Source organism: Ascaphus truei, chromosome 5, assembly GCF_040206685.1.
Source record: "Ascaphus truei isolate aAscTru1 chromosome 5, aAscTru1.hap1, whole genome shotgun sequence".
Lineage (NCBI taxonomy): Eukaryota > Metazoa > Chordata > Amphibia > Anura > Ascaphidae > Ascaphus > Ascaphus truei.
This window is the reverse complement of record NC_134487.1, coordinates 170,644,519-170,788,697: the sequence shown is the minus strand read 5'-3', so window position 1 is coordinate 170,788,697 and position 144,179 is coordinate 170,644,519. Positions and strand designations below refer to the sequence as shown.

At 46.2% G+C, this 144,179-nt stretch overlaps 3 protein-coding genes and 1 long non-coding RNA gene across 6 annotated transcripts in view; 2 read left to right on the top strand and 2 right to left on the bottom strand.

The window, feature by feature from the left end:
• Positions 1-14,478, bottom strand: part of BAG4 (BAG cochaperone 4) — a 23,693-nt gene extending 9,215 nt beyond the window's left edge. The window contains exon 1 of one of the 3 annotated variants that reach the window (XM_075601222.1): positions 14,035-14,478. In XM_075601222.1, coding sequence (XP_075457337.1) covers positions 14,035-14,205 — 171 coding nt within the window. In that variant the 5' untranslated portion in view covers positions 14,206-14,478. Of the gene's footprint in view, positions 1-7,683; positions 7,777-14,034 lie in introns of those variants that run through there. The other 2 variants (XM_075601220.1, XM_075601223.1) reach the window with 2 other exon arrangements.
• Positions 14,479-14,678: 200 nt separating this feature from the next.
• Positions 14,679-28,184, top strand: LSM1 (LSM1 homolog, mRNA degradation associated). Its single transcript, XM_075601224.1, has 4 exons — positions 14,679-14,896; positions 20,531-20,599; positions 25,143-25,258; positions 27,748-28,184. Exons 1-4 carry the CDS (start codon positions 14,851-14,853, stop codon positions 27,916-27,918), a joined length of 402 nt encoding a protein of 133 aa, XP_075457339.1. The 5' UTR covers positions 14,679-14,850; the 3' UTR covers positions 27,919-28,184.
• A 1,749-nt stretch (positions 28,185-29,933) lies between these two features.
• LOC142495576 (G protein-coupled receptor kinase 5-like) lies at positions 29,934-98,723 on the top strand. The gene is made up of 16 exons (XM_075601219.1): positions 29,934-30,916; positions 55,672-55,767; positions 63,854-63,966; positions 65,790-65,867; positions 71,188-71,288; positions 71,765-71,857; positions 72,233-72,296; positions 72,430-72,570; positions 73,199-73,389; positions 82,726-82,763; positions 90,283-90,372; positions 94,212-94,420; positions 95,081-95,218; positions 95,522-95,659; positions 97,588-97,719; positions 98,159-98,723. Exons 1-16 carry the CDS (start codon positions 30,865-30,867, stop codon positions 98,276-98,278), a joined length of 1,794 nt encoding a protein of 597 aa, XP_075457334.1. The 5' UTR covers positions 29,934-30,864; the 3' UTR covers positions 98,279-98,723.
• Positions 98,307-116,663, bottom strand: LOC142495577 (uncharacterized). Its single transcript, XR_012801769.1, has 2 exons — positions 115,826-116,663; positions 98,307-101,001 (listed from the first exon to the last, which is right to left on the bottom strand). It is a non-coding gene; the product is annotated as an uncharacterized LOC142495577 (long non-coding RNA).
• Positions 116,664-144,179: the final 27,516 nt, after the last annotated feature.

Here is a 144,179-nt window from a genome sequence, read left to right as displayed (position 1 = left end):
AGAATTGCATGTTATTATGGCTCTTTATAATGATGCCATTAGTAAACACTAGAAATGATCTGTGCGTTTAAGATAAAATTGAGTGTTCGAACACATATTATGATGATGAGGCAGTCCCGCCATGTCATAATCGTAAGCACATGAATCCATATGGTGGAGATTAATCATGATCATAAATACTGATCTGTCTGAATGTCATTGTCTGACACAAGACGCTGCTTCCATAAGTCACATCTGATCCCCTGCTGGTGAAAAAAACCTATATTACAGTGGGAACAAGAAACATTCATTAAAGGCAAGGCAAATAAGCATATAGAACATCGGTGTCTACTGATTAGATAAGCCAGGATGGCTTTCATGTGCTGGAAACAATAAGAATACTATTATGGACAGGAAAGTGATTAATGTACACATGTATCACCGGTATAGTCAATACAGACATGTCCAGTATACGCCGATCCTGGGGACGAAAAGTCACCTAATATGGATGAGTCACTGTCCGGACAGGCCAATTACAGGAAACAACTCAGTTTAAAATCCTCGTTCAATCCACGGGGACTTAATGTATCTAAACTGAAAATGGTTCTTGCTTCCAGTTGAAGTAGGGCTCTGTTCCGGTCTCCTCCTCTAGGAGATGCCTGGACCTGTGCAATTGGCATGCATCGAAGAGTGGCAAGGCTGTGCTTCTTTTCTTTGAAGTGACGTGCCACCGGTTGCTGGGATAAATCCTCTTTGTTGTCTGTGTCTGCTAGTGCCTTTCTGATAGAGGAACGGTGTAGACTTAGTCGTTCTTTCAACATGCGTATGGTCTTGTCTGTATAATAGAGCCCGCAAGGGCATCTGATGAAATAAATCACAGATTTTGAATCACAGTTCATGAAATCTTTGATTTTTATACGATTCCCTTGATGTGGGGGGTAGGTTTTTCCAAGCACCATGTACTGGCCGTTGACACATCCCCCGCATTTGTACACCCCCACCGGTCTGCTAAGCCAGGACTGTTTCTTGACATATTTAGAACTTGGATCTGCTTGTGTGAGAAAATCACCCAAATTGCAGCCTCTCCGATAACAAAAGCGAGGTGGATCCTTGAAGTATTGTCCAATTTGTTTATCCTTTGCTAGGATGTGTGTGTTGTAGAATGCTTCATTTGATATAACTGGCATGCGATAACCGCTTCAATATCAAGAGCACCTATACTACAGCATCCAGTGGCAACTGTCTCTCCAAAAATCAAATTTCACTGACTTCAAAAATTTTTGTAGCGCTGTCGCGCTTACTTTAAGCGCATGCAACGGATTAAATTTGTTTTGGCGCGACTTTGCGTCGCCGTTGCTGGGCACTATAAGCGCAGCCTAAAACGGCCATTTAGTTAAGCACACAATCAGGCTTTTTACAGATTTATAACAGGAGCGCCAAACGATTGGCAGCTTGTAGAATACATTGTCCCATGCTTTACATATTAAAATAAGAAAAAAATGGGGGAGGGGAAAGGGGCGTGGGCAGGGGAGAGAATGTGGGGGAGGGGAAAGGGGCGTGGGCAGGGGAGAGAATGTGGGGGAGGGGAAAGGGACGTGGGCAGGGGAGAGAATGTGGGGGAGGGGAAAGGGGCGTGGGCAGGGGAGAGAATGTGGGGGAGGGGAAAGGGGCGTGGGCAGGGGAGAGAATGTAGTACTGCTGCTTTAAATGGGATATTGTTGGACTTAGGGAAGCAGGACAAAAAGATGTAGGCCTTGTGATGGTAGGGGCAGCGTGGCATGGTGTTATACAAGATAAGTCCACTTGTTGACCCTACCAGTCAAGATAGCGACCCAGCATAGGGTTAAAAACTTGCCAACTCAGGGTTGGAAAATGGCTGCCACCCTGGTAATAAATTAAGCCAGGTTATATATACAGCTTAATCCCGTTATAGCGCGGTCCTCGGGGGCCACCTCGTTATAAACGGGGCCGCGAAAAAAATGGCCGCCAAATTTTTTCTTTTGTGGTGGTACCGTGTCCGCCGGAGGGGGAAAGCTGAGAACTCTCCCAGCATTCCCAGACCTGGTGGGGCAGCGGCAACAGCACACAGCACTTACACGGCATCTGGCAGCTCTTCTCCCTGTCTCTGCTTCGTGCTTCTGCCTTGCGAGAGCAAGCTCCCTTAAAGAGACACTGTGTATTTGACTGTGTGTGTGTGTGTGTGTGTGTGTGTATTTGACTGTGTGAGACTGAGTGTGTGAGTGTATGTCAGTGTGCTGTGTGTGTCAGTGTGCTGTGATGAGTGTGTGTCAGTGTGCTGTGAGTGTGTGTCAGTGTGTGTGTGCCAGTGTGCTGTGTGTATGTGTCAGTGTGCTGTGAGTGTGTATGTGTCAGTGTGCTGTGAGTGTGTGAGTGTGTGAGTGTGCTGTGAGTGTGTGAGTGTGCTGTGAGTGTGTGAGTGCGTGTCAGTGTGCTGTGAGTGTGCGATTGTGTGTCAGTGTGTGTGTCGTGTGTGAGCGTGTCGTGTGCGTGTGCAGTGTGTGCGTGTGTGCAGTGTGCGTGTGCAGTGTGCTGCGAGTGTGTGCAGTGTGCTGCGAGTGTGTGCAGTGTGCTGCGAGTGTGCTGCGAGTGTGTGCAGTGTGCTGCGAGTGTGTGCAGTGTGCTGCGAGTGTGTGCAGTGTGCTGCGAGTGTGTGCAGTGTGCTGCGAGTGTGTGCAGTGTGCTGCGAGTGTGTGCAGTGTGTGCAGTGTGCTGCGAGTGTGTGCAGTGTGCTGCGAGTGTGTGCAGTGTGCTGCGAGTGTGTGCAGTGTGCTGCGAGTGTGAAAAAAATAAAAATATTTTTTTTTTAAATTCGGGGTCCACGCTCAAACAGCGTTATAAGCGATCCGCATTATAGCGGATTGCGCTACAACGGGGTTGAGCTGTATATGTATTGCACGGTGTATTTTGTGCTTGGGGTAGTATGGGATGTTTTTTGAGTTTCAAAACGGTTTCTATGCGACTCATTGTATGCCTGGGCCAGTAACAATGGTCAAGTGACCAGCATAAAGTGAGTCAGAGGGCTAGGCTTTGTGTGGGCCAGGTGCAGTATCTGTGGACAATGGTGAGGTGGGGGAAGGGTGACCCCTCCTGCTGGGGAGGTACATAATCCTAAAGCGGAGCATTGTTCTCTCCCTGGCAGCCAGGTGTGTACCACTGAAGGAGGTATGGAGCTGAAATCAGGAGTCGGGGCTTGAGTCCTAGCCCCGTTGGCTTGATTCCCATTGGTCAGTTCCAACTGCTCACTCTCCCCCTGGGGCTGACCGTATGCACGGTCACCGCCCACATCCCTGATTGGTCCGCTCCGATAAAGTCCACAGCTCGATTGGCTCTGTGGAGGACAGGTCTCTGCTGACTGGTTGGCGGTACCCAGTTCTCCATGTTTTCAGATGCTGATCATGGCTGCACATTTGTTAATGGTTGGTCTTTGTGTTTAGGGAAAAGTAAACTGGAAAGTAAACTGGGGACCAAGAGGCAGTAATTCCTCGGACAGGTGAAGGCGCCATCCAGGGTAAATTGGCTTCGGGAACACCTTGCACCTAGTGAGCTAGGAGTCCCCTGAACCCTGTGTTCTGGCGAGTTGTTGCTCCCTATTGCCTCCAACCAGAATAAACCTTTGTTTATTGAATGCTCTCGTGCTGCCTTGTGTTTTGCGACCCCATAAAAGTCTGATCCTTTACCCCTTATCATGGCAGGTCTCATTGAGCTCAAAAGCGGATATCTATTATATTACAGAGGTACAGAAAATGGAAGAATGAGTGGAGTATGCTTCATATAGTTAACAAGAGATGGAGAAAAATAAAAGATCAAAGTTCATCAGAAAGATTAGACAGAATCTTTTAGTTATCAGAGATATACAGGCTTCAAATAATCCAAGTGTTTGCATCAACATCAAATCACAGAGACAAAGGAAGACTTCTAATAATAATAATAGCATGTTCTTGTATAGCGCTGCTAGTTTTACGTAGTGCTTTACAGAGACATATTGCAGGCACAGTCCCTGCCCCGTGGAGCTTACAAGCTATGTTTTTTGGTGCCTGAGGCATAGGGAGATAAGGTGACTTGCCCAAGTAGCCGACACCGGGAATTGCTTCAAACTCTCAGAGTTAGTGTCTTTACTCACTGAGCCACTCCTTCTCCCTTTCTATCATGAAATCAACCAACTTAAAAGGAAATTCTCACTCCAAGATCATTATGGGAGATTTAGATGCTTGGTCTTTCTTCTGGGCATCAACCTTTGCATCAGTTGGTAAAAGTACACTTACGGCAACAGGAATGAACATGGAGACAGACAGGTAGAATTTTCAGAATATAAAAATGTCTACATCATGAATTTATTCTTCAATAAGAATCCCCAAATACTATGAACACAATAAGAAACAACCACATACATACAGTACCAATAGTGGCTACATATAACCCTGCCCTAGAGGGAATGCGAAAAATAATAATAATAAAAAAAAACGATCTGCAACCTATGCAGACAGACTATGAAACATTAAAATATTATCTACCTCAAACCTCCCATCCCGGCAACCGCCAAATCGCAGTCAGAAGTTAGTCAACAAAAAAACTTCATAATGAACTTAAGGACGCGGAGAATGGCACAAGACACGCTGCAAACGTATATACCAAGAACCACAGCCACTCACTAATATCAAACACAATGTTAAAAGGATCATTCTCCTGCACATACAGGAATGTGGCATGATTCAATGCAGCAAATGTGACCAAGGATGCTACATTAGTGAAACTAGTCAAAAACATCAAACCAGAATGACCCTACATAGACACAACACACCATGAAGAAGGAAGATATTGCACTCCAGTGGGACATCACTTCTCACAGCCAGATCAGTCCTTAAATGTATTAAACATCAAAATCCTGAAATTAATGTTTCAAAGCACTCAACAACAGAAAACATTTGAACTCAAAATGATAATGCTCTGACACTAAAACAAGATGACAATACGGATTCTGATTCTTACACACTACCATAATTTGTCGTCATGTTTCTTCCAGCCTCAGTTAATTTCAAACCCTCCCCCCCCCCTCTACACACTTCTGATGGATATATGGTACTACATGCTCTCCATATCGTAGTAACGCTGTCATCCATTTATTTACCATTCCTCTAGCCATTAATTCTCCACATCTTCTGCCTTGGATTGTCATCTTAATTTTACATCTGTGTTTAACTTGTGGAGTCTTTGTAAATCAGTATTGATGACCCGAGGAAGAGCGGAGAATTCTCGAAAGTCTTATAATATCAATTGCTAGTCCAAATAATAATAAAAAAAAAAAGTTATCACCTATTACTGAAGTACTCATTTCCACAATGCTAGGCTAAATAATTAACACCAATGCTCACAGGCAGTAGAGGTTAAAAGTAGCAAGCCCATCACATGTATTTGGAGTTTCACATGTACCTATTGAGCCTGTAACAATGTGCAACCGTGTGTGACTCAATATAAATGACAAAATAATAGGCTTGTCGTAGCATCAGAGCCAAGTATCAGTAAACTAGCTGTTCTTGGGGGTTATGAATCTTTACCATCGCTCCAGGGTATTATTAAGGTGAAGGTAGGAAGGGAGAGAAATCCTATAACAAAAAGTTAAGTATGGGAGGAGGACAGACTCTGGCTCTATAAACTGTGATGGGGCTTTCCGAGCGATAGCGCTGAATCAGCACTCTCGGTTTATAGAATAAGGGCCTTAGAAGCTACACTGAGATTTACATGGAACAGTATCCTAGCTAAGGGGGTAAAGGGTATTAAGTTATAGGAGTAGGTATATAGAGCGAGAGTATGCCTTTCTACAGATCATTGATCAGAGGTGTATAAGGCCGTGCCTATAGTGCTGTCGATGGCGACACGATGGGTGACGTCACCCGTTGTCACCGGCGAAAAGTTATATTTCGCCAGACGTCGTGGTCGCGTAATTCCGGCAATTTGATTGGTTCAAGGGCCGCCACAGCCCTTGAAAAAGCAAATTTTGCCAGCTACCAGTTTTCGCTCCGTCGCGCGCACTATAAGCGCACGCGGCGGCAATGCTTTTGTTTATTTCTGTCCCACCACCCCCCCCCCACCCTTTGCAGCTCTGCCTGCAAGCGTTCTATATTTCAAATATATCAAAAATTAGAAGAAAAGATGTTTTTAACACCTATACCTTCTAGCTAGAAGCTCATTCAGTGTAGCACTCCTGGGACAGTTAAAATATAACTTTTATTAAGTCTCATATAAAATAAAGTGTGCATATATTGAAAATAAAGAATACAATATTCAAATACAATGGAGGATGTTGCAGTGATGGAGTGAGGTTGAAATAAATTACCCAATAAGCGTTATCTGAATATATATAAATAAATACGCACTCAGGGACAACCAAAAGACCAAATTCTAGAAGGATAAGGTATCTCAATGCTAAATAGGATTGTGATATAGAAATGTGCAATATAACAAAAATGCAGTCACAAACACAGCATACCGATCAAACCAGCCTATGATCGCTAAGTGTAAAGTCCACCACTGTAATACTAATGGATACTGAAAATGATAAACCTATGCCTGTGAAAATCACAATGTATGGTAAACAATATCAATTAATATAGGGTGGAGACTGACATACTGCAATTAAGGTGGAGGGCTAAACACAATCATAGGTTGGTGGTTGTATGTGGATTAATCCTGTGTGTGACTGCAAAGGACATGTGATATAATAACACTATGCAGTCAAATTGTATTCAACCTGTATCTGAACAAATAAGGCACAAAATGTGATATAATAACACTATGCAGTAAAGTTGTATTCAACCAATAACTGAACAAATAAGGCACATTTAAAATGCTGCTGTGAGACAAATAAAGCCTTGTATCTAGCTCAGACCTTGAAAAAACGGATCACTCAGTAGACAAACATAGATATATAAATGCTAATACATATATCAGCCCAACAGCAGATTACCTGCTAATAGGTCCTTTATGATAGTGTGTGTCTATAACACAGGTTTATCATATATAGCTCATAGTACGCACCCGATGCCAATCTTGGCATTTGTGGACGAATCCATAACTCAATACTTATTTTTCACACAACTTGTGAGCAGCATATGTTATTTGTGTTTTCGTTCTATATTTCAGTTGTATGCTTCTCTGCTCTGAAAACACAGTGCCTGTGTAATTGATACATTTTGTAACATGTTCCTTCTCCACACAGCCTGTAGCTGGTTGCCCTAGCAACCTCCCAATTCTCCTAGCTGAGAATGGGTCAATCTACCTCCCCCCGTCTTTGCTGACAAGTTAGTTTAGTCCTGAGACTATTCCTGTTTCCCAGGCACCCCTCACTTCCGTTCTATCCTAAGCAGGCGGAATGCGTACCTCTCATGCCATCTACCCTCTGGCAGGCCATTCCGTTTTTACCTTCCTCTAACTACAAAGCCCCTTCACTCTAGAGAAGCACTCTCACCCCACCATACCATCTACAAGTGCCTTTATATGTCTGATGCTTTCCCAATAAAAAAAAAATATAACAGGACTTGGTGTGCTTTCAAAAGGGGACAAGTTAAGCCACCTGGCCTCATCCACATCCTACACGTGGCCCTGGTTCCAGAATACTTGTCTATATGCCCTTTGAAAGCCATTTAAAAAATCAAATACAATTAAAAGGAGAGGGATATGTATCCTTACCTTTGCCATTAATCTTGTGGAAGACTCCGCTTAGTTCAAGCTTTAGGCACAAGGTCCCAATTGATACTACAAGGCAGAGGTCTGTAGCTTTTGTAACTAGGAAGATGAATCACGGGGCAATGCAAATTACTGACGAGCCAAAGGTATGAAAGTGTAGAGCAAGTATGTGCTATAACAACAGGCGTTCCCATGAGGTCATACTTTAGGCAGCCAGATTATAAAGCTTTAAATAATAAAGAGGGGGAAAAACCTGTTCACTTAAACAAGTAGATAGAGATATATAGATAACCATCTATCTATATATAGTGCAGGTGATTCATTTTATTACACTAATTGCATTTATTTCATACGTTTTTCACCAGTTTAAGATACTCATCAAAAAAAAAAGTTGAATTCATAGAAAAGGACATTTATATGGTCTATATCCGTTTATAGGACATCGCTACATTGTGTCTCCTATTTATATTATAGGACTCTTCTACAGTCGATATCTTAGTTTATAGGAGGCAGCCTCCATCACATATACCATTTATACAACAGGATATATGATGGATACTCTGTCTTATTGTGACAGTTCAGGGGATTCCTGCTTCTCAAAGTGTCCCCGTCACCCCTGTTCTCCCTGCCTCTGACCTTCCTCCTCGTTCATCTCTCCCTTCCTCCTCCCGCACCCGTTCCTCTGTGCCCTGTCCGGACGCACGCCCAGCTGCCACGCGCATTCCCCGCAAGGTGCGCGCTTATCCCCAAACTGCCGATCACCCCCGCGGCACTCTTTGCTCGCGGCGCCTCTCCAATCCTTCTCCTGCCACGTTACCTCCTTCAGCTGCTCCTCCTGCCCCGTCGCCGTCCTTGGCGAGCGCCCCCACGACGCTCCTCACGCTCCCTGGCACACACTGTGCGCGCGCATCCAGCTCTTACAGAAGGCGCGCGCACACGCTCCACTTGTAGGTCTTCCCTGACCCCTGGTTCCGCCCCTCATAGTGTGCAAGCCATTTCCCTGTCTGATTTAGCTGTCTCCTCCCTCTCTCCTTCTGACCTATCTCTGCAGGCCCTCACTCTACCCTCTGCTCCTCCTCTCTCTCCCATTGGTGCTCCCTCCTTTATAATCCCCGTCTGTCCTCTAGCTCAGCGGTGCGCAAAGTGGGGGGCGGGAGATTGTGCTGGGGGGGCGCGGGCAGTTGCAGAGGCCCCGCGCTCTTCCCCCAGGCATTTAAATTAAATGCCGGGGGATCGCGTGAGGCCCCTGCAACAGTTTACTTACCGGGATTCAGCCGTCTGTGTTGCGTCACCATGGCAACGCGGCGTCAATAGACGCCGCGGCACCATGTGACCTGACGTCACACGCACACGCAGCGTCATCTGACGCGCCTGAAGGCAGGGGGGCGCGAGAGCCGGGGGCAGAGAGACAGGGGGGCGCAGCACAAAAAGTTTGCGCTCCCCTGCTCTAGCTCATTGCTCTGCATAGCTTCTTGTGACCCCTGTGTGTGCAGTCTCTATGCTTGGCTCTCCTGTCTCTTTCAGTGCTGGTTCCTGTCCCTGTTTACCTTTGGATCTCCCTGGCTTGAACTCTGCTTTGTATTGGATTACCCTGCTTTCTCCTGCCCTTGGACCCTGCATTCGGATACATTTACGCTGCCTTCGCCTATCCTAGAACACTGGCTTATGGACTCGATTACGCAGCTCTCTATTACCCCTGAACTCTGGCACACGGACATTACTATCCAAACTCTCGTACCCTGGACATTGCAAGTATCTGCTAACCTTTTCTCAACAGGCCCAGCAACGCACTACCACACTCCGGGCACGCCCTCACTGCTGTGGGTGTTATACCCTTACCCACCTCAGTACTGGGGACTGGCCAGGTCTGCGGGCATACAGGCGTTACACTTATAAACGGATATACACCCCAGAGACACAACAGGACTTTTCTTTGTTCCATCTCACTTTTTTGGGCGGAGCCTCCATGGTATAACCTATTTATACAATAGAACTTCTCTTCGATTACTTAAAAGTTTCTTATAATCATTACATTTATTATTCATCTGTCAACTGAATGTTTAAAGTTTGTCTGTCTCCTGATGATATGACACCATTTAAAACCTTCAGTAAGTGTGAGCAGCATCGGCGTATACCCTGTCAGTGCCAGAGAGGATAGCAATGTACTGGCCCTAAAGGGGGAAAGAAAGTATGCACATGTACAGTATGCATGCCTTTATTTATATAGCGCCATTAATGTACATAGTGCTTCACAGTAATAATACACGTGACAATCATATAAATAGCAAAAAAAATACAAATAACAGAACATGGGAATAAGTGCTTCAGACATAAAAGTTAAATTTCGGAAGAGCAGTCCCTGCTCCGAAGAGCTTACAATCTTATTGGTAGGAAGAACGTACAGAGACACTGTATACATGCTGTTAATCATATTTTTACCCATAGCAGGTCAGAAATACTTTCTGAAGGAATATCATTCCGGTTACATATTGTAACATATTTGACGTATTCATTTTGTCTTTTATAATAGGAGGCAAGGTCAAACTTATGACCTTGGACCAAACAGACATTAAAGTAGGCCATTTGTTTTAACCCAGTTCCTGCAATGATACAAAATACAGATACGAGAGCAAATAGACATATACGGTCGATCCAGCACATAAAGTACAAGTGTGCTTAATCTGCTTATTTGCTATACATACAGTTAGGTCCGGAAATAATTGGACACTGACATATTTTCAGAATTTTGGCTCTGTACACCACCACAATGGATTTGAAATGAAACAACCGAGATGCAATAGAAGTGCAGACTTTCAGCTTTAATTCAAGGGGTTGAACAAAAATATCGCATGAAACGTTTAGGAATTGCAACCATTTTCATACACAGTCCCCTTATTTCAGAGGCTCAAATGTAATTGGACAAATTAACACAATCATAAATAAAATGTTCATTTTTAATACTTTGTCGAGAATCCTTTGCAGGCAATGACTGCTTGAAGTCTGGAACGCATGGACATCACCAAACGCTGGGTTTCCTCCTTTGTGATGCTTTACCAGGCCTTTACTGCAGCTGTCTTCAGTTGTTTGTTCGTGGGTCTTTCTGCCTTAAGTTTTGTCTTCAGCAAGTGAAATGCATGCTCGATCGGGTTGAGATCAGGTGATTGACTCGGCCATTGCAAAATATTCCACTTCTTTGCCTTAAACTCCTGGGTTGCATTCGCAGTATGTTTTGGGTCATTGTCCATCTGTAAAGTGAAGCGCCGTCCAATCAACTTCGCTGAATTTGGCTGAATCTGAGCAGACACTATATCCCTATACACTTCAGAATTCATCCGGCTGCTTCTGTCTTCTGTCACATCATCAGTAAATACTAGTGACCCAGTGCCATTGTAAGCCATGCATGCACATGCCATCACACTGCCTCCACCGTGTTTTACAGATGATGTGGTATGCTTCGGATCAGGAGCCATTCCAAGCCTTCTCCATAATTTTTTTCTTCCCATCATTCTGGTACAGGTTGATCTTGGTTTTATCTGTCCAAAGAATACTGTTCCAAAACTGGGCTGGCTTTTTTAGATATTGTTTGGCAAAGTCTAATCTGGCCTTTCTATTCTTGAGGTTTATGAATGGTTTGCACCTTGTGGTGAACCCTCGTGAAGTCTTCTCTTTATGGTAGACTTGGATAATGATATGCCTACCTCATCGAGAGTGTTCTTCACTTGCCTGGATGTTGTGAAGGGGTTTTTCTTTACCATGGAAAGGATCCTACGATCATCCACCACTGTTGTCTTCCGTGGACTTCCAGGCCTTTTTGTGTTGCAGAGCTCACCAGTGCATTCTTTTTTTCTCTCAGAATGTACCAAACTGTTGATTTGGCCACTCCTAATGTTCCTGCTATCCTTTTTTTTTCCCAGCCTAAGGATGCCCTGTTTCACTTGCATTGAGAGCTCCTTTGACCGCATGTTGTGGGTTCACAGCAACAGCTTCCAAATACGAATGCCACACCTGGAATCAACTCCAGACCTTTTACCTGCTTAATTCATGATGAAATAACGAAGGAATAGCCCACACCTGTCCATGAAACAGCTTTTGAGTCAATTGTCCAATTACTTTTGGTCCCTTGAAAAAGAGGGGGTTACATATCAAACAGATGTACAGTAATTCCTAAACCCTTCCTCCAATTTGAATGTGAATACCCTCAAATTAAAGCTGATAGACTGCACTTTAAGCCATATTCATTATTTAACTGTAACTTGAATTTTGGTACACAGCCGAAATGACAAAATTTGTATCAGTGTCCAATTATTTCCGGACCTAACTATTCATTTCCGTGCCACCTTGGCATTATGTATTATAGGAATGCCTTACTTCACTCACAATATATATTAAAAAAAAAAAACCCAATGTTAACTAATAATTTATATTCTGAAGTTACTGTATACTCGACAATTATTAGCTATGTTTTTTAAATCAATAAACAAACATTTTTAACTTGAGAATCTGGAGTAGAACGTGGAGCAATATGCTGAATAAATGTATATTGCTTATATCTGTAATATTTACAAGTACTTGCATACATTATGAACTACACTTTTGTAAATGCAATCTAAGAATGTACATAAATATATACACAACCAAAATCTACCTATCTATATACCGGTATCTATATATCAATATATACACACACAACAAATTAGTTACCCAAAATAAGATTTAAACAGAAATAATAAAGCAATACACACAGATACATAAATGCATACCATTACACGTTTACATAGATAAAAATGTTTTTTATTTAGAATGTCACTAATGTACTATGAGAAGGTAACTGCACCGAAAATATAAATCTCCAGAATGACAATGCTATGTTAAATCGCTTAGCGCGGCGTTAACGGAACATCGCAGCGTATCTTCCAAGTACATTAACATAGCCTGGATTCTCTATCTCCCATGAAGAGCATAGTGTTAACTATACCAGACTTTACACACACAATGTATTATTGTCTAGATATTTACCCATATCTCGATAAACTAGGGCAAAACACACTCTCCCCCTCCCCCAAAAGTAACTCCCTCACCCCCTCTTACCTACTGCGGGGTGCGGCGATCTCCGTCTTCTCCCCTGCAAATTGTAATGTTTCCCCGGCAGGTCCTGAAAAAATAACCGGCGGCACGTAGCATCCCGTTGCCATGGCAACGCGGCGCGGCCATTTTTTCGGGACCTGAAGGGCAAACATGACAATTTGCAGGGGAGAAGACGGAGATCGCCGCACCCCGTCACTGGTAAGAGGGTGTTAGGGAGTTACTTTTGGAGGGGGGTGAGTGGGTTTTGCACACAGCACTACAGGAAGATAGAAGAAAAGGGTATTTAATCTAAAGGTATCCAACGTTTCGGAGCCATGTCGGGGGCCTTTCATCAGAGAGGTGCACCTCCCTGACATAGCTCTGAAACGATGGATACCTATGGATTAAATACCCTTCCCCCCCCATCTTCCTGTAGTGCTGTGTCTCCTTCCCTGGTCATTTGATTTTGGTGAAGTATCTTTTTTATACTATTTATGATGCGGGCACTTGCCAATTGGGAGCCAATTGTTTTGTATATATGGTGTGCGCTCTACCCTTTTTGTAATATATATATATATATATATATATATATATATATATATATTAACATACGCACATTTGAACAAATATGTCAAACAAGCATGTGTATATTATAGACACACACAAAGCAATTGTGACTATTATACTATTCCACTAGTTATAACTATGATGAGATTATATATCAATACACACATGAGTAAATATTGACAAGTAGTAAATATAGCCCCGTCTGTATAGAGAAGACACACAGACACACAGACACACAGACACACAGACACACAGACACACACACACACACACAGAGACAGAGACACACAGACACACACGCAGACACAGTCACACACAGTCTCACACAGACACTCACACACAGACACTCACACACAGACACTCACACACAGACACACACACACAGAGACACACACACAGAGACACACACACAGAGACACACACACACACACACACACACACACACAGAGACACAGTCACACACAGACACACAGACAGAGATATACAGTCACACACACACAGACAGAGACATACAGTCACACACACACAGACACACAGACACAGTCACACACAGACACACACAGAGACACAGTCACACACAGACACACACAGAGACACAGTCACACACAGACAGACAGAGTCACACACAGAGAGACAGAGTCACACACACACAGTCACACACACACAGTCACACACACAGAGAGAGAGTGACAGAGACACACACACTTCCCCCTCCCCTGGTACCTGGGCTCCTGCGGCTCCTCCCCCCGCCTCCTGCGGATAATACCCTGAGTTCCAGGCCGCTTCCTGCTGCGGTTGCTGCCGCGGAGCCTCGTCCCGCTGCCGGCCCTGCACGTCCCCGCCTGCATAGTACCCGCCACCGCCGCCCGCCACGGGTCTGTGCGCGCCCGACATGGAAGCGGGGCCCCGAGACCCGCCGCGCAACCAACCTTCAAGCGCGCAGCAGCGGCCAGCGAGGGCGCATGGCAACCACAAGGGGGAAGGCTCGCGAGTAGCCAATGGGGTTTGGCGACGACGCTGAACACGCCCACTTCGGTTAGGCGCAGCCGGTTCTGGCGCGATGAGCCACGCCCAGACACCGATAAGGGCGCAAAGAGAAAAGGGGTCTCGCGCGCAGCCGCGCTCAACAGCCAATGGGGAGACGCGGTGGAGTCTAGCGCTTCATGCGTTGCCACCAACCAATGGCGGGTGAAAGCGGGAAAGGCCTTCTAACCACGCCCATCTCATTTATGGGGAACCAATTAGGTGAAAGAAGGTGGAGTCATGTCAGCGCTACCCTATATCTAAAAAGAATGGAGGTGGAGCCCCTGACTGACAGCTCTGCGTAACGCCGCCTACTTTAAATCTACGTAGCCAATCAGCGGAGAGTGTTGGATGACGTAACTAAATCCCTTATAAGGGCCGCGGAAAAGCCCCTCCGGTTCCCCGGAACTGCTTCCTCTAAAATGGCGGAGTTTCCGGCAGCCGGTGCGGCTCGCGCTCCCCGGTGACGGTGCGAGGCGCAGAGCTGCCCCGAGGAGGGGGGCCCCGGCCTGGAGGATGAACTACATGCCCGGGACCGCCAGCCTCATAGAGGATATAGACAGTGAGTCCGTATACAGAGGGGACTATATACCGTGTCTGTGTAATATATATATATATATATTATATATGTATATATGTGTGTGTATATATATATATATATATATATATTTTGTATGTGGAGGGTGCTGTATACCATGTGTGTATATGAAGTATGCTGTGTGTATGTGGTGGGTGCTGTGCGTATACCATGTGTATATGGAGGGTGCTGGGCGTATGCTGTGTATGTGGAGGGCCCTGAGGCTAAGTTGTGTATATATGGAGGGCGCTGGGCGTACGCCGTGTATATGTGGAGGGTGCTGGGCGTACGCCGTGTATATGTGGAGGGCGCTGGGCGTACGCCGTGTATGTGGAGGGCGCTGGGCGTACGCCGTGTATATGTGGAGGGCGCTGGGCGTACGCCGTGTATATGTGGAGGGCGCTGGGCGTACGCCGTGTATATGTGGAGGGCGCTGGGCGTACGCCGTGTATATGTGGAGGGCGCTGGGCGTACGCCGTGTATGTGTATAGATCAGGGCATTACATTTCTGACCCATGGAGCCCTATCTGGCCTGCGAAGGGTCTTGGAGACGCCCTTGCACTTTGCTTATTTAATTGCAGTTAACTGCAAGTTTTCATACTAAAGCACACCTAAGCATAGTATACGGAGGGACAAAGTACCATGTACTGGTGCTACAATAACTCACTTCGTATTATATGAAAAAGTAAATGAAACGCTGTACATCAATCCTGTACTCCACGGGAAATATAAGTTATGATCCATATATTGTTTGAGTAAAGCCTATGGGTGCGTAACAGGATGGTCCCACAGTGTGTAAGGGAGGGACAAAAAAGGTAGTTTGAGAACCTGCAGTGATGGTGAATTGCCGTCTCCACACACGACCCCAGATAACACACTAGTTAACCACACTGGCCCCTTCATGACTCGGTAAAAGAAAGACATCACGGTATTAACACTCACGACCCCGGAGTCTCCTGCCTTCTCCTTGCCGTGTGTAGTTGGGATCTTCCAGATGCACGTGCTCCTGCCAGGTAAGTAATAGAACAGAAAAAGGTAAATGTGGCAGTACACAACCAGAATGCGTTGCGAGGCATGACTGAAGAGATGGGAGAACTTTTTTAATGACCAAAATCCATACAGCAGCAGGTAAAGCATAGTTTATACAAATGAATAATATGGATGCCTGCAAAATGTAGGTATAATATTTTCAAGTTCTCCATTTTTCTGTAATCACATTCAGGATGGTTTTGTGACTTGACACGCTTGGAAAGCTATTTAGAGCCCTGATTTATACTGGGTATTGGGCCCCCGTGTATGTATGTAAAGGGTGGATACTTCTCCTGTTTCTCTGCAGGGTTACTTTTAACCAGAATGTCTCAATCAAACAAGGTTTTCTACGTAAATGTAAAGATAAGTTTGTCTGGTGTACAATAACATGGTTGTGGATGTGAAGAAATGATGTACAGTACCAATGCTTCTTAAATTAGGTTTTTGTGTCCTTTGTAACACTAGAATATTTGGGCGCCATTGGCATTAATGTGTGTATTATGTTTGCTTTTACTGTAGTATCGGTCTAAAAACTGATTGGTCGGTCTTGGGTTACGGGGCCTCTCGCATTGTCTGGAAGTTCTTTCCTGGGTACAGAATGAAGTCTCATAGGTATTTTGTATTATAACCGCTGTCAGTGTAAACATTGTGGGATTGTAAAGAGAATTCAAATAGTCAAAGGGTAGCCAAGCTGACTGACTTGGAGCCACAATTCACTTCATTGTCAAAGGGCTACAGTAAGAGTGTGTGCCGAGCATGCGCATTTGAAGTGAAACCTTTGTCACAGAAATTTGCACACACACCGTTTTAGCTATTTGCCCTTCTATATTTATATTGTCTCCATAGACAGTAGACATGGCATATACACAGTGTATGCCTGTAGAGCAGGCCTGCACAACATGCGGCCTGTCTTGACTCCTCAGGGGTCTGCTGCTAGAGCGCACTTCTTACCTCGTGCTTCTTACTTCTTGCCCTGATAGCCGCTAAAACCTCCTGTGGCCCTCTTCCGCCGCTGCGATCAGGTAGCCATGGGGGAGGGGACAGGGACTGATGGGGGGGGAGGGGGTTAATGATGATGAGGCGGTGGTTAATGAGGGGGACTACTGAAAGTGACTCTAGGGGGGGGGGGTATATACTCCATAAATGGCATTGCTTCATCTTTTATAAGGTAAAGAGTGATGCGTTGTGGAGGCCAGCATCAGGAAGTTCAAAACGTGTCTAGTGATTCCGTGCCATTGATCTCAATTTAGGGTGACTTTTTGTGCTTTGGCTACTGGGAAGTGGAGAGGTTTGAGATCTTGCGCCACCTGGTTTCACAACGTTTTCTTTGGAGCATTTCAGTCCACTTTCCAGCCTATGGGTCATGTGGTGAGACACTGGTATGGTAGTCTGGTTATGTCCAAACCACCTAAGTCTGTCACTTAATGTACTGGTCGATTGTGGATTGGTTTTGACAGGCTAACCATACATCTTAATTTTTCCATCGGTCTCGTAGCATAATATGGAGTATGTTACTTAGACATTTTAGTTGAAATCGTTCAAGTAGGTTCATATCGCTTTTGAGTAGTGTCTGTGTTTCTGAGGACTACAGTAAAATGGTGCGTATTGAGGCGCTGCCACTTCCTGTTTCCACAAGCATTTCTTTAAGGAGGCGAACGCTGCAGGGGCGCTACCGATGCGGCTTTTGATGTCATTCGTAACTGCTATGCTTTGGTTGTCAATCATAGACCCTGGGTATTTGAATGAGTCCACTCGCTCGATTGGGTTGCTGTCCAGTTGAAGTTGAATCTGTTGGGTACCGGTTAATATGTATTTCGTCTTTTCCGTATTCATGGATAATCCGAGCTTCTTTGCATTGGCTTGCATGTCGTTCAAAGTTTCTTGTGCCTCTTGGGCTGTGTCTGCTAAGAACACAAGGTCATCGGCGTATACAAGGTCCGTGAGAATCTCGCTTGTACACCAGGCCTGTCTTTAAATGTTTTTCTGAGAATCCAATCCATGGTAATATTGAATAACACAGGTGATATTATGCAACCTTGTTTGACTCCCGTGGATATGTTGCCCATGTGTTTGACTCTGCTTGTACCTCCATAAACTCTTGGCACGTTGAGTGCCATGTGGTATCTTATCAGCCTTGAGGGCGCACCATAGAAATGGGTGATCCACACTGTCAAAAGCGTGTGAAGTCAAATACCATAAAGATATCTATTTTGCAGCAGAGTCGTATTTCTGCTAGTTGGCGAAGTGTGAAAATTTGGTCCGTACACCCTCTTCCTGGTCTAACCCCAGCCTGTTCTTCCCTGCAGTTCAATTCTCTGCATTTAAGTAGTCTGCTCCGGATAATAGTCAAAAGCTTTGCAGATGTTGATAGCAAGCTTATGCCCCTATAATTTTTGCAATTAGCTGGGTCGCCTTTTTTATGTATCGACACGATTATTGCGTCTTTGAAATCTTGTGGCACATCAGTTTTGCTCCAGAAGATGTTGTATAGGCCTTTTAATTGATTCACGACTACTTCTCTACCTGCTTTTTAGAGCTTCTGTGGGGATGGCATCAATGCCAGGTGCTTTCCTATTAGGTGCTGGGGGAGATTGGGATGATGGGTGCTGGGGGAGATTGGGATGATGGGTGCTGGGGGAGATTGGGATGAAGGGTGCTGGGGGAGATTGGGATGATGGGTGCTGGGGGAGATTGGGGTGCTGGGGGAGATTGGGATGATGGGTGCTGGGGGAGATTGGGATGATGGGTGCTGGGGGAGATTGGGATGATGGGTGCTGGGGGAGATTGGGATGATGGGTGCTGGGGGAGATTGGGATGATGGGTGCTGGGGGAGATTGGGATGATGGGTGCTGGGGATTATTATTATTGCAGTGGAGATGTTTTGTGCATTTTCTGTATGTCTGCGGTCTCGCCAACTAACCCCATTTTATTTAACAATATTGTCCTGGCTAGTGGATTGATTGATGCTTGTTGCTGAAAAGAGGTGTAATACCTCATAAAGTTTTTGAGATGATTAGGAAATTACTTAATTTTAATTAAAGTATTTTAAATGTAATTTTGTTTCAAATAAACATGGTAAATGTATAATTTTGAATAATAAATGCTGTTTTACCCGTGCGGCCCGAATCTGTTTTTCTTGGAGCATTTCTCACTTTACAAGTTGTGCAGGCCTGCTGTAGAGGGAGCTGTGTATACACACAAAGGGTGAGACCTGTAACCAACGGCAGCAATGCAACAAGTAATGGGAAAGATATACTATTGTGGCCCACAAACCTACTACTAGGGTCTCGACATGCATAGTCAAACAGGGAAAATAATATAATGGTACATATATAGGAATTGAAGATCTGCTGAGCAAACAAAATGGATGTAGATAGCAATCATGCATATAGTTAATTTATTACAAAATGGACCATAATATGGAAAAACTTTTAGCCCCGACATAGCGGGCAAGAAAACAGCCTTGGTAGTAGATCAAACACCCCATTTAATCCCTCAACATAAACTATAAAAATATGGCACGGAACTCGTAACATAAATGAGCAGCACCAGGATCCTGTAATCTGCTGTAGACTCCATAGTCCTTAATAAAGATGGCAAGTAATATCGCATAGGTAGGATAGTCGGTGAGCACGTAAAACATCCACTATGTTACAATTACATTATGTAGTGTGAGGGCTTAAATACAGGATGGGCACCTGGCTGTTACTGGGGCCTTTTTCCATGTCCACTGCTGGTGTGGTTTTGGCAGACCATATTTCAAGGCAATAGGCTGCCTCAGTAGAAGTACTGGCTGAGGGGGAATTCTGTTCCTGGCTGTTGCTCTTAACTCCCGGGACACAGTAGAATGGGGCCTTGGGAACTGGGTGGCTCACAGGCTGAATGTAAATACGACTGCTCTCAACTTTTAACTTTCCTGACCTAGGGCATCTGTGGTTCCCAATCCATGAGCTGGTTTGTCCACCATACAAGAATACTTGCCTGGTGGACACCAGATGGTTGTGTGGTCAGGGCACGCTGTTGTGACTGTGCTGCAACGTCAGAGTACATCACAGGTTTTTGTTGTGACCCTGCAGGCATATTTGTGGTTGTGTGTAAACTGAAACAAAAACAAATCTCAGGAACCTGTGTTTTCCCTTCAATCAGGGGACCCTGTATCCACTCTGAAGGTCCCGCTGGTTCAAGGGCAAAGAAAAAACCATTCACTCATTACCCCTATAAGGCACAACATTGCTGCTGTTAAAGGGGAATTTTCTCTTCCCTCTTTTTGTTCTGCTAAAATGCAGCAGTTTGCCTTTACGGCAATGTGATTCTCTAAGCTGCGGCTCGATTGGGTTCTGTGATCCGTTGGCGAAGATCCTGCTTCCCAGGGCAGCAATATGGCTGCCGATGTCAAGAGGAAGTGGTGTAGAGTCCTAAATAGTTGCTATAGCAACCCAAGGATGCTTAATACCTTAAATGACTATTAAAAACCGCAAAGACTGAGGGGGAAAATGCCGTAATCATCCAATACAACACAGCTGGTTTTTTTTTTTTATGTATTTTTAATGAAATGCTGCTTTAAACATCATTTTTCTTGTCTCCTTTCAGAAAAACATTTGGTCCTTCTCCGAGATGGGAGAACACTCATCGGGTATCTGAGAAGCATCGACCAGTTCGGTGGGTCACGTGTGGGGTGGTGGTGTGGGGGTGTGGTGGTGTGTGATCAGGATCAACATTTCAGTCCTCACTGGGAAAGTGACTTTGATCACTTGAGTAAATGGTTGGCATTGCGTATGCCGAGGTGCTTAACTGCTACTATATCATATATTAGCGCTGCATGAGGACCTGCCCTGTAGAGCTTGCAATCTCATTTTGTGGCTTGAGGTACAGATGGTGACTTGTCTTGAATCCCAAGGTGAACGGAAAACAGATTTGAACAGCTTTAATCTGCTTCAAAGTCTGTGACATTACCATAGTTACTACTTCAGCCCTATTATATATTTAGTATTGGCCCTTAAATATAATGGTGTACATAGATGCACACAGGAGTAGCTTTATGGGGTCATGCATGTGACCCTGGTTAAAATCCCAAATTTATCAGCAGCATTTTCTCCTTAAAGGCTTAATCACCGTGACGGTAAAATAGAAAGTATTTGTAATCCTGAGCGGGTTTGTTTCATTCTTCCCTGTTATCCGTTTGCCATTGGCAGTAGACTTGGACTAATATATACATGAAATGGCCTGGGAGTCGTTATTTCCGCAGAGTTACATGGGGGCGAGCAATGTAACAAAGCAATGGGAAAGCCAGCCGGGTGTTGGGCTGTACACGCAGTGTTATTGGGAGAGGGGGTGAGGGGCCACTTCATAAACCAGGTGGCCACGTAAAGTCCTTGAGGGCTACCAACGTGTCAGGTTTTCAGGATATCCCTGCTTCAGCACAGGGGTGACTCTGTGACTGTCATTATAATTGAGCCACCTGTGCTGAAGCAGGGATATGCTGAAAACCTAACCTGTTTGGTGGCCCTTGAGAACTGGAGTTGGCCACCTATGTTAAAGGTCGGGGAGACGTCACCTAGAGCTGGGGGGCGCGCCCAATATTCTCTGCGGGGGGCGCAGGGGTTACAGAAGCCCCGCGCTCTTCCCGAAGGCATTTCAATTAAATGCCAGGGTAGCGGCGAAGGCCTCTGTAACTCTTAGGCCCTGCCTATAGAGCCGTCGATGGCGACAACGGGTGAAGTCGGCCGTCGCCACTGGCGAAAGTGGCGCGTGTTTCCGGCAATTTGATTGGTTCAAGGGCTGTCACGTGATGCGACAGCCCTTGAAAAATCAAATGTTGCCGGCTACCAGTTTTCACGACGGCGCTCCATTGCTTTATCGCTGTCGCGCGCACTATAAGCGCACGCGGCAGCGGCAATGCATTTGTTTTCGGGCGAAGTCGCGTCGCCGGCACTATAAGCACGGCCTTACCTTGGCTCAGACGGCTTCTGATGACTCGTCACCATGGCAACACTGTCAAATGACGCTGTGGGGTGATGTAGTGTCACCATGGCAACGTGACGTCAGACTATCGGAGGTAGTTGGACAGCCGTCAGGGGGAAAAGATTACGCACCCCTGACCTAGCGTATGGTGTTCCGTTCTGGAGACTGGACGTTGGTAAATTGGAGATTTAGTGAGTTATTTAGTTTAATATTGAAAATAAGTGCGTGGCAATCGCCCACGTTAAATCATTGACACCTTCATTAGTTCACTTTTGATCCTTGGTGGAACTAAAGCTTTCAACATACTGGCCAAGGATTGTAAAGTGCTCCAACATATTTGGTCATTTTGAATACATTAAAGGTCCAATCCCTCATAGCTGAGCAAAAAAACTACTTGTGTAGCATGTAACGCAGCAATCCAAGCTGGCAATTTTTGTTTTTGTGACTATTTTTTATGAACACAGGATTGAAGCAGGTGGTCTCCGGAGCTGAACCCCACTCACTTCAGCTCCAGGGACCACCTGCTTTCGGCGTTACCTACCTCTGTGGGGGGTGCTGGCAGCTGCTCTGCTTGGTTAACAGGTCCCACATAATGGCAGAATATCAAACATCTGGTGCGGCTTCCTATTGGTCCATGTGACGCGGGCGCTTTACATTTTGCTGATGCAGACACCCCCTGTGGAGCTCTGTATCTTAGGAAGATGAAGGTCCCAGAGCTGAAATTGACAGGGTTCAGCTCTGGAGCCCCCCCCATCCCCCGTGTCAATACCATGTTAATAATAATATAAAAAGTGCATGAATTGCTCCTTTGTCTAACTGGCTTCCCCAGACAAATGTGACTTTTTGGCACTGGACATTAATACCAAATCGCATGTCTTATATTTTTTTTTACCCTTCTCAGAAACCAATAAAACTGAGGGGGTGGTTAGAATTGACAGCATTATAAATAAGGGACATTGAAGAGAATCCCTGTATATCTGCTGCTTTTCTGAATATTTTAGCTTGAAATAAAAAATGTGAAATAACAAATTAGATGTTTGATATTCATTTTTTTTTTTAAATCACTTTTCTACAATGTGCTATAATATATATAATGAAGTAGAAAAATAAACTAAAATGAACAATTGGCCATAGAACTTACTTGTTCTATAGAACATAGAAGTTTATAAATACTTCTAGTGTGTTGGAGATGAATATACATGCCTATATAAGGTTTAGACATTCTAGAATTAAAATGAATAGAAAGTAGCTGGAATTTGGGGTATGGTAATCTAAAAAAAAAGTAAATAACATGACTGTACATGTATTAATAGATAGACATATACTGTACATAGATGGGTGTGGTTATTCTGAATGAAAGCAGATGCATCTAGAAATAAAAATGTGTAACCTATTCAAATATAGGTGTAAAATCAATGTTGGACAAAGCAGCAGCAGTGTGCTTTATGAAAGTTAAACATTTGTGATGCAAAGCAGGAGTGCTTTATTTATACAAGCAAATGGCCACGGGTGGCCAGCTCCAGTCTTCAAGTTCCACCAACAGGTCCGCTAGTGAAGATATCCCTGCTTCAGCACAGCTGGCTCAAACAGTGGCTCAGTCTTTGACAGGCATTGTGCTGAAGCAGGGATATCCTTAAAACCTGACCTGTTGGTGGCTGGAGTTGGCCACTCCTGGCCTAGTCTGATAGACGGCATATACTGACGGAGACCTTTTAAAGGTCAAAAGGATGTGCTTTTTTGTTGCTGAAGTTGCTTTGCGTTACCTCTAGAAGCGAAGGGTTTAATACCTCCAGATCTACGTAGAAATATTGTTTAAATATGATTACAAATGTTTATTTTTTTTAATACACCCCAAAACCGAATCCAGCATTTTTCTATCCCAGAGAAATGCCTGTGTTTATGGGTCTCTTAAAGTAGCGATCCTACTCGAAATGGAATAGATTTGTTTTTTACATAAAGCTAAAAGCATTTGAGCTGAACCCCGTGTGTTCAGCTCTGAAAACATTACTACTCACTCCTCTGGCTCTTGCTTAGGAAGTATACTGGCACGAAAAACTTATTAAATTTTTTTTTTTAATGAAAATGGCATCCGTGCTCTAGAAAACTGCAGCATTATCTTTCGCAGCTTGGTAATGTCCTGCGATACAGTGGTCATTTTGAATTTCCGGGGTGAAGGGAACACAGCGTCTAAAACAACATATCTTGGAAAGCAGGAGGTTCTGCTCTATGGTTTAAAAACAAAAAAATCACAAGGAGCAAAAAATTCAATCTGACCCCTGTTAATCCCTTGGGAAACGCCTAGTAATTCAGCCCGGCTTTGGGAGTGTTGTAGCATTCTTACCTCGTTTAGGGCTGATCCCTTAACGAGCCTGTAATGAGAGCAGTGTGTGCTATCGATTTGTGTTGGGGTTCAGCATTCAGGGCAAAATAGAAAAACCTATTAACCATCTTGTACTATGAGACACTGTTACAGATGGCAGAGAAGGGGTTACATGGCCATTTGCTTTGATGTCCTTGTAACTCCTTATATGCCAAGGAAGGGATATTTGGCAGGTGGGGGGGGGGAGGGGGATTGTACCCTTGAAGATGTTGTTGGTTGGGATACCTTTAGTGGTCTTCTGTTGGAGAGCTTGGTTTAACACTGCAAGGCTCATGGGGGACTCTGCTTTGCAAACCTCTTTAAATGGTGCAGCTTTACTAATCGGATCCTGTAGTCTGAATGGAAAGTGACTGTGCTGTCTGAACTAGAGCGCTGGATTGACATGTGGGCTCCACATACTGTCAGTTTCAGGGGCCCACTTAAAGCACCTTCCCGTGCTGATCGCAGTGTTTGTTATGCATTTGACTTCTCTTAGAGATCTCCTTTTTCCTTTTCCAGAAAAAAATATATACAATTATAATATTCCATTCAGGGGCTAGATGCGCTTTTATATTAAGTGTTTGGGAGGATAAAATTGAGTTCTCACCAGAGCACAGGCGCTATAGATAAAGAAAATCACCATTTGTAACGCTCCATTTTTGTACAAATAAGGACGTACTTGTGAGGAAATATACGAATGTTCTAGATGTTAAACTTGTTTAGGCTTTAGGTGAAACAAATAGTTGTTTAACCTGCTTTAAAGAGCACATGGAGCCCTCTTTCAAAATGTTCACTTATTTGAGGGCAGGTGCAGCAGGACATTTAAAATGAGTGAATGTTTGTTGCTCAAAGCGGCCTCTTCTCTCCCTCCTCCCCCCACAGCTAACCTCGTACTGCATCAGACTGTGGAGAGGATCCATGTTGGGAAGAAATATGGGGACATCCCGAGGGGCATTTTTGTTGTCCGAGGGGAGAATGTGGTCCTACTTGGTGAAATTGTAAGTAAACGGTTCTTGGTATATTTTTTTCCCCCCCAATTATAACTCCCTTGCTGAGCATTTTTCTGATGCATCGCTGATAGTGTATGTAGTGCTGTACATAGAGCCGTAATAGGGAGAGGTGGTTCATTGTGCCTACAAAATTCTAACTCCTACTGTTCCATATAACCAGGGCTCGACAAATGCGGTCTCCTGGGGTGACTGCATTGTGACTGCTGACTTGCATATAACCCCTCCCTATAACTCCTCTTGCTGCATATAACCCCTCCCAAGAACACCCTGCCCCATATAAATCAATGTGTTGCATGACTCTTTGGCAGCAAAATTCCCAGTAGCAAAGACACATCCATATCAAATAATTTCCTAAAATATGGCCACTGTTGTGAACCTTTAAGAAATCCCTTACACCTCAGCTTTAGGATCGCTGCAACATTGTTACCTGATTTAGGGCTGATCCCCTAACGAGAGCAGCACATGTTGTACGTTCTATTTGGGATGGGTCGTTGGGGTTCAACTTTTGGGGCCATTTGCTCCATGTTGCAACCCTTTCCTATCGCTTCTATTGCTCCATATAACCCCTTCTGTCCCCTCACCTGGAAATTCAATTCGAAGTCTCCTTGCTGCCCCTTTCATACAGTCCGTTTCAGAAGGCTCCCCAAAACAGCGGCTTCGGTTTCATGTTCAATTCCACGTCCTAAAACAAAATGGTAGCAATGCCCCCCCATGCTGAAAGGGGATCCACTCCTCACACATCTCGCCCTTCCCTTGGGAAAAACTATTGGGCTGCTTCTAGAACTCCCCTTTTTTTGCCCCACCTAACCCCTCCCTGTAACTGACTGGCCCCTGGCAGCTAAGGGGTCAATATAAAAACAGCCGCCATGAAGTAAATCTATTATACATCGGGTAATAGCGTTTATTTATTTTTGACATCCCACCAAGCTGTAAATGCTGGGCTTTATCACACTTTCACAAAGCTTACAAAAAATGCCCCCAGCATGAGTAAAAATATCCTTAAGAGGACAGTGGATGGGTATACATTCTTTGTATTCACACTTGTTTGTTTTATTTTGTGACAGGCGTTTGCTGAAAGGAACATTTTTGTTTTTTTAACGCTAATGCCTGCATTGAAGTGGTTTTGTTACATAGTTGGATAGTGTAAGATTTCCTTGTACAAAGGTCTCGTGCTGCGAGTCAAAAGTTTAAGACTATTTAGCAGTGTAATTGCTTCTTGGGAAGATTCAATCCCCCGTTAACAAAGCAGTTCATGTGGATAACCTTTTTTTTTTACATTTTCACCCCAGCTGTTTTTATTTTTTAAATCCAATGCTCCGTTCAGGTGAGCTTGAAATAGTAAGTGTCCGGGAGGTTAAAATGGAGCTCTGTAGAGTCCAGTGCGGTGTAGGGTCACCATGGTAACCTCAGGACAATACAAACATTAGGAGCTACGCGGATACAAACATTAGGTGTGAGGCGGATATAGGCTTTAAAGTGAGAAAAAAAAATATATATATATATATTTCCTTCCTTTAAAAACAAAATGACTGTTTTCCTTTTCTCCGGGATCGCTGAATCCCAGCCTGCCTTTTCTCCGGGATCACTGAATCCCAGCCTGCCTTTTCTCCGGGATCACTGAATCCCAGCCTGCCTTTTCTCCGGGATCACTGAATCCCAGCCTGCCTTTTCTCCGGGATCACTGAATCCCAGCCTGCCTTTTCTCCGGGATCGCTGAATCCCAGCCTGCCTTTTCTCCGGGATCGCTGAATCCCAGCCTGCCTTTTCTCCGGGATCGCTGAATCCCAGCCTGCCTTTTCTCCGGGATCACTGAATCCCAGCCTATCTGCTCCGGTTTCTGTCTGACTAATGAAGGCCTCATAATGACTTTACAACCATAAGACAGAGCAAAGCTAACAACTTACCTGGGGCTTTGAGGACTGACAGTCTGATCGCCAAGACCAAAAACATGTTTACTGTGGCAGATCAATCAGGTGTCCGTAGTCATGTCGCTGCCTTGGGTTCATTTTGGTCCTAGGAGGGACTGACTAACTGAGCATTATACTCTTATTTATTTTTGTAGCGTAAACACAAGTGTAAGTGAAAATACAACTACAATGTAAAGTTATCAAGCAGCGACAGATTACCTAGAATCAATACATGCTGCGTGTTTGGGGCAAGTAGCAATTTGCCTTCTCTAGCATGTCATATCTTTCATACTGTAGATGTTTAATAGGGTTTTGCACTGTTGGAGCTCAGCCCTAAGCAAGGAAAGTCCTGTAGAAATCCCAAAGCAGAGCGTTTTCCATGGCGTTTAGAATAGCAGCAATATTTATGAAGCTGTTGGTGGAGACAGGACCCTTTTACGCATTAAATTTGTCACTGTTGGGTCACTTTAATCCTATGCCCACTGGCCATTTAACCCCATGCACATCACTGCCATTAGGTTATTCTCTTCCTGTGAGGCGCTGACCCTTTTTGACCTCTGCCTCTCTTAGGATCTGGAGAAAGAGAGCGACACCCCTTTGCTTCAGGTGTCCATAGAGGAAATCTTGGAGGAACAGCGTGTGGAACAGCAAAGCAAACACGAAGCGGAGAAGCTGAAAGTCCAGGCCCTGAAGGAGCGGGGCCTGTCCATCCCCCGCGCCGACACCCTGGATGAATATTAAGTCCCTTCCACATCGAACAATTTGACATTGAATGTTTCCCTGTGTGCAATGGTGTTTCCAATTTGGATTTTTTTTTCTTTTTTTTTTGAGGGGAGCTTTGGACTAATGTGATATTGCAGCCACACTGTAAAATAATCATGATTTAGCATTTTCAAATTGCTGGTTGCAAACGGCAAAGAAGCCAATTAAATCGCACTTGTGTTGAGGCGCTGCCATAGAGTTCATTTGGAAAAAACCTTATTAAAGATTTTGTTTGTGCTTCTCGATTTTGGCCCTCTGGATCTGATTAATTTCTTTTTGTGTATACCTGCAATAGAAGTGATCTTTATAGACCAATAATAGGCATGTGTGTTCATATAGTGTGTATGTATGCTCGCTGTGGAAGTGGCCTAATAAGTGTGGAGAACTACTACTTTTTAATTAGAAGCCCAGAGAACAACTACCTAATGACAGATTAATGGCGTTTCTTTGTATAGAAACCAAAAAAAGATTTATTTTGGGATGTTCTTTACGTTTGACGCATAAATGTGCCCATCTTTGTCAAATGTAAACCAAGTCGCTTCATTGTTTGCCAGCCCTATGAACAGTGATGTGGGTATGGATCTACATACATGTAGTAAGTGTAACGTCATCCACATGCCTAAATATGTATAGCGGTAATGGGAATATAGCCGATGGGTGTATATGTACTTGAGGTGGTAAGACTTGTACAGTCTGCTAACCTTTATTTTACGTAGATGGGACACTGTAACCCAGAAACTGATAGACTATAACAAAGTCCAATTGCATAAATGGGATATAAAAGGACAGCTCCCTTATAAATTGACAGTCTGCTTATATAAATGGGCATACACAGTGCTGAATTACTTCCCAGCATATATACAGCTATTTGGTGTGATATTTTTTTTTTTGTATGTTTACACTTTGCAAGATTTTCTTTAACTTTATTAAATTCCATAACCCTGTTGGTGGGTTAAACAAGTAAACTATATTTAGCAGCACTATATTTGGCTTTTGCTCAAAGGTTTGTAATTCCTAAACTGTTTTTCGTAATGCTACGCTGGACTTGGCCACAGTTAAGAGGACTGGCTTATCTGGTTATACTGGGATCCTGTAGCTCTCACACATACCAGATCCCAAACGGAAATCATACATCTCATATTGCAGAAAATGGCGTTTCACACTTGACTTTCACTAAACAAATGTATGTATATAAAGTTGTTGTCCAGTTGATACAGTTGTCCAGTTATGTAGTGGTACAGATGTAGTTGAAAAGATAAAGGATTTATAGTGCTAGATAAACACCGTGGCAAATGGATATAAAACTACTTGGATGCATTAGCTATGTGATGAACAGGTACACAGATACACTAGGATGAATGGATTCATAAACCGGTAGATACAGGCATAGAAATATATATATAAATGGCTTAATGAATTGTTGGAGTAATAAAGTATTGGTAGATGGACTAGTAAATAGAGTGAATGTTTAAAAAAATAAATAAATAGCTTTTTGGGGGTCTCCACTTATTGGACAATGGTCTTGCCTCACTGGAAAGTGGTCTAATTAAAAGCTTGTCTCATTGGAAAATTGCTTATTCTGTGAGGAAGTTGTTTAATTGGGACGCAGTCGTAATCATTAGGCTACACTTATAGTGACGTCAGGCTGGGAAAAATCAAATTGAGATGACTTCCAGCGATCAAGCTGTCACGCCGCGCTTACTATAAGCACATGCGATGGCAGCAATGCATTTGTTTTGATGCAATGTTGCTGTTGCCGGCACTATAAGCGCAGCCTAGAGTCGTTTGAAGGTAGTCTCATTCATAAGGCAATCTCAATCTTTGGAAGGAAGTCTTACTCAGCAAACAATCTCACTACTAAACTGGTCTCGCTCATTATAAACTAGTGTCACTCATCAGTAGCCAGGCCAGCCCCTCTCCCTGGAGACGCTTCACACTACAACTCCCACAGGCCTTTGCGCTGCCCCGTGACGTCAATCGCCAGACCCTGCCCCCCTTGGAACGTTGTGCATTCAGCCCTCCCGCAGCCTTGTTACACCGCGTTCCATGTTACTTCCTGCTGCAGCTGCTGCTGCCCGGGGCTGAGGGGTGATCACGCGTGGGGGACCCATCGGACACATCCCACGGCACAGAGCGCCCGATCTGTGTGCTGCCTGGGAACCAGAAGGAAATCCACGCCCTGACCCCCCCCCCACCCTATATTCTTACAGGCGAATAGGGAGGCTGATCACCCTACAACGAAGCCCTGACACCCCATTTATCTGTGGTGCATTCCAGACGCGCCCCCCGCCCCGTTCCCTTATGGCTGGGTTTGGGGTACCCCCGGTTATATTTCAATTTATTTTTATTATTTGTAGCTTGGGTAAATGGATCACCCCATAAGAATCCCCTTTGCAAGCTCTATAACCCTAATCTAGTCCCTAGTGTGTTGGTAGGTTCGACCCCTCCCCCTCTTATATCTAGATCTGAGGGTTGTCTAGTGTATATTTTTATTACTATTATTTTTAATATATTCGTAGTTAACTTATGACTACATAAAGGAGAGAGAAGCCCACTATCTATTTCACATTGCTTGATCTTACGTTGTCCTATCGTATAAATTGCATTTTAATGAATTCATAATATTGCTGGATGTGAATAAATCACACCTAAAGGAGAATTTAACCCCCGCCTTTGTTACAACTTGTAACAACCTCTTCAATCGCTTGATCTCTGAAGATCCTGTGTAAGAATGTAATTGAAACTCATTTTCTGATATTCGTAATAAGCGGGTTCGCCTATAAAAAAAGGTTGTTGGTCTCACAGCCCACTCTTTATGGCATGATCAGTGTTTCCCTAGTATATACCTTCATTTTGAGTACAGTATATTACAACCATTCGGCAACTTTTCCTTTCTTATGGTATTTCTTCTAAATCTGGAAAGTGATGGAGCTAGAGAATATTGTAGCAAACACAGTTTTGCTGAAAGCCAGAGAAGGTAAGGAACTTATTTATCTTAAATCAATTGTCCTTCTGTATTGTAGGATCACCGTTGACTCTAAATCATATTTCTCTTTTAATTAATGTTGGCCTGAAAAAGGCCTTATCCTAAAGCTGGGCCGAGTTATGTCTGCAGCATTCTGACCTCATTTAGGGCAGATCCATTAATGAGCCCCTAATGAGAGTAGCTGTGCTGGATTTTCTGTGGGATTCGTGGTTGGACTTTTTGGGGTTAAATCTGAAAATCTATTAAACTTCTTTTTACTATGAAACAAACCTTTCTGATAGTAGAGAAGGAGCGACATGGCTGAGGGCTTTCTCTTGATTCTGCTACTAAGGATTTACAGTACATTGCAAACATAATATGCCCTATTAATGACTTGGTGATCAATAGGTTTTTTGACAGAAAAATGAAATGTTCAGATATTGTTACAGTTTAAACAGTTTCACACTGTGCTTATGCTCCTATCAGGTGTTGCGGAGTTCCCATTTGTTTTATTATAGTAGTTATAAACGTTTATAGTCTGTTCAATATAGGACCAAAGGGACCTAATGACAGCGACATGTTTAATGGGTTAAATGTACTTGGAAACCCCCCCATAATTATAAGCATTTTAAACCTTTGGTGTCTCCATAGGATTTTTTACAAACTTTACCTAATCTTCTGTTTTGCTTACTCCAGTGTTTTTCAACAAGGGTTCCTAGAAACCGTTGGATATCGCGGGTATCCGTAAAGGGTTTCCTGCAATTTTCAGGTCATTCGAAAATAGTACCAAATACAGAAGAATTTACAATGCATCTGATCTACAACGCGCTATTAGCAAGAGTTGGGGTTCCTTACAATGCATCTGATCTCAGACGTGGGATTAGAGAGGGTTGGGGTTCTGCAAAATGTCACAATATAATGATAGAGTTCCTTAACCAAAAAGGTGGAAACCGCTGATTCTAATTCAGAGATAAAGGGAGATACATATTTACCAGATGATATTAAAGTAAACAAACCAGGTAAAAATAGAAACATATTTATTTTTACATTGAGCTAATAAAGTAGCATTTTATTAGAGGCAACCCAAGCAGATTTAAAAACAAACTTTTTTGTTTTAATATATGCAGCATTTGATATTTACATATATAATAGGCATGTGTGTTCATATAGTGTGTATGTAATATGCTCGCTGTGGAAGTGGCCTAATGACAAGTGTTGAGTACTAGTACTTTTTAATTAGAAGCCCAGAGAACAACTACCTAATGACAGATTAATGGCTTCACTTTGTATGTAAACCAAAAAATGGATTTATTTTGGGATGTTCTTTGTTTGTAGCATAAATGTGCCCACCTTTGTCAAATGTAATCAGATTAATTTTCCCAAAATGTTAGGTTGCTTTGTCAGGCTATTTTTGTTGTTGTTGTTGTTCAAGTCGCTTCATTGTTTGCCAGCCCTATGAACGGTGTTGTAGGTATGGATTTACATGTAGTAAGTGTAACATCATCCACATGCCTACATATGTATAGCGGTAATGGGAGTATAGCCGATGGGTGTATATGTACTGGAGGTGGTAAGACTTGTACAGTCTGCTAACCTTTATTTTATGTAGATGGGACAATTGTAACCCAGAAACTGATATAGACCATAACAAAGTCCTATTGCATAAAAGAGCAGCTCCATCGGATGCTGCAGTGTCATCTCACAATGATGTTGCGGCCTCCTATTGGCTGCTGCAGTGAGGCCTTGGTTACCAGATTTGTTTTTCCTGGACTGGAATTCTTGCAGTGGAATTTCAGACTCCACACCAGGGAGCTCCCCATAGCTTGGAGTGCAACGGTTCACACCCGGGAGACTCTTTCCTTCAAATGTGTATATAAAATACATACACATACAGGGCTGGAAAAATGCGGGGTGGGCAAGTGCAAAATGCAGTTTCCTATTCGCTGGGTCACGCGCTTTAAGGCGCCAAACTCCGCTCACCACCGGAGCCTCCAAACTAGCACCCCACAATGCCTTGCCGCTTTGGTTTGGAGCCAATAGGCTTGAGGCATTATGGGGCACTTGTTTGGCGTTTCCGCCGGTGAGTGACAGTGACGGCATCTGCACATGCTCTGCAGTTTTGGTGATTAAGTGCGCAGTCCAACGAAAAGGAAGCTACATTTTGCACTCCTTGCTGGATGAGTTTGACCTTGCTGCATCATTGACACAGGTAAGGCCAAGGGTCGATTTGGGGGTGCAGGGGTCTGTGCGGTCAGAAGAAGGTGTGCGGTGGATTCTGAGTGGGTACGAGGCATGGCGATGGACAAGTTACTGATTTCATTGACTGGGGAAAGTTGGTTTTATATACATCAACCTCATGTAAGTTTATTCTGAATGCTCACAGCTAGTTTTGGACCACAAATTACATTTTCATACAAATTCCTAATACCCTGTCAGTTCAACAGGTGTGATACTTGTTTAAGAGCGCAAATACTCCCAAAATGACGTGAAAAAACCCCCCCAAAAGAATATAATGCAATATTGTACAGCTAATTAGTACAGTGACTCTTCATAAGTATCTCACTCACAATTGTGAAGATAAACACAGGCGGTGCGGTTGTTCCCAGTCACCAAGTGTACTTTACTTTATATATAGTGAAAAAGGTAATACACTTACAAAGTGCTGTAGGTACAGGCAATTGGACCCCCCTGGGTGAAATGGTAATGGAGGACTGCAACTCTCCTCCCTGGTATGAACACCTGCTATCCCCTACCTGGATTTGGATATCGTTTTCTGTGGGTGGCCACCACAGGTGTTCCTACCAGGGAGGAGAGTTGCAGTCCTCCATTACCTTTTGACCCAGGATGGTCCAATTGCCTGTACCTACAGCACTTTTGTAAGTGTATTACCTTTTTTTACTATATATATAATATTATATTATATGTCACGATTTGTGTCCTCTCTGTTCCTTTATATATTGATTCCTGCTCCTGAGGGATATTACTCAAAGTTTATGTGAGAAATCTTATCCTGAGTTGGTGACTCGGAACAACCGCACCGCCTGTTTTTAATTTCACAATTGTGAGTGAGATACCTATGAGGTGTCACTGCACTGACTAATTAGCTGTGTAATATTACATTATATTCTTTTGGGTTTTTTTTCACGTCATTTTGGGAGTTTTTGCGCTCATAATTCCCTGCTTCAGTTACCTATTTTGGGTTGAGTCCTTTTTCTGGAGCTGCACCACTTCCATAAGGCTGAGTCCCCGCTGGCGCTGAGTGTGCTTAGTGCTAGGCGCGCTTACCTTATTCAATGCGCGGGCACACATGCTCACCCACGCTTGGTGCTTGGGTAAAAAAATTTTTAAAACTTTTGAGCGCGCTCAATTTGCCCACAACGCCCCCCCCCTCCCGCGCACGCTTCCGAAATAGCGTGGACACCCGGCGCTCATGCTTGTAGAGCTGGTGACGTCACCGCTCTCAAGCATGAGCGCGCTCAGCACCAGCGGGGACTCCGCCTAAGTAATATATTTTTTTCACTATATCACAAGTGTGCCCACAGGTTTTTTATTTTTTATTTGAAACAGTGTGAGCGCTTGAACTCTTTCTTTGAGATACTTGTTTACCCCACTCGTTCTGACACCGAAAAATAGATTGTAAGCTCTACGGGGAAGAGACTCGCGCCTGCAGAAGTTCTATGCAGAGCGCTGCATACACTGTTCGGGCTATATAAGGAAACAAACTATTAACTCCCCCTCCCACTGAGTAGCACATACAGGACTCGTACTCCAATGAAACCTCAGCCGTGTATCCCCTTCCCCACCATCCGTAATGTCTTTCATTGGAAATGATGTTGACTGGCTTTTCAGGTGTAGCCTGAAAACCGAACCCCCAAAATCCCAATGAGAGAACCACACAGAATCTAAAACGTGCGCTGCTCTCGTTATGAGATTTTTAAGGGGTCAGCCCGTAATGGGGTTATAATGCTGCAGCGATCCCAAAGCTGCTGTAAGGCGCAGGACTCTCAACTGTGGTCATATTTGGGGCCCAGCAGAAATGATTTGTCGAATATTTATCTGAAAACTGTTGAAGGATTTGACAGTGAGACCTGATGTTATGAACTCCATATTATATGTAATATGTTTATTAAATAAACATGCTGCGCTGTACAATGATGCAGAATATCGCTATACTCTTCCACCCCCTGATAATGAACAAGCTGCACTGTATAATGATGCTGAGTATTTTTTACATTCTGTTTTTGGGGTTGAGAATTATTGGACATTGTAGGCTGTACCAGCCCTGAAAAGGTTAATGATGGATTGTGACCCATCTGGCCCCAAAATTCATCACCAAATGAAATCCGATGTGGACCTGCGGTTTCTGCTTTTCAAAACCACTTCTCATATCTGCCTTTAATCTGCTCGGTGCCAGTTAATCTGCACTCTTTCTGCTGCTAAAAAAGCATTTTAATCCCTTTTCTGGCTTGGCAATAAATATCTGAACATGCAATCAGTCAGCCATGTAACACCACCTCTGCTGTTAATCCCTATGGATATGATGGGAGGCTCCGTCCTATACACTGAGATACAGACAGAGAAAAGTCCTATTGTATAAATGGGACGTACCATGGATGCTCCCTCCCATACACCAGGGGGGCGCAAACAGGGGGGCGTGGGATTTTCTAGGGGGGGGGGGAGGGGTGCGGCAGTTGCATAGCCCCCGCGCTCTTCCCCCAGGCATGCAAGTTAAATGCCGGGGGAGGCGTGAGGCCTCTGTAACTTCCCTTACCTGCTCTCAGCCGGCTCTTCAGTGACGCGTCGCCAAGACAATGCGGCGTCAAATGACGCTGCAGGGTCAAATAGCAACATGACGTCATGACGTGATATGACGCATGACGATATGACGCATGAGAGCAGGTAAGGCGGAGGAGCACAGACGGGGAGGGGGGCGCAAACTGAAAAGTTTGCGCACCCCTGCTCATACACTGATACAGATCAGAGAAAAGTCAGATTGTAGAAATGAACACAGAAGATAACTTTTTTTGATGGTTCCTCCCATGCTATATATTGTACAACATGCCTTTATCTTGATCTCTGCACCCTTGAAATCACTGCTCTGTGCTTGGTTACAGTCCCCTAGCGAAGGCAGCAGGGATGTTTGCTATTGAACAAAAAACAAACAAAGGTGCCCAAAGCTACTTCCAATGTGACAAAAAATACACAGTACAATACCTATATATTCTCTTGAAAAAGGGTCATTTACTTTAACCCTTTGGCCAAAGCATCTTAAGCCTGCTGCCACTTTCAAGGCATTCAAGAGATATTTAGGTATTGCACTGTGTATTTTTGTCACATTGGAAGTAGCTTTGGGCTTCCTTGTTTGTTTCTTGTTGTATACATTTTGCCACGCCCACTAGCACTCCTTTTGACACACACACACATATATATATATATATATATATATATATATATATATATATATATATATATATATATATATATATATATATACACACACACACCGGTATATATATATATTATGTGGTAATGTTTGGGGTTTCTCAGAGCTTGTTGGGTATCTTTGTGTTTATTATGTTTGCTATTGATCCTTTTACTTTTTAGAGGCATATAAACCGCTTTACGTTGGAAAGTGGGGTCAGCAGATGCGTGAAAGCTCTTAACTGGAGTTCTGAAAACCGTATAAGTACCCACCACTAACGTAATTTAAAGTGTATGAGGTAACAGGCGTGTGTAAGAGGGTGATCTGAATTAAATCTATAGTTGTATGGTAGTGCACCTCATAAAGTCTATAGGGTAACTGATGTGTGGAAGAGGATGTGCATAGTACATATTTAATTTCTGTTTGATTTCCATTGCATGCACATTTGCAGGCCGGGATTCTTGTTCCTTCAAAACGACATTCAAATCTAACATGAGCTATAGATTTTATATGTATTCTATACACACACAAACTATACCAAGTAATAAAATAAAACACAACAGGTATATTTATGCTGGCTAAGGATAAATCCAATCTTGATTTCCAAACCTATTTCACACCACTGATCTGATTGGTTGAAAATTCCGTCTGTTGCACATTTTGCGTGCACTGCTTCCGAGCTTTTAACCTGAGGAAAAACAGGCGTGGAGAGCAAAGGATTCTGGGACGGTTCTGTGATAAACTCTAGGCCGGTCATAAGAGAAGCGGTGGCCATTCCGCCTTGGATGTGGTAGTTTGTGGCGTTGATGTGTGGAGTTATTTGCGCTGATTGTATTATCTATGTGCTGGAGCGACCAAGAGGAAACGATGAGATTGTCAGAGATTACCGGTTAAGTGATTGTCGATAAAACATTGTGGTCAACTGTGACTTTCATTTTTGACCCCATTTTGCAGCGCTGTCCAGCTTAGTGTTCATATGGCCTTAACCCTGTTGACACTGGAGAGATAACTTTATTGCAGCCTTAGATGGCGTGGGGAATTGCAGTATATTGTTACGTGTGCAGCCCAAATCCTGGCTTTACTTGTCTTGTGGGTATCCCACACGCTTTCATTTTTCACATTCTTGTCTGATTATGTGATGTTTTTACCCAAAATGTTTGTTAAAAGGACGCTATGAAATATGAGTGTTTTTCCCCATACTTACAGGAGCCAGTCCCTCCTCGCATTAAATTGTACTAATGGCAGTGACATGGTTAAGAGGTCAGTCCCTCTTAGGACCAAAATCTGAAACCTATCAGTATTTTAAGATTCCATATTTAAAGTTATGTAAACACTGTAAGCTGAAACTTGGGAGTGGTCTGATTTCCTCTGGCTGCTCCCTTCTGTCTGATGTCACTCCGCTGAACAGAAGTTTGCGTAGGCAAAGCCCCCATCTTCCCCCCCTCATCTTTATTGCCCCCTAAGAGTGACAGGGTGGGCTAGAGGTCGAGGTAACACTTGATTGACCAGCGCCCCCCTCCCCACATTCAGAGGCCTATAAGAAAAGTCTTAATTTCAGAGAAACCAAAGCAGCCCATCCCTCGGTGTATGGAACAGACCTGTTCATGACAAGTTGTCTATAAAGCGAAATTCCGTACAGCGGACTATATAAATGAAGATGCGTTCCTACGGAAATTACTTTGACCCCAAGATGCAATAAAATCACACTTTTATGCACATATCTAATGGAAAATTAATGTTTTTATCATAATACCGGTAATATTCAAAATAAGTCGCAAAGCAACAATACTACCATACCACAAAGTTACCAGAAACTGTGGTGATCGCTGTGTGTGAGACGGTGGTGTAGGGGAGATTTGGTGATTGCCGTGTGAGACGGTGGTGTAGGGGAGATTTGGTGATTGCCGTGTGAGACGGTGGTTCAGGGAGATGTGGTGATTGCCGTGTGAGGTGGTGGTGCAGGGGAGATGTGGTGATCGCCGTGTGAGGCGGTGGTGTAGAGAGATGTGGTGATCGCCGTGTGAGGTGGTGGTGCAGAGAGATGTGTTGATCGCCGTGTGAGGCGGAGGTGCAGAGAGATGTGGTGATTGCCGTGTGAGGCGGTGGTGGGAGGGAGATGTGGTGATCACTGTGTGAGGTGGTGGTGCAGGGAGATGTGGTGATCACTGTGTGAGGTGGTGGTGCAGAGAGATGTGGTGATCACCGTGTGAGGTGGTGGGAGGGAGATGTGGTGATCACTGTGTGAGATGGTGGTGCAGGGAGATGTGGTGATCACTGTGTGAGGCGGTGGTGCAGGGAGATGTGGTGATCACTGTGTGAGGTGGTGGTGGGAGGGAGATGTGGTGATCACTGTGTGAGGCGGTGGTGGGAGGGAGATGTGGTGATCGCTGTGTGAGGTGGTGGTGGGAGGGAGATGTGGTGATTGCCGTGTGAGGTGGTGGTGGGAGGGAGATGTGGTGATCACTGTGTGAGGCGGTGGTGGGAGGGAGATGTGGTGATCACTGTGTGAGGCGGTGGTGGGAGGGAGATGTGGTGATTGCCGTGTGAGGTGGTGGTGGGAGGGAGATGTGGTGATCACTGTGTGAGGCGGTGGTGGGAGGGAGATGTGGTGATCACTGTGTGAGGCGGTGGTGGGAGGGAGATGTGGTGATCACTGTGTGAGGCGGTGGTGGGAGGGAGATGTGGTGATCACTGTGTGAGGCGGTGGTGGGAGGGAGATGTGGTGATCGCTGTGTGAGGTGGTGGTGGGAGGGAGATGTGGTGATTGCCGTGTGAGGTGGTGGTGGGAGGGAGATGTGGTGATCGTTGTGTGAGGCGGTGGTGCAGAGAGATGTGGTGATCGCTGTGTGAGGCGGTGGTGGGAGGGAGATGTGGTGATCGCCGTGTGAGGCGGTGGTGCAGGGAGATGTGGTGATTGCTGTGTGAGGTGGTGGTGCAGAGAGATGTGGTGATCGCTGTGTGAGGCGGTGGTGCAGGGAGATGTGGTGACCGCCGTGTGAGGTAGAGGTGCAGAGAGATGTGGTGATCGCTGTGTGAGGTAGAGGTGCAGGGAGATGTGGTGATCGCTGTGTGAGGCGGTGGTGCAGAGAGATGTGGTGATTGCCGTGTGAGGCGGTGGTGCAGAGAGATGTGGTGATCGCTGTGTGAGGTGGTGGTGCAGAGAGATGTGGTGATCGCTGTGTGAGGCGGTGGTGCAGAGAGATGTGGTGATTGCCGTGTGAGGCGGTGGTGCAGAGAGATGTGGTGATCGTTGTGTGAGGCGGTGGTGCAGAGAGATGTTGTGATCGCTGTTTGAGGTGGTGGTGGGAGGGAGATGTGGTGATCACTGTGTGAGGCGGTGGTGGGAGGGAGATGTGGTGATCGCTGTGTGAGGTGGTGGTGGGAGGGAGATGTGGTGATCACTGTGTGAGGCGGTGGTGCAGAGAGATGTTGTGATCGCCGTGTGAGGTGGTGGTGCAGAGAGATGTGGTGATCGCTGTGTGAGGCGGTGGTGCAGGGAGATGTGGTGACCGCCGTGTGAGGTAGAGGTGCAGGGAGATGTGGTGATCGCTGTGTGAGGTGGTGGTGGGAGGGAGATGTGGTGATCGCTGTGTGAGGCGGTGGTGCAGAGAGATGTGGTGATCGCTGTGTGAGGCGGTGGTGCAGGGAGATGTGGTGACCGCCGTGTGAGGTAGAGGTGCAGGGAGATGTGGTGATCGCTGTGTGAGGCGGTGGTGCAGGGAGATGTGGGGATCGCTGTGTGAGGCGGTGGTGCAGAGAGATGTGGTGATCGCCGTGTGAGGTGGTGGTGCAGAGAGATGTGGTGATCGCTGTGTGAGGCGGTGGTGCAGAGAGATGTGGTGATTGCTGTGTGAGGCGGTGGTGGGAGGGAGATGTGGTGATTGCCGTGTGAGGTGGTGGTGGGAGGGAGATGTGGTGATCGCTGTGTGAGGCGGTGGTGCAGAGAGATGTGGTGATCGCTGTGTGAGGCGGTGGTGGGAGGGAGATGTGGTGATCGCCGTGTGAGGCGGTGGTGCAGGGAGATGTGGTGATTGCTGTGTGAGGCGGTGGTGCAGGGAGATGTGGTGATCGCTGTGTGAGGTGGTGGTGGGAGGGAGATGTGGTGATCGCTGTGTGAGGCGGTGGTGCAGAGAGATGTGGTGATCGCTGTGTGAGGCGGTGGTGCAGGGAGATGTGGTGACCGCCGTGTGAGGTAGAGGTGCAGGGAGATGTGGTGATCGCTGTGTGAGGCGGTGGTGCAGAGAGATGTGGTGATTGCCGTGTGAGGCGGTGGTGCAGAGAGATGTGGTGATCGCTGTGTGAGGTGGTGGTGCAGAGAGATGTGGTGATCGCTGTGTGAGGCGGTGGTGCAGAGAGATGTGGTGATTGCCGTGTGAGGCGGTGGTGCAGAGAGATGTGGTGATCGTTGTGTGAGGCGGTGGTGCAGAGAGATGTTGTGATCGCTGTGTGAGGTGGTGGTGGGAGGGAGATGTGGTGATCGCTGTGTGAGGTGGTGGTGGGAGGGAGATGTGGTGATCACTGTGTGAGGCGGTGGTGGGAGGGAGATGTGGTGATCGCTGTGTGAGGTGGTGGTGGGAGGGAGATGTGGTGATCGCCGTGTGAGGTGGTGGTGCAGAGAGATGTTGTGATCGCTGTGTGAGGCGGTGGTGTAGAGAGATGTGGTGATCACTGTGTGAGGTGGTGGTGGGAGGGAGATGTTGTGATCGCTGTGTGAGGCGGTGGTGGGAGGGAGATGTGGTGATCGCCGTGTGAGGTGGTGGTGCAGAGAGATGTGGTGATCGCTGTGTGAGGCGGTGGTGCAGGGAGATGTGGTGACCGCCGTGTGAGGTAGAGGTGCAGGGAGATGTGGTGATCGCTGTGTGAGGTGGTGGTGGGAGGGAGATGTGGTGATCGCTGTGTGAGGCGGTGGTGCAGAGAGATGTGGTGATCGCTGTGTGAGGCGGTGGTGCAGGGAGATGTGGTGACCGCCGTGTGAGGTAGAGGTGCAGGGAGATGTGGTGATCGCTGTGTGAGGCGGTGGTGCAGGGAGATGTGGGGATCGCTGTGTGAGGCGGTGGTGCAGAGAGATGTGGTGATCGCCGTGTGAGGTGGTGGTGCAGAGAGATGTGGTGATCGCTGTGTGAGGCGGTGGTGCAGGGAGATGTGGTGACCGCCGTGTGAGGTAGAGGTGCAGAGAGATGTGGTGATCGCTGTGTGAGGTAGAGGTGCAGGGAGATGTGGTGATCGCTGTGTGAGGCGGTGGTGCAGAGAGATGTGGTGATTGCCGTGTGAGGCGGTGGTGCAGAGAGATGTGGTGATCGCTGTGTGAGGTGGTGGTGCAGAGAGATGTGGTGATCGCTGTGTGAGGCGGTGGTGCAGAGAGATGTGGTGATTGCCGTGTGAGGCGGTGGTGCAGAGAGATGTGGTGATTGCCGTGTGAGGTGGTGGTGCAGAGAGATGTTGTGATCGCTGTGTGAGGTGGTGGTGGGAGGGAGATGTGGTGATCACTGTGTGAGGCGGTGGTGGGAGGGAGATGTGGTGATCGCTGTGTGAGGTGGTGGTGGGAGGGAGATGTGGTGATCGCCGTGTGAGGTGGTGGTGCAGAGAGATGTTGTGATCGCTGTGTGAGGCGGTGGTGTAGAGAGATGTGGTGATCACTGTGTGAGGTGGTGGTGGGAGGGAGATGTTGTGATCGCTGTGTGAGGCGGTGGTGGGAGGGAGATGTGGTGATCGCCGTGTGAGGTGGTGGTGCAGGGAGATGTGGGGATCGCTGTGTGAGGCGGTGGTGCAGAGAGATGTGGTGATCGCTGTGTGAGGCGGTGGTGCAGGGAGATGTGGTGACCGCCGTGTGAGGTAGAGGTGCAGGGAGATGTGGTGATCGCTGTGTGAGGTGGTGGTGGGAGGGAGATGTGGTGATCGCTGTGTGAGGCGGTGGTGCAGAGAGATGTGGTGATCGCTGTGTGAGGCGGTGGTGCAGGGAGATGTGGTGACCGCCGTGTGAGGTAGAGGTGCAGGGAGATGTGGTGATCGCCGTGTGAGGTGGTGGTGCAGGGAGATGTGGGGATCGCTGTGTGAGGCGGTGGTGCAGAGAGATGTGGTGATCGCTGTGTGAGGCGGTGGTGCAGGGAGATGTGGTGACCGCCGTGTGAGGTAGAGGTGCAGGGAGATGTGGTGATCGCTGTGTGAGGCGGTGGTGCAGAGAGATGTGGTGATCGCCGTGTGAGGCGGTGGTGCAGAGAGATGTGGTGATCGTTGTGTGAGGCGGTGGTGCAGAGAGATGTGGTGATCACTGTGTGAGGCGGTGGTGGGAGGGAGATGTGGTGATTGCCGTGTGAGGTGGTGGTGGGAGGGAGATGTGGTGATCACTGTGTGAGGCGGTGGTGCAGAGAGATGTGGTGATCACTGTGTGAGGCGGTGGTGGGAGGGAGATGTGGTGATCGCTGTGTGAGGTGGTGGTGCAGAGAGATGTTGTGATCGCTGTGTGAGGCGGTGGTGCAGAGAGATGTTGTGATCGCTGTGTGAGGTGGTGGTGCAGAGAGATGTGGTGATCACTGTGTGAGGTGGTGGTGCAGAGAGATGTGGTGATCGCTGTGTGAGGCGGTGGTGGGAGGGAGATGTGGGGATCGCTGTGTGAGGCGGTGGTGGGAGGGAGATGTGGTGATCACTGTGTGAGATGGTGGTGCAGGGAGATGTGGTGATCACTGTGTGAGGCGGTGGTGGGAGGGAGATGTGGGGATCGCTGTGTGAGGCGGTGGTGGGAGGGAGATGTGGTGATCACTGTGTGAGGTGGTGGTGCAGAGAGATGTGGTGATCACTGTGTGAGGCGGTGGTGCAGGGAGATGTGGTGATCGCCGTGTGAGGTGGTGGTGCAGAGAGATGTGGTGATCACTGTGTGAGGTGGTGGTGCAGAGAGATGTGGTGATCACTGTGTGAGGCGGTGGTGCAGGGAGATGTGGTGATCGCCGTGTGAGGTGGTGGTGCAGAGAGATGTGGTGATCGCTGTGTGAGGCGGTGGTGGGAGGGAGATGTGGTGATCACTGTGTGAGGTGGTGGTGGGAGGGAGATGTGGTGATCACTGTGTGAGGTGGTGGTGGGAGGGAGATGTGGTGATCACTGTGTGAGGCGGTGGTGGGAGGGAGATGTGGTGATCGCCGTGTGAGGCGGTGGTGCAGAGAGATGTGGTGATCGCTGTGTGAGGTGGTGGTGTAGAGAGATGTGGTGATCACCGTGTGAGGCAGTGGTGCAGGGAGATGTGGTGATCGTCGTGTGAGGTGGTGGTGTAGAGAGATGTGGTGATCACCGTGTGAGGCAGTGGTGCAGGGAGATGTGGTGATCGTCGTGTGAGGCAGTGGTGTAGAGAGATGTGATCGTCGTGTGAGGCGGTGGTGCAGGGAGATGTGGTGATCGCCGTGTGAGGTGGTGGTGCAGAGAGATGTGGTGATCGCTGTGTGAGGCGGTGGTGCAGGGAGATGTGGTGACCGCCGTGTGAGGTAGAGGTGCAGGGAGATGTGGTGATCGCTGTGTGAGGCGGTGGTGCAGAGAGATGTGGTGATCACTGTGTGAGGTGGTGGTGCAGAGAGATGTGGTGATCGCTGTGTGAGGTAGAGGTGCAGGGAGATGTGGTGATCGCTGTGTGAGGCGGTGGTGCAGAGAGATGTGGTGATCGCCGTGTGAGGTAGAGGTGCAGGGAGATGTGGTGATCGCTGTGTGAGGTGGTGGTGCAGAGAGATGTGGTGATCGCTGTGTGAGGTGGTGGTGCAGAGAGATGTGGTGATCGCTGTGTGAGGTAGAGGTGCAGGGAGATGTGGTGATCGCTGTGTGAGGCGGTGGTGCAGAGAGATGTGGTGATCGCCGTGTGAGGTGGTGGTGCAGAGAGATGTGGTGATCGCTGTGTGAGGCGGTGGTGCAGAGAGATGTGGTGATCGCCGTGTGAGGTGGTGGTGCAGAGAGATGTGGTGATCGCTGTGTGAGGCGGTGGTGCAGGGAGATGTGGTGATCGCTGTGTGAGGTGGTGGTGCAGGGAGATGTGGTGATCGCTGTGTGAGGCGGTGGTGCAGGGAGATGTGGTGATTGCCGTGTGAGGCGGTGGTGGGAGGGAGATGTGGTGATCGCTGTGTGAGGTGCTGGTGGGAGGGAGATGTGGTGATCGCCGTGTGAGGCGGTGGTGCAGGGAGATGTGGTGATCGCTGTGTGAGGTGGTGGTGTAGAGAGATGTGGTGATCGCTGTGTGAGGTGGTGGTGGGAGGAAGATGTGGGGATCGCTGTGTGAGGCGGTGGTGGGAGGGAGATGTGGTGATCGCCGTGTGAGGCGGTGGTGCAGAGAGATGTGGTGACCGCCGTGTGAGGTAGAGGTGCAGGGAGATGTGGTGATCGCCGTGTGAGGTGGTGGTGCAGAGAGATGTGGTGATTGCTGTGTGAGGCGGTGGTGCAGGGAGATGTGGTGATTGCCGTGTGAGGCGGTGGTGGGAGGGAGATGTGGTGATCGCTGTGTGAGGTGCTGGTGGGAGGGAGATGTGGTGATCGCCGTGTGAGGCGGTGGTGCAGGGAGATGTGGTGATCGCTGTGTGAGGTGGTGGTGTAGAGAGATGTGGTGATCACCGTGTGAGGCAGTGGTGCAGGGAGATGTGGTGATCGTCGTGTGAGGTGGTGGTGTAGAGAGATGTGGTGATCACCGTGTGAGGCAGTGGTGCAGGGAGATGTGGTGATCGTCGTGTGAGGCGGTGGTGTAGAGAGATGTGATCGTCGTGTGAGGCGGTGGTGCAGGGAGATGTGGTGATCGCCGTGTGAGGTGGTGGTGCAGAGAGATGTGGTGATCACCGTGTGAGGTGGTGGTGCAGAGAGATGTGGTGATCGCCGTGTGAGGTGGTGGTGTAGGGGAGATGTGGTGATTGCCGTGTGAGGCGGTGGTGGAGGGAGATGTGGTGATCACTGTGTGAGGCGGTGGTGCAGAGAGATGTGGTGATCGCCGTATGAGGCTGTGGTGGGAGGGAGATGTGGTGATCACTGTGTGAGGCGGTGGTGCAGAGAGATGTGGTGATCGCCGTATGAGGCTGTGGTGGGAGGGAGATTTGGTGATCGCCGTGTGAGTTGGTCGTGTAGGGGAGATGTGGTGATCGCCGTGGGAGGTGGTTGTGCAGAGATGTGGTGATCGCCTTGTGAGGCGGTGGTGGGAGGAAGATTTGGTGATCGAGGTGTGAGTTGGTGGTGGAAGGGAGATGTTTTGATCGCCGTATGAGGCGGTGGTGAGAGAGAGATGTGGTGATCGCCGTATGAGGTGGTGGTGAGAGAGAGATGTGATGATCGCTGTGTGAGGTGGTGGTGGGAGGGAGATGTGGTGATCACCATGTGAGGCGGTGGTGGGAGGGAGAGGGAAGTACCAGGCGTGATCAACACAAAGGAACAAACCTAGTTTGCCTGCATGCTGAGCGCCCTTGAAACCAATACAGTAGGAAAAGTGCACGCAAACGACCTGGCGCAGTGTATGAACTTCACGCTTGGACAAACAGACCGTGCATTGCTCTATTTTCCTCCCCAAAATTTGTCATTTTGAGTCACAATTCCGTACATGTCAATATAACACGACTTTTAGATCACATGCCTGGCCTAATTTATGAGTTGTGTTGTAGCGAAATTCCGTGTATTGAGGTGGGAAGCCTTTACAGAGGCCCTGACAATGAGAGGCCCTGACAATGAGAGGCCCTGACAATGAGAGGCCCTGACAATGAGAGGCCCTGACAATGAGAGGCCCAGACAATGAGAGGCCCAGACAATGAGAGGCCCAGACAATGAGAGGCCCAGACAATGATTTAATGCGGATTTTTCTCTGTGATTGAAAGGCGCTGGAGGGTTTAAGACTGAATTTGGAGATTAGGAGGAAAAAAGGAAACGTAAAGGGGATTTCTAATAGTGGGAGATTTATGAACTAAAGTGGGGTGTGGGATCAATGGAAGAGCGGTTCACACAGAGAAGCCTTTATGGGGTGTAACCCTATTACTGTTAGTGGGAGTTGCAGTGCCAGTCTCTGGCAGTGGAGGGGTTAAACAATTGCCCTATATTTTTCCGATTTGAATGTATTTAAATGTTTGTTTAACACTGCATAGGATTTTTGCCTACTGCATACACAGCCAAAACACCGTCAAATGACCGATACCGTCTTTGTCGTCACTTCTGGCTTTAGATGAAAGGAACCAATGTTTGCTTTCGGTTTCTGCACTATATTTTAATGTAACTTTTTTTTGTGAGTGTAACCTATTAGAGATGTCTTATTAAACCCCTCCCTATACGCCCCGACATCCTGCTGCCCTCCTCACTGCCATGTTATACCCCTCCCTATACACCCCGATATCCTGCTGCCTCCTCACTGCCATGTTATACACATCCCCATACACCCCGATATCCTGCTGCCTCCTCACTGCCATGTTATACCCCGTCCCTATACACCCCGATATCCTGCTGCCTCCTCACTGCCATGTTATACCCCTCCCTATACGCCCCGACATCCTGTTGCCCTCCTCACTGCCATGTTATACACATCCCCATACACCCCGATATCCTGCTGCCTCCTCACTGCCATGTTATACCCCTCCCTATACACCCCGATATCCTGCTGCCTCCTCACTGCCATGTTATACACATCCCCATACACCCCGATATCCTGCTGCCTCCTCACTGCCATGTTATACCCCTCCCTATACACCCCGACATCCTGCTGCCCTCCTCACTGCCATGTTATACCCCTCCCTATACGCCCCGACATCCTGCTGCCCTCCTCACTGCCATGTTATACCCCTCCCTATACACCCCGATATCCTGCTGCCTCCTCACTGCCATGTTATACCCCCTCCCTATACACCCCGATATCCTGCTGCCTCCTCACTGCCATGTTATACCCCTCCCTATACCCCCCGACATCCTGCTGCCCTCACTGCCATGTTATACCCCTCCCTATACACCCCGACATCCTGCTGCCCTCCTCACTGCCATGTTATACCCCTCCCTATACGCCCCGACATCCTGCTGCCCTCCTCACTGCCATGTTATACCCCTCCCTATACACCCCGACATCCTGCTGCCTCCTCACTGCCACGTTATACCCCCTCCCTATACACCCCGACATCCTGCTGCCCTCCTCACTGCCATGTTATACCCCTCCCTATACACCCCGACATCCTGCTGCCTCCTCACTGCCATGTTATACCCCCTCCCTATACACCCCGACATCCTGCTGCCCTCCTCACTGCCATGTTATACCCCTCCCTATACACCCCCGACATCCTGCTGCCTCCTCACTGCCATGTTATACCCCTCCCTATACACCCCGATATCCTGCTGCCCTCCTCACTGCCATGTTATACCCCTCCCTATACACCCCGACATCCTGCTGCCCTCCTCACTGCCATGTTATACCCCCTCCCTATATACCCCGACATCCTGCTGCCTCCTCACTGCCATGTTATACCCCTCCCTATACACCCCGATATCCTGCTGCCTCCTCACTGCCATGTTATACCCCTCCCTATACGCCCCGACATCCTGCTGCCCTCCTCACTGCCATGTTATACCCCTCCCTATACACCCCGATATCCTGCTGCCTCCTCACTGCCATGTTATACCCCTCCCTATACGCCCCGACATCCTGCTGCCCTCCTCACTGCCATGTTATACCCCTCCCTATACACCCCGATATCCTGCTGCCCTCCTCACTGCCATGTTATACCCCCTCCCTATATACCCCAACATCCTGCTGCCCTCCTCACTGCCATGTTATACCCCTCCCTATACACCCCGACATCCTGCTGCCTCCTCACTGCCATGTTATACCCCCTCCCTATATACCCCAACATCCTGCTGCCCTCCTCACTGCCATGTTATACCCCTCCCTATACACCCCGACATCCTGCTGCCCTCCTCACTGCCATGTTATACCCCCTCCCTATATACCCCGACATCCTGCTGCCCTCCTCACTGCCATGTTATACCCCTCCCTATACACCCCGATATCCTGCTGCCCTCACTGCCATGTTATACCCCTCCCTATACACCCCGACATCCTGCTGCCTCCTCACTGCCATGTTATACCCCGTCCCTATACACCCCGACATCCTGCTGCCCTCCTCACTGCCATGTTATACCCCTCCCTATACACCCCGATATCCTGCTGCCCTCACTGCCATGTTATACCCCTCCCTGTGTACCTTAAAAGATGGGTATTTGCCAGCATAAACATGGTCTGATTTTTCTACCAGGAGGAAACGTTTAGGTTAAGATAACACAATCTGACTTTTCACCCACTGTTGAATTTGATTTCTTTATTTAATATTTACCTTTCGATAGGCAATTAAATAAAATAAGTCAGACTGTGCCAAGGTTAGCAGTAAGGGTGGCATAAAGAGACAGTTTTGGACGCCTGCCCCTTTCATGAATTATTTTGCTGCCATACAGACCTGCAATGCATTGCAAAGCGTATAGGGACGGGGTATAACATGGCAGTGAGGAGGCAGCAGGATGTCGGGGCATATAGGGAGGGGTATAACATGGCAGTGAGGAGGCAGCAGGATGTCGGGGCATATAGGGAGGGGTATAACATGGCAGTGAGGAGGGTAGCAGGATGTCGGGGTGTATAGGGACGGGGTATAACATGGCAGTGAGGAGGCAGCAGGATGTCGGGGTATATAGGGAGGGGTATAACATGGCAGTGAGGAGGCAGCAGGATGTCGGGGTGTATAGGGAGGGGTATAACATGGCAGTGAGGAGGCAGCAGGATGTCGGGGTGTATAGGGAGGGGTATAACATGGCAGTGAGGAGGCAGCAGGATGTCGGGGTGTATAGGGAGGGGTATAACATGGCAGTGAGGAGGGCAGCAGGATATCGGGGTGTATAGGGAGGGGTATAACATGGCAGTGAGGAGGCAGCAGGATGTCGGGGTGTATAGGGAGGGGGTATAACATGGCAGTGAGGAGGGCAGCAGGATATCGGGGTGTATAGGGAGGGGTATAACATGGCAGTGAGGAGGGCAGCAGGATGTCGGGGTGTATAGGGAGGGGTATAACATGGCAGTGAGGAGGGCAGCAGGATGTCGGGGTGTATAGGGAGGGGTATAACATGGCAGTGAGGAGGCAGCAGGATATCGGGGTGTATAGGGAGGGGTATAACATGGCAGTGAGGAGGCAGCAGGATATCGGGGTGTATAGGGACGGGGTATAACATGGCAGTGAGGAGGGCAGCAGGATGTCGGGGTGTATAGGGAGGGGTATAACATGGCAGTGAGGAGGCAGCAGGATATCGGGGTGTATGGGGATGTGTATAACATGGCAGTGAGGAGGCAGCAGGATATCGGGGTGTATAGGGAGGGGTATAACATGGCAGTGAGGAGGCAGCAGGATATCGGGGTGTATAGGGAGGGGTATAACATGGCAGTGAGGGCAGCAGGATATCGGGGTGTATAGGGAGGGGTATAACATGGCAGTGAGGAGGGCAGCAGGATGTCGGGGTGTATAGGGAGGGGTATAACATGGCAGTGAGGAGGCAGCAGGATATCGGGGTGTATAGGGAGGGGTATAACATGGCAGTGAGGAGGGCAGCAGGATGTCGGGGTGTATAGGGAGGGGTATAACATGGCAGTGAGGAGGCAGCAGGATATCGGGGTGTATAGGGAGGGGTATAACATGGCAGTGAGGAGGCAGCAGGATATCGGGGTGTATAGGGAGGGGTATAACATGGCAGTGAGGGCAGCAGGATGTCGGGGTGTATAGGGAGGGGTATAACATGGCAGTGAGGAGGCAGCAGGATATCGGGGTGTATAGGGAGGGGTATAACATGGCAGTGAGGAGGCAGCAGGATATCGGGGTGTATAGGGAGGGGTATAACATGGCAGTGAGGAGGCAGCAGGATGTCGGGGTGTATAGGGAGGGGTATAGCATGGCAGTGAGGAGGCAGCAGGATATCGGGGTGTACAGGGAGGGGTATAACATGGCAGTGAGGAGGGCAGCAGGATGTCGGGGTGTATAGGGAGGGGGTATAACATGGCAGTGAGGAGGGCAGCAGGATGTCGGGGTGTATAGGGAGGGGTATAGCATGGCAGTGAGGAGGCAGCAGGATGTCGGGGTGTATAGGGAGGGGTATAACATGGCAGTGAGGAGGGCAGCAGGATGTCGGGGTGTATAGGGACGGGGTATAACATGGCAGTGAGGAGGGCAGCAGGATGTCGGGGTGTATAGGGAGGGGGTATAACATGGCAGTGAGGAGGGCAGCAGGATGTCGGGGTGTATAGGGAGGGGTATAACATGGCAGTGAGGAGGGCAGCAGGATGTCGGGGTGTATAGGGAGGGGGTATAACATGGCAGTGAGGAGGGCAGCAGGATGTCGGGGTGTATAGGGACGGGGTATAACATGGCAGTGAGGAGGCAGCAGGATGTCAGGGTGTATAGGGACGGGGTATAACATGGCAGTGAGGAGGGCAGCAGGATGTCGGGGTGTATAGGGAGGGGTATAACATGGCAGTGAGGGCAGCAGGATATCGGGGTGTACAGGGAGGGGTATAACATGGCAGTGAGGAGGGCAGCAGGATGTCGGGGTGTATAGGGACGGGTATAACATGGCAGTGAGGAGGCAGCAGGATGTCGGGGCGTATAGGGAGGGGGTATAACATGGCAGTGAGGAGGCAGCAGGATGTCGGGGTGTATAGGGAGGGGTATAACATGGCAGTGAGGAGGGCAGCAGGATGTCGGGGCATATAGGGAGGGGGTATAACATGGCAGTGAGGAGGCAGCAGGATGTCGGGGTGTATAGGGAGGGGTATAACATGGCAGTGAGGGCAGCAGGATGTCGGGGTGTATAGGGAGGGGGTATAACATGGCAGTGAGGAGGCAGCAGGATGTCGGGGTGTATAGGGAGGGGTATAACATGGCAGTGAGGAGGGCAGCAGGATATCGGGGTGTATAGGGAGGGGTATAACATGGCAGTGAGGAGGCAGCAGGATGTCGGGGTGTATAGGGAGGGGTATAACATGGCAGTGAGGAGGCAGCAGGATGTCGGGGTGTATAGGGAGGGGTATAACATGGCAGTGAGGAGGCAGCAGGATGTCGGGGTGTATAGGGAGGGGTATAACATGGCAGTGAGGAGGGCAGCAGGATATCGGGGTGTATAGGGAGGGGTATAACATGGCAGTGAGGAGGCAGCAGGATGTCGGGGTGTATAGGGAGGGGTATAACATGGCAGTGAGGAGGGCAGCAGGATGTCGGGGTGTATAGGGACGGGGTATAACATGGCAGTGAGGAGTCAGCAGGATGTCGGGGTGTATAGGGAGGGGTATAACATGGCAGTGAGGAGGCAGCAGGATGTCGGGGCATATAGGGAGGGGTATAACATGGCAGTGAGGAGGCAGCAGGATGTCGGGGCATATAGGGAGGGGTATAACATGGCAGTGAGGAGGCAGCAGGATGTCGGGGTGTATAGGGACGGGGTATAACATGGCAGTGAGGAGGCAGCAGGATATCGGGGTGTATAGGGACGGGGTATAACATGGCAGTGAGGAGGCAGCAGGATGTCGGGGTGTATAGGGAGGGGTATAACATGGCAGTGAGGAGGCAGCAGGATGTCGGGGTGTACAGGGAGGGGTATAACATGGCAGTGAGGAGGCAGCAGGATGTCGGGGTGTATAGGGACGGGGTATAACATGGCAGTGAGGAGGCAGCAGGATATCGGGGTGTATAGGGAGGGGTATAACATGGCAGTGAGGAGGCAGCAGGATGTCGGGGTGTATAGGGAGGGGTATAACATGGCAGTGAGGAGGCAGCAGGATGTCGGGGTGTATAGGGAGGGGTATAACATGGCAGTGAGGAGGCAGCAGGATGTCGGGGTGTATAGGGAGGGGTATAACATGGCAGTGAGGAGGGCAGCAGGATATCGGGGTGTATAGGGAGGGGTATAACATGGCAGTGAGGAGGGCAGCAGGATGTCGGGGTGTATAGGGACGGGGTATAACATGGCAGTGAGGAGGGCAGCAGGATGTCGGGGTGTATAGGGACGGGGTATAACATGGCAGTGAGGAGGGCAGCAGGATGTCGGGGTGTATAGGGAGGGGTATAACATGGCAGTGAGGAGGCAGCAGGATGTCGGGGTGTATAGGGACGGGGTATAACATGGCAGTGAGGAGGGCAGCAGAATGTCGGGGTGTATAGGGAGGGGTATAACATGGCAGTGAGGAGGGCAGCAGGATGTCGGGGTGTATAGGGAGGGGTATAACATGGCAGTGAGGAGGGCAGCAGGATGTCGGGGTGTATAGGGAGGGGTATAACATGGCAGTGAGGAGGGCAGCAGGATGTCGGGGTGTATAGGGAGGGGTATAACATGGCAGTGAGGAGGGCAGCAGGATGTCGGGGTGTATAGGGAGGGGTATAACATGGCAGTGAGGAGGCAGCAGGATGTCGGGGTGTATAGGGAGGGGTATAACATGGCAGTGAGGGCAGCAGGATATCGGGGTGTATAGGGAGGGGTATAACATGGCAGTGAGGAGGGCAGTAGGATGTCGGGGTGTATAGGGAGGGGTATAACATGGCAGTGAGGAGGGCAGCAGGATGTCGGGGTGTATAGGGTCGGGGTATAGCATGGCAGTGAGGAGGGCAGTAGGATGTCGGGGTGTATAGGGAGGGGGTATAACATGGCAGTGAGGAGGGCAGCAGGATGTCGGGGTGTATGGGGATGTGTATAACATGGCAGTGAGGAGGGCAGCAGGATGTCGGGGTATATAGGGAGGGGGTATAACATGGCAGTGAGGAGGGCAGCAGGATGTCGGGGTGTATAGGGAGGGGTATAACGTGGCAGTGAGGAGGCAGCAGGATGTCGGGGTGTATAGGGAGGGGTATAACATGGCAGTGAGGAGGGCAGCAGGATGTCGGGGTGTATAGGGAGGGGGTATAACATGGCAGTGAGGAGGCAGCAGGATGTCGGGGTGTATAGGGAGGGGGTATAACATGGCAGTGAGGAGGGCAGCAGGATGTTGGGGTATATAGGGAGGGGTATAACATGGCAGTGAGGAGGCAGCAGGATGTCGGGGTGTATAGGGAGGGGTATAACATGGCAGTGAGGAGGGCAGCAGGATGTCGGGGTATATAGGGAGGGGTATAACATGGCAGTGAGGGCAGCAGGATGTCGGGGTGTATAGGGAGGGGTATAACATGGCAGTGAGGAGGGCAGCAGGATGTCGGGGTGTACAGGGAGGGGTATAACGTGGCAGTGAGGAGGGCAGCAGGATATCGGGGTGTATAGGGAGGGGTATAACATGGCAGTGAGGAGGGCAGCAGGATATCGGGGTGTATAGGGAGGGGTATAACATGGCAGTGAGGAGGGCAGCAGGATGTCGGGGTGTATAGGGACGGGGTATAACATGGCAGTGAGGAGGCAGCAGGATGTCGGGGTGTTTAGGGACGGGGTATAACATGGCAGTGAGGAGGGCAGCAGGATGTCGGGGTGTATAGGGAGGGGTATAACATGGCAGTGAGGAGGGCAGCAGGATGTCGGGGTGTATAGGGAGGGGGTATAACATGGCAGTGAGGAGGGCAGCAGGATGTCGGGGTGTATAGGGAGGGGGTATAACATGGCAGTGAGGAGGGCAGCAGGATGTCGGGGTGTATAGGGACGGGGTATAACATGGCAGTGAGGAGGGCAGCAGGATGTCGGGGTGTATAGGGACGGGGTATAACATGGCAGTGAGGAGGGCAGCAGGATGTCGGGGTGTATAGGGACGGGGTATAACATGGCAGTGAGGAGGGCAGCAGGATGTCGGGGTGTATAGGGAGGGGTATAACATGGCAGTGAGGAGGGTGTCGGGGTGTATAGGGACGGGGTATAACATGGCAGTGAGGAGGGCAGCAGGGTGTTGGGTTTAAAGGGGTTATGTTTCTGGGTGTGGTGTTGCCTGCAGTATGAAAATGTACTGTGTAAATGTAAATACAGTATATCTGCCTTTCACATGGGTTTAGCGTGTTTTGTCAATAAGGCGTCCACCGCCCTCAGAGCGTGACAGCTTCTGAACGTATTCTCACTCTTCCCTGTGCAAGTCATAAAACAGACCTATCGGAAAGCAGAGTGTTTTATCTTGACCAATTGGAGATCTTTATACTACAAGGTATATTTGCCTTTTATGTGGCTCTGACTTCTAGAACACCATCCACTAGATGGATATATCATGGAACACGCCCATTGGTATTGGTAAGGATATCCTCATAGGACACCTACCTATTTTCATCATCAGAGGATGGAAGAGTATAGAGATACTCTGCATCATTATAAGGCCTTGGCCATGTTTGGCGCTTGCTGGCAGAAGCGTGCTGACGTGCGCTTCCGCTCAGCACTGAGCCCCTACAGCCGCAATTAGAGCGGCTTTAGTAGGGGCTCACCTGCGCTTCCGCGCGCTTGCGGAAGCGCAGGTCTTAGGGGAATTTAAAATTCCCCCGCTAGCCGGCGAGACAGGCCGGTCACGTGAGCGGTTCGCCCAATGAGGGCGAACCAGCTCCGTGACGTCACTGGCCCGCCCTCGGACCGCCCCCTGACGGCCTGCTGAGAGCGCTTGCGGTAAGCAACCGCAAGGCCAGGGAAAGCACCCGCTTTCCCTGAGCCTCAGCGCGCCTCAGCACGCCAGCGGTAAGCGTGTCCGAGGCCTAAGAGTGACTAACTCTCAGTCTCTCCCGCCTACATCCAGAGTGGTGGCGCTGTGCATGGTGGGTGTAACTTCCCTCTTTCCGGTGTCCCCGTCATTCACCACAGGAAAAAAGTTACACTATGTAACACGACCGCTCGGGAGGTACGAGGAAAAGAGGGTCTGCATGGGGGTAAGGCTTTGGAGATGCTGTGCAGTGGGGTAGGAGCTGCAGAGCGGTGCTGTCGTGGGGTATGAGTTGTACTGCCCGGCAGCCATGCTGTGCAAGCTTTGAGTCAGGGAAATAAAATGGTAGGAAAATGTTTTATTTTTACACAAGACCAGGACACTTCTACTCCACATGCCCGACAACCAATATAAGTTTCAAACGGATCTATTTAGCCTAGCCAGTTTTGTGTATATCAACTGCTAAAAAAAAAACAAGTCAAACTGTTATATTAATGTTTTTTCATCTAATTTCTGACACCTCAATCTTGTGGAGGGATTTGGCAGGGAGCATCTTGTACCTCCCAACAATAAATGTGCCCCGGTTGCTACATGATTGTATTGTATTAAGCTTTATGACTTTACAATAAGTTTTTAACAGGATGTAGAAGGGAGACGTCTACAAATAGAACTAGGTCAGATGATCCTGCTTTTATGTGGAGTATTTTTAAATCCTATAAAAGAGAAACCACTGGCCCTTCACCCATCTACCCTTGTTGTTTTCAGGCGGAGGAGGCAAACGGAAAGGGAGGAGTAAGAAATGGAAGGAAATACTCAAATTCCCCCATATCAGCCTATGTGGTGACTTACGCAGTTCTATAGGTGAGTCGTTCCTTGTTTTGTCACTGACTGCTTATGTTCACATTTCTATTTAACTATCGTAATAGGGAAAATGATTGATACATGATTGCCCACCCATGACAGTGCACACAAATGGGGGAGTTGGCTCCTACTTTGGGGTAGGACCATCCAACTTAAAAAGACCTCAGAGACCCTAGCACCATAGTTAATTTTGGTCCTTCTTTGCTCGGAATGGCAGGGTTGCTCCATCCAAGATGCGTCATGGATGTCTCTTTTCAGTCCGCTCACACAGCCACCTGGGTCTGTTCACAGAGTCCCCCAGGAGCCGCACTGCTTGCAGTTGCTAGCCAGGGGAACGCTTTCACACCAGGACCTGCTGTGTCCCTCTGTCCCCCCGCCCGTCCCCCTACCCCCTCAAAAAATCGTGCCGCCGAGGCTCCCTCCGTAGACGCGCAAGCTGTAACGGGCATTCCCTCGAGTAGTGCTGCCGCCATGCAGCCTGCTCTGGGGCCGTCCGGGTAGATGGAGTTTCCGAAGGACAGCCCACAAGGATGCCGTAGGACGGAAGAATTTTCTGACAGTGTGCAGGCAGAACCTGGTTTCTTTTTTAAAATAGATCTCATTGAAAAGCTGGTAAAGAAATCAAGAATAGCTATAGAAATTGAAGACACTCCGTAGGAATTGGATACCCTTGCTGGGGTTGTTCTAGGCAAGTACAAAAAGAATCAAGTCTTTCCTCCGTCAGTCCATCAAGGATAGGATCTGTAAGAATGTGAATCGTCAAACAAAGCGGTCTTCAGTGCCTACAACATTTTATAAATGTATATCCCTGTGACGATAAAGCACCCCAAGCATGGGGAAGGGTTCCAAAAGTAGATACGGCGGTTGCTAAACTTTCCAAGTAGACAACTTTGCCCTTGGATGGCCCCTCGTTCAGGGATGTAATGGACCGAAGTATGGATTCGGTGCTCAATAAGTAACATTCGTTTATAGCAACTTCATTCTGTCTGGGCTGCTTCTATGGCGTGTGTTAGAACAGTGAAAATCTGGAATGAGAAGCTGGAAACAGAATTACAGGTAGATGCTGGTTTACCAAGAAAGAAATTGATGAAAGATATCACAATGATTAACAATGCTATGAAACTTCTGGAAGGCAGTTTCATAGGCAGCCATTTTTTTAGAGGATAGTTTTCCTTGGGGGCCGAGAGGCCCGTTCAGAAGACCTACAGTTTGAAAATTGGCTGGTCCTGGTTCAGGCAATGTAGCCGGTGGGGGCAGGATCTCCAGATTCCTTAATCAGTGAACCCAAACAACATTTGACGCCTGGGTTCTCCATATTGTCAGGACAGAATTCAGATATTTGCTGATGAAGACAAGTTCATCAGGTCAAAATGTCCTGTAAATCCAGACAAAGCTGCAGCCCTAAAGACAATTTGAGAATTTTTAGCCAACAAGGGGATCTCTGTGGTTCTCAAGGAACAACAAGGAATCTGTACCCACCAGTTTGTAGCTACCAAATCCACGGGAGGCCACAGAGCAGTTCTAGATCTCAAAGATGTGAATCGTTGGCTTCAGGTCCGTCATTTGAAAATGGAGTATCTTCGCTCAGTGCTCTAATGTTCAAATCTACAGGAATGTTCAACATGACTTCAATAGACTTGAGGAGTGCATATTTGCATATGCCTATAGGCCAGGATGTGGTGTAGAAATTCTTCCGGTATTTCTACAAGGCCTTTCATTTTCAGTTTGAGACATTACCTTTTGGTATCACAACAGCCCCCCAAACCTTCACAAGTTGGTCTTCAGTATCTACTTTTATTAAGCCCCATAGGGTAGATGTATTCGCATCAGCAGGCGCCCAGTTTGGGCGCAAAGGGCTTCAAGTAATTATCAAAGGAATTTAAGAAAATAATTGTTTTTCTTTGCGGGTTCTGTTTTTAGCTGGCCTAAATGAATCAAGCTTTGGGGAATCCCACCAGTGTCTGATGCCATGTGGGGCGCAGAGGAAATTGAGTATTTTCCTTTCCTTAGACCCATCATGGCAACATTTACCCTACCAAAAACATTGTTTTTATTGTCAGTCTCCTATGAAGTAGTGAGAGTTCTGAGCTAGATATGTGCTGTGCGAACTCTGCTTAGGTTTTAGCTTCAGAAATATGTTTGGGGGGGAGGGGGGAGATGAGGCGTTACATACCCCAGATGCCGTTTTCTTTTTGTACTATACCCATGAGAGGAAGGGTTAACCCACTAGTGTTCGATGCCGGGATGGGACTAGAGGAATGGAAAATATAAGTAATGTCTCCATTTACAAATTTTTTTTTTAAATTCTTGCAGAAATCCTCAACTCTCTTTATGATAAGTACACACTTATTGTTGTTCCGTTGTCTGAATGGGAAGAAGCCAATCGTCACACTCGAACAAGTCTCTGCTTTCATATTCTTTAAACTTTTGTTCTCTGCAATAGTCTGCTTCACGATACCACAGTAACATTTTCTCACACTTCAGTTACACGCGTGACGTTCGTCTTGCACAGCTCTGTTCATTATCGTTCTTGCGTCTTGGGATTAGCTTCATATCTTGTCGTTTCCTCGGTAACTGCTGTATTTCATCGGATATTTTCCTGGCCTTTTTGGGGGATTTTTTTTAGTGATTCCACTTGGTTTTTCTGTGCTTTAAAGTTGTTTTATTTTTTTTATGACGGTTGATTAAATTATCCTCCTGCATCTCGATCTTTTTAAATATATCTCATTTTATAAATGTAGGCGCTGTCCACACCCCCTATGTAAAGCCGTAGTCTGGGTAACATAGAGAAGTGCGAATGGGGTTGGTTTTCCAGTCAACACTAATGTTGTGATGATAAAACAAATCTATATAGACTTTTTACATTTTATTATTGTAGTATTACAATCGTACGGGTATATTGCCCAACTCTAGAGTCCTCGCACACCTCAGTGTGTGATTCATGGGCTGGCAAATTATCCATCTCCACAGGTCTATCAACCATACTATCCCAAAATCTCAGCCCCTTCTGCGCCTCATTGTTCCCCAGCGCTGCTCTCATCACTCTCTCTCACACAGGAGAAGGGACTTGGTCCCCTCTGCTCCTCCTCATTGCTCCCCAGTGCTGCTCTCTTCACCCTCTCACACAGGAGAAGGGACATGGTCCCCTCTGCTCCTCCTCATTGTTCCGCAGCGCTGCTCTCTTCACCCTCTCACACATGAGAAGGGACATGGTCCCCTCTGCTCCTCCTCATTGTTCCGCAGCGCTGCTCTCTTCACCCTCTCACACATGAGAAGGGACATGGTCCCCTCTGCTCCTCCTCATTGTTCCCCAGCGCTGCTCTCTTCACTCTCTCTCACACATGAGAAGGGACATGGTCCCCTCTGCTCCTCCTCATTGTTCCCCTGCACTGCTCTCTTCACACTCTCACAGGAGTAGGGACATGGTCCCCTCTGCTCCTTCGTAAGATAGTTCCTTTTCTGTCATGGTCTCCTCTTCCCCCTTCCCTGTCACTGCCACTTTATTCACTATCCAGTCAAGTCGTATTCCCCGCACTGGAGAAGGTTCATGTGGAAGGAGCTCATATCTTCTCCAACCCTGGGAAAACGGCTTGGCAGCATATTGAAGAGATGCCACTGTCTCTCCTCCACCCTCTGTTTCTTAGCATTTCTGGAAGAGTTGGCACAAAGCCTGGGCGCTATTGATAGAACCATTTAAATTATATCTGCGTATCAAAACTTAGCTGGGTCTGTAGGAACAAGTTTGCTCTAAGTCCGTGAATGCTTCCTGAATCTCCGTGTATAATGCCAGCTCCTGAAGAGATTTACAGAAACGCCAAATGCATGTTTTGTGGAATTGCCTTATTTAGCCATTTGTAGAGCGGTATTAGCGGTGTCGGGCTTAGAGACATCTGACACTTATTGGCTGCAGAGATAAAAAAAAATAATAATAAAAAATAAAATGAAAGTGAATTTTTTTTGGTTGGAAATGCCATGTTTATTTGCGTTCCCTACCTCCCTGTGGTTTTTGTGGTGTCACGGTGACCTGCAGGTAGGGTTGGGCAAAAAAAAAAATTCCTTTCCCACGATAACCATATCAAGAAATGTATCAAAACGACATTTAACGTGATATGTATAGTTGAATAGGAAGCATAGAAAAGAACGAAAAATAGAAGACGTCAATAAATTAATTTGAAAGCATTTTCCCGTAATGTAAAAAAAAAAAATTATGTGAAAAGTATTCAGTTTGAAGGTTTTATTACAACGGTATTTTTTTTTTTTACATTTTACATTGCAAAGCCAGTGTAATCAGCCTCTGAGACCCAGAAAACAGAAACAGCTGTCTGTGAGTAGGTTTGCTAGGTATGCACTTGTTTAACCCAGGCTGTGCTGAAAAGCTGTGTAATAAGGCAGGTATAAGCTGATGGGGGTCCATGTTAAAATGGACATGAAGCAAAAGGTGACACCGAGTGCTCATTTGCATGTCATTTCCCAGAATCCCTAGCTGCAGTGGAAGCGCTGTATGCATAAGAGAAAATGGGGAAAGGCGGGGCTAAAGACCTGGCTGAGACGTGCGATTGTGCTCATAAGTGATACATATACGGGTGTGTGTGTGTGTATGTGACGCGTAAGAGTGTCTGCATCAGTACTTTTTTGTCCATGTTTTTATCTTAATGAACCTTTTTGATTATCATATCCCCACTCTCTTTGTCTGAGACGCAGCGCACTGGTTTGTTTCCCTATGGGATTTCCTGTATGGGATGTTTGCCTGCTAACCATTACCACTAAAAAAAGAATAAAGTACTTGTATACCGATAACCAACATGAAGTGTAGGTGAATACGACATAAATAAAAAGGCAATGATAAAAAAAATGCAATAATATAAAAATGAATTGAAAAGTCTCAAGTCCACATAGTATATCACAGTCAATCTGTGATGAATAAAATAAAAACCTTTGTAGAATAAACGTCTTGGACGCTGGCAGCCTTTCTTCTGGGGTCAACAACCCCCCATTGTGCACCGAACAGAAGCGCCCAATCCTAGTGTGACATCGGAGTGTAAAAAGGTTTCATAAAAATGAACGTAGACAAATTCAAACTCACAATATTGCCAAGGTTTAAGAGCGTGGTATGAGCTGAACTCATGCGCCAACGCCGGAGGAGAACCCACCGCCTGCCCGCTCCGTTATAGGATGTGACCTCTGGGAACTCGCTGCTGGCGTCACTGTATTGAAAGTCCTCCAGCAACCCAAGTTTGCAGCGCTGTGGTTCCTAGTGCAGCACGTTCCTAGTGCACAGGGGCAGTCACAGCAAGTGTCGGCTCTCTGACGTCAGCAGAATTGCACTCGATCAGCCACCGTAGGTACTTCACACCACACGACCCTACGCGTTTCTTCCGTAAACCGGATTTCAACAGGGGATCAAATGACTCTCATGGCCGATAGCCAGACCCAGCAAAAAAATTTAGATATCAACAACTTCTTGTCATTTCTTATCGCGATATTCCGATTCGATCGGTATTATTGTTCAACCTTAGCTATAGGAAGCAGATCGTGCTTGAGTTGGTGTCTTGTTCATTTATTTATTTACATTTACCCCCTTCTCTTTCTACTTCCTGTGCAATGGGTCACATGTTTTTGTTAGGTCACCGGGCTCTACAGGAAGCTGACCTATTGTATTGTATGTCTCTTTTTATATAGCGCCAAAAGTGTACTCGGCGCTTCACAAAGAATACAGTACAGGGAATTATAATAATACAATAAGTGCAGCAAAATCAGACAATAGGAAAGGAAATCCCTGCCCTGAAGAGCTTACAATCTAAGAGGTTTGATGGTGAACTTACAGAGACAGCAGGTGAGGGAATAAGTGCTGTAGATGGCAATGCTTGGGCACAATGGGTGATAGGAGTGACTGTGAGTGTGAGACAGTAACCATGAGTGCAGGCTATTGCGATGCTTGATTTGTGGGGCGAGTTTTAAGGTTAGTCAGTATTAAAATGAGGGTTAACACAATTTACAGTGGAAGAGATGGCAGGGAGGCGTGGGTGAAATCAGGTGTGTATGTCTGTAAGTCTATTGTCAGCGACTTATTTATTCATAGGTTCAATCTTGTGGATTTCACAAGGGGTGGTGAAAATGTTTTTTTGAAAGAGGCCTAAGAAATGTTTCTGATTTGAAATTGCCATCCCCCCCACAAGCAAAGTACATAAATCAGTCTTCATACTTTTTTTTTCCTTTTATAGTTATGGTTTCATTCTCGTAGGTAAAAACCATTAAAAAAATATCACTAAATTACTACAACTAAATTTTGACTTCAAATGGAACGCGAACCATATTAAATATCTAGGGGTTCAACTAACAAAAAATTATTCAACTTTATACAACGCAAATTTTAAACCATTCTTTGACCAGATAGTCAAGGACTTAGCCACTTGGAACCCATATATAATATCTTGGTTTGGGAGAATAACCACTATTAAAATGAATATTTTACCTAGACTCCTCTATCTCTTTCAAACTCTCCCGGTTAAAATCTGTCAGAAAGATTTAAATAATATTCAGAAGAAAATTTTGAAGTTTGTCTGGCAAAACAGGCCCAGAGTTCGCAAAGATATTCTTTATAAGTCAAAATCAGAAGGAGGCTTAGCTCTTCCGAACTTACAAAACTACTATAGAGCAGCTCAATTAGGGCAACTTGTTAGCTGGCATTCAAACCCAACCGAAAGGAGGTGGGTCGAGATAGAGGATTCGATTTGCTCCCCATGCAGAATAAAAAATCTTCTCTGGCTCAACAAAAAGTCTAGACCACCCGAGAGTTTCAAGAACCCGGTGATATCCTTTGCCTGTAATATCTGGGACTCCCTCAAATCCAAGTTTCAATTAACCGGTACCCATTCCCTCATGCAACCCCTATTCTCGGACCCCTCTCTTCCTTTTTACAAAGAAAACCCGCTCTCCCGTACCTGGGTTCAAAAAGGACTCACGAGAGTCAAAGATATTCTCGTTCAAGGGAAAGTCCCCCCATTCGCTCCTCTGCAAACGAATCATGATATCCCCTCTTCCGATTTCTTCAGATTTCTCCAGGTTAGATATTATATCCAATCAGCCTATAAATCAAGCCAACCTCATACTTTAACTCTGTTTGAGGACTGGTGTTTACACCAGCCCCACACAAAGGGCATCATCTCCAGAATTTATCAAAGTCTATCCTCTATCAAGAGCAATCAAACCCCCGATAAATATATGGTATCCTGGGAAAAAGATCTTAACGTCTGTATTGATCTCGATACCTGGACAGACATCTGGGAAGCTGCCTCCAAAAATTCATCGTGCGTTGTAATAAAAGAGAATATTTACAAGTTAATATACAGATGGTATATGACTCCTGCCAGACTGCACTCTTTTCTCCCAGGGGTCTCCCCACTGTGCTGACGTGGTTGTGGCGAAGTGGGGAATATTCTGCATATATTCTGGTCATGTCCCAAAATCCAACAAACATGGACGGAAGTGTTCACCTTAATACACAAGATCCTAGAAATCACTGTCCCACATTACCCAGTATATATATTGTTAGGCAAGCCAATAGCCAATATTCCCCGAAAAAAAGCTAGAGTACTAGCCCAAATGTTAAATGCTACACGGTGTACAATTGCCAAAAATTGAAAAACAACCTGCCCCCCCATCCTTAAACCAAATAAACAATAAAATCTGGCATATAGTTTATATGGAAAAACTCTCAGCCTATCTGAACGGTTCTACCTCGCGATTTTCTGAGATTTGGGCCCCCTGGTTTCGCCATGCAGGTATATCCCCATATATAGATTAGAATATTCGGAACAGAGTGATACATGTGGTAACTAAATTGTTGTGTACAATGCTATATTTTTACAAATGCTTCCCCTCCCCCACCTTCCCACCCCCCCTTTTTTTTTTAATCTGTTATATGTTTTGTTAGTTCTTATTTTGTATGAAAAAATGCTCAATAAAAATTCAAGTAATAAAAAAAAAAAAAAAAAAATCACTAGGGCATTCGGTAACATCTATCCTATGTGGAACAGTTTTTGATTGTCCATCCTCCATTTTGTTCCCTCCCCCCCTCCCCCCACAGAAAGGGACTATATTACTCTCTGTGAGAAGCAGCCAATTGGACGCCTCCTTTTCCGCCAGTTCTGTGAAACAAGGGAGGAGCTACAAAGATGCATCCACTTCCTTGATGCTGTGGTAAGAAAACACTTATGAGGTGAAAGTATATAGAGATACTCTGTATCATTCATTACACAGTGCAGCATTTTTATTACTAGGGTGTGGAAATGTATGGATCAGGCGTGTGCAGATACATGCCAACGCGATCTACCACCACTAAATTTGGCAAAATAATAATGTTTTGCGCACCTATCTTTTCTTTATTAATGCAAAATACATTATTACGGAATAAGATTGTCTCGTGTTCACATATTGTTAATCAGACATGGATGCTTTGCACGGCATGGCATCAAAAAGCAATTTGGAGGGGTACAGACATGGGCAATCATTGGGCAGGGATACTCTGGGTAGTCACAGGAGGGGCACAAGGCCATGGGAGTACAATTACCATCTTTCTTTCTTGCGGGGGATCCGTGAGCTGGCGGGCAGCCGGAAGCTGCAGTGGGGGGGAGGGCAGGGATGAGAGCCCCTGGGGGTGGGGGGGCGGGGCGGGGCAGGTCTGTGAGTCAGACAGAGGAGCAGACGCAGGTGGCAGGCACACCACATTTGGGCGCAATGCACTCATGGGCTGTACCAATAGTTCCTTCTTCAGTCAAGCATGGAAGGGCAGACCGCCATCGACGTACTGAGTACCCCGGGTATAGATATTCCACAATACAAAACAGCCAGGTGTTCATAGCGCAAATTGAATAAAAAGGGAATTAAATGTGCAATAAACCCAGTGAATAAATTAGACACTGATATCACATATATACTGCAACTCCGTGGAACAGGATCCTCTGCAGTGGATGCTCCTTGGAACCCTCATATGAAGAAGCCCAAATACATGCAGTATTGTGCATGAACTTTTACCTCCAATAAACAAACACAGGGAGGGAAAAAGCAACTCACACTTTCCCCGCTGGTTAAAAGCAGAGAGTGACTTCGGCAGACTCCAACCCCACTCCAGACTCGTCCGCTCCTCGTGGCGCGTGTGTTCGTATACACGGCTTCCCCTGGTCTGCGTCTCTCACCCGCAGCGTTCCTGGGTTGCCTCACACCAGCCGGTCAAAGTCCCAGTGGAGTAGCAAGCTGCTACGGTGGCCTCTGAAGTCCAAATTCCCAGCACGTTTTGTCCGTATATCGACTTCTTCTGGGGTGTAACTGGGACTTTGACCGGCTGGTGTGAGGCAACCCAGGAACGCTGCGGGTGAGAGACGCAGACCAGGGGAAGCCGTGTATACGAACACGCGCCACGAGGAGCGGCCGAGTCTGGAGTGGGGTTGGAGTGCGCCCGAAGTCACTCTCTGCTTTTAACAAGCGGGGAAAGTGTGAGTTGCTTTTTCCCTCCCTGTGTTGTTTGTTTATTGGAGGTAAAAGTTCATGCACAATACTGCATGTATTTGGGCTTCTTCATATGAGGGTTCCAAGGAGCATCCACTGCAGAGAATCCTGTTCCATGGAGTTGCAGTATATATGTGATATCAGTGTCTAATTTATTCACTGGGTTTATTGCACATTTAATTCACTTTTTATTCAATTTGCGCTATGAACACCTGGCTGTTTTGTATTATTTAATTGCGGTTTGGGACGCCGCAGGTGCTTGGGCAGCATTTTGATTTTGTTTCTTGTTCACTTATATCAATTATATTTGTTTGCGCCTTATTTTTGTTTATTATAGATATTCCGCACAATTCTACAATGGGGCATGTTCTTTATCAGAGGTTGCTAGTGTATAGAGCGACTCGCCATCAATATACAGCGCAGCATGTTCACTGTCAGAGGGTGGAAGCGGACAGACGCTCTTCATCCCCATACCGCGCAGCGCGTTCATTGTAAACGTTTTTCTCTCGCCTCGTTAGACAGAATATGAAATTTCTCCGGATGAGAAAAGGAAGGAGACGGGCGAGGAGATAATCAGGAGGTTCTTTAACTCGGAGGTGAGGACCCGTGAGAGTTTTACATTGTTCCAAGAGATACTTCAATCTGAGATGCAGTACCGTGTGTGTAAATGGGATCTGAATGACAGTCCTACGCTGTGTACAAAAGTACACCTGTACAAATGTTTTCTAGATGTAGCCAACGTTATTACTCCCGCTGGCGCGGGTGAAATAGGATTAGCTCTCGCGTGTGGCTGATTCAACACAGTGGTATCTTCTCCCGCGGGTGCGTTGTGTTTATCCTACCGCAGCGCGCCAATGCTGGCTACATCTCTATATATGCAGCAAGTGAGTTTTCGCTGTTCTTTAAATACAGTCAAAATGTTACCTTGAGTAAGTACACGGTGTAGCCCTGCAGTAAGTTTCACATGAGTTGATGTAATGAGTTATCGGACCTATTTATTCTGTCCCACGACACACTTGTGGGAACTGGCTCCTCCGTCTGTGCTGGACAGAGAACTAGCTTCAATTGGACAGGTATAAGAGGCCCCCCTCCCCTCCCTCGCAGACACAAAGGTTGGCCCCTTCCCTTTATCTTTTTCATCCAGTGTGTGTGACTGCCATTTCTACTTCCCCCTGGGTTTTTCGTGCCGCTCCGTCCTCGTCCCCAGGCTCCGCCCCACGTCGGCGGTGGTCTTGCAGTGAATACAGCATGTCTAATGTCGTTTTGGATCTCTGCCTGCTGGCTTCTTCCTGGGGGAGGTGGTGCAGGGTCTGAGCCTCCTTTGTGCCAGGCCTGCTTGCATTATCAGATGCTGCTAGCTTATTTCGTGTAGCTAGTACGCCTATGCCCGATAAGACTAAGAGATATGCTATATGTGCCAAAGAGATAGCGAACAGGCGTTACCTGTCAAATGAAATGTGTAACTGGCGTAAGGCTTTGAAGCACAAATCAGCAGAACCTATAGACTCTTCAGTCTCCACGAGCGTACGCATGGCTTTACTGAACTAATCTAATAAAGTACTTAGTGGTAGGGGGGAAATTACATAAACATTTGTTGGTGGCCACAGAAGAAAAAAATGGAAACCCCCTGATAACAACACTCCCTTATCAAAGGATTATTAGTCTGTCCTTTTTGAACAGAAGAGGTTGCAGATTGGGAGTTGGCACGGAAGGTAGCTGTCCCTCTCACAAGGTTTAGTAGAATGCTGCAGTTCTGTGGGCAGAGAACTCTTCATTTTCGAGGCAATGTGGCACAGATGGCGAGCTCACTGGAGAGCGCTTTTATTTCAATGTGCAGAAGCCAGCGGTGGCAGTGGTATGTATCTCGAGCCCTCACCGCCTGGCTGGGCTATAGAGAGGTGGCAGGACTATCACAGGGGAAGATTGATGAACATTTCCTGATTTCGAAAGCTAGTAACTTGACTTTTCTCATGGGATGCGACTTCCAGCATCATTAAGTTGGTCGCAATGTCTACAGCTAATGTGGTGACTACCAAGAGACCTTGTAGCTGAAGTCTTGGATAGCAGATACAAGCTGTGTTTAGTGCCATTTTAATGGGGGGTGGGGGGGTTGCCTGTTTAGGGCAGGAACTAGAGGATCCTGATATAGAGCCTCTGGTGGAAAAAGCAGGTTTGTTCCTTGAAATAATTTATATATCATCCTTTTGATCTTCCTTCCATGGCTACGGATTGGTCTCCACCTCGGTACGTTCTTCACAGGGTGACTGACCCATGTGCTATCTCCAGATTCAGAGGATCAAGATCCGCAGGAGGCAGAAAGAGGCTCTTTAACGCAAGGGTTTAAGAATGAAGATTTCTGATGCCGGGGTCTGTCCAACAGTGGGAGTCGGGCTACTGAACTTCGCAGAGCCATGGGAAAATGACAACTGCTAGCAGGTGCTTTAGTTGCATGATTGGTTAGATGAAGGAATTAAAAACTATTGCACCTTGCAGGTTTTGCATTTTTAGGGCACCCAAGCAGGCAGCCCTAAGAGGAATTTTGGATGGGTTATTAACCAATGCAGTGATCAGCAGCCTTCCAAAGTGAGAAGAATTAAAGGTTCATATTCGTCCCTATTTTTGGTACTGAAACCTTCAGGTTCAGGCCCATAAATTGCTTCCTGAGAAGGATATGATTCCAAATGGAGACGATAACGTTTGTGTTAAATAGTCTAGATCTCGGTTGCTTATTTACTTATTCCCATTTACTCCAGTTACTAGAAGTATTTAAGGTTCTGCATAAAAAAAAACAGAGTGCAATCTTGTTCCATTCAACGCCTCGCCTTCCAGGCTCTCCTCTGCCTTAAGAACGTTTACAACGCTCCTTGTGTTTTTGGCATCATAACTAAGGCAGGAAGGAACCATCTAGGCTGTTCCCTACCTAGATGGTTGACTAGTAAAAGCTTAAACATTAGCAAAACTGTCCATTCACATAGAAAGGGTCATTTGTGTCCTCCAGGGGCCTGGTTGGAATTTTAATGCAGAGAAAAGCACTTGATGCATGTATCCCCAAGACTGGTGCTCATGTGGGGCCAGCCACAGATATAGTTTATGGTAACCAAGACAAATTGGAATTGGATGTTTCTGCTCAAAGTTTTTAAACGATTGCCAGTAACATTTAGACACCATGACTGACAGGGCGCTTATTTTGTGGTTTTCCCTTGATTCCATTAGTTCTGAATAAATTAAAGAACAGCAAAACTACCCTCGTAACAAAGTAGCAATAGTTCCATTTTAATCCACTGGGGGGTGGATTTGCATCTCCTACCCCTTCCCCTTCCCTCTATCCAACCTTCATGGCATCTGCCCATGATACCAAATTTGACATCCCAGAGACAAGGGCACATTCGCAGTTACTTATGGGGGAAATGGTGCAGCATGGTTGCATCGAGGAAGATATTTCTGTCACAAGGCACATCGCGGGTTATTGATACCCTACAAAAGGCCAGAAGCATTGTGACTAGGCGTTCATATGCCAGGGCATGGAGATGTTTTTCTTTATGGTGCAGAAAGACACTTGGAGCCTCTGAAAGGCCTTTATTCTGATCATCCTGGAATTTCTTCAGTGATTTTATAAGAACATAGCTTCCAGTTTGTTGAAGGTGCAGGTGGCAGCGCTTGGAGGTAACAGGGACCAGCCTTTGACAAAACCTCCATTAGCCCTTCTTTTTAAGCCTACATTAAAAATCAAACCTATGTCCTGTACATTCTTGGGACTCGCCACTTTCCAGTGGAAATCACATCTGCCAGGAGGATAAGGGAGTTACAGGCTCTGTCCTCGGAGGAACCATAGCTACACTTTCATGCAAACATTGATTCTTAAGGCACAGCCAGACTTCAGTTCTAAAGTCTGTATATATTTTAATTGGAGGCATTTCTGTTCTAAATCTAATCCATCGAACGCTAAAGAGGAGAAACTGAATTAGTTGAATCTAGCTCGATGCTTAACGGTGCATCTGTCGCACTAGCAGATTCCATGAAGATGGAAAAACCTTGTGCAGTTTGCGGGTCCCAAAAGAGTTTTCTGGCGTCAACCTTTGACAAGTGGATAACAGAAGCCTATCGGACCCAGGGCAAGTTGTCCTCTAGTATTGTCAGGGCACATTCAGCCAGGGCCCTGGCAACTTCGTGGGCTGAAAGGAGTCAAGCATCAGCAGAGAGACCCAAGGCGGCTACTTGGGCTTGGCCAACTCATTCATAAACCACCATTGACTGGATGTAACAGCCTCTGCAGACATGTCCTGTGGGGGAAGAGTTCTACACGCCGGGGTGTTCTGTAATTCCTCCCAGGTCTCAGTCCTGTGGTGTGTCCCGTAGGTGTGCACTCATGTGGGACTTGGACAAAAAGGAATTCTTACCACCATTGCATTTTTGGTCAGACCTCATTACGTCAGCGCACCGGAACTTTCCTCCCTAATAAATGTGTTGAGATTAATGAAGTTGTGTTTTTCTGGGGGGGGGGGGGGGGGGTGTCCTCCTAGCTTTATTTCTTTTTGTGCCACAGCGTAATTGTATAGGGCAGGTGTGCACAAACTCTTCTCCTTGCACCCACCCCACCCTGCCTGCTCTCGCCCCTTGCTCGTGCCCTACATCACCCCTCCCCCCCCTCCTCCCTTGGCTCAGGCGTCAAATGACGCCGCAGGGTCATTTGAAGTCACATTGCCATGACGACACGTCGCTGGAAAGTCACAGTAAGTAAAGTTACAGAGGCCTCGCGCGATCCCCGGCATTTAATTGAAATCGTTCGGGGACGCACGGGGCCTCTGTAACCGCCACGCCCCATCTCCGGGTGCGCCCCCCTGGTATATGGTAATGTCAAGAGGGTAGTTGTGTATGCCTATAGTAACTCGTGAAAATGTACGGTTATCGATATGTATACTTATAATATAGAGACAATGTATGCCTATAACAGTGTTTAATATATACCTATAGTAAGTTTGTGTTTGTATGCATGTCAAGTTTGTAATCAACATGTTTATACTTGCTATATATTTTCATCTTGTGCATGTTGTCAAAATATATACCTATAGTGTCATGTATGTAATGGAAATATATAAATACAGGCAGCGCTCGGTTATCCAACGGAATCCGTTCTGGAAGTGGCGTTGGATAGTGAAACCGTTGTAAAGTGAGTCCCATGTTAATCAGGGGCGGTGAGCGTTGGATAACGCATTCAGGCGTCAGATAACGCATTCCGGTATCGAAAAACGGCCCATAGGGTTGCATTGTAAAGCGCTGGATATAACATTCGTTGTAAAGTGAAACGTTGGATAACGAGGACTACCCGTATAGCCGGCATCATGTACCGCATGCACACCTATAGCAAGCATAACACTTCTAGAAAGTGTTCAAATGTATTTATTTAAGTTGTATTGAAGTATATATAGTTGATGTATGGTTGTACTAAGAAATGTTTACTTGCCACGTTCTCTTGTAAAGAGCGTCAAATATGTACATCTGAACCCTTCAAAAGTGTGTGTGTGTGTGTGTGTGTGTGTGTGTGTGTGTGTGTGTGTGTGTGTGTGTGTGTGTGTGTGTGTGTGTGTGTATAACCTGGGTGTGTGTATAACCTGCCTGTGTATCTCTGGTACAAGCACTGTCTTCTCTATACAGTAAGTGAAAGTAAAATAATAGATTTATTGGTGAAGGCAAGTTCTGGTTCGCTCTCGCACTACAGTGTATGTAAAGGGTGAGAGCGCCATCTATGGGGTTTGCACTGTTAATGCGGGTCTTTTTCTACCATAGTCCCTTGAAATATTATGGTTTTATTAGTGTCATAGAATTGAAAAGTGTTTGTGTGTTTTGAATCTTTTCTTCTTTGTGGTAATTTCCCCCCCTCTTTGTCCCTAAATGACCACCTCCTTCTCTTCTCTATAGTCTCTGGATTATATACCTGAGATAAGCGAACCCCATATAGAGGAGTGCATGGAGAACTTTGAGAAGAACCCCAGCAGGGAGATCTTCGCCGACTGCCTTAGGTGAGAGACATGCCGGTGTTTCTAGGTGCTGTCCCTCCTGCGAAAGGGTCCAATTCATTGGATGGGTGCAGCTTTTTAATAGTTCTGAGACCTCCCAGCATTCAAACACCCCACATCTGTAATAACCGCTGTTAGACCTGCAGTGCTAACTATTTATTTCTTTTATTTTTACGCCATGTTAATGAAAATAGTCATTGTCTGTATACAGGTTCTAAGTGGTACTGACCCTTTCATGCATTAAACATGTCAGCTCCATTAGGTGATTTTGTGTCTACGGCGGCCTGGCCCTTTAATGTCGGTGTATCCCATGTTTTTACGCTTTTTAGTCTCGCTTTATAATGTAGTGAAAAATTGATACTGAGATCTTGCTGCTTATTTCCCTGTATGTAGCAGCAAATGTGTGTGTTTTTTTTTTAAAGGCTGCTGATTTCATAAGGCTAAACTAACTGTATTGATTGGTTTATTTTCTGACCCAGCCTCCTTCATGAATACCTCCGAGGGTCTCCATTCGAGGAATATCAGGACAGTATGTATTTCGACAGATTCCTGCAGTGGAGAAGTCTTGAAGGGTAAAAAAAATGCCAGCTATAAACGTGTGTGTGTCTGTGTGTGTCTGGGTGTGCGTGTTACATTTTTTAATCTACACCCATAGAACACCGTAACATATATATTTACACTCTGTGTATATACTTGGGGTGTGTGTATACACAGACACACTTCTAATCGATCACTATAATCAATCTTTATACATCTATAATCGATCTTTATATATCTAGAATCGATCTCTATATATCGTATTTAGACCCCAGTGCAATAAAATCTGACTTTACATTATTCCTGCAAAGTAGAGGGTCTGCCAATGATGTGTGTGGGTCTAACTGGGGCCTTATTCTATGGCAGTGCACTCGGCACTAATGTGTGTTGTTTTTGCTGTTCTTTTGTAGGCAAGTGGTTACGAAGGACACTTTCAGGCAGTACAGAGTGCTAGGAAAAGGGGGGTTTGGAGAGGTAAGGGTATTTCTAATTCCTTATAACTGCTCCTATTGCTCCATATAAACCCCTGGCTGTTGCTCCTCGCTGTCCTGTGTTGTCCTGCCTGGTCATGGTTACAGAGGGTGCTTACTTCTCCTCCCTCTCGCAGGTGTGCGCGTGTCAGGTTCGAGCCACGGGGAAGATGTACGCCTGCAAGAAACTAGAGAAGAAGCGGATCAAGAAGCGGAAAGGAGAATCCATGGCTCTGAACGAGAAGCGGATTCTGGAGAAAGTGAACAGCCGCTTTGTGGTACGAAGCCTCTGACTTTGTGTGTGTGTATATGTACCTATACCTGGTCTGTTGTGAACAGCACAGAGGACAGGTAGAATACTGATATATATATATATATATATATTGTTATAGGTACAGTACTGATATATAGGGACCCTTATATGGTAGATTTTAGATACAGCTGGTCTTGGCTACAGCACATGACAGGCGCATTATTGATGTGGGACAGTTGGGATATGATATACATAGGTAGGTAAAGCTGGTCTATTGGGCACAGCACCTACAAGAGGTTCAATATTGCTATACAGGCACAGTTGGGGTATGTTGGTACATAATGTCCAGATTGAGTACAGCATATATAGGACAGGAGCAGTACATAATATCTTGTCAGATTCCCTCACAAAGTGTGCGTGCGTACACACACGTACATGTGTATACACACACACGTACACGTAGATACATACGTACACATACATACACGTGAACACATACGTACGTACACATACATACACATACATTCGTGTGCACGTATGCGTACGCACATGTACATGTACACGCATGTACGGACACACGTATGTACGGACACACGTATGTACGTACACACACGTGTGCGCATGTATATATAATCGCCTCCCTTTTGGTTCAGGTCAGTCTGGCGTACGCTTATGAAACTAAAGATGCCCTGTGCCTGGTCCTCACTATAATGAACGGCGGGGACCTGAAATTCCACATCTACAGCATGGGTAACCCCGGCTTCGAGGAGGAGCGCGTGGTCTTCTACGCAGCCGAGATTTGCTGTGGCCTTGATCACCTGCACCAAGAGGGCATAGTGTACAGGTGAGGAGCCTCTAAGTAACCCTCCCCCCATAGGAAACTAATGGAGACAAAGCTGACAATACAGGTGCCGCCTCACACGCTGCCTGAACCCTCCCTGCCATTTCATCGTCTTCAACACACACACACACACCCATATATACATTGTATGTATGTATGTATGTAAAACAAAAAGGAAAAGCGCGCAGTCCTTGTGCATGATAAATGTATAACCAGATTTATTAGCATAGGACAACGAGATAATAAAAATACATAATATATCAAACAAGAGATACAGGTAGGACACCAGATAAACTGAGTCTCCCAATGGAGAGGAGTAAGCATATTTCTAAGGCTGAAATAAGTCTGGAGCTGAGTGTAGGAAGTGTGTGAGGGGCAAGCAGATACCTGGCATTCGATGCGATACTGGCCAGAGTCTCGTAGTAATTCCAGTGAGTGAAAACAAGGTGAAGGTGAAGCACCCAGTCCGGCAGTTATTAAACAGATCCAAATGCTTCTTGATGATAAGTCTTTACTAACCTTCCTGCTCCTGGAGGGGAGACTCCCAATTGAGCTGATCCGGGATGTCCGCCAGTAGCCCACTCGTCACCTGGGACCTCCGTGAGCATGACAAGGAAAGTTGTCTTCTGAAATGAAGGTAACGTAAAGCCGGAATAGCCCTGCCACCAGAATAAAATGTCCGCAGGTCTCAGGCAGTGCCGCGTGGCAGCATCGATCCCCTGCGGCTGGAAGTCACCGTGTAGTAGGCAGATAATTTCTCCCTGATGAAGTCAGCATCACAACTGACGAAACGCGTTGGGTGACGTCATCACGTTTGACACCGGATCAGCTGTGTGCGGAGTTCCCTACCAGATGAATAGAAGGCTGACTAGATCTATTTGCCCAGGAGCAGTCTTTGTATTTGTGATGGACGGAATCCATTTGTACTGGGGGGACGATATAGATTTACCTGGCTACAGAAGATCTGCGAATCCTGTGGTGATAACTTACATCTGCAGACACTTGCTGTCTGCCTACTACACAGTGAAGTCTGACCACCGAGGATCGAAGCTGCCATACGGCACCGTCTGATACTGCCACATGGCACAGTCTGATACCTGCAGACATTTTATTCCGGTGGCAGGGTGTCACGCTGTACAGCCCGCAGACCAGACCAGTCCCCTGTACTGAGGTGGGATGTAGAGTATATGCACCGACAGCAGAGTGGGCTTGTCCGGGATGTGGCGTAGTAGTATGGCCAGGCCTGGATGTAGATAAAGAATGGTCAAGTACTTGCCGAGTCTGAGGATATAGAAAGTTCCGTAGTCAAAATCTGTAGCTGAGTCCGAGGTTCTTAGAGGTTAGAGTAGTCTGTAGGAAAGCCGAGTTCAGGAGCAAGAGGGGGTATTCAGATGAGCCGGGTCAGTAGCTGTAAGGAATAAACACAAGAGAGCACGACACAGGTTCCAGGCAACACAGGTAGCAAGGAGCTATGCAGAGCAAGGAAGTGAAGGCAAAGCAGGATATTTAAAGCGGCAGTGACCAATCCGGACGAGGGGCATGGCGGGGGCGTGTCGAGGAGCTGCTCGTGAGTGGCTGAGAGACCAGGAAGTAGTAGAGCACAGCTGAGGGTGCTGGAGACATGGTGAAGATTCGAGCGGGGGGCGGAGACAGGCATAAAGGGCGCACTATAAATCCTTGAAGGAAGCGCACGCTCTGTAACACCAGCACCAGAATCCAAGATGGCGGAGTTCAAGGTATGCGCTGGGCGGCGGCATGGGTGGGGGCAGGGGCAGCAGCCGCTGCAGTACTGGTAGTGGGTAAGGAGGAGTCACGCCGCAAAGGACGTGGCCACCGATTCCTTACAGTACCCCCCCCCCCCTCCCCTTCAGGATCGACCTCAGGACGATTCATCCAAGGCTTCTGTGGAAATGTCTTGTGGAAGCGATTGAGTAGAGCTGGAGCATGAATGTCTTCCCTTGATATCCAGGGACGCTCTTCTGGACCATAGCCCTTCCAATGTACAAGGAACTGTACTTTTCCCCTAGATATATGGGAATCCACGATGGACTATACCTCGAATTCTGAGTGTCCTTGGACCGTAACAGGGTTGGGTTTACGGGTTTTTGCAGGGAAGCGATTGCTCTGAACTAAAGGTTTGCGCAGGGATACATGGAACGCGTTGGGAATGTTCATGGTTGGAGGCAACTGTAAACGTAACGTGACAGGATTGATTTGTTCCTGAATCAAGAAAGGCCCCAAAAACCTAGGCGCCAATTTCGGGGTAGGAGTCTTCAGTCTGATATTCTTTCTGAAAGCCAGACTCGGTCCCCTGGCTTGTAATTGGGAGCCTGTTGATGACGACGATCTGCTTGAGACTTGGACCTCTGAGCTGCACTAAGGAGTGCGGATTGGATCTTGATCCATGAGTTCTGTAGTGTGGTTACCTGTTCATTGGCTGCAAGCACTCCTGAGGGAGTGTTGGAGATTGGAAGCCGACTTGGATGAAAGCCGTAATTCACGAAAAACGGAGATTCTTGCGTAGATTCATTACGGAGAGAATTGGAAGCAAATTCCGCCCATGGTAACAGATCAACCCAATATCTTGGGTATCAGAAAAGAAGCATCGTAGATACTGTTCAAGGCTTTGATTAAGTCTCTCAGTTTGCCCATTAGTTTGGGGGTGATAGCCTGAAGAGAAGGATAAGGCCATACCAAGCCTCTTGGAGAAAGCACGCCAAAACCTTGATATGAATTGCGATCCTCGGTAAGAAACTATGGACGTAGGGATCCGTGGATATGAAACACTTCTTTGGTAAAAATATCTGCCAGGGTGGGAGAGGAGGGAAGACCCTTGAGGGGAACAAAATGGGCCTGTTTCAAAAATCGGTCTACTATGACCAAAATGGTAGTCATACCTCTGGAGGGCGGAAGATCTACAATAAAATCCATCGAAATATGTGACCATGGACGATCAGGTACTGGAAGAGGCATAAGTAACCCGGAAGGCTTTTGATGAAGAGTCTTGTTCTGTGCACAAACTGGACAAGCGCGCGTAAATTCGTGAATGAGTTTTGCCATATTAGGCCACCAAAAGGTGCGCTAAATGAGATCCAAAGTTCTTCTGAAGCCGGGATGGCCAGCTGACCGGACGGAATGACCCCATTCCAAGATCTTCTGATGAAACTTGGGGGTGGCATAAAGGGTTCCTTCCGGTACCTCTAGACCACTCGGAATCTGTGACTGGGGTTCTACGATCTTTTCATGAATATCAAAAGTGTTGGCGGAGACTATGCATTTCGAAGGTACAATTGTTTCTGGGATTTCTTCGGATTTTTTCTCAGGGGAAAATTGTCTGGACATGGCATCAGCTTTTATGTTCTTCGTGCCGGGGATGTACGATAGAGTATAATTAAATCTTGGAAAAAAAAGTGCCCAGTCGGGTCGCCACTCCTGTAAAGCTATCTTGATGGCCAAGAGTTCTCTATTGCCGACATCATAGTACTTTTCAGCAGGGGAGAACTTTTTCGAAAAAAATCCACATGGATGCAATTTATCTTGAAGGGAGAGTCTCTGGGAGAGAATGGCACCCGCACCACAATCAGAGGCGTCCACTTCTAACGTAAACAGAAGACTAATATCAGGATGACGAAGGATGGGTGACGAAACAAAAGCTTGCTTTAAGGTTTCAAAGGCGGAGACGGCCTCCGGAGGCCACACAGATGGGTTGACTCCCTTCTTAGTAAGTGCATTGATGGGAGCTACAGTGGTAGAAAAATTCCAGATTAATTTTCTATAGTAATTGGAAAAGCCCAAAAAACGCTGAATGGACTTAAGAGAATTGGGCAGGGGCCAATCCAAAACAGCCTTAAGTTTTTCTGGGTCCATCGAAAATCCTTTATCCGAAATGATATAGCCTAAGAAGGTGGTAGAAGACTGATGAAAAATATATTTCTCGACCTTTGCGTAGAGATTATTGACACGGAGATGAGAGAGGACAAGTCTAGTATGCTGGACATGATCTTGAAGATTCCCAGAAAAAAATAGAATATCGTCAAGGTAAATAATTACGAAGGAATTGAAAACATTGCGAAAGACATCATTCATAAAATCCTGAAAGACAGCAGGAGCATTGCATAAGCAAAATGGCATCCCGAGATACTCGGAGTGTCCGCTTCTTGTATTGAAGGCGGTTTTCCATTCATCGCCTTCTCGAATACGTATGAGGTTGTAGGCTCCTCGGAGGTCTAGCTTGGAAATTTTTTGGGCCCCTTGAAGCCTACCAAACAGTTCCGAAATCAGAGGCAGGGGATACCGGTTTTTGACAGTAATGAGATTGAGGCCCCGGTAGTCAATGCATGGTCTCAGGGATCCATTCTTTTTCTTCACAAAAAAGAAACCGGCTCTGGCGGGAGATGAAGAGTTGCGAATGAATCCCTTCTCAAGATTCTCTTTGATGTAGGTTTCCATGGCTTCAGTCTCTGGGGAGACAAGGAGTAGGACTTAGACTTTGGCAGGACGGCACCAGGGACCAGATCAATGGGACAATCATAGGGTCTATGAGGAGGCAGGACCTCTGACTGAGACTTACTGAAAACATCGATGAAATCCGCATATACTTCGGGAAGAGTGGAGTTACTATCAGAAGGCGTTTCCATTCCCGCGATACCTGTGGCAGGAGCTATGACCGGTGAGGATAAGGCGTCTGTCTCTGGCTCCCAATGAATCTGTTTGCTGTCCCTCCAATTTATGTGTGGGTTGTGATGCTGTAACCAAGGTAACCCTAGGATAACTGAAACATCAGGATAGTGTATTACGTCAAAGGAGATGATCTCGGTGTGAGTACCGGCAGATAAAGTGAGAGGAAGAGTCTCTAACGTGATGAAAGCTGGTTGCAAAAGACGTCCATCAATAGCCTCGAGTCCAATTGGTGCTTTCTTGGAGATAAGAGAAATCTTGTTACGGGTGGCGAACTCTTGGTCCACAAAATTACCACCGGAGCCTGAATCGAGAAAAGCAGCAGTAGTTACACGAAAATTCGGGCCTTCAAGCGAAACTGGGAGCAGAATCCTTTTAGGGAGTTCCTCTTTAGAGAGGGAGCGAGAAGAAATTGATCCGAGGGCGAGTCCCTCTAGCGTGGCTGGTCCCGTTTGTTCCTTGGGCCTCAAAGGACAAAAACGTACCACATGATCTGGTGATCGACAATAATAGCATAGGCCCTCATTCTGGCGGCGAACACTCTCGGCCGTCCTGTCGGGAGTACGGATCTGCTGACTGTCGATCTGCATGGGCTCCACAGCCTCAGAAACAGGCCGAATAACCGGAGGAGGCCTAGGATAAGGAGGGTCAGAAGGCACGAACCTGGGACGTTGGCGTTCATGACGTCGCTCCTGGAGGCGCTGATCCACGCGTATGCACTGTGCGATCAAATCCTCCAATGCTTGGGGTCGGGGCTGGGCTGCAAGTTCATCCTTTACAGATTCGGACAAACCATGCCAAAATACAGCAGTAAGTGCCTCTTCGTACCAACAAGTCTCTGCTGCGACGGTCCGGAATTCCAGTGCATGGCCACGGACCTACGACTCTGAGACAAATAAACTAGAGAAGAGGCAGCAGTGTCCCTGTGAGCAGGAATATCAAATACCTGCTGGAATTCTTGGCGGAAGAGCTGGTAATCCGAGGAGATCTCCGGACGCAGTTCCCAGATGGGAGAATCCCAGGCCAAGGCATCCCCTGTTAAGAGAGTGTAAAGATAGGCTACCTTGGTGTGTCCGGTAGGAAAAAGCCTGGGAGACATTTCAAACTGAATTTCACACTGGTTCAAAAAACCTCGACAGGCCAGAGGGTCACCCGCATATGCTTTAGGCGGAGTTCCGAAGGCCGGGCGCTTCCAGGTGCGGCTGCAGCTGGTGGCAGAGTGGGCTGTAGTGAGAGAGTGGATAGCTGTTGAATCAAAGCGGAAATCTGCGTTCCCAAAGCTTGGATGCATTGCGCAAGGGTCATAAGTAGATCCCCCACCTCAGCCAGGTCTGCATTTGGGCTCTGCATAATGTCACGCTGTGCAGCCCGCAGACAAGACCAGTCCCCTGTACTGAGGTGGGATGTAGAGTATACGCACCGACAGCAGAGTGGGCGTGTCTGGGATGTGGCGTAGTAGCGTAGCCAGGCCTTGATGTAGATAAAGAATGGTCAAGTACTTGCCGAGTCCGAGGATATAGAAAGTTCCGTAGTCAAAATCCGTAGCAGAGTCTGAGGGTCTTAGAGGTTAGAGTAGTCTGTAGGAAAGCCGAGTTCAGGAGCCAGAGGGGGTATTCAGACGAGCCGGGTCAATATCTGTAGGAATAAACACAAGAGAGCACAACACAGGTTCCAGGCAACACAGGAAGCAAGGAGCTATGCAGAGCAAGGAAGTGAAGGCAAAGCAGGATATTTAAAGCGGCAGTGACCAATCCGGACGAGGGGCATGGCGGGGGCGTGTCGAGGAGCTGCTCGTGTGGCTGAGAGATCAGGAAGTAGTAGAGCACAGCTGAGAGTGCTGGAGACGTGGTGAAGACTCCCACGCCGAGCGGGGGGCGGAGACAGGCATAATGGGCACGCTATAAATCCTTGAAGGAAGCGCGCGCTCTGTAACACCAGCACCAGAATCCAAGATGGCGGCCGCGGCGGAGTTCAAGGTATGCGCTGGGCGGCGGCATGGGTAGCGACGGGGGGCAGGGGCAGCAGCCGCTGCAGTACTGGTAGTGGGTAAGGAGGAGTCACGCCGCAAGGGACGTGGCCCCCCGATTCCTTACACAGGGCTATTCCGGCCTCACATAACATTCATTTCAGCAGACCGCTTCCCTTGTGGTGCTTGTTTCCACTCACTGGAATTACTACGAGCATCTTGTCAGTATTGAATTCCAGGTATCTGTTTGCCCCTCACACACTTCCTACACTCAGCTCCAGAGACTTATTTCAGCCTGAGAAATATATTTACTCCTCTCTATTGAGAGAATCAGTTTATCTGGTGTCCTACCTGTATCTTTTGTTTTATATATTATGTATTTTTATTATCTCTGCTACTGGATCTTTGTTGTCCTATTTTAATAAATCTTGTTATACATTAGGATTCTGCGCTTTTCCTTTTTGTTTTACATGTCTTTGGAAATAGGTTAATTTCCTTGAGAACATACAGAACACCTACAAGCTCAAATTGAACCCCCAAAATACCCACAACATATATATAAGCATATAAGTTTCACAGAGGAGTGCTTCTGAGCATGGCAATATATATTTAAAACCAGAGACATAACATAAAACACAGACAAAGCTAAGTGCACATCCAGAAATACGGATTTATATACTTATATACGGACAGATTTATTATAAATCATTCTTCCTGGCAATGCACAGGTTATTAAGAATTTATATTAGTGTAGGGACCCTTGAAACGTGGTCTGCCGTGAAGCTTGGCTCAAGGGCTTACAACAATTTGGCCAAAATGTTAAACTAAAAGACCATTTTATTTATTAGTTATTTATACATGTATATTTAGGCAATGTACCGTATATAAGTTTTTCTGGATGTGCACTGAGCTTTGTCTGTGTTTTATGTTATGTCTCTGGTTTTAAATAATTTCCTTGAGAAGCTGCCGTATTCCCAGCTGTATGCACTCCCTCTCATAGTGACTTTCACCTGAGTGGTTACAGTCTACAATTAACACCACACTATTCCTCCTCCTAAATGTAACCTTATTTAAATTGCACATTTGAATTTATCTATTGATCTTATCATTTATATTGAGCACTGGTTATTTTCTTGATATAATATATATATATATATATATATATCTATCACAAGTTCTTCAGAACTAGGTGATACCTTTTTTATTTGGACTAACAATTTATGCCATAGGACAAGCTTTCGAGAGTTCTCCTCTCTTCCTCAGGTATGCAATAGGATGCATGAGGAAGAAAGGAAATCTCTCGAAAGCTTGTCCTATGGCATAAATTGGTAGTCCAAATAAAAAAGGTATCACCTAATACTGAAGCACACATTTATTCTGCACTATCAAACTGGACTAACACGGCTATTTCCATTGTATATATAAAAAGCCTGTCACAGTAACCCAGGACTTTTAACACCATTTATATTTAAGGGATACATCAATAGGCAAAACACAGTAATGAAATAAAATTAGGTTAATTTGGTAAAGACCTCGGAAACACACAGCAATACAAAATACAGAGAATATACACACTTACTGGGGTCTGGGGTTTGAGTACTAGATTTTCCTAGTTGCAAGGCGCCTGCTTCAGCAAAGGCTTACCTTGATTGGACCCTCGTCTTGGACTGAAATCCAGCCTGCTGGCTAGGCCTCTCCATGCTCCCTGTGTGAATAGCCCTTTCACTCAGAAACACCTTTGAGAGGCCCGCCAGCAGCTGCTAGTCTTAAAGTCTCCAACGTCAAATTACACCGTGTTGCCATGGCAACGGGAAGCTGTGGCGTCCTATCCTCCTTTTTTACATATCCTCCTTTTTAGCATGGTTACATGTCAGCACATGGCATTTCATTGTTAATTTGTTTTTTAATTTATCATTATGTTATGTATATATTTTTTCTCCTTGCCCCTCCTATTTATTTTTTTGTGTGTTTATTATTTTTGTGAATTGTTTGTTTGTTTACTACTCACTTTAATATCCTTATCCCTGAAGTACCCCCTTTGAAGGGTTAGTCCCAAGTGTGCTATTGATTAGCATAATTACCAGGGAATATATAAGGGACTGTAGTACCTCCATGTTTCAACCCCTGATGAAGTCGGAACGCTGCCGACGAAACGTGTAGGGTGTTTGGACATTCCTAAGCTTTTGTTACTGGGGGAACCAGGAAGCCTAGGAAATTTGGACTGTGCACTCTGTTCCGGTAGGAAGAGCTTTGGTGGCCCACCACCGGAAGCTGATACGCATCATCAGCCCAGCTAGGAAGCAGTGTTCCTGACACTGGCCTCACCTGATACCTGAGGAATGATCCTATTCTGTTCTACGATTATGTACCAGCTACACTTCTGAGTAGCTGGATTACTTTGGTGCCAATAAATAGTTTTTATTTATGGAATCGTGCTATGGAGCCCGCGCTCTCCTTCTTTGTTTTATTTCTATATACACACACACATATACACATATACACACACACACACACACACCTGTAATACTTCCCTGTCAGGAACAATGGGATTTAAAGCCTCACCAATGATCTAATGTAATTGCCAGGTAGATTTCCTGCAAGTTTCACCATGTACATTATAAAATCCGCCCCCGATTTTGCTTGATTTTGTCCTTTGCTTGAAAAGTTTTTAGTTACGTAATTTGTTCTTTTTTCAGGGATTTAAAACCAGAAAATATTCTTTTAGACGATGATGGTAAGTGACGCACAGAGAACAGGTACAATCTTCCTTCCATAATGTTTCTTAAAGCAGACTTTAAAATAGCAAAAAACCCTTTATTTTGATAAACTGGATGTGATCCTGGTGGTCTCTGGTGCCAAACTGTCAGTGTGAGATCCTGGTTTCCGAGATACTTACCGATTCAAGTTACCGGTGTTACTTTTTGGTATTGCTCAGTTTTACATTTCCCTCCAATAGAAAGCCGCAACAGTTAATGGTAACTGTTTTACCTTTTGGTAAACCAACATTTTGTTTCTCGTAGATGGTACCTTCACCAGTTAGTATCTTGAAAACAAGGGGTGTCTCGGAACAGAAAATAGCAAGGCTGAGCTCAGATGTCCCCAGGTTCCCATCTTATACAGGGGGACATGGGGAAAGCGACCAGAATTGCTGCTGTTAGCATCTTGCAGCATTAAAACCCTTAGACAAGGTTTACATGACTGAAGTGCTTTCACTTTAGTGTGTGTGTGTGTGTGTGTGTGTGTGTGTGTGTGTGTGTGTGTGTGTGTGTGTGTGTGTGTGTGTGTGTGTGTGTGTGTGTGTGTGTGTGTGTGTGTGTGTGTGTGTGTGGTACCTCCATGTTTCATCCCATGATGAAGTCGGAACCCATGACTTAAGGGGCTGAATACTTATGCAACCAGTAAATTTAATTTAGTACATTTCCTTTGCTGACATTTAACATATAAAGTGTTCAGCTTAACCATGACCGCTTTGTAGCTTTGAATAAAAATAGTTTGTTTTTAAAAAATGCACGTACATTTGTAATTCAACAAACTCGTGACTATTGTTACAGTGAATGCTTCTGCAAATCACTGAATTTCACTATCGTCCACCATGACCGTACACACAATGGGAGGTTTGTGCCCCTCCTTCCTGCATGGTAGGACCGCCTTTGCCAATGAGTTTAAACTGCTCCTCCCACCAGAGCTCGCAGTTGTGTTTTCCCCCCCCTGCGTGTGTAGGTGTTTCTCTCCGCTGGGAGAAACGAGCAGATATTGGAAACTTCCCGGCAATCTGGTCCTTTTTCGCAAAGTGTGCGTATACCAGCCAAATCCTCTGTGGCTGGTACCTCCGCAATGGGCAAGTATACCAGCAATCTGTGAGTGTGGTTTGGCAGGATGGCCTGGTCCATCTGCAGATGTGCACAGCTTGAGGCAGCTTCTGTAAACCCTGTCCCTCTGCAACACACACCTATACCGGCAACCACTCAGAAGGTATGAGGAATCCCTGGCATGACTCTCCTGATCGAGATCTGAAGCAGCGTCTGTGGCCTGGTCCCTCTGCAGATGCGCAAACCAGTTGACCCTGGACTAAGGCCTGATGCAGCTTATAAGACTCATGCCAGCAGGAAAATGCTCTGTTGGAGGTCTGAAATCATACCCAGGGCCTCTGGAGACTGTTCCCTGCGATCCTTGGGCTGCGTGGAACCACCACATGCACTTCCTGTTCAACCTGAAGTGTGTGCCGAACTGGAGGTGGCATTTTTTGGTACGTGTCTAGTTTTGGCGCATAAGGGCGGTGTCCTTCTGGGAAAATCAGGTTTCCTGCATCTATGTTCACAGAGCATATAAAGTACAGATGTGTAGTAATCATTATTTGCTTTCCGTTGGTCACATCAGTTGCTCCTGTTGCTGTTTCCTAAATCTCTTATGTCCGCCCCTAATGCTTCTCCTGAGAGCACATGGAATCAGGGCAACCCGAACAAGTGGCTACTAAACCTTAAAAAAAACACCGCTAAATCGAAGCATTGCTGCATTAATCATGGATGCATTCTGAATATCTGGACTAACATTATGATAAATTTCTTTAAACACGTATGTTTCTGCGAGTTCAATTCTCCTATCATCAATTGCAACAGAACTTAAAATCTTAAGTATTTGGTATGTTTCTGTGAGTTGACTTAGGCAAACCCCTCCCTTAATTGGTAGTCAAATTCATGTGATCAGAGTATTTAAGGCAGTCTATCTTGGCTGTGAGCCATACGACTGTGTAACATCTGAAGTGTCACATTTAAAGTGTCTGTAGAGTTAATTTTGGAGGTGAAGATTAGAGGAAGATCTGGACTCGGCACCACAACAATAACTTTGCAACTGTGAGAACTTGACTTTCTAAAATGCTGTGATTATTTGTACTCTTTCTATCCTCCATTACCTGTGAAGTCTCTCCTCCTGCATCTCACTATGCCCTCCCTATTGCTTTTTCTGTTTACTTTCCTCACTCCTTTGTGAACGTCACTGTTCTCTCCAACTTCCCCACTCCCCACTGCACCATTATTTATACACCTCTCTCCCAACAACTTCTATACCCCTCAATAAAAAACACCCACACAAATCCTCTATCTACTCCTTGCTGCTGCTGGGGATGTCCGCTAAGCCTGGACTCAGACATACACACCTGATCTCACCCACCCCTCCCTGCCATCTCTTCCCCTGTAAATGGCGTTAACCTTCTGATTTAATACTGACTAACCTTAAAACACACCCCGCAAATCAAGCATCCCAATAGAATGCACTCATGGCTAATGTTCCACACTCAGTCACTCCTACCACCCATTGTGGCCAAGCACTGCCATCTACAGCACTTATTCCCTCACCTGCTGTCTCTGTAAGTCTCCCATCATACCACTTAGGCCTCGGGCATGGTCAGCGCCCCGTGCTGAGGCGCGCTCTCACTTACCAGTGAGCCCCTGCAGCCGCAGTGAGCTCTCACTTACCAGTGAGCCCCTGCAGCCGCAATGAGAGCGGCTTTAGTAGGGGCTCGCCTACACTTCCTCAAGCGTGCGGAAGCGTAGGTCTTGGGAAAATTTTAAATTCGCGCGCTCACGGGAGCGCAGGGCTGGTCACGTGAGCGGTTCGCCTAATGAGGGCGAACCAGCTCCGTGACATCACTGGCCCGTCCCCCGACACGCCCCCGGACGGCGCGCTAACCAAGGCCAGGGAAAGCACCCGCTTTCCCCCAGCCTCAGCGCGCCTCCGCACGGGCTGAGTCACCATGGACTCAGCCTTAGATTGTAAACTCTTCGTGGCAGGGATTTCCTTTCCTATTGTCTACGCTTATTGTATTATAATTCCATGTACTGTATTCTTTGTGAAGCGCTGAGTACACTTTTGGCACTATATAATTAAAGACATACAATACATTGTTTTGCTATATGTGCCTTATGTACGACAAAATTGCCTCTTAACTATGCTAAGAAAGATTGTCCTTCCTGTATTGTCTGTCAGAAGAGAGAGCCCCAACTGAAATTAAGGAATTTTTCTCATGGCTGGAACCCTGCGTTATGAAGACCCTTTGCCAGATTAGAAGTTAATACCACATCTCATACAAGGTCAAGATCTTGTTCTGCAGATTCTGATGTTCAGAAAACCTTCGGTTCGGATTTGGCTAGATTCTTCATAAGAAGGCGGACAATCCACAGAAATACAAGAATATTTAAGTGTGGAAATTGTAGATAAACTCATCAAAGGTATGAGGTTATGGGCATTGAGGATGTCCAGCAAGATCTTAAAACTGTAAAGACAGAGTTTTTCCTGTACACCAAGCAGTTAAGGATATCATTGATAATGAGCGACTACATTCAGACAAGAGTCCCAACCGCAAGGCGCTTTGAAAAAGTGTATCCCTTCTCAAAACAGGATATCAAACCCTGGGATAGCCCTCAACAGGGGAATTCAGCCATCGCTAGAATTTCTAGGTGACCAACGATACCCCTGGAGGATCGCGCCTTCCATAGTTCCATGGATAGGATGGAGTCTGCTCTCAAAAAGCAATATTCCACTATTGGAACTGCTATTAAACCCTTGGTATCCATGGCATGCATGGCCCATACCATGAAAATATTTGATGGCGCAGAGGAACAGCTACAAATTGGTGTGAACAGGCAAAGAATCCGGACGGATTGCATTCCGGTTAAGGAAGGAGTAGTTTTGTATGCGAGTTGCTACAATTGATGCCATCAAGCTATTGGCAAGGTCCTCACCTCTAACAGGTATTGCTAGAAGATCTCTGGTTACATTCCTGGAATGCTGGTTCCTTTTCTAACAGGTTGCTTTCGCTCCCCTTTTCAGGGCATACTCTGTTTGGGGAAATCTGGACACCCATAGTAGTAAAGTCTTCAGGTGCAAAAGGAAGTTTTTTGCCTCGACAAGAACTCAAGAAGCTTTGAAGGTTCTTATCCAGATAGGCGCTAGCTTACAGACCCGAAAGAACATACCCAATGATTCCAGACGAGGGTGGAGGAATAAACTCAACACCAGCCAGTCCTTTCCTAAGAAAGTCCAGCCCTACTTTCTGGAGGTCAGCAGATCCTGTTCCTGAAATCTTCTCAAGTCGGGGGAAGACTCTTGCTCTTCAGGATGCATGGGTATTGCAATCCGTCAAAAGCTGCTATGCCTCAGAGTTCAACAGTTCCTCGAAATAACTTATTTTCTTCAAGATTTCCCCAACAGCTAGACAAGAAACTAGCTTTGACAGAAGCTATTTACAAGATGTGCTAGCGAGAAGTTATTCAGAGGGTTCCTCTGGACCAAGAAGGAAAGAGAATCTATTCCAATGTTTTTTTATGGTCTCCAAGGCCTCAGGGGGGTTCAGTCCCATTCTTGATTTGAAATTTGTCAACCAGTTAACTCAGTCCCTGCAAGATGGAATCTCTAAGGTCCATACTGGACTACTCAACCCGGGGATGTCTTAGTATCAGGAAATCTAAGGGTCTCATCTGCATATCCCCATGAGTATCCAATCAGAACTATTTACGATTTTGTGTGATGAAATCTTACAAATTAACACTTTGTCGCATTACCCTTCGGTCTTACTACAGCTCCAAGGACTTTCACCAAGGTTCTAGCGCTCATCATAGACCACCTTAGAAAGCTGGGCATCTTCATTCTTCCTCAGTTAGACAGTTTAATTAGGGCTCATTTTTTTTCCAGAAGCAAGATTTCATGTAACAATAGTTCTGTGAGAGCTACAGGTTTTTGGGTTTGCTCATAAATATGTAAAATAACTAATTGTTCCCTTCTATGAACCAAAGATTTCTGGAAATACAGTTGGATACCAGTTCAGGCAAAGTATTCTTACCTCAGGAAAAAGCCCTCAACTTTTCCAGAGCAGCATAGGAGCTGCGTCTAAGCCATCCGGTTTCACCAGGCAAGGCTACTGGGTCTCTCTACATCAGTCATGGAAGCAGCACTGTGTGCACACTTCTATATCAGGGCACCTTAAACCAACTTTCTAATACATTGGGACAATGATCCACAGAATCATGCCCAGCAGATTCATCTATCTTTCCTCAATCAAGAGAGTTTGAGATGTTGGGGAAAGCCCTCCGAATCTCACGAAAGGCAGAGCCCTCTATGTATCGAAACTGGGTATACCCTCTTTACTAATGCCAGCTTAAGAGATAGGTGCGCCCTGCTGGGGAACACATTTTCTCAAGGAAGATTCCTCCCCTCTCCTTCAAGGAATGTGTCTCCGAGTCATTTCAGAAAAAGGTGTGTACTGTGTAGCGCTATTCAAATAATAGTTATATAAACTACAATACAATAAATAACACTCTAATGTAAATAATGAGTGAATTATATAATGGGGGCTGTCAACGAAAACACTAACTACCCTACCGGGTCCATCATTTCACATCCTTGGAATTTTTGGGGACATTTTCAGCACTTTATCACATCCATACGGTGATATTCACACATGGTGTAATTTATTTTATTGCATCTTATTTGAGTGTTATTCACTTTATGTAGGTGTACGGGCGCCCCTAATATCTTTCTTTTTTGCATCCGAGTCATTTCAGACAACGTTGAGGCAGGGGCTTATCTGTACAAAGCAGGAAGAGTTCACAAGCTCTGAAGGTTTCAAAGATTTTGTCCGAGCCAGAAAGGTGTATTCCCCACATAAAGATACGGCGTGCACCAGGGAAATCACGTACCTCTGCAGACTTCTTAAGTTGTCACAAAATCCATCCAGGAGAGTTGTCATTAATTCCAGAGATGTGCATTCAAGTGACCTCCAGTTGGGGGGGTCCCAGCAATAGACCTCAACAAAGAAGAATGGTCTTTTGTTCTCAATCTCGAGCAGACCGTGACCTTCATAGAGGTGTTATAAATTTAGTGGCATTTCCCAGTAGTGTTTTTTCCACCTCTACCCATGATTCGGAGAAGTCTAAGAAAAATCAGGAGAGAAGGTAGTGGCGATCTTTATAGCTTCATTCTGGCCAACAAGGACATGGTGTGCGGATCTTCTGAAGATGTCCATAGAAGCTCCTTGAAAGTTACCTCTCCTACCGGATCTCCTTACACACGGCCCAATAAGGCATCCAAAGCCATAATTTCTTGCCTTGATTGCATGGAGATTGAGCGTCTGTATTTAAAGAAAAGAATTCTCATATATTGGAATTTGTAGTGTGGATATGACAAAGGGCTTCACCTCAATTCACTTGAAGTCCAAGTTACAGTGTGTGGGGTCTTTTTCAATACCTCATTAGCTAACAACAAAGATGTTTCTCGTTTTCTTAAAGCAGTAGAAAAGCGCAGACCTCAGCTTCATCCACTAGTGCCTGCTTGGGACTTTTTGTTTAGGAAGCTTCATCTTCCACTCATTTTGAACCTTTTTTCAACTTTCAGATAAATGGCTGGCGCTTAAAATCGCATTTTGTACAGCAGTTACTTCAGCCAGAGGAATTGTAGAATTACAGGCTTTATCTTTTAAAGCACCTTATTTTAGGGTTCATCAGGATTATAGTGATGTGACCTGTACCTCCATTCTGCCCTAAAGTACTCATCCTTTGACATGAACCAAGACATTATTGTCCCTTCGTTTTGTCCAAACCCTAAAGGTAAAAAAGAGGAAGAATTAGGTGTAGTTAGAACCTTATCTCATTATGTTGTTAAATCATAACCTTATAGAATTACAGACCGGTTGTTTTGTACGTTTTTCCGGTAACAGAAGAGGCTGTCCCGCCTCTATTTCTTCCATCGCTAGATGAATCAAGCTATGTATCCAGGAGCCATATAATCTTAAACACCTGGATTGTCCTTGAGTACTTAAGGTTCATTCTACTATATATCCGCCTAGGAGGAGGCTAGGTTTGGAAGACAGGGTTTGCAAGTTATCATTCCAGATTCTTCCCAGCCTTAATTTGGTACATCCCCATCCCTGTGTGTGTTGTCATGGTGGACGATAGAGACAGTACAGTCTTTTCCTGTCCCGAAGAGTTATTTATTGTGCGTGAGACCGCCATTTGGGCTCTATGATGTAATAGTTTGAGGAAAGTCTTGACTAAACGTATGACCGGGGATCAGAGCTGGGAGGAGCCTTTCCAACACTTTAGCAAAGGCGGTCCTACGACGCAGGAAGGAGAAGCATAACTAAATATAGCGTTAATAACCGAATGCTTTTAGTTTATTGCAGTGTTTACCAACCGTGTTAAAGAAGCTGTAACGTGGCTAAAGTGCCCTGCTGAACAGGCTATTTTGGTGTTTTTTTCTCCCAGGTCACATCAGGATTTCTGACCTCGGCCTAGCCATAGAGATCGCGGACAAGGAGGGTATCCGAGGGAGAGTGGGAACGGTGGGTTACATGGGTGAGTGTTTTCACTTTTGCATTCTCTCCTTCCGCACCGCCTCTTACTGATCTCGCAGAAAACCCCTGGATTTAAACCTGGTTCTGTTGAACTTTAAAATCTCACGCGCACGCTCGTCCACGTGTGAAAGAGGTTACCCACAAACTGGCCATCTAGTTTCTCACCCCTCTGCAGGGCACTAAAATGAGAATGCACACCCCACAAATCCTCACACCGCACTCCAATTATGCTGCCACCACCAGGGCTGAGACCCTGGTACCCCAAAACAAAATACAACGACACAAACCCTTCAAAGGAAGACAGGTTCAACTAGAGCTCAAAGATGGGACTTATTAAACTTTAGATGTTATAGAACGAGAAAAGTTACGGTGCTTATATAAAAAAAAATACATTAAATAGGATTAAACTATTTCAAATAAAAGGTACTGTGTAATAAAACAGAAAAACCTATACGTTATCAATTCAGCTGTTGTGAACAGTGCCTCAACTGATTTGAAGTAGGTGTCCCCATGGGTGGTGAGGGGCTGTGCGACACCCACACCCTGTATCCCCATAATGAGTCTACTTTTTGGGTTTGAGACCTGAGTCTTATACCCTGTTTTTCTTCTGTGCTAGGATACCAGACCCCTGAGGGCACTATAGGGTGTCTGTCCTGACAGCCATTTGTCATTGTCCCTTAGATATGTTACAATTTGATGGTCTGCAGTAACTCGCTTACAGTAAGTGAGATTCGTTGTACCAGCGCCATCCTATTCCAGATGACCTCTGAGGGTGAATTAAATTGTCTACGTGTCACCACTTTCTGCCCTTAGTTATGGATTAGGGCCTCCGTATACATATAAGTGACACTGCTTCATGTTGGCCTGTAATGATGAAGAATATACTGTCCTGTGTTTAACAATATGAGGGTCTGTCCTCAGTGAATATTTTATCATTCTTTCAAGTTACCAAAAACCAGATAAGAATCCTTCATTTGGATACCTGGGATAACGGGGTCCTACCTTACTGTCAATTGCACATACACAGTCAGGGAAAGATGACTACAGAACGGTTTTGGGAAAAAGGTATCCCCTTAATCCCCTGATTTTCTTGGGTCTGCAAATTAACCCATGCAAAACCTTAACTTTTAATAATACAGACCCCCCCACTGCAAGCCAGTACTTAAACACGGTTGGCAAAACAGTTAACCCCTTTGTTGCTGTACTTCACACAATAGAAAAACAAATAAGGTAGCGCTAATTTCTAAATGTATTGGATATGGAAATATATGAATTCACTTGAAAAGAATGGCTGGCTGCCTGTGATATAACTCTGACCCCAGGTCAGAAAGAGGGAATGGAAAGAGTGTTATATCTCTGGCTCTCAGCACATAAATCAAACATATATAAAGGATATATACAACCAGAGTCGATGGTACTGGCAGATCCAATGTAGTACTCCACGTGTAGATGATCAAATATGGAATAAAAATAAATAAAAATACATAGCGTATTATTGTATGATAACCTGAACAAGTGTAACAAAAACACAATACAAACAACAAATGCTGAGAACAGACAGGTGACTGATAGTTATACAAAACATATTTAATAAAACACAAATGGTAGTGCTATGGATTAATATGTGGAATGGGTCCCACTGATATGCTCCTGCTGTAGCTGAAGTACCCGCTTACCAGAAGTGAGAAGGTAACTGGCAGCCGACACCGAACACCAGCACGCTGTTGATGCCAGAGAGGAACGCTCGGAGCAGACTGGCCACAGATGAGAGGGGATACTCTCTGAATATCCACTGCCAATTACCTTCTCACTTCTAGTAAGCGGGTACTTCAGCTACAGCAGGAGCATATCAGTGGGACCCATTCCACATTTTAATCCATAGCACTACCATTTGTGTTTTATTATTTGTGTTTTATTAAATATGTTTTGTATAACTATCAGTCACCAGTCTGTTCTCAGCATTTGTTGTTTGTATTGTGTTTTTGTTACACTTGTTCAGGTTATCATACAATATTACGCTATGTATTTTTATTTATTCTTATTCCATGTTTGATCATCTACACGTGGAGTACTACATTGGATCTGCCAGTACCATCGACTCTGGTTGTATATATCCTTTATATATGTTTGATTTATGTGCCGAGCGCCAGAGATATAACACTCTTTACATGTACTTCACACAATGTAACCTTTTCGTGGCTATTTCAGGAGTATAGTACATTATGGTATATTTCTTCCATGTCCCCATGTCCGTACGCACCATTGGGTAGCTCATACAACTTAGAAAGTTACCTGATAATTGTCTGTCCTACCACAACTGTCTCTCTACAAAGTCACAGCTCCCAGTCTCGGTACAGTCCTGCCTAGCTGTGCAGTAGGATCTTTATGTTTTAGTATTTAGGGCCTTAGCTTTTCTGGGATTACAGATAATTAGGCGCCAGACATAATACCTGGATGTCGTACCCAAAGAAGGTTTTTGGGGAGGGTGGCAAGTCCAAAATGTATTCACACACAGACTTGTAACAATGGTGGCCAAAATAAGGGAGGTTGGTGCCATTTCTCAAACTGATCAGAAAGGGTAGAAGGCATAAAGCAACATGTAGAACATTTTAAATAGACAAAAGGGATCTTGGCGCACTAGTGTATTAATTTGCTGTGGAAAGCTCACAGAGACACATTTGTTTACTATAACAACTCGGCGCATGAAGGCTGGGGAGCGAAATTATGAGGAAAATAAAAGGCAGGTGGTGGATGATCAATCGCCAAAATCTACCTATCAATGTACCGGAGTTATATAGGGCAACAGCTGAAGTAATCCAGGCATCTGATAGAGGAAAAGCATGTAAGGATCCAGTCGGACACGCTGGCCACTGTCGCTTTATATTAACAATCTTGTTGGTTTCTGTTAGAATAAATAAGGTCCATATTTACCTAAAAGCATTATAACATTCCAAGAAAATTGAACAGAGAAGCTTATTTCCTGAACTTAAAATCGCTGCGTCCTCGGGAATGGGAATTGAGCGTTTTTTTTAATAAAGATCTTTCTAAAAATGGACAAATGGGGAACACCACAGATTGACCTAACGGCAAGTTCAAAAAACCCCATTCATTAGCATGCTATTGCTCCAAAAGCAATCAACCTCAAGTTTTTCAAGTAGATGCGCATGGCGGTTGGATCTGACGTGTATATTCCCACCAACACCAATGATTGCAAGAGTCATCAAAGACGAAGACAAATCTGCAATGAGAGCGATACATTATGGCCCAGGAGAGCATGGTTTTCGGCATTGACTAACCTGACCATAGGAGAGCTGTGACCATAGGAGAGCTGTGAGAGCTCCCATTGACTGAGGACTTTATCACAAAGTCCAATAAATCATCCAAATCCAAAAAGTGCTTCTAGCGGCTTGGAGGCTGTAGTGACATATTTTTATCTGATTTTAAATGTCTTGACACTTTGCTAGCTGCATCAAAAGCTTCCACATCAGAAATATACCATAAGGCAGGGCAACGCAAACTTTTTTGCTTGCTGCCTGCTCACCCCCCCTGCTCTGCTAAGTGAGAGTAGCTACTAAAAGGTGCATACGGACATGGACCCACTAAAGGAAAATAATGACCGTAATGCTAAATATGCATATATACAGTGGTCGACAAATCACCAAAAAATCTACTCGCCAAACAAAAAAATCAACTCGCCACCTAGTACCACACGTGTGCTGCTTGGGCCAATAGGAGCTCGCCACGATGTTAAATCCACTCGCCCGGGGCGTGCAAATGTATAGGTTTGTCGAACACTGCATATATATATATTTATGTATATATTTCATGTCTTCCCACCAGCTCCGGAAGTGATTAATAATGAACGCTACATGTTTAGCCCCGACTGGTGGGGTCTGGGGTGTCTTATATATGAGATGATCGAGGGGCGGTCTCCGTTTCGTGCGCGCAAAGAACGGGTGAAGAGAGAAGAGGTTGAAAAACGAGTGCAAGAAGAACAGGAGTCATACTCCGAGAAATTTAGCGAAGATGCCAAATCCATATGTATGATGGTATGTACCAAATGTCAGAGAGAGAGCCTATAAACTAATGGGTACCTTGCCAGTATAGGAATCTCACTGCTGACCCGATAAACTTGCAGGTACATTGCTAATGACCCCATAAAGTACTGGGTAACTCCCTTCTAATGTACTCTTAGGCTGTGTGGGCCCGAAGTGCTAATCAGCCAATATGCATTGCCGCTGAATATGCTTTCTGTGACCTTTGTTGTTTTAATGGTTTCTTGATGCTATAATAAATAAGAGCAGATGCACAGAAGTTTGAAACGGTGTGCTGTGACCAATGTCTTCTAACCTATAAACGAATAGGAACCTCGCCACTGGCCCTACAAACTAATAGAAGCCTTGCCTAAACTGATAGGAACCGCGCCACTGACTCTCTAAAAACTTAGGATATCTTGTGAGACATCTAATCACATAACAGGGAATGCTACTGACCCTGTAAATGTATATGACTCATCAGTGAAAAGTCTTCTCATAACACAAGACAGAGCTTTTAGTGACCCTATTAATTTAGAAATAGTGTGTGCATTGCCCTCTTATATAGCAGTGCCAGTGTCCATAAACTTATTTTCGTTTGGGGTTCCCGCTTATTACATAGGTGGCAGTTGCCACTAATGCTCACCATTTCCAGCACTGTGTTCTTGTTGGCAGCTATTGACCAAAGACCCGAGGCAGAGGCTGGGGTGCGGTGAGCAGGCTGCCGATCAGGTGAAGCAGCATCCGTTTCTCAGGAACATCAACTTCAAGAGACTGGAGGCGGGAATGATGAAGCCGTCTTTTGTACCAGATGTAAGAAATAGGCACGGGCTCCCTGGGTTGACATAGGATAGGGTGTGTGGGCATGGACTGGACTTGGCATTGAATATTAGGTTGGGCATGGACTGGGTCGGGCATTAGAGGTTGGGGTTTAGGCGTATTGAGGCTGGGCCTAGGAGGTTGGGGTGGGAAATGAGCATAGAGACTGGATAGAGGGTTTGGGTGAGCAGTGAGTGTAAGTTTTATGCAGAAGAACATTTAGAAGTCCTCTGTCCTACTCAAGTCAGGCTTTCCATGACTACGTTGCCATGTACACTAACCTGTGTCTTTCCCCAGCCCCGAGCTGTATACTGTAAGGACGTCCTGGACATCGAACAATTTTCTACAGTCAAAGGAGTTAACTTGGACCAAACCGATAACGATTTTTATGCCAAGTTTACAACCGGATGTGTTCCGATTCCCTGGCAGAATGAGGTGAGGGCAGTACGTATATGTAGAGTTGTTGAACAGCCTCAAGTAATATCATCATCTTTCGACCTTGTTAATCCCCTGGATGAAGGCCTCTCCAATGATCTTCCAGGTACTGTGCTTGCAAGCCTCTCCCCCTGGTGCGCCAACACATTTTCTGCTTTAATTCTCCCATCTTTTAGTTGTCGTCTTAGTTGTTTGATATCGCTTGAAATCCAGTAGAGTACCATCTTTGACTCACGATAGTAATTTCTTCACCCATGTGATGTCCCAGACTTTTGTTTGCTCCTGAACCCATTAATTCTTGTTCCTGTCTCTGGATAATATTCAGCATAAATCTCTCCATACTTTGTTGTCTGGAACTTCTGAATTATCTTCGCATTTACGGGTCAAGTTTCACATCCATATGTGGGCACAGGCAGATTACACTGGTCTAAAACTTTCATCTTGAGGCCCTGTGGAAGGTTCCCTTAAACAATTTTGTTTCTTCCAAATACGCTTCATCCCATCTTCATTCTCCTATTGATATCATTCAAACTGTTCCCATCCATTGTAGCTTGCCGGCCAAGGTAGACATAGTCTTCAACTTCTAGTTCTATTCCATTTATTTTGATCTTTGCAGAGTTGACACATTTATTGAACATTTTGTCCTGCTGACTTTTATATAGAGCCAATTATCTCACTTGCATCAGCGAGTTATCTAATTTGTTGCTGGAGGTCTTCTGGACTTGTTGAAAAAATAAGTCATCTGAAATTAGTGGAGGACAACTATTCACTGTTTACTTTTTGTTACTTTTTCTTCACAATTCAATGTCTTGAGCAATGTTTCAAGCGTTTCTTTAAAAGCTTTGATATGATGCCTCCATGTTGCACTCCCTTGCCGATCCCCATCTTCTGTCTTCTAATGGTTGATGTGGCATTCTCGTAAATGTTCCTTATATCAAAGTACGCTTTTTTTAACACTTTGTTTTCTTGATGCATTTAAAACCACTGAGGTGTAGCCAGAATCAAATATTTTTTTTCATAATCTACAAATCCTCAGCTGAGTGGTAGATCGTATTCAATACTTCTGGAAATCCTTTATTGTACGGCTTGGATGTGGTCCATTGTGTTGTGCTATCTAGGCTGGGGGAAGTTCAGGGTCTGTTGCAGCCGATAGCTAGTATCTTTGTAAAAATCTTCTAAATGGTTGGAAGTGGACTGATTGATCTGTAATTTATTGAGGTCTCCTTTGTCTCCTTTCTTCATTGTTCTGGAATTTTCCTGTTCTTCAAGCAACATGTAAATAGTTTTGTAAGGATTTTCTCTACTTTTTCCACAACTTCATTAAAGATTTCAGTTGTAATTCCATGTTCTTCGGGAATGCCTTCTCTTTCTTTATGGATTTTATTGCTTTTGCCACTTCTTCTGGAAGGACGCATTGTACATCATTGGCGGTTTCTTCTCGCTTGTCCTCTGCTGGGTTATGTACCGTTATCTGTATTCGCATACAATTTACTGTAGAAATCTTCAACTCTCTTTATGATAAGTGCACAGTCTTTTATTGTTGATCCATAATCATGTTTGAATGCAATCATTTGCTTCTTCCCAATCATAAGTCGCTGCTACGTCGTCTTTAAGCTTTTATCTTAACTATATCACAATGACATTTTCTTACATCTTCAGTTATACACTTGCGGATTGTCTTGCACAGCTCTGCATATTCAATTCTTCCATTTTTGGATTGCATAATTTCTTCTCTTCTCCATATGCGCAGTTAACGCTCTGTCTGTGTGTACGTATAGTGTGTGTGTATATATGATCTGTTTGTGTGCACAGTCGCAGAGAGGACTTGTGACTGGACAGAAGCCAAGAAGATGCACAGTGACAATGTCATTGCCAAATAACTTTGTACCTATATATATATATATGCATGAGTGCTTTCACACCCGCAGATGATAGAGACAGAGTGCTTCAAGGACCTCAACATCTTTGGACCGAATGAGACCTGCTCTCCCGATCTGGACAGGAGGCAGCTCCCTGAACCCCCCAAACGCAGCCTGCTGCAACGGATCTTCCGGAGACACGTAAGGCGGCCATCTTTCTCGCGAGCTTGATAAAGCACCCTCTTCATATCACCCAAGTGCCCCTCTTCCATGATATGCTCTCACGACTTTATCTCCCTTCATTCCTCCACCTGTGCTTGACCTATATTATCTATATTGATCAATCTGTCTTTAAGTCCTTGTGTAAAAACAGTTATACATCTTTGTTTCTCTGTCTCCTTTCATCTGTATAATTTATTTTTTATTTATCAGTCTCTTTATACATTTCTAAATTGTTTCATTTAGCAGTCTGTCCCTTCGTAGTGTTTGTGTTTATATTGTACATCGTACATCTTTCTCTCTGAATGTCTGTTTATAAAACTTCTCTGTACTATGACAGTTGACCAACTAATTTTTTATTGTCACCAATCCCTGAACTTGTCGTATCTCTGATCCTATCTTTTCTTCCTGGTCTCTCCAGCACGCAGATTATACCATCGGCGCAAATGACTCCTCCCTCTCGTCGAGTGTCAACTCTCACGTCAACTCCACGAACTACCACTTCCAAAGCACGATGGCCATGTCGAACGCTTCATCTTGATGCTGTCGGACATTTTTTAAAAACGATGAGTGGCCCCACCGTTGCTTGTTGTGAGCAGCCCTGGGTTTATCATGGAACCGTCCCAGAATCCTTTGCTGACCACCCATTTTCTCAGGTTTAACCACAGACGCTGTGCGTGAAAATGCGTTAAAACTGACGTCACAGGGGGGGAAAAAAGTTGTAGGCCTTGGAGGCCGGACAGACTAATGGGAAATCCATATTCCTGGAGGAGAAATGTATCCCGTGGCAGCCTCGGGGGTTAAATACCAACCAAAAGGTCAACTCAAACCGGATCAGGGCTGCCAAATGGGGTTGAAAATGCATATCGGTTTTATGCTAAGCTAATGGAAATATACCTGTTTTTTTTTTTTTTTTTATGTCCTGTATCTTTTTTTTAAAATTAATTGGTAAGGCATCTTATAAATGGCGTCCAATTTTCATCCAATTTTTTTAATGTATTTTTTAATATACCTTTGCATGTCGTTTGATTGGAAATAGAAATCCAGAAAGCTAAGGCTTGTTTATGGGGTGAAAAGGTTTTTATCCCAATTGGAAATGAACATTTACCCTTATTCCATAGACTTTAATAGAACGCCTTATACAAATTATGTAAGGAAACGACCTAGTACGTGTCCGTTGCCACACACACTTTAATAGGCTCACCCTCTAAGTCAGAATCACCCTCTTACCAACAAACCCCGGAGTAGTTTTCTTAAACACATCAGTTACCATATAGACCAGGGGTGGCCAACTCCAGTCTTCAAGGGCCTTCCACAGGTCAGGTTTGAAGGCTATCCCTGGTTCAGCACAGGGACAGTCACGGATTGAGCCACCTGTGCTGAAGCACGGATATCCCGAATACCTGGCCTGTTGCTGGCTGACCCTTGAGAACTGGTGTTGACCACTCCTGATATAGACTATTAGGGTCAGCCTCTTGAGAATCAGGACCACTGCTTTTAACACATTAGCTACCCTTGCACTTATTAGAATTATAAGTCCGAATCGCCCTCTTACACACTACCCCGTTGACGTAAATGAAATCGCATTCTTACAGACACCTATTTACCTTCTATTGATGGCATTGGTGGTCGGAAGTTACAAGTTATTGTATCCCGATTAAAGATGTTTCTTTATTTATAACATGCTTTACCAGGAAGTAATGCATTGAGAGTTACCTCTCGTTTTCGAGGATGTCCTGGTTTCGTTCTTTACATACCAAAAACAGAGTTCCGCAGGCACACTTCCTAAAGGTCTCAAGATGTAATATGCCGGTGCGCTACATGTAGGAAAAGTCCTGCAATTCCCAAAGAATCGTGACGGAACGGTAGAACATCAAAGCACACGGACTTCGCAAAAAAGTACATTTCTCTCTCTGCCAAGTCCGTGTGCCTTGATGTTCTACCGTTCCATCATAGTTCTTTACATAAGAAGAATACATGTTGAAATCCCAAGGCCATAGTCGGCATTGTTTTACAGGGCAGTTCCTCCTACATGTTAATGAGGTTTTTTTTTAATTCTATTTAACGATCTCTTCCAAATAGTGTACAAAGAGTCTGTTTTCACTCTTTAAAAAAATTCAAATAAATGTTATTCCTAAAACGGGAGCATGAAAGCCCAAATGGATAAGGCTGCTCACTCCCTGCCACTGAGTGACATTAGGAGACCTCAAATACCTGATCTGAGAAGATAGGGACAAGATCCTGCTCTAACGGGATCACATGAAGCTAACTTTCAAAGTAGGTCACAGTGCGGGAACTGCAACCTATGTATACTGATTTATGTTGTTGTTTAGGAACGATTACATTGGCTGTGGTGGAAACAATTAGTGTGTGTTTGCAACTTTGCAGACCATTGTGCTTTTCACAAACACCTTTATAAATCCGCCCTAGTCGCTACGGCTTTGGAAGCACTGCTGCCTTCCCTCTCGCACCTAACACAACACCTAACACCAGCTGCATTTGTTGTAACTTCTGTGTTATTTGGAATCGAGGTTTAAAAAAAAACCAAAAAACTGACGATGCTATCCTGCTTAATGAACTGATAAAGCGGAGTAGTTTCCGCTGTCGTCGAACTAGTCTGTGATTGGTCAATAGGGCTGTACCCTAAAGGTGTAATGCTGCCCCAAATTAACTGCGCTAAACATGTCCCATAAATAAGACCATTACCACTGTGGAACTCAATATCTATTGACATAATCAATTCTCGCTGAAAGACATTGGCTCTTCAAGTGGGGCCAGTGACATCAAAATGGAATGAAAGCTTCTTCTGATGCGATCTGCCATCATGTTATCCCATGGGCAGGGATCTTCATGTGGGGGGGTTACAGGAAGATGAATGAAAGGGGGAGAAACTATTTACAAGTACAGGATTATTGGGGTTCTCCCTGGGGGGTGGGGTTGGTGATCAAGCGGGAAGAGGTTTTCTGGAACGCAGCATCTTTCCATTCCCCGCTCACGCTGGGTGGGTAGCCTGCAAAGGCTTTAAAGCTGGCGTTCTCGTAATTCTGGAAACAGAGGGCGTATAGGAACGCGGTCAAGTGGAGAAGGCAGACCAATCCGAAGATTACCACCACGATGACCGTGTGAGGTTCCCAGGGCCCAGAATCCACTGCAACCTGGGTGTGCGTTCCGTTTCCCCTGGTCAGGCGCTGGACCAGCGAGAAGTTCATGTTGCTGTGGAAACCAGAGGCGAATTTTAGCATCCGTACATCCTAATAGTGCGACCTGTAATAATACAGCAGGAAAATTAGTGTTTCTAAGATAGAGATGTTTTCTATGCAGACTTCAAAGAGCCTGATCCGCAAAGAATAAAGTGTCATATCAATCTCATAACATTCTTTGAGGTACTGTATACTAATCTCACTAAGAGGGGGTTGGTCGCCATTAATTTAGGAGAGATTATATATACAGTGTTTGACAAATCACCAAAAAATCTACTCGCCACACAAAAAAATCTACTCGCCACCTAGTACCAAACGTATGCTGCTTGGGCCAATATGAGCTCGCCACGATGTTAAATCCACTCGCCCGGGGCGAGCAAATGTATAGGTTTGTCGAACACTATATATATATATATATATATATATATATATATATATATATATATATACCAAGATGTTTCCCCATGGAGAAATCAAGAAACCGCACTGAGATGGAAGCAAAAAGAAAGCTGTATTTAAGAATACATAGCACACTTATGTCCAAGGGAAACAACTTGGTCTGTTTTGAAACTCTCGCTTCAGCCTAATTAACAAAGCAGTATATTACTATCAAAGGTGCAATAGGGGATAAGAAATAGTGGTAAGGTTATAAGGAAAGCACACCCTTTCACAAGCACTCAATGCAAAATGTGATATGATGATACATTTTTAAATCAATTTTTAATGATATTTAAATAAAATGAGAATAAACACTTAAAGTATAAATAAGTGAGTAAATCACGGTGGTGATCAAACATATATAAGACAAGAAAAACGATATTTACAAAAATGTCAAAAACTGAAACCCATGGGAAATCAAATGGATAAATGTAAATTAAACTGATAATATCCAAAACCTAAATAGGTCGCAATTACTCATTGATAACCCTTGGGTACAGCACTAATAGTAATATTAAAAGAAACCTGTCTATAGTAAGCAGGTCGCGTAGAGACTAGTACTGATAATATATATAGTAGTGAATGACGTGTATTTGTTCCACCCTAAACCTGCAATATGTACAATAAATGGTGAAATACCAAATGTGATAGCAATTACATATAGGCACACACCAAATGTGTAAAAAATGCCTAGAGGCACGAATCAGAGTTCGTATCAAAAGATGGCCCCATGATGCCGATAAAATACTGTTATAAATATCTACAGATAATAGCACACACAATGAGCCCACAAAATGTGTCAATATTGCTCAGGCGCGGATTTAGTCCGTATCAAATTATAGCCTCCTCCACTTGCGATAGAGCAGAATAAATGAGTTCTTCAGTATTAGGTGATACCTTTTTTATTTGGACTAACAATTTATGTCATAGGACAAGCTTTCGAGAGTTCTCTCTTCAGGTCAGGCAATACTGATATACACAAGAATCTGGCTAAAACTGTAGAAAAAAAATATGTACTGTAGATAAGGTAGGGTGTTAAAAGTGTTTGAAGCCAGGGGAGGGTGACAAGGAACGGTATGGAAGGGGGGGGGGGGGGGGAGAAAGTGTGGATAAGAATAGAGGCAGGCAGGATAATTACAAACAATTTTGATAGGGTGGGAGAAACCCCTTGTCCGCATTAAGTCCTTTGGTTTTGGTGTCAGTCTTATTCTGAGTTCAAATGTTTTCCGTTCTTGGGTGCTTTTAAACATTCCATTTAAAATGATGTCCCACAGGTGAGCAGTATCTTCCTTCGTGGTGTTGTATAGAGTGTCTGTGCATATTCATTCTGCCTTGTAGTTTTTGACTGGTTTCCCCAATGTAGCAACCTTGATCACATTTGTTGCACTGGATCATATACACCACATTCCTGGATGTGCAGCAGTATGATCCTTTAACATTGAGATATATATATATATATATATATATATATATATATATACAGTGTTCGACAAACCTATACATTTGCTCGCCCCGGGCGAGTGGATTTAACCCCCGGGCGAGTAAATATTGGCCCAAGCAGCACACGTTTGGTACTAGGTGGCGAGTAGATTTTTTTGTGTGGCGAGTAGATTTTTTGGTGATTTGTCAACCACTGTATATATATATATTATTTATTATTATTATTTTTAAATAACCTTCCTATAGTAAACAAAAGCGGTGGGGTTTTTGTTTGTGTTTACAATCTGTAATGACTTTCAGTAATCAGACTGTTTGTCAGTGCTCAAACCCCCAGGTAAATTGTTAGCTTTGCTCTGTCTTCTGGTTGTAAAGTAATGATGAGGCCGTCATTAGTCAGACAGATAAACAGAAGGCGCTGAAATGTTGTTCCCAGAGGAAAGGGAAACGTTCATCTTTTACAAGATACAAAAAGGTAAAACTGTTTCATAAGGGGAATTGCAATGCAGCCAAAGAGTTTAACAATGGCACAGAGTTTACATTCTGTTACTCAGACGAAAACCAATCATCCGAACACACGGCTGTGACATCACACATCTGAAAGCTTGGTGGGATCATCCTCTTACAGACATTACAGACTTTCGCTGCATCTCGGATTGCTCTAGGATCACAGTGACTGAGAATGTGTCTAAAATCATTTTTTTTTAAAAAGTTTCTCTTCATACTTTAATAGCGTAATCTTTACACACATCAGATACACCGTCTATTTTAGTAGGCTCGTCCTCTTACACACGATACCCTATAGATTTAATAGGATCATCCTTTCACACACATCAGATACCTTATAGATTTAAAAGGATCATCCTTTTACACACATCAGATACCTTATAGATTTAAAAGGATTATCCTTTTACACACATCAGATACCTTATAGACTTGAGTACCTAAAACAGATTTGAAAGTACTGGTTTACATAGTACCTAAAATGTCTTAATTAACCCTTTGAGTGTTGGAGGTGCCGCAGCCTCTCCAGCTTGTTTCGATCATGTAATCCCTCCTTTGGAGCAATCACATGACCGTGATGTCACTGACTCACCCGGTCACTGACGTACAGAAGCTACTGGGTGCTCCTGTCATCCCAGATCTCATGACGTGGTAGCTACTGCATGGGACCCCCCAAAGGTTTAAGACCACCAAGGAGATAGGGTTCATATATATATGTGATATATATTTCCTTCAAATCCTTATCTCTGCCTCAAAGTGGCAGGAAGGTGGCAGCAGATGTTGAAGCTGTATGCAGCCACTTGTGCTGGTAGGTTCGACCCTACTGGCTTCCTGGCTAAAGTGGAGAAGGTATTTGCCAACATGGACGAGGCTGGCATGACAAGTTAGGCTGCGCTTATAGTGCCTGGCAACGCGACGTCGCTCCCAAACAAATACATTGACTCCGTCGCCAGCGCTTATAGTAAGCGCGACGGAGCGACCCAAAATTTTGAAGCCAGGAAATGTGATTTTTTTTAGAGACAGTCGCCACATGTGACTGTCTCTAAACCAATCAGAGACCGCGGCCCGCCCTCTCGTGACGTCACTGGCCTTGTCGCCAGCGACATCGCTTAAAATCAAATTATAACTTTCGCTAGTGGCGATGGGTGATGTCATCGGTCGCCGTCACCAGCACTATAAGCGCGACCTAAGTAGGGTGACCAGATTTTGAAAATGAAAAACCGGGACACTTTTTTTTTTTTACATAACAGTTTATTTATTGTAGTACACTTTACTACCATTAGTCGCTGTTTTGTGTGTGTGTCTGTGTGTGTCTGTGTGTGTCTGTGTGTGTCTGTGTGTCTGTGTCGGATGACCTCACTAATCGAACAAAAACAAAAAACAGATGTGAATGATTCTGAACCCATTAACCAGTGTCTGGATGCCGCCTCTTCACAATTTCTAAAGCAGCAATCCCGCCTGGGATCTTACCTGATCCGCAGTCCCTCAAGGTACTATACTGGAGGGGAGGTGTTCTCTACCTGTCTTCCGATGTCTCCCGTGTGAAACTTGAGTCAGATCTGGAAGAAAGCAGGGTAGGTTACTTCGGTGTAGGTATACGGCAGTTAAGACATAGAGGGTGAGGGAGACAGGGAGGGAGACAGGGAGGGAGAGAGAGGGAGGGAGACAGTAAGGGAGACAGGGGGAGAGAGAGGGAGACAGGGGGAGAGAGAGGGAGACGGGGAGAGAAAGGGAGGGAGGGGGAGAGAAAGGGAGGGTGGGAGGGGGAGAGAAAGGGAGGGTGGGAGGGGGAGAGAAAGGGAGGGAGGGAGGGGGAGAGAAAGGGAGGGAGGGGGAGAGAAAGAGAGGGAGGGAGGGGGAGAGAAAGGGAGGAAGGGGGAGAGAAAGGGAGGGAGGGGGAGAGAAAGGGAGGGAGGGAGGGGGAGAGAAAGGGAGGGAGACAGGGAGGGAGACAGACGGAGACAGGGAGGGAGGGAGAGAGACGGAGACAGGGAAGGAGAGAGACGGAGACAGGGAGGGAGAGAGACGGAGACAGGGAGGGAGAGAGACGGAGAGGGAGACAGGGAGGGAGACGGAGAGGGAGATGGAGAGGGAGATGGAGAGGGAGAGAGACAGGGAGGGAGACAGAGAGGGAGACAGGGAGGGTGAGGGAGACATACACCCACTGATACACACACACTGATACACACACACACACCCACTGATACCCACACCCACTCACACACCCACACCCACTGATACCCACACCCACTGATACCCACACCCACCCACTGATACCCACACCCACACACTGACACTCACACCCACCCACTGACACCCACTGATACACACACACCCGCCCACTGATACACACACCCACCCACTGATACACACCCACCCACTGATACACACACACCCACTGATACACACACACACACACACACACACACACACACACACACACACACACACACACACACACACACACACACACACACACACACACACACTGACACCCACACACACACACACTAACACCCACACACACACACACACACACACCCACTGACGCCCACACACACCCACTGACACCCACACACACTCACTGACATACACACACACACCCACTGATACACACACCCACACACTGATACACACACACACCCACTGATACACACACACACTGATACACACACCCACCCACTGATACACACACACCCACTGATACACACCCACCCACTGATACACACACACACCCACACACCCACACACCCACCCACACCCACTGATACACACACACACACACACACTGATACACCCCCACCCCCACTGATACACACCCACACCCACTGATACACACACACCCACTGATACACACACACACACCCACTGATACACACACACCCACTGATACACACAATCCCCCACTGATACACACCACCACCCCCACTGATACACACACACACTCACTCACTGATACACACACCCACCCACTGATACAAACACCCACCCACTGATACACACACACACCCACTGATACACACACCCACCCACTGATACACACATACCCACCCACTGATACACACACACACACCCACTGATACACACACACACACACCCACTGATACACACACACCCACCCACTGATACAAACACACCCACCCACTGATACACACACACACACACTGATACACACACCCACCCACTGATACACACACCCACCCACTGATACACACCCCCACCCACTGATACACACACCCACCCATTGATACACACACACACCCACTGATACACACACACACACACACACACACACACACACACACACACACACACACACACTGATACACACACACCTACTGATACACACACAAACCCACTGACACACACACACCCACTGATACACACACACACCCACTGATACACACACACACACTGATACACACACACACACACTGATACACACACACACACACACACACACACACACACACACACACTAATACACACACACACACACTGATACACACACACACACACACACACACACACACACACTGATACACACACACACACACCCACTGATACACACCTACCCACTGATACACACACACCCACCCACTGATAAACACATACCCACTGATACACACACACACACACACACACACACACACACACACACACACACACACACACACACACACACACACACACACACACACACTGATACACACACACACACACACACTGATACACACACCCACAGATACACACACACACCCACTGATACACACCCACTGATACAGACACACCCACTGATACACCCACACACCCACTGAAACACACCCACCCACTGATACACACCCACACACCCACTGATACACACATACACCCACTGATACACACACACACCCACTGATACACACACACCCACTGATACACACACACCCACTGATACACACACACCCACTGATACACACACACCCACTGATACACACACACACCCACTGATACACACACACACACACACACACCCACTGATACACCCACACACACACACTGAAACACACCCACCCACTGAAACACACCCACCCACTGATACACACACACACCCACTGATACACCCACACCCACTGATACACACACACCTACTGATACACACACACACACCAACTGATACACACACACCCACCCACACACACTGACACCCACACACCCACTGATACACCCCCACCCCCACTGATACACACACACACCCACTGATACACACTCACACCCACTGATACGCACACACCCACCCACACACCCACCCACACCCACCCACACCCACTGATACACCCCCACCCCCACTGATAAACACACACACCCACTGATACACACACACACCCACTGATACACACACACCCACTGATACACACACACACACACACACACACACACACACACACACACACACACACACACACACACACACACACACACACACACACACACACACACACACACACTGATACACCCCCACCCCCACCCCCACTGATACACACACACACACACTGATACACACCCACCCACTGATACACACACACCCACTGACACACACACACCCACTGACACACACACACCCATTGATACACACACACACACCCACTGATACACACACACACACACACACACTGATACACACACACACACCCACTGATACACACACACACACACACACACACACACTGACACACACACACACACACACACACACACACACACACACACACACACACACACACACACACACACACACACTGATACACACACCCACTGATACACCCACACACCCACTGATACACCCACACACCCACTGATACACCAACACACCCACTGATACACACACACCCACTGATACACACACACACCCACTGATACACACACACACACACACACACCCACTGATACACCCACCCACCGATACACACCCACACACCCACACACACACACTGAAACACACCCACCCACTGAAACACACCCACCCACTGATACACACACACACCCACTGATACACACCCACCCACTGATACACACACACCTACTGATACAAACACACACACCAACTGATACACACACACACACACACACACACTGATACACACCCACACACCCACCCACACACACTGACACCCACACACCCACTGATACACCCCCACCCCCACTGATACACACACACACACCCACTGATACACACTCACACCCACTGATACGCACACACCCACCCACACACCCACCCACACACCCACCCACACCCACCCACCCACACACCCACACCCACTGATACACCCCCACCCCCACTGATAAACACACCCACCCACTGATACACACACACACACCCACTGATACACACACACCCACTGATACACCCACCCACTGATACACACACACACACACACACCCACTGATACACCCCCACCCCCACCCCCACTGATACACACACACACACACTGATACACACACACCCACTGATACACACACACCCACTGACACACACACACACCCATTGATACACACACACACCCACTGATACACACACACACACACTGATACACACACACACACACACACACACACACACACACACATGACACACACACACACACACACACACACACACTGATACACACACCCACTGATACACCCACACACCCACTGATACACCCACACACCCACTGATACACCAACACACCCACTGATACACACACACCCACTGATACACCCACACACCCACCCACTGATACACACACGCACCCACTGATACACACACAACCACTGATACACACACACACCCACTGATACACACACACACACACACACACACACACACACACTGATACACACACACACACACTGATACACACACACACACACACACACACACACACACACACACACACACACACACACACACACACACACACACACTGATACACACACACACACACACACCCACTGATACACACACACACACACACACACACACACACACACACACACACACTGATACACACACACACACACACACACTGGTACACCCACACACACCCACTGATACACACACATACACCCACTGATACCCACACACACCCACTGATACACACACACACACCCACGGATACACACACACACACACACACACACACACACTGATACCCCCCCCACTGATACACACACACCCACTGATACACACACACACACACACACACCCACTGATACACATACACACACACACCCACTGATACACACACACACACACACACACACACACACACACACCCACTGATACACACACACACCCACTGATACACACACAGACCCACTGATACACACACACACCCACTGATACACACAAACACACACACCCACTGATACACCCACCCACTGATACACACACCCACCCACTGATACACACACACACCCACTGATACACACACACCCACTGATACACACACACACCCCCACTGATACACACATCCACTGATACACACACACACACACACCCACACACACTGATACACACACACACCCACTGATACACACACCCACCCACTGATACATACACACACACACTGATACACCCACCCACTGATACACACACACACACTCACTGATACACACACATACACCCACTGATACACACACACTGATACACACACACACACACACACACTGATACACCCACACCCACCCACTCATACACACACACACACACACACACACACACACACACACACACACACACACACACACACACACACACACACACACACAGTGATACACACACACAGTGATACACACACACACACACACACACACACACACACACACACACACACACACACACACACACACACACACACACACACACACACTGATACACACACACACCCACTGATACACATACACACCCACTGATACACATACACACTCACTGATACACACACACACACTGATACACACACACACCCACTGATACACACACACACACACACTGATACACCCCGCCAGCCCCTGCACCGCCCGCGACCGCACAGCCACCACTGCCCGCCCCCGAGCCCATCTCCCACACCAAGTGGACGGGGGGAAGTGAGTGCCAGGAGGGGCAAAGGTGGGAACGCCGGGGGCAAAGGTACGAGCGCCGGGGGGCAAAGGTACGAGCGCCGGGGGGCAAATGTACGAGCGCCGGGGGGCAAAGGTACGAGCGCCGGGGGGCAAAGGCAGGCGCACCCCCGCTACCACCTCCTATTACCCCCCCTTGGCTGGGACCCGGGACAGAAGGGGGACACTCACCGCGCACAGAGGAGCCGGGAGCGAGAAGGCAGTCACGTGTGCGCTGCACAGAGCGGAAGCCCCGCCCCCGGCTTCCTCTGACATGTCAGCGACCAATCCCCTGCGGGCCGGCCGACATTCTAAGTCACCCCCCCGGCATCATCATTCATCCAATCCCATGCGGGCCGGCCGGCATTCTAAGTCCCGCCCCCGGCATCATCATTCATCCAATCCCATGCGGGCCGGCCGGCATTCTAAGTCCCGCCCCCGGCATTCTCCTTCATTCAGTCCCCCCGGCAGCATTCACACACACACATAAAAAATACTTACCGGCCGCCACATTCTCCTCACCGCCGCTGCCCCGCAATACCGGGACCAGGGACAAAAACCGGGAAGGACTTAAAACCAGGACAGGACACAAATAACCGGGACTGTCCCGGCAAAAACGGGACGAATGGTCACCCTAGACCTAAGGCCTCAATCTCCCAAATATGGTACCTGGAAGATCATTAAGGAGGCTTTCAGGGCGACAAGGGCTGAAGATGAGACATAGCAGAGTGATAGATACATAAAGAGATACACATATGTAGGTATATATACTGGCATCTATATGTGCTGTACACAAGTCTTTTTATTTAAAAAAAAATCACGCTTGCTTTAAGATTTTTGTAAACATTTTTAGTCCCTATGATGTTCTCTAAAGACAATAACCACACACCCAAATAAACAGATTTTCTACTTAGATTTCTTTTAATATTCAATAATGCACATTGTATTTTCTGTGGGTTTATCAATGACCTTCTCCACTTTATTGCAAATCCTATATGTGGATTCCAAACCTTAACATTTTCTACAGAAATATATATATATATATAAATAATCATGTGAATGTGCTCACAAGTGATATTCTTTATTGGCTATATGCTAACTGGAGATTTTTTGTTGCCTTTTTCACCCACCATAACTTAAAATGGTAAACCTACCCAGCCTAGAAATATTGCAAAGCAAGTATAAACCAACCTCACACTGATGATACCCATCAAGGTCGAAACATGTCTGTGAGTGGTTTGACTTGCTTTGCATCTTGTCCCATGCTGTGCTTAAAAGCTGTGTAAACAGCGTTGCATTTGCTCATATGGGCTCCATGTGAATGGATATTCCAGGCAAAAGGTGACATTGTGTGCTCATTTGTATGTCATTTCCCAGAATCCTTTGCTGTAGTGGAAGCACTGTATGCTAGGTGATAATCGTTGAAAGGCAGGGTTACAGACCTGTCTAAGGCTGCGTCCATGCTTACTGATTGCGTGCTGAGGCGGAGGCTGAGGGAAAGCGGGTGCTTTCTCTGGCCTTAGACCGCGCGCCGTCCGGGGGCTCGTCAGGGCGGCGGGCCAGTGACGTCACGGAGCTGGTTCGCCATCATTGGGTGAACCGCTCACGTGACCGGCCCTGCGCTCTGGCAAGCGCGAAAATTTAAAATTTAGCTAAGACTTACAAACGTGCGGAAGCGTAAGCGAGCCCCTGCTAAAGCCGCTCTCATTGCGGCTGCAGGGGCTCAGTGCCGAGCGTAAGCGCGCCTCAGCACGGGTCAGCGCATAAGCGCTGACCATGTCCGAGGCCTAAGGCTGCAGCCCCGCTGCCTGCGCTACACGCGCGCCTGCAAGGCAGGCGGCCTGTGCAGCCGAGTCCCCCAGTCTGCAGAGAGCTACAGGGGGAAAGACAGGGGAGGCGTGACGGGGGCGCGGATGTGACGTTTCCCGGCAGGTTGCCCTCATTGGCTGAACCGCCGGGGGCGTGGCCTAGCGCTCCGTCGTGACTCCTGCTCTCAATTTTCTTGAGAGCAGGAGTTTCTGTCGGTGCAGCGTGGCGGCCCCCCCTCGCAGCGGGCCCGGCCCCATTGTGGGGCGGATCTTGTCCCTGCAGCGTCCGCCACAGCGGCCGCTGCAGTAGCCAGAGGGGACCTAGCCTAAGACATGTGAATGTGCTCACAAGTGATTATATATATATATATTCATGTAGAGGTATCAGTACCGTGTTAGCCGAGCTTCAATAATCAAAAAATAAATAGATGATACCGTTCTGTGGCTAACGAAATGCTTTTATTTGTGCGAGCTTTCGAGATACACTGATCTCTTCTTCCGGCGATGTTACAATGAATGAAGCAAGCAAAAGCTATACTATAAACAGTGTCTATTGGAATGTTATCTGTGCTGGTCCTTCCCCCGGTGTGGATGTGTTTAATGGCTGGAGGTGTCAAAAGGTTCCTGAAAGCAAGTGATGAAAGAGTGTGTGTGTGTATCAGTGTGAATTAACATGAATGGAGAGCCCACAGTATATACAGTGCTTTACAAAACGTGTGTGTGGAGTGGGAGCGGATATAAATGGTGTGGGTGGGTGTGGAAATGTGAGAGTTAGTAGCATAACTAAAAGTGTGTGTGGATACTATGTGGTCCCTATTGGTGTATAGGGATGGAAAAACAAGGAGTATAAGTATGTGTGAGAGACAGCTGTGTGTGCATACATATAGCACAGTATGTACAGACATGGCCTATAGCGCTCTTTGGAAGAGAGTTCACTTGTGTCAGTAATGACTCATAAAATTTCGATCTCTGTTTAGGCCACTGCTAAGTGTCCCGAACAGTTGCATAAATTTGTATTCATGCAACCGTCTGTCTTTCGGTGTTTTAAGATTACCTTTGAGTATGGCAACCCTCAGATCGTTCATCTTATGGCCAGAGTCAGAGAAATGTTCACCAACAGGACTGTCTCTTGTTCCGCGTGTTATGCTGTAGCGGTGCAGGTTCATTCTCTTGTTTAGCCCCTGCCCTGTCTCACCTATGTAGTAGCAGCCCCCTGGGCATTTCATGCACATGATGAGGTACATGACATTGCTGGAGGAACAGGTGAACCTTCCTCTGATTTTGTATTCCCGATTCCTGTGTGGTATTTTTATTGTGTCCGCTGTGTAGAGCATTGCGCAGGTTTTGCATCTTGGGTCCTGGCATGGTTTTGTCCCGCATTCAGTTGTACTGCTGAATACTTTACTCCTCACCATAATATTCTTGAGATTATGGGGTTGTCTGTATGATAATAAGGGTGCTTCAGGGAAGACCTGTTGCAGTCTTGTATCTTCCTGGAGGATGGGTTGTAGTTTCCTGGCGATCTTGCCTAGGTGTGGGTTATATGTGACCACTAAAGGTACCCTGTCGCTTGTCTCCTTCTGTTTGTATTCAAGGAGATCAATTCTTGGTATTCTGGTGGCTTTGTGAATTTGCTGGTCTACAATTCTGTGGTTGTACCCACGGTTTATAAAGTCTGATCTCAAGGCTTTAATCCGCTGGTCTCTGTCTGCTGTGTCGGAGCATATCCGGTTGTATCGTATGGCTTGACTGTAGATGGTTGCATGTTTGGTGTGTGTCGGGTGGAAGCTGTTGTCCCTCAAATAGCTGGCTCTGTCTGTTGGTTTGTGGTATACAGAAGTCTGTAGTTGGTTGTTCTTTATAGTAATGGTGGTGTCTAGGAAATGTACTTCATCCGGGGAATGGGTGAGTTTGAGGTTGATGGTCGGGTGGAACGTATTGAAGTTGTCATAGAACTGTAGGAGGTCCTGTTCGCCAGAGGTCCAAATCAGGAGGATGTCATCGATGTAGCGAAGGTATGTAAGGGGTTTCAAGTGACAGGTGGACAGAAAGTCACTTTCCAGTTTTGCGCAGAACAGAGTGTTTTAATGATCCTGTTGAGTTCTCGCATGTATTTTTTAGTTGGATCCTCCTGCAGTTGGGTGTAATACTTTGAATCAGAGAGTTGCCTGTGTGCTTCCTGCAGGTAGTCTGTGGTGTTCATTATGACCACTGCTCCCCCCTTGTCCGTAGGTTTGATTGTTATGTTGTGGTTGGCCTTTAGCGATTCTATGGCTCTCCTCTCCATCAGTGTCAGATTATATGTTTGTTTCCTTACTTTGTCCAGGATGGTGGTTTTGGCTCTGTGTCTGAAGCTTTCAATGTACCGGTCCAATGTGGGGTTGCGCCCAGTTTGTGGGATCCAGTTGGATTTTTGCTTCTCCCTGCTCATGTGCAGTGGCTCTCCTTCTGCAGTGTTGGCATAATCTTGGTTGTGTCTGTTGTGGAAGAACTCCTTAAGACGCAGCCTTCTGAAGAATTCTTCCAGGTCACTGCACAGCTCAATCTTATATACACACACACACACACACACACACACACACACACACACACACACACACACACACACACACACACACACACACACACACACACACACACACACACACACACACACACACACGAATTGTGTTCTTTTGGTTTATTATAATGCATTATACTGAATTCCGTGCGGCAGCCATAAGGGGTATGTTCCACTAACCCTATAAACGTAATGTATGGAATTCCTAGTTCAGTTTTGAATGCATTTGAGAACGGTTAAATAGGGCATGGTAGTTAACTTTTCTGGCTGGCAGATACCGTGAATTTGTGGGGATATTCTGCTATGTGAAGAATGTTCTTTCAAAGCCAGTTCTAAGAATTTCAGGGAACTAATTAAAACTGGCTGCACTAGGAAGATAATTGTTTTTTTGTTTGGGTTTTCATCTGTGTATTTGGAGATAAAGGATTATTTTTTTTTGCCATCTGAGGCTTCTATCAGGAGCAAAGTTAAATTTTTAAGTGTGTGTGTGTGTGTGTGTGTGTGTGTGTGTATACACACACATATATATATATATATATACATACATACTGTACACACACCCACACGCCTTGTAATGTCTGTTTCATAGTATTAGATTTTTGTTTGATAGGTTTTCATATTTGGTTCCTATTCAATCCCAAAAGCCGAACCTCACAAATGACAAACCCCACAGACTATACACACGCCGCTCTCGTTAAGGGCTCGTTACATCAGTTACCCCAAATACTTCAAAAGGGAATCACCCTCTTGTATCCATCAGGTGCCCCGTAGACTTTAATAGGATTGCCCTCTTCCCGACACCACTTACTGCACAACGAGTTGCTGGCCCTTCTGGCAGCAATTGGGTTCATGAGACTGAAATCCCTGCATCTAAATCTAAGCTGGCACCCGTTTAGAACTCCAAACCTATCCACCCACTTCAGAGACCAGCAACCACTCCTCCCCACCTTAAAAACAATAACGTTACAGGGTTGTTTTTTTTTTTTTTTTTGCTTTCTAACGCGTAACGGCATCTTTGTTACCTGTAGGGTTTTGAGCAGGATAAATCAGTGCAAGGTGGTTTTTGGTTGGGAATTCTCTTGCATTTTCAGCATCTGTGTGCAGCCAGACGTCTGTGCAGAATAGACGGAGATTTAAATAAAAAAAACAAACCACAGGAACATTCATCATTGCGGTTGCTTTGGAAACACGTGTCTCCTCAGGGCTGCATCGCTGCAGAAAATAAATAAATAAGAAACATGTATGAGGAGCTTAAAACCAAAAGCTTCAAATCTCTTTAAAATTCCCATTTCATGGGAATTAACTCAGGCGGTTCAAATTATAATCCCCAATTAGGAGTGACCTTTTTTTATTTCACCGTTTTCATCCTAACCCCACACGTCACAGTCACATCCTCCAGTGTTTTCTCCTCCCAGAGAAATATTGAAATCAAATCTTATTGTGAAAACGTATTAAACATCCTGTACTATGAAACACACATTACAGATGGCGGAGAAGGGGTTACATGGTGAAGTGCTTTCACTTTAAATCCATATATACGATTCTACCTGGGGCTGGGGAATTCTTTACGTTTCATATGTTGCCCTCATTCTTTGCCCCTATCGAGTTATATGAGCCCTCAGCATTAGACACCCTGTGATTACACACAAGAGAAGCAGCAAACACCATTCATTGAACCCTGTACTCTTATCACATAAAATGGAGGTGCCATTGGCTCTATTAGGCTGTGTTTATAGTAGGCGTGCGACAGAGCGCATGGCGTCACGCGCGCCTGTCGCCCGAGTGTAGTGTGCACTTTGTGCACATTTAGATGGAGGCGTGGCGGACACGTCACCAGGCTGGTTCACCCTCATTGGCTAATCCATGCCGCCGCGCAGAAAAACAAAATCCTCATCGCGGTTGCGCGCACTATGGCCGGCCCGATGGAGCTGCTGCACTTCGCACGCACCGTCACGCTCACTATAATCGCGGCCTTAAATTGTAGCAACGCTGTATGGGAAACACCATCTTGGAACAGTAAAGGCAAGAGCTGTTAACCCTAATAATTCTTGGGGTGCCCTTTTGATGTAGCTACTGCATTATGGGGTCTGGCACTCCAGGGGCCCCATTACATAGCTATGTCGTTTTCTAGTGGAAATCGCGTTTGGGATATATCAGTAAGTGGATTGGAAGGAGGACTCCGCTTCCATTATGTCATCAGTGATGGTGAATGCCGGCGACCATCTGCTCGGGCCTGCCAACGGGGGGGAAGCACAGAAACGTCCTGGGTCTGGCGGTGGAGGAGGGAGGGTCGTCCTGCTCGTCAGAACCTGGAAGTTAGGTCCACCGGAAGTCGGAACAAACCCTGTGTCAGCCGTATGGTGGGCCCACCATCACTGCTGTGTTGGGGCCGGAGGTACTTGGACAGGCCACACTCCACAGGTAGAGCCTGGGGGAGAAAGGGGGGTGATGGGGGAGTGAAATAGAGTGGGGGAGAGGAGGGGTAGGAGAGAAACATGGGGGATTAAGAGTGGGAGAGAAAGGAAGGGGGGAGGAGGAGAGAAATATGGGGGTCAAGTGGAAGAGAAAAAGGTGGAGAGTGGGAGAGCAAGAAAGGGGATAGGGAGACTCACAGGACCATCGACTGGGGGGAGTAGACACCTCCTCCCTTGCTGATTAACCCAAGGCTCGGGTGGAGACTCTAGTTCTGGGGAAGCTGTCACACAAAGGGTTATATTTATAGTAATCCCCACATTGGTTAATGTCTTATCCCATAAGAGTGAGAAGCCACAGCATAGACTATTAACTTAGAGATGTAGGTGTGTAGCGCACAGCATCCAGCAGAGAACAGGTCTTGACAAAGTGCTTTGCACGAAACACGTTGAAGGGTTGCGTCCCTCTTTTTAATGCCTTGCCAATAAAGAAAAGTTTTTGCCAGACCTGTTCTCTGCTGGATGCTGTGCGCTACACACCTACATCTCTGGAATTCGTTTACATAGCAGCACGCATTGGAAGGGAGACTCTGGAGGTGAACAGACTGTGAGTACTCTTAAGGGGCTATCCCAATGAGGTGAAGGAGGGTGTCCTAGGACAACTTCCCCAATCTTCAGGGCTTCCTGGTGCCCCCACCCCCATCATTATGGACTGAGTATACCAATGCACAATACCTTAATACCCAGTGTCTCCCTCCCTTCAGAAGCACACACACAGCACTTTGAGCACCATTGTTCTATTCTGACTTAGACTATTAACTTAACATTTTTCCTGCCGCAAGTCCTGCAGAATCGTGGGTTTGGCGACCAGGCTATGGATGTCGGAAACGGAAGTGGAGGGGGCTCCCTTTCCGCTTCCGTCAGGCTGCCCACACCGTGGAAAACAAGCAAGTGCTCATGACGTACCGGCCGTTCCTCCTCCTCTTACCGTGCACCCCAAAACTGGAACCACCTACCAGAGACTCTCACAGCCACCACCAGTTTAAGTTCTTTCATAACTAAGGCTGTCTCACATTTTAATCTGGTCTGTAACTGTTACATACGCCCATAATATATATTATCTGTAACGGTGCATGCAGTGTCTTGTATATAAAGTATACCCTGTTCATTTATGTAACTGTATTTGTAACCATATATTATTTGTCTTACTCTGTGCCCAGGACATACTTGAAAACGAGAGGTAACTCTCAATGTATTACTTCCTGGTAAAAGATTTTATTAAAAAATAAAATAAATAAAAATTAGGGTATTGTAAAGGTTAATTGCTCTTTTGTAGGGAAGAGGTTTACGGTGTCTGACAATTTCTGGCTGGCAAAGTGTCCTTGTAGTGACTGGTCTGCTGGTGTCTGTGTGCGTCCACCCCTGACCTACTGATAGCTGTCACTATGGCATCACAGAGGCCAAAGAGTAAGCGGAACCTCCAGCACTGGGCATAAAAAATAGGGGAACTTTAGTTCCTCTATCAACATGGGATGCCAGAGCTTACAGGCAAAGTGAGCATCTCCTATGATGTCACCGTAACACATTCAATGTAATATATGCAAATATCAATTTACAAATAAAATATTTGCATTCCTGTATTTAGTTGTATTTACTATTACAGTGTTTCCCAAACTGTGCGCCTCGGCGCCCTGGTGCGCCGCGGCTTGGCTAGAGGGGCGCCGCGATCAGGGCCGCCAGCAGCGGGAAACAAGGGCCAGTAAATTAAAAAAAAAACACGCTGAACCCGGCTCCGGCTCTCCCTGCGCGCGCTGGAAGAGCAGCACCGGGAGACATGTCTCCCAGCAGCACTAACACCCCACACCCCCGGCCAAAACCGCCACCCGCCGGCAGCATCGGTGCACCATCACCCTCCCCCCGCAGCACACCGGCCCTCCCCACACAGGCCCCCGCAGCACTGACCCCCCCCCCTCCCCTCACCCCGTGCAGGGACCGGGCCATTCAGCCACCCCACGCTGCCGCCGTCCCATGCAGCACTGGTCCGTCTGCCCTCCCACCCACCCGCGCAGAATTCCCCCCCGCAGAATTGCCCCCCGCATCACCGGCATGCCGCCGTCCCCCACCGCCCCCCCCACCCCCCGCAAGCCACCGGCCTGACCATCATCCCCAAGAAGGGTAATTTTTAAATGTATTGAGGGTGTGGGGGTAATTTTTAAATGTATTGGGGGTGTGGGGGTAATGTGTGTGTGTGTGTGTGTCTGTGAGAGAGAGAGTCTGTGAGAGTGAGAGTGTCTGTGAGAGTGAGTGTCTGTGAGAGTGACTGTGAGAGTGAGAGTGTCTGTGAGAGAGTGAGTGTCTGTGAGAGAGTGAGTGTCTGTGAGAGTGAGAGTGTCTGTGATAGAGTGAGAGTGTCTGAGAGAGTGAGAGTGTCTGAGAGAGTGAGAGTGTCTGAGAGAGTGAGTGTGTCTGAGAGAGTGAGTGTCTGTGAGAGTGTGTGTCGGTGAGAGGGTGTGTCAGTGAGAGTGTGTGTCGGTGAGAGTGTGTCTGTGAGAGGGTGAGAGTGTGTCTTTGAGAGGGTGAGAGTGTGTGTCTGTGAGAGGGTGAGAGTGTGTGGCTGTGAGAGTGTGTGTTGGTGAGAGTGTGTGTCTGTGAGAGGGTGAGAGTGTGTGTCTGTGAGAGGGTGAGAGTGTGTGTCTGTGAGAGGGTGAGAGTGTGTGTCTGTGAGAGGGTGAGAGGGTGTGTCTGTGAGAGGGTGAGAGGGTGAGAGTGTGTGTCTGTGTGAGTGTGTCTGTGTGAGTGTGAGAGTGTGTGTGTGAGTGTGAGTGTGTCTGAGAGAGAGAGTGTGTGAGTGTGTCAGAGAGAGAGTGTGTCTGAGAGAGAGAGTGTGTGCGTGTGTCTGAGAGAGTGTGTCTGAGAGAGAGTGTGTGAGTGTGTCTGAGAGAGTGTGTGAGTGTGTCTGAGAGAGAGAGAGTGTGAGTGTGGCTGAGAGAGAGAGTGTGTCTGAGAGAGACACCAACTGCGCACTGCAACTGTTAGGTATGTATATACACCTTTGTTTTTACTTTGGGTGCCGCGGAAAAATCCTGATCGCCTTGGGAGCCTTGAGCGTAAAAAGTTTGGGAACCACTGTACTAATATATACGGAAAATAGAAGTAATGATTACTTCCCTATAACAGGCTGATCATTTATCAAATCAGTCAGAGATCTTCAAGCTGCTGTAATTAGCTGATGATTCTGACCAATGGAAGAGAGGCAGCTCTCACACACAGGCAGACATACAGTACAGTGGTTTGTATAAGTATTCCCCCTGTACCCATAATGCCACATTTTGTTGAATTACAAATAATGTATGCACAGTTTTTCAAACTAACTTTTTTCATTCAAAGCTACAAAGCCACAGTGGTTAAACTGAACGCTGTTATATGAGGAGGAGGGTAAATGTCAGCAAAGGAAATGTACAAAATGAAAGTTACCGGTTGCATAAGTATTCCGCCCCTTATGTCCCTACTTGGTAGAAGCACATTTTGCAGCAATTACTGCTATGAGTCTTTTTGGATCGGTATCTACTATTCAATCTCAACCACCCCAGTGTGCATCTGCGTTGCCTCAAAGGCGGTGATGTTAAAGCTGCTCTATTTCAATCTGAAACTCACCAACCCTTTATCCCCTGTACCCAATTTTCCAACTCTATCTGTCCATGAAATGTCTGTGAAGTGACTGTATAACCATGTTCTTTTAATGCAACTCTGTCTTTTTTATAACTCTGTGCCCAGGACATACTTGAAAACGAGAGGAAACTCTCAATGTATTACTTCCTGGTAAAACATTTTTATAAATATATATATATATTTTTAAATACTAGCTTTGCACAGTTGGATGAAGAGATTTTTGGCCATTCTTCACTGGAAAATTGATCCAGTTCTGATTGAATTCAAGTCAGGGCTTTGATTGGGCCACTCAAGAACATTATTTCTCTTCTTGTCCAACCACTCCAGTTTGGCTTTGTGCTTTTGACAAGCTTCCCAGTCCCTGCTGAACAAAAGCATCCTCATAACATGATATTGCCACCACAATGCTTGACAGTTAGGATGTGTTGAGTCAGTGTTCACACATCAACAACAAGCTCGTCCCGACACAAATCTGGGCCGTATGGATGGGTGAAAAAAAAGAAGCCATTACTCAAAAAGACGTGGAAAAAGGTTTTGTAGTAAGACGAGACAAAAATGTAACTTTTTGCTCTATTTTCCAAGCGTTATGTCTGGCACAAGCCCAACACTGGATATCACCCAGTGAACACCATCCCGACGGTGAACCATGGCGGCAACATCATGTCATGGGATCTCTTTAGTAGGGACTGGGAAGCTTGTCAGGATAGAGGGGAGAATAGATGATGTAAAGTACAGTCGAATCCTTGAAGAAAGAGAAAGCGAACGCTCCTTAGTGTAAAAACGTATAAACAGTTTAATATAACAAGATGAATCTACAATGGTCAAACTCACAAACACCAGATAGTTTTAGGCATGTCTGAGACAAATCTCAAGCTCCGTCACCGCAGCCGTGGTAGTGGAGGGTGTCCACATATCACTTTATCATTATTATATCACATTATTAGTCATTCACTATTAACACATCACATACAGCACACACTTTTATATATGAATTGCCCAGATATGCTGGTCTATCTGCTATCTATTCTTAGGTATCTAAGAATTCAGTAGGTCATATTTATCCATTTAGGTCTATATTATGCATTTAGTATTAACCACTTGCTACACAGTAATATCGTCATCATTACTGATGCTTATTTCTTGTAGTTAAACTTTTTTCCAGAGCGTTTTTCCTAAATTCACAACTATTATCAATAATTATCCTGGAACCAGGGTCACGTGTGATGTATGAATAGCTCCAGTTAGCTTAACTCATGCCTTCCCTCTTCCAAAGCACAACAAGTCCTTTTGTCTTTCTTAGTTTTATTGCAAGGTCAAGGAAACAAAGGGTTCTTGTAGATGGAGTAGGGTGGTAGAGAGTGTTTCTCTAGAAGTGCTGTGTTTCACCGGGTAAGGCGTGTGTAAAAACAGGAAGGTCTTGCTGGGGCTAATAGCAGGTACTGTACTCACTCAGTGTCCTGGGTGGAAAGGAAGTGAGGGCTAAGTGTCACACAGGAAAGGTATGGGACTGAACTAACTGTCAGCGGGGACAGGGGGGGAATAGAATAGCCCATTCTATAAGAAAGGCCCAGGTTGCTATAGCAACTCACTAACTAGAGCTGTGCAAGGAAATAATGAAACAATGTAGCCTTCTCACATGCAGCTAGCTGCTGGGACAGAGGAAATACAGGCAGCTGAAGGAGACAGCAATAGTCTGTGAGCTGCAAAGGGGCACAGGAATAAGATTATCCTGTTCCAGGACAAAAAGGATGTTAAAATGATCCTATGTAATAATGTCCATATAATTATGTCCATATCAAGTTCCTAATTGGAACACTATGATATTTTCTATCTTGATCTATACCAGGAGAGCGCAAAGTTTTTCACGCACGCCCCCTACCTTTGAGCTCCAGCGTTCTTGCCCTCCCCCCCCCCCCTCTCGGCTTGGACATGGCATCAAATGATGCCGTGGGTCACATGACGTCATGTGACGCCGCCGCATCATTTGACGCGCGTTGTCATGGCGATGCGTGCCGTCACATGACCACGCGGCATCATTTGACGCCGCATTGCTATGACGCCGCATTGCTATGACGACGCATCGCCGAAGACCCGGCTGGCAGCAGATAAGTTAGTTACAGAGGCCTCACGCCTCCCCCGGCATTTAATTTAAATGCCGTGTGTGAGAGCGCGGCACCTCTGTAACCGCCCCGGCCCCCCCCCTAGTAAATCCTGCGCCCTCTGGGGGGGCACGCCCCTAGTTTGCACACTGCTGATCTATACAAGTGTATGTCAAGTATTATTATTTTTTTTAATTTCGGGAGCTTCATAGGCTAATAGCATCCTCTGCTGAAGTTGCAAACTGCAACAAAACGCGTTAGGACAATCTTGATCTTGATCTCACGCTGAGAGACATCATAGCGGTTTTGTGCAGGAAATCCCAGACCACAGAGGGAACACGTCAGAAGTGCTGCCGGTTCCCGGGGGATACAATTCGAAGGTGCAAACGCCCGTTCCGGTGTCCAGATACACCAGTAGTGTCTAGGACTGTGACTGACCTAGCGGAGCACGGCGGACACCCTCGACCATCACGGCTGGGGTGACGGAGCTTGGGATTTGTCTCCGACATGCCTAAAACTATCCAGCGTTTGTGAGTTTGACCATTGTAGACTCATCTTGTTACGTGTTTATATGCTTTTACACTAAGAGCGTGGGCTTTCTCTTTTCTTTCTCTTTTAGGTTCCATGACAGGAATTGGTTACATCCTCTAAGAAAGCAGCCTAGGACTCCAGAAAGACTCATTTGGTGGTTTTTATAATGTTGCATTCATTTGCATTTGCTTGCCACATTAATGGACTTAGTTTTTTCTTTTTCATAATAGCATTGTTTATCCCAATTCATGTTATTACCTTTCTTTTGGTTTTACACCTAATAATATAGTTTAATATCCACCAAGTGCATGGTGGGCATTGTTACCATCACATTTAATATTACATCTTGAACTCATCCACATTATCTAAGTCATTTATGGTCTCTCTAGAGTGTATTAGGCACTGTCCTTTAGATCTAAACCTGTTTGAGTCAGCCAAGACTCGGAAACTGGGAAGGAAATTCCCATTTCAGCAGGACAATCACCCAAAGCACACAGCCACACTGGGGTGGTTGAACAAGAAGAGAATTAATGTTCTTGAGTGACACAGTCAAAGCCCTTTAAAAAAAGAGAAAATTCGCGCCAAAAAAGTTTTTTGCCTACTATTCAAGGTATGGCTTCAGTCCTTTCCACAGAATGATTCCGCTGCCTGAGTCTTTCAGAGGTTATTCACCAACCTCTGTATGAGTATGGGTAGAAAAGGGGAAATGTCCTCGGGCGCGTCACTCTGCTCCCAGCTCCACGACGTATGTTACGTGAAAAATAGAAGAGAAAGGGGAGGGCCACAATAAAAAACAACTCCAAGTTATACACACTTCTTATTTTTAGAGTGGGAAGGGAGGGGTGGTAGGGGAAAACAGGGGAAGAATGATATTGAACACACTTTTAGGGTAGAGACACACTCACATGGAATTTCTGATATCATGAGCTGGTATTCTCGCCTCAGCATGTAATGACATAGGTTGTAGATGAGGAAGTGCCCTCTGGTATCTTCCTTGACAAAAAATAAAAGGGAAAAACAAAATAGTGTAATACAATTTAATTAGACAATGGGTGCATGAGATTTAAAACTTACAAGCGACCGATATTTTCAAGCATAGAAAGGAGATGTCGCCGGGCTCCACAGTATATCCCTCTCTGGGTTGCAGTGTTGCTTCTCGGCTGATCCCTGCTGGCAGAAGGTCTTTGTATCTGTATATGGGGATAATTGCACGCGCAACGGAGTAACGAAGCTGAAGACTACATCTGTGGAGGAGATAGGCGGCCGGAGGAGAACATAGCCTGTGCACGGGCCTTAAGTATCCATACTGCAGCCAGAATTATCCCCATATACAGATACAAAGACCTTCTGCCAGCAGGGATCAGCCGAGAAGCAACACTGCAACCCAGAGAGGGATATACTGTGGAGCCCGGCGACATCTCCTTTCTATGCTTGAAAATATCGGTCGCTTGTAAGTTTTAAATCTCATGCACCCATTGTCTAATTAAATTGTATTACACTATTTTGTTTTTCCCTTTTATTTTTTGTCAAGGAAGATACCAGAGGGCACTTCCTCATCTACAACCTATGTCATTACATGCTGAGGCGAGAATACCAGCTCATGATATCAGAAATTCCATGTGAGTGTGTCTCTACCCTAAAAGTGTGTTCAATATCATTCTTCCCCTGTTTTCCCCTACCACCCCTCCCTTCCCACTCTAAAAATAAGAAGTGTGTATAACTTGGAGTTGTTTTTTATTGTGGCCCTCCCCTTTCTCTTCTATTTTTCACGTAACATACGTCGTGGAGCTGGGAGCAGAGTGACGCGCCCGAGGACATTTCCCCTTTTCTACCCACAGTCAAAGCCCTGACTTGAATCCAATCGAACATGTATGGAGGAGATTGCTGCTCTAACTAGTGTGGATATAAAATGTGCCTGTTGGACTGGAAAATATGAGGTGAGCTCCCCCATGAATTGTGGGTAAAAGGAACATTCCAAGGGCCAATAAGGCAGAGTCAATAGCTTGAGCCAATCAGACTGCTCCATTTCTGAATGTTCCATCAGTGACTCTCTATAGGGGTAAGTTACAGTAATAAGCACAGTAATGAGCACACTGTGTAATAATAATGCGTTTTTGACGCACAGAATAAAATAACACAGTCTGACATTTTCTAGGCAACGAAATAACAAATTTGATTCCCACTACGATGGGTTAAGGCCCTTTAAGGGGTGAGAACTGACGTCATGGAAAGTCGTAGTGATGCACTCGGTTTCTGAACCATAACTCATCACACAAATATTGTTTTATCCTTGAATCTTATCACACAATGTCACTTTATCATATATTTTTTTTTATATTTTTTTTTATTGGGTTGCCAAACATATTATAGTAAACATTGCAACATGACAATACAAGAAATGAAATTGAGATACAGAAACTAAACATACTTTTACACAAAGTTGTTTTTAGTATTGCACATCATACTGTTAATCTGATGTAGCCATCCCACCTTTGGCTACTAACCTGCCCTACTCCTGACAGTAAGCCCTGTTAGAATCAGGCTAGTCAATATGGGTTTTCCCCACTCACTGGAGCTGCACTTGAGTAACAGAGGGAGGCAGGGCCGCCAACAGAAATCATGGGGCCCAGGACTAATGAAAGGAGCAGCCCCCCCCCCCCCCACCCAACCCATAGCGCACCTACCACGTAAAAACTAATTTCGCTCGCAACTTTTACTTAACTGTTTTTTTGTTATTGTTAATACGGAAATAAACATTACAATGCAATCTGTTTATTTTAATATTTTCAACAAAAGACAAATATACCCAATGCTACATCCAATGTGACAAAAGGTCTGGACGGGGTTAAATATGGGCCTGGGGGCTACATATACACATATGTATGTATGTATGTATGTATGTATCTATGTATGTATGTATTTATGTATTTATAAATATATATATATATATATATGTATTTATGTATTTATAAATATATATATATATATATATATATATATTTATATATGTGTGTATATATATATATAAAACAATACACATAAAAAAAACAATACATATAAAACCCACCCAAATGCATCTAAAAAAAAGACCCCAATACATCTAAAAAAAGACCCAAATGCATTTAAAACGACCCCTTTGCATCTAAAAAAAGATCCCAATACCCCAATACATCTAAAAAAAAGAGAACAATCCATTAAAAAAACAACCCTCCCCAATACGTATAAAAATACCCCCAAGCCCTCAATACATATAAAAATACCCCAAAGCCCCCCAATACGTATAAAAATACCCCCAAGCCCTCAATTCATATAAAAATACCCCAAAGCCCCCCAATACATATAAAAATACCCCCAAGCCCTCAATACATATAAAAATACCCCCAAGCCCTCAATACATATAAAAATACCCCAAAGCCCCCCAATACATATAAAAATACCCCCAAGCCCTCAATACATATAAAAATACCCCAAAGCCCCCCAATACGTATAAAAATACCCAAAGCCCCCCAAAACATATAAAAAAATGGCGCTGCAAATTTCCCCGACCTCTGGTCAGGCCCTGCGTCTGGGCCCCGGCTCCCAGCTGCCTGTAAGCCTCTTCCTTTATCTGTCCCACGCCGCCGATCTTCCACTGCCGGCGTGCGACGGGGCTCTCTGACGTCAGAGCGTGTCGCACTGGAAGCTGGGCCAAGCTTACTTCCAGCACGCTGACGTCAGAGAGCCCCGTCATGCGCTGACAGTGGAAACTTGGCAGCTTGGGATACAGAGAGGAATAAGCTTACAGGCAGCTGAGAGCCTGAGAGCCGGGGCCCGGCCGTGACCGGCAGCAGGGCCTGGACAGAGGTCAGGGGAAATTTGCAGCGCCGTCCGGCCAGCGGGCCTGGGACACCAGCCCCCGCAGACCCCCCCTGTTGGAGGCCCTGGTGCGAGGCAGTGACATCCGGCCTTAGCATGTCCAATTGTGGAATAGACCTGGTGTCCTCCTAGCTGTACTTAAGGGCAGTGTCGCCTTAAATTTAGCAGTGCCTCTACCTACTTGAGAGGGGCAGGCCACACAGCCAAGAGCCTGACTACTGGGCCTTTATCTGGTCCTCTTCCCCTCGGGAGGGTGAATGTGTACCATACCTCTGCCCCTGCAAGAGGGGCAGGGAAGAGCTGGAACTGCTGCATGTGCCCTTGGTGTGTAGTGAAGGTCCAGGGACCATCCTTAAGTGAGTAGCTGACAGTTGCTGCATTGGGCAGAACCCTGCCGTGTACTGTGCTGCACAGAGAGAGACAATAAACCGTTCCTGTTATTATACTCCCGCCTAGTGTGTGATCTTACTGGGGGAGAGGTGATAATTCTACTGTAGGAGATCATCTCCACCTATCTGGAGCCTACAGCAGATGGAGGAGCTGCACTGCTAGAGAACCATGTTTGTAATGTACCCCAGATACCTAATCCTGTGTACCATCGGCAGACAGCTCAGCCCTCCTGTTACCAGCAGGTATCATGCACCACATACGTAGTAATGGCAGAATCTCCCAGAGGGTGGGCGAAACACCGTTACACTCAAAATTACACACAATAACACAAACAATTTTGTAAGATTAAAGTTACAGCTATCACTGCACACTTTCCAAACATAATCTTATATCAAGTGACCCAATTGCCATCTCCCCCTATCTATCCTCTGTTATCGTACTTCCTCAAGGGTGATGTTATCTGTGGCCTTTCGCAATCAGTCTGAGGAGAACGTGTGCTCAAGAAGAGGTGTGCTCTAATGCAGCGGTGCGCAAACTGTGGGGCGCGACCCCCAGGGGGGGCGCGACACTGACGACGGGGGGCGCGGGGTTAACAGAGGCCCCGCGCGCTTCCCGAAAGCACTTAAATTAAGTGCCGGGGGAGCTGCAGGGCCTCTGTAAACCTAACTTACCGTGGCTCCGGCGGCTTCCTCCCTGTGTCGCCATGGCAACGCGGCGTCAAAATGACGCTGCGAGGTCATGTGACGTCACGTTGCTATGGCAACGTGACGTCATTACGCTGGAGCGCGGGTAAGTTGGGGTTGGGAGGGGGGCGCGGGAGTGAGGGGACAGCCGGCAGGGGGGCGCAGGGAAAAAAGTTTGCGCCCCCCTGCTCTAATGTTTGTGTAATCGAATCCCTATATTGTTGTGACATAGTATCAATAAACTTTTCCCATTTTTTAAAAGATTTCCCGGTTCTAAGTTCTTTATTTGTCTCTGAACTTGTCCAGCAGCATGAATGTATTCAGATAATCTTTTAAGGTGTCTATGGTGGGAGACTCAGGCTGAATCCATTTTACCATCACTGTTTTCCTTGCTGCAAGCAAACAATCTCTGCTAACCTTGGGACAGTGTTCCTTACATTGACCTCTTTCCAACTTTCTATATTCCCCAACAGCAAGGCTAAGGGCTCTTTTATTGTAATTACCTCAATGAGTTTTTGTATATACTGCAAGACCTTATCCTAGAAGTCAGAAATAACCAAACAGTCCCATAAACAGTGTTTTAAATCTGCTCTTTCCTGGGAGCACTTGGGACACTTGATTTAGATTTCTCTATCCCCTTATAATTGATATCAAAAGCATAATAAGCCCTATACAGTATCTTATATTGCATCACTCTCCATTCTTCAGATACTATAATTTTCCTAACGCAAGTTAGTCCTTCCAGGAGCAGATCCACGCCTTCAATTTCTGGGAAATCATTTTCCCTCATAGCGGACACCCTTTTTAGATCCTTACATAGTCTTTATCCCTAATCCATTCATATAAATCTGAGATGGAATATTTGGTACCATTAGCTTCCCAATAGGTCTTTTTATAACTCTCCATACTTTTGCAGTAATGCATTACTTGTATATAAGGGAAGTGATGCGCTTGGGGGCAACCCCAGTTGTTCTTTTAGTTACTGGAACGTACAGCACCCACCATTGTTCACATCTATCAGCTGGCCCAGAGTTCTAATCCCCTTGTCTCTCCATATCTGAAAAGAGGCCTGCATCCTTCCCGGGGGAAACCTTACATTCCCTGGTATAGTTAGGAACTTTGAGCACGTATATGATGTCCTATTGTTTTTTCAATATTTTCCAGGTATCCTATGTATCCCTTATTAGCGGGTTTCCTTTGGCTTCCATTTGTATTTCTCCACATTTTACATGCAAAATCCTTGGAAGACTCTCTGCGGCCACCGCCTGCTCCTCCAAATCTAAACAAGAATAATAGCTGTATTTGCAGTTATCCAATCTCCCACATATCGTGCTACACGGGCCAGATTATATTTTCCAATATTAGGTAGATTAAGCCCTCCCCATTTTTTTCAGACATAACTTGTTGATAGGAATTCTATTTCTCATTTTTTCCCCAGATAAACTTAGAGATTGCCTTATTTAGTCATTTAATATCAGTGTTTCAATAGTATTGGTAACATCTATCGTGGGCAAATCAATCTTGCGAAAATGAGCATTTTAACCATCTGGCATCTGCCCGACAAATTAAGCGGTACATTTTGCCACCCCTCTAATTCTACGATTATTTTAGGGATAATTGCCCCCAAATAATTTTGATACACGTATTTTACCTTCCGGATCAATATAAATTCCTAATTAAGTGATTTCCTAGTTACCTTAAATGGGCACTTTTCTTCCCATTTCATATTGTTTTTGCACGTTAGGATTTAAGTTTTAGTTGCATTAACCTTAAAGCCCGAAAAATGTCCAAATGCTTCAAATGTCTGGTGTATTTGTTCTACAGTCTCCTCTGGATTTGACACAAGCATCGATAAATCATCCACGAATAAGGCTATCTTAGTTTTCTTTTCTCCTATTTTAATCCCTTTAAACTCTGTCATGTTTCTAAAATATTCAGCCACTGGTTCAATCACAATATTAAATAGCAAGAGGGATAAAGGGCATCCTTGTTTTGTTCCTCTGAATAGTCCTATCTCCTGCGATAATAAACTCGCTGCCATTATTTTTGCTCTGGGGTCTTTACACATTGCTCTGATCGCACCGAGGAAAGTTCCTGCAATCCCATTTTTCACAGAACATTCATCTTGTATTCCCAGCGGGCGAATGGAATGACGCTCCCTCATTCCATTCTCCCACTGTTCACCAAGGAATAAGAAGACTTTTCCTTACATGAAGGTTGAGTGGGATCACTTTGTATTTTTTTATCATTTAAGGTGTATTGGTCACTGGTTTAAATTTATAGCTAATTTTATAGTGTATTTTTATAGTGTGTTTTAATTGTACACCTTGTTTTATCACTGGGAGTCATTGTATATCTCATCCTCACCATCAGAATACTTTCCTGAGCGCCAGTCCTGTCTTTTTTTGTGTTCTGTACCAGGTATTCCCACCCTACATTATCAAAATATATGCAAAACCGAATATAAGCTCAAGGAAAACACAGTAAATATAACAAAATGAATATAAATGAAAACGGAGCAAAAATTGGGTTAAAGGAGGATGTAGTCAAGCCCTGTAGCGGTATGAATAAACAGGAGGATAGGAGGAGACACATATACTGTATGGGGGAAAAATGAAGTAAAACAAAGAGAACCCTCCCAAGAAGACTGAATATGGTTCTCAGTGAATAGCCAGCGCATGTGTCTTATACCCGTGTCTCTGGTATACCCGGTGTGGAGTACTCAGTTACTCACAAGGTTTCACCGTCCTGGTCCTCCAGCTGACAGGGCGCAAGTGCCGGTCCGCTGTTATGGAGATCCTTAGTGACACCCGAATGCGTCTTCTTCAATCATATGCAGCAGAGAAGTGAAAGGTAGATTGATGAGACTGCAGCTCCTAAAAAGATTGAAACCTCACCAGCGATTGAAAAAAAAAATTATGTTTATTGAACTACATAAAAGTGGCACGAACAAACAAAAACAAAGTGGCACGAACAAACAAACTCTCCTCCCACGCGTTTCACACCCCCTATGGCGCTTTCTCAAGGAGTGTAGTGCTTAGTGAAGCCTTTATACATTATCAAAAGCCTTTTTGGCATTCAATGATATTATTATATTGTCTCTATTACTTTCCATATTCGTTTTTGTCCAGTGTATAGCTGTTATGACCTTTCTGATATTTTATACAGAGGCACTGCCCTTTACAAACCCTGTCTGATCTGCATGTATTAATTTAGGTAGGATTATAGCATGTCTATTAGCCAATATTTTTTTTACAGTTTCTTTGCATCTTGGTTCAATAGGGAAAATGGTCTATAGGATTCCAGCCTCAAAGGGTCTCTCCCTTCTTTATGGAAAATTCTCACAAAAGCTGTTTTGCCCGTCTCCATATATTCTTCTTAGCATAGGAGTTCTTTAAACACTTCAGGCGACAGGCAAAAGGTCAGGGCAGGCGGCAGAGGTGCAGTGTCCAGGCGACAGGCAAAGGTCAGAGCAGGCGGAAGGCAGCGAGGTCGGGGTCACGGTCCGGGGTCAGAAACAGGGATTCCAAATAGGCAAAAGGGTAATGTGTGACAGCGAAGATCAAACGGAGCTGCAGCAAACAGAACTTTGCTCAGCGACTCCCACTAGGAACTGCAGCCTTATAAAGCAGGCTGCCAGTACCCAAAATGGCCACAGTGAGCAGAAAGGGCAGGAGAGACAGAAAACCTGGACCGTAGTGAAAACCTGGCACGGATCGAGCAGAATCCTTACAGACTGTTGCATGTTTGAAGGAGGAGGGAAAAGTACCAGAGTAGAGGGAGGAGTTAAAAATCTGTTTGAACGTAGAGATTATAGTAGGAGCAAGAGGTTTTAAGAGATGGGGGGGAATGGGGTCAAGAGGGCAAGTGGTAGAGGGAGAAGAGGAGATCAGCAGTGACACATCCTCCTTTTACAGCACAAAAAGTGTCAATGAAGGCAGGAGGAGAGTTAGGAAGAGGTGTAGGATGGGAGAGGGATACAGAGGAGATGTCGTGACGTATGGATTCCACCTTTTCCTTTTCCAGCAAAGTCCTGAGGTGAAATTGAGGAAGAAGTACAGACAGCCAAGAGTGGTCTGAGTAGGGAGTCAACGACAGAGAAGAGTCGGCGTGGGTTAGACTTGTGTCGTGTTTATTAGTGAAGAAAAGTAGCCTATTTGTTTAGCCTGAGAGAGGGCAGAGTTGAAACAGGATAGCATAAATTTTTAGTGAAGGACGTCTGCAAGAGTTTGAGATTTCCCCCAGAGGCGTTCAGAGGAACGAGTGGAGGAACGCAGCATTCACGTGTGGGAATTGAGCCAGGGTGTAGGGTTAGAAGGGCGAGTGCGGCAGAGAGAAAGAGGGGCATGTAGATCAAGAGAGGCGGATAGGGCAGAGTTGTAGTTCCTGACCAGGTTGTCAGGGTCTGGAGCAGAACTGAGAGAGGAGAGGGAGGAGCGTGAAGTGGAATCAAAAGCTGGAAGGTTAGTAGAGCGCATATGAAATATAAATAGTCCGATCAACCAACATCAGAGAAACAGCCTCAAAGGGAAGCAGCCCCGGACCCGACAGTAACGGCTCTCAGAAGTGTGACTGCCCCCTCCGAGTCACGTGTGACACCGCTCAGACCAGCAAAAACCTCTCTCTCCTTCTTGCGAGCTTCGTCACTCCCATGCGTATCCATAGTTGGCGTAGTATAAGGAAGAAAGATGCACAAACCCCTCTCTCTCCCTCACACAGCCCCTTTTTCTCTCTCCCCCTTCCACCATTCATCTTAGTCTCCTTTTCCCTCCATCTCTCAGCCCCCCTCTCCCAATCTATCTTTCAGCACCCCCTTTATTTCTGATCCTCCAAGATCCATCTCCCAACCCCCCAATCTATCTCCCAACCCCCCAATCTATCACAATTAGTCTTCTCCACCTAGCACATGGTGCGATAAGGAATAAGAGGCTGACCCTGATCTGCCTGGTAACACCTGCCAGGAGATATGGGATTGGATAATAAGAAACATGGGTAGAATCTGGAGATCAACTGTTAGTCTGAGAGACACAGAAAGACCACCTGTCAGTCTGAGACAGAGATAGGTAGTGAAAGGCTGAGAGGCACAGAGAGACAGCCCAGGTGACAGAGTTGCTTAAGAGGGACAGCCTGACACTCAGAGGTGAAAGATGTGGCTTGTATGAGACTGTTAGCCAGGGAGAGAGAAAGTGAGAGATAGCAGCAGAAACACACCCCCTACACAAAGAGAGAGAAGAGCCCACAGCAAGAGATCCAGATACTTACTGGACTGTTAAAGCGCAACCGGAAAACAGACCGCAAGGAGGTTCCCTTCCCGTGACTTTCGAGTATCCTTTGTGTATTACACACACACACCTCACAGATATTTTACCCTTAACTGGTCTGCAACGCGACACGCCATATTGAGATAAGAGCTCCAATGCAGTGTTGGCAATAATATTGGCTTAAAGTGACTTCCACATTGGACACTGGGACTAATATAAGAGACAATAGCTCAGCATCCTTATTTATTGTGTATTCTATATGTGCACGTTTCAGGGTCTTTTGTCCCAGATTAAGACAGGAAATTTTAGGTTTGTTAAACAGGGTTTTTATTACTGCACAATAATAACTACATAATAGGCACACCATCCCTTTTTTTTTTTATAACTTGTATTTTATTGAAATATTTTTGTGCATGAAATACAATAAAACATACATTACATAGTTACTTTGTGCATCGCAATAAAATAAATACAACCTTTGAAACATTGTGCTGTGTATAAAGTGGGGGTTCCACGACTTTTCGCGCCCTACGGAGCCGTGGGAAACGGGGTTAAACAGGGGTTGGGGGTAAAAAAAAAAAAAAAAGGGAGGTGGGGTAGGGGGAGGAGGATTAGGAGTTGGTAGAGGGAATAGGGAAGGGAGTATCTTATTACTAGATGTTGGGATCGCCAGGTCAAGTGAGGTATTCAAGTTGTTGGCAGTAAAATGTGCAGTCAGATAAGATATAACGGGGTCTTTGAGATCACTCACTCCTAGAGGAGAACACATCTACCATTATCAATGCCAAATTGTGTTACACTCAACCATTGCAGCCAGACGTTTAGATAATTGTCACCAGTGTCGTTAACTAGACTCGTTAACTTTTCCATCTGGCAGATAAACCACAATCGATTCCGAATCTTTGGGATGTTTGGTATGTCGGGGCGTTTCCATAGTGCTGCGATCTCACACCTCGTTGCAATTGCAAAATGAGCAATTAATTTATTTTGTGATTTTGTTAGATCTTTTAGAGGTCTGTTCAGGAGGAACAGCCAAGGATCTGGGGGAATAGTGAGGTCAAAAATCGTCTGTATCCAATTCCTAATCTTTTCCCATATTTGGGCTATTCGTGGGCAAGACCACAGCGTATGTAACAAGTCGGCCGTTCCCCCGCACTGCTTGGGGCACAGAGGAGAGGAACCTGGCACGAACTTAGATAATTTGAGTGGGGTGAGGTACCATCTCATGAGTACTTTATATGCGTTCTCCTTTAGTGTGGTACATATAGAACTTTTGGCCGTGGCTAAGAATATGGTGTTCCAATCGTCCTCTTCAAGGATCTCTCCTAGGTCTGTCTCCCATTGGTTTCTAAAAGCTGGGGTGTGTTCGTGTGAGGCTGAGGAATCGACTACCTCTCCATATATCGCTGATATATGTCCCTTAGTGTCGGTTTCTGCCCGACAGAGCTTTTCGAATTTGGTCAGGGGGGGGGGGGGGGGGGAGGGTATGGGCCCAATTTGTTGTAGAATGCTCTTATCTGGAGATATTTAAAGAATTCTGAGTGGGGAATATTTTTTTCTGATCTGATATGTTCGAATGTTTTAATTTTAATATCAAAACCCTCCAGACCTTTGATCCTATTGTATCCTTTTGATCTCCATATTGAACAATTGCTGCCTATTAGACCAGGTGCGAACCTCGGATTATTCCATATGGGAGACATTAGGGAGTTGACTGATGTGACAGAATTCTTAATTTTTGAAGCTTCCCAGACCGATAATGAGTTAGTCATTGAGGTGAGCGGCAAATCAATGTGTTTTCTGGAACTTTTAGGTAGCCAAATTAAACTGCTGAGGTCCAATGGGGAACCGGCAGCACCTTCTAACTCCACCCATCTTTTCAATTTAGGATCGGAGTGCCATTGTATGATGTGACTTAATTGCGCCGCTTTATAATACGATAACAGGCAGGGTACCGCTAAGCCTCCTGCTAATACAGATCTTTTCATATTTGTTTTATTGACTCTTGGTTTTTTCCCCTTCCAGATGAATTTAGAAATTTCAGACTGAAGCGAGAGTATATCTTTCAGTCTGAGTGGCACTGGTAAAGTTTGGAAGAGGTATAGGATACGGGGTAGTAAATTCATTTTGATGTATGTATCCTACCTATCCATGAAATTTGCTTGGAGGCCCATCTGGAGAGGTCTTTTTTCAAGGACCGAATTAGGTTGGGATAATTTGCGGAATAGATATTTTTAGCGTTTTTTGTAATTTGAATACCTAAGTATTTTATGGATTTCTTTTGCCAATTAAACTGGAAGTTGAGCTTTAACAATTTCTCGGTATGACTAGGGAGATTAATGTTTAGAGCTTCCGATTTGGATTGGTTTATTTTAAATCCAGAGACTTTGGAGAATCTGTCAAGTAGGTCAAATAGGTTTGGGAGGGAAGTGAGGGGCTTTGAGATTATTAATAAGATATCATCTGCGTACAGGGCCGCCTTATGTGTTTGTGAATATACGTTTAACCCTGAGATATCTGGGTTGTCTCGGATGTGCGCCGCCAGAGGTTCAATACACAGGGCAAACAGGAGAGGGGATAATGGGCACCCCTGTCTCGTGCCGCTCTGAATCTGGAATGGGAGTGAGGGAAAACCCTGGTGTATAACCTTGGCTGTTGGGCCTGAGTATAGAGACATAATTGCTCTACTCCCCTGATCCCCGAATCCGAATGCTGCGAGCGTTTCCTTAAGATATGGCCAGTCAATCCTATTAAAGGCTTTTTCTGCGTCCAGACTTAATAACATACTTTGGGTGTTATTTTTGTTTGCCAATTCAAGCAGATCAATGAATCGTCGGGTATTGTCCGCTGCCTGCCTTCCCTTAATAAAGCCGACTTGATCTGGGTGTATTAGTCTGGGTAGGATTATACTCAATCTGTTGGCCAGGAGTTTAGCGAATAATTTGATATCCGTATTGATTAATGATATAGGTCTATAACTTGTACAATGCAGCAGATCTTTCCCAGGCTTATGTATTAGAGATATAGACGCCCGCAGCATATCTCCGGGGATTGGGGCTCCCGCTAAGATAGCGTTGAACATGTGGAGCAGCCTTGGGGCAAGTAATTCTGAGAATTTCTTATAGTAGAGCCCTGAGAAGCCATCCGGACCCGGTGCCTTTGATGATTTGAGTTCTTTAATAGCCTGTGACACTTCTTCCAATGTGAAGTCAGCGCCCAGCTTGTTTCGATCGCTCTCTGTTAATCTCTCTAGTTTTGAGCTGGCCAAGAAATCTCTTAGAGCCTTGCTCGTTTTGCTGTTATGTGCCACTTTCTTCCCATCATATAAGGAACCATAGAAAGAGCCAAATTCTTCTACTATCTTATGGGGGTTGGATGTGTGAATGCCAGATTTTAAGCGTAAAGCTTGGATATTAAACTTTGATTGTCTCTCTTTTAGCGCACGTGCTAGCATCGTATCCGGCCTGTTAGCTTTTTCATAAAACTTCCTCTTTGACCAGCTTAGTGAGTTATCGGCCCTGGAAGTTAATAACATGTTTAGTTCAATTTTGGTATCTTTTAATGTCTGAAGTGTCTGTTTGTTTGGGTGAGACTTGTGAGATACTAGTAGAGAGTGGAGTTTGTCTTGGAGAATAACAATTTTAGCGTCTCTCTCCCGTTTTCTTTTGGCGGTGATGCTGATTAATAGGTCCCTCAGTGTAGCTTTGTGAGCTTCCCAAAGAGGAATATGGGATTCCACAGAGCCTGTATTTAGCTTAAAGAATTGGTCAATATCTTGACCTATGGCCTCACAGAGTACGGGTATCTTTAGGATTGATTCATTTAGTTTCCAGTTCGCCCCTGGTCTAAAGGCCTGAATTTTAGTGCACCGTAGCTCTATAGGTGCATGGTCGGACCATGAAATATCATGGATCTCGGAACGAGCGACCATAGGGACCAGTTGACCCGAAACGAAGAAGTAGTCGATTCTGCTATATGTTGTGTGTGGGTGGGAGTAAAAAGTATAATCCTTACTCGTCGGGTGTGTCTCTCTCCAAATGTCCACTAATTGGTTATCTTTTATGTTTTTAAGTAGGGCGGAATGAGCTTTTTTGTTGTCCGAGTCTTTTCCCCCTGATCTGTCTAAGGAAGCTTCCATTACTATATTGAAATCACCTGTGAGGATTATGCTGCCTTGAGATATTGAACTTAAGATTCGGAAAAATTTATTGAAGAATGCAGCATCTTGTATACATGGGGCATATAAGGATGCTAAGGTGATATGTTGTTCATGTATAGTGCCTACAAGGATTAGAAAACGGCCTTCCGCGTCTTTTTTCACTGTTTGGACTACAAATGGAGTTTTGTTACTAAAGAGTATAGCTACACCGCCTTTTTTGGTGGGCGCCGAAGCTGTATAGAACTGGGAGAAGCCCTTGTCTAAAAATTTAGGTGTATTGTTTTTACTAAAGTGTATCTCCTGGAGGAGCAACACTTCAGCTTGCTTCCGCCTATAGTCAGAGAAGGCTAGTCTTCTTTTAATTGGGCTATTATAGCCCTTAACGTTGTGTGAGATTAAGTTTAATGCCATTGTACAATAGGGAGGAGGTACAATGTGTCGTAAGATGGGTACTCACTGCCACCGTTGCCTGAAGTAGTCTTATCTTTGTCTTTTCCTGCTTGCGTCTGGAGTGTGACTCTTGGATCCCGAAATCTTGGGAGTGTGGTTGAAGGGGGGAGGGGGTGGGGAGAGGCTGTACGTACTGGGAAAGCTACATGGGGGAAAGAGCAAAATAAATTAAGTAATGTATAAAATAAGAAAAGTAAAAAAAGGTAGGGGGAAAAAGGGAAGACAAGAGCTCGCCTCAGGGGCCCCCGAGGACGGCTCCTGCGCCTAGAGGGAGGGTCTTCAGGTCTCATCACCCGGATGAGCCCGCCTCCAAAAATGGAGTCGGACCACCGTAGGTCTTGAGGCTGGTCCCCTAAACTAGGGGGCCAGGTTAGAGAACGCATATGCCACGACGAGGCTGGGCCCGCCGGCATTAGTCTAATGAAAAAACAAAACAAAATTGCGGCAAATAGCTCGAACATATTAAACAGGTTATATACCCTAAACTGTGACCTGTAAGTACAGAAATATGGCTCTTTCTGTAGGTGAACGTAGAACTCCCTGTGAAAAACGCCCAGGACCCGCCAGAGCCTTTGAGCCCAAACTTCCCGTATCGACGATTTATCCCGATTGGGAGTGTAGTCTAGATATCCGGAGTATCTATTAAAGCATATTGTTAGTCATCTGTCCCTGTCTGACTTTGCTTAGACCTACAGCCGAATAGACAGGCATATGCATACATACTAAAATACAAGGGAACGGACGCGGGGGGAACACCTGTGGACCGAATATAGTGATAACTGCTTATTGTGGGAACAGCATAGTTAACAATACTTCCTGTAATAGAAAATGTAGTTATTGTTCAAGTATTAAGTTAAGGATTTGAATTATACATTTTGGAAGCCTTAGGGATATGTATAGATCCTGATGAGATACCCAACCCATCCGTGAGGCAGTTGGAAAGAGAGTGTGCCTCCTCGAATCCCCCCCAGTTAAATAAAAGCTGGATGTTTCGGCTTTATTGTGGTGACGAGCCAGAGTCAATGTCAGTGAGGAGATATATTAATATATAGTAATATATTAATCCGCCGTTCAGGCATGGGGACAAGAAATTGATTCTCTCTTTTTACTTAACACTGGGAGGTGAAACAGGTGTGTATCAGTTGCTAGTATTAGAAAGACAGGTGGGATTAGCGGGGGTTAGGTACTTACTTAATCCGGTTGCGTATAGTTAATATATCTAACTAACCGATAATAATATATATATGTAACGTTGTGTCTGTGATATATCCGATATCACATAACAAATTAATGCTTCATGTGTATATTGCACGGTCTATGCATTAACATACATTAGCATACATTAAGACAAATAATTTCCCATCTACAGATATATGTAGCTAGGCTGTGGTACGTGTGTGGGTGGAGACATATCTAACAATACACATAACCTTAACTACACATGGATATCTATATATAGACATGTATACCTTTAGGGATGTAACCACATGAGTCAGTATGAAATGTTAGTTTATTAGTTTTGTTAGATGGGATGTGTTAGGGTGTGTTGTGTACAGTAGTGTGCTAGTTAGTGGGGCGATGACTGGGGAAAATATTTAATGAGGGGCTCTGTTGTGGCACATCTCGGAGAGCTAGGGAGCCTCCGGTCTGCTCCTCCGTCTACTTCCTTGTGAGCTGGGGTCCTTCCGCATCCGGTTCCATGACCTCTGTTGAATGAGGCGGCGGCCATCTTGGAGGTGGCGTCGGAGTGAAATGAAAGCTGGGTCTCGCGAGAGGTGGAGGGGTGAAGATGACGTCATACCCGGTTTCGCGCCATCTTCATTGCAGCTCCCCCGCTGGATCAGGGAGGATCGTGGTAAGATGGCTGCTGCTCGAAAGTGGTGTGCGGCTCAGCTCCGGGTTTCGATCAGGATTTTGAAAGCGGAGGTAGGTCCGGGCACTGGCGGGAAGGGGTATTCTGAGCAATCAACTCTGCGTTTAACCTTAGGGCGAAATCAGATATATCAGAAGTGCGGGGAACTGGTTTACTCCGATCCTGATGCCTCAGGGGCAGTCATCCCCTTAGGTTTGTTGGCTCCCACTTTGGACCAGGAGGGGCCTGGGGGGCTGTTAGATGTGGACGGAGGGTTTGGTAGTGGGGAACCCGGCATGTTTCGGGTGGCTCCGGGGATGCCCAATTTGATTAGGAAACTCTCCCCATCCTCCGGTTTCCTTAGTGTGTGGGCTACTCCGTTCTTGATGGAAAGAAGGGCACAAGGAAACAGCCACTGATGGTGGGGGCCAGGGCTCTTCTCTTCATGAGGGTAGCTGGGGCCAGGTCTTGATATACCTGGAGCTTAACTCCTTCAAACTCCAGTGACCTGGCCTCTCGGGCAATTCTACACACTTCTTTCTTTGTGCGAAAGTGGTGAAATCTAGAGACAATATCCCTGGGGGTGTCCCCGCTCTGCGGTTTCCCGCTGAGAGCTCGGTGGCATCGATCTAGCCTTATCTCTGCCTCCGGTTTGTCCGGGAAGAGGTGCTCTAGCCACCTGAGGGTGAAATCTTCTGGGTCAGTGATGCTTTCTGGCACTCCACGTAATCTAATGTTGCATCTCCTGTCACGATTCTCTGCGTCCTCTGCTTTATCCTCCAGGAACTTGACTTTGTCAGTCGGAGAGGATATTTGTTCTTGTGTATGGGAGATGGCAGCCATTGATTCGTCAGTCTTTGTTTCAAGAGTGTCAGTTCTTTCACCCAGGGCATCTATGTCCTTTCTGAGGGCCCATAGCTCAAATTTGAAAAACTTTTTCATTTGTGAGCAAAATTCTTTTAAGTCCTTTCTGCGAACCACTTCTTCATCCCCTTCATCTTCCGTGAGGGGATCTGCCTCGGGGTCATTAGTAGCAGGGTGGGGGGGGAGACACCATCTTATCCTGCTTGTCTGCTGGGGGCACCGCTTTCCGCTTAAAATATGTAGAAACCGGCTGGCTTTTGGTGCGGGCAGTTCTGCCTGAAGCCATCTCTGCAGTTTTATAAAGCTTTTGCCGTATAGTGAGCCGGGGAATGTTTAAAATTGCCGCTTTTATTATGTTTAAGAGTGCCGACAGGTGAGGAGCTCTGGGATCAGGACTCCATTCACCTCGGTGTCGCGCATGCGCCTCCAACACATCACACCATCCCTTTTAAGGCAAAACAATTAAATAAACACCTACTCCTCTTAGGAGACTAACTACACCAGTACAGCCCTTTCTAACTGGGTGGCTAGATAAGCTGGTTACCACCCCAAAACAAGTACTGCAAATATAAAAGTCCAATTAGAAAATATAACAGTCCTTATCTGTTTTGGTGCTGTAGGAGAATCCCTCCCACGAAAGTCCAGGAAATCCCTCTGGACAGTCTTGTTTCCACAGCAGACACGTCCTTGCTTCCTGAGTGTGCAACCCATGCAGTCCCAGCAGGCTCTGTGACCAATGTCCAGCAAGCCTAGGGGACTGTGCCAGCCAGCTTTCTCCTGGCTGGGGAGAAGTCTCTCCCCCCCCTTCTCTGGGGTAAGCAGTTTCTCTGTGTGCAGCTCTCTGTCTGCATTTTGCACTCCTGCTCACTCAGGAGAGCAGGCTGATTAACTTCACCGGCAACAAGTCTCTCCAGGGGAGGTTAACTCCCTTTAGGCTGGAAAGCACACTAGCTGCATCACTCCAGACCATACAGCGAAAGTGACTGTATCACAATTATAAAATATATATATATATATATAAATATATATATATATATATATATATATATATATATATATATATTTTATAGAGTAAGGGCCATCGGCTTAAGGTTGCCTAGTGGTCAAAAATTACTGTTTAATATATACACAAGTGTCATCTGGTATTATTCATGAGGTACAACTATTGTGGACTCAGGCCCCCCACATGGAACATATAGACTGGAAATCAAAGGGAAAATTTGGGATGCCTGCAACCCTATACTTAAAGTCAAAGGAGTTGATGAGATCACCCAGTGATAGTAGAGAGAGAAAAGGGGTCCCAGAACAGAGCCCTGAGGTGCACCAACAGATAGATTAACAGAAGACAAAGACATGTTAACAAAAGATATGTGAAAGAAATATAACCCAGCGCTGAAAACGAAAATGAATACATGTGCAGCTCTAACCCAATAAAAGCCGCTGGCGAGGTGCTGTGGTAGGGTCCTTCGGCTGCGTGTTGCAGCTTCTACTGGCATTATTTTCCTCCTTCTCCAACTGCAATGGCCGCACGGCGTCAAATGACGCAGCGTTGCCATGCCAACATGACGCTCGTGACATCCGGCTTCCCGACCTCCCGGGCCGGCTTTCCGACCTCCCATCAGGCATCCCGGCCGTCCGGCTTCCAGCCCGGCCGTATGTGGAGGACAAGCACGCAAGCCACCTGGACGAACTCTGCTGCACAGGTGGGTCCCCTCCCTTCCAATGAATACACCCACAGTCAGTCACCCACCCACAGTCAGTCACCCACTCAGTCAGTCACCCACCAAGTCAGTCACCCACCCAGTCAGTCAGACAAGTGTCAGTCACCCAGTCAAGTGTCAGTCACCCACCCAGTCAGTCCGTAACCCACCCAGTCAGTTAAGTGTCAGTCACCCACCCAGTCAGTCAGTCACCCACCCAGTCAGTCACCCACCCATCCAGTCAGTCAGTCAGTCACCCAGTCTGTCACCCACCCAGTCAAGTGTCAGTCACCCACCCAGTCAGTCACCCAGTCAGTCGTCAGTCACCCACCCAGTCAGTCAGTCACCCACCCACCCAGTCAGTCAGTCACCCAGTCTGTCACCCACCCAGTCAGTCAGTCACCCACCCACCCAGTCAGTCAGTCACCCAGTCTGTCACCCACCCAGTCAGTCAGTCACCCACCCAGTCAGTCAGTCAGTCACCTAAGCTCCCCATCACCCACCTCCCCTCTCTCTTTCTCTATCACCCATCCTCTCTCTCTCTCTCTCTCTCCATCACCCACCCTCTCTCTACGTCACCCACCCTCTCTCTCCGTCACCCACTCTCTCTCTCCGTCAGCCACCCTCTCTCTGTCTCCGTCACCCACCCTTTCTCTGTCTCCGTCACCCACCCTCTCTCTGTCTCCGTCACCCACCCTCTCTCTGTCTCCGTCACCCACCCTCTCTCTGTCTCCATCACCCACCCTCTCTCTCTCTGTAACCCACCCTCTCTCTCCCCGTCACCCACCCTCTCCCTGTCTCCGTCACCCACCCTCTCTCTCTGTCACCCACCCTCTCTCTCTCTGTCACCCACTCTCTCTCTGTCACCCACTCTCTCTCTCTCTCTGTCACCCACACTCTCTCTGTCACCCACTCTCTCTCTCTGTCACCCTCTCTTTCTCTGTTACCCACTCTCTCTCTCTCTCTGTCACCCACTCTCTCTCTCTGTCTGTCACCCTCTCTCTCTCTGTTACCCACTCGGTCACTCTCTCTCTCTCTGTCACCCACTCTCTCTTCACCCACTCTCTCTCTCTATCTCTCTCTGTCATCCACTCTCTCTGTCACCCACTCTCCCTCACTCTGTCACCCACTCTCTCTCACTCTATCTGTCAGACTCTCCCTCTGTCTTTCTCACACTCTCTGTCTCTCCCACACTCTCTCTGTCTCTCCCACACTCTCTCTGTCTCTCCCACACTCTCTCTCTGGATATTTTATTTACCCTATATATATCTTAACTGCCCCATATCTACACTGAAATAACCTATACTGCTTTCTTCCAGATCTGACTCTCAAACTTCACACGGGAGATATCGGAATCCCCCCAACCCAGAAGACAGGTAGGGAACACCTCCCCTCCAACATATAACATTGCGGGAATGAGGATACCTGGACATTTAGGGACTGCGGAACAAA

Coding starts and splice junctions, on each gene's coding strand:
- LSM1 (XM_075601224.1), top strand. CDS start 14,851: ATGAACTACATGCCCGGGACCGCCAGCCTCATAGAGGATATAGACA. Junction 20,600..25,142: donor GAGAAGCATCGACCAGTTCG/GTGGGTCACGTG, acceptor CTCCCCCCACAG/CTAACCTCGTACTGCATCAG. Junction 25,259..27,747: donor TGGTCCTACTTGGTGAAATT/GTAAGTAAACGG, acceptor TGCCTCTCTTAG/GATCTGGAGAAAGAGAGCGA.
- LOC142495576 (XM_075601219.1), top strand. CDS start 30,865: ATGGAGCTAGAGAATATTGTAGCAAACACAGTTTTGCTGAAAGCCAGA. Junction 71,858..72,232: donor CAGTGGAGAAGTCTTGAAGG/GTAAAAAAAATG, acceptor GTTCTTTTGTAG/GCAAGTGGTTACGAAGGACA. Junction 95,660..97,587: donor CGATTCCCTGGCAGAATGAG/GTGAGGGCAGTA, acceptor TCACACCCGCAG/ATGATAGAGACAGAGTGCTT.